The sequence below is a fragment of the Trachinotus anak genome, unplaced genomic scaffold (assembly GCF_046630095.1).
Source record: "Trachinotus anak isolate AG129_WGS33_773 ecotype Australia unplaced genomic scaffold, CSIRO_AGI_Tana_v1 ptg000014l, whole genome shotgun sequence".
NCBI lineage: Eukaryota > Metazoa > Chordata > Actinopteri > Carangiformes > Carangidae > Trachinotus > Trachinotus anak.
In genome coordinates, this window is record NW_027273865.1 from 14,621,743 (window position 1) to 14,765,921 (window position 144,179).

The window sequence follows — 144,179 nt, forward strand, 5'->3', positions numbered from 1 at the left end:
TGTGAGTTAACCATTACTGTCTAGTCTGTTACCCAACATGTTCTCGGTGTTTCAGCAGCCCCCCTTGTTCAGTCAACATTTACAGTATAACAAATCCAGACAATGGGTGGTTTGAAACATAAATGTTAACTCAGCTTCCAGCTGAAATTGTGTGAGTGAAATATTTGTAAAGTAATGATTTACTTTCTTAAATTCTGCAGTTTTACACAGGTTAAACTGTATCAAACTGTTACGTCCCATGTGGAAAATAATTCCAGGGGAGCTCTTAATGAATGTCATGTCTGGTCTGATCTGAAACGTAGATGCGGCATTACTGCTCCCCATGGGGGAAATTAGGTGAAAGCTGTTCCTGCGAGCTGGCAGCCTAACTTCTATAGTCTTAATCAACTGAGCTATGAAAGAGACTATTGAGTAAATGTTTAGAAATATAAAACTACTTCCGATCATGTGTGGGTAGCCTCTCCACCCATCTCCATACTTGATTGAATCAATTGCAGCGTTTCCTCCTCTCTTCCTAATGGACTGGCCCCGCAGCCTATTTCACTCCATCTGTGTAACATCACATGTAGCACCTTGCCCTATAAGTTGAGTCATTTACATAAGCTTTAGACGGTGTTTGAACAGGAGCTGGTTGGGTCTACCTCACATCAGCAGCCTTTGCTCTCTTGAACGTGGGCTGACTCTGCTGTTTTCTGGCCAAAGTCACGCCTAGTCTGAGCTCTGACAAAATAACAGTAAAGCAGTGAAGTTAAGTGACTTACGGAATGGGTAAACTAATATGTCTGTTTTTTTCAAGACTGTTTTTATAGTTAAGTTCCTCTGCAAATCACCAGCTTAGAGGAACCTCTGCCTACTCTTGAGTTGGATTTTACTGTGCACAAACAGTCTCTGAGGAAAGGATCTACTGTGAAGACTGGAGAAAAGTACTCTAACTTTGTGTGATTGCAGCTATGCACAGACGGCAATGAAATGGATAGAAAATGTGTTTATGCAAGTTTCTCTTGGAGAGGTGCTTATATGAGGTCAGAAAAGAATCAAGGGAAGTGCATAGGGATAGGGACAGGGTTTTAGAGTTAGATTAAGTTTAGATTAGATTGTTAAATTACTCTGTTTTAGTTTTAGGATTATAGGATGCCATGCTGTGTTTGGCAATTGCCTACTAAGTTATTCATTCTCTCTTATTTGGCGTGGCGATGACTATCTGAGTGATTCCCAGGTAAAGATGTTAGATTACCACTATTACCACCAACTATTCCCTGGCCAGATCACTTGATTTGCCCTTGGTACACACACAAAAAAAAAAAAAAAAAAAAAAAGTTCAGTGCCACACAGTACAAAATGTTCTGGCTGGGTGTTCCTGTGAAGGAGCGCAGGAGAAAGCGTAGTGATAGATACAGTGATGGAGTGTGCATTAGAGAGACAGGAAGTGATAGGAAAAGAAAAGAGGAGGATCTGGGAGGAGCACAACTGGATAGAAGGTCACTGCGTCTTTTCCGTCTTTCACTTCTTTGTCCAACAACAGTTCCCCTCCAAACCTTTTTTTCCCCCCATTCCTTCATTGTTTTCATTTTTTTTCTTGTCTTTTATTCTGACCTTCTTTTCCTCTCCCCTGTCCTTTACTTCACTCTTTTTCTCCTTTGTCTTATCAGCCCCCTTGTTCGCTACTTGGACAAAATATTTCCCAGCGGTTACCTTGGTAACAGGCACATACAGAGTAGAGCTGCGCATTGTGTATAAAAGAGATGGAGAACTAAAGCGACTGGCTATGCCCAAAATAATGCCTCACCAGCAGCGGGTAATATCTGTGTACCCTGACTCCCGTTAGTCAGCAGGAGCCAGGTTTTGCAGCCTTTGAGACGTGCTCTGGGAAGGATTATAGTGTTAACAAAAGGGGCAGTAATTCAGTTAATATAGTGCAAGGTGATGGTGGGAAAGTCTTGTATTATGGGATAGAGCCAAACAACTCGGCGTAGGGAATAAGATACATGAAGGGGGAGGGGATAGACTGGAGGTGAGCATGGAAGGGAGTGGGGATAGGGAGAAAGGAATGGGAGGATGGTGTTGAGCAAGAGTGAGAAAGGGCGATGCAGCAGGAGCCTCGGCATAATGATAATGTCTGCTGCAGCAGCAGCGTGTCCTCAGATGCCCCTCCTAGAGCTCAGCAGTGCTACCGTGCAGGCAGGCATCAGAAGTCATACAGTACCTTCCACACTAGCTAGCTTGGTATTAAATTACATTACATTCAGGCAATTCAGTGGGTAAAGAGAACCAATGTTAAGAAATGAAGACTGTCATATTAATCATTACCAGTTAATTAATGGTATTAGCGATGCGCTGCTAATTATTTTTGGCCTCCCCTTGGTGCAGTACTGACCTATTATTTTAAATGCAATGCTGCTTTGGGAACGGCTGCAAACTCATGTGATGTTTCTTTTGCATTTGGGCGACTATGAACAGCACCTCAACTTTTGTTGTCATTGTGGGACATATAAGTCCATCAAAATTATAGTCAAAACTTAAATAGTTAATTTGGTGTTTTTATGGATACTTAATTTTGTTTTCCAGTGCAAATGCTTTAGAGCCAAAATTTGTCGATCAATCAATTAGATTTATTGATCATTTCAGTTATCTAATGGATATTTGTGGAATATACTTCCAGTGTGTTGAGCTGTTGATGTATGTAAATGACACATTTACACAATGTGCATCATATAAAGCATGTAAAGCATATAAGAATTAATGAACATCTCAAAATATACTTATTTTCTATTAATCTGAACAAAATAATTTCATCAAGTTTTGTGTGGATATGAAACAGAAATATGTTATGGAAAATGTATACTCTCAAACTCACACACACACACACACACACACACTGTGTTGCTCCATCCTAACGTTCAGTGGTGAGTCATTCATAATGAGTGCCATGGCTGGACTGACTCATAAGGGCTGAGCACATTTGACTACCTTTTTTGTTTTATGTTCACATTAGAAATAACTACCATAATATAAATACAAGATGACACTTAAATATTTTACCATGATGCTAATTTGTCCCAGATTAAAGGTACAAATAGCACTACCGTCTCTCAGTATGCTGACTACCAAAAACGACATGCAGAGCAGTAACGTGCAAGTACTCACGCCTTTTTCCTCATGTATCTGTGCAGCCCTGTGCTCTACCAACATCTGGACAAGAGATGTTATAATACCAGAAATTTGGTAGTCGGTACCAATACCATTGAAATTCTACAATTCTTAAAAACACATTTAATGCCACAGCATGCACCTACACCTCCATATAGTCAGTGTGCAAGCAGTTGACTAACATGATGACAGACAAATTATGTGAAATTATTCATTTACAATGTGAATGTAATATTGCAAAAGACTGAACAGTGATTACAGTAGCCTACTAACGTTATGAGCTATCACTGCGTTAGCCTAAGCAAGATTTAGAGCATTGCTAAAACACATTCTTGCTGTTACAGTTGACAATTTAACAACTGAAACTAACACACCCTGATTTCTGGTTACATATCCGGGTGCCTGTCTTTGAGTTGCTTAGATAAGTTTGAGGTGTTTCCTCCTTTCATTTGAACTGCTGTGTGACCCCCATAGCACACTGGCCTTTGGTTATCTTCAACTTGTCCCTGATGATCTGCCTCAAATGCAATGACTCTCAGTGTTTCTACATGTTGCACTGTAGTTGGTGCTGTAGGCTGATACTTTTTACCCTTAGTGATGAAACCCTCTAATGGTAATAAGTACACCTACCTTCCAAACACACAGATCAGTTTTCTCTGTAAGTTTAAACCGGTCCAGCGATACTGTTAATAAAGCCAGAGACTGGGTACAGATGCTTGCTGATGTTAGGTGTGAGAGTTGCTTGGATCAAAGGGTTGATTATTATGTTCTCTGAAACAATTACAGATCTGAATTACAGATCACTCACACACATTAAGTTGCCACTGATATCCTACACTCAGAAAACCTTCAACCAGCCTGTAGAAGCACTAACCTGGAGGTGAGTCAAGCTGAGTAATGGGCAATGACACGAACCAGGAAGAGCAGGTCAGATAGAAGCTGGGAGTGACAAAGCAGTTCATCATCATTCGGTTTAATTCCCCCAGACTTTTATCTCCTTCACTTCACTCAAATTCAATCTATTAGAAGCTATTAATAATATCTGATCCTAATTTATATCACATCCTGTGTCATTCGAGCTGCTTGTGAGTAATCAGCTGTGGAAATGAAGTAAGATGGCGGTGCTGCTCGACAATTAGTGACCCAACTGGTTTCAACCTCAGAGATGGCAAACATCTGTTGTACTGAAGTGTCCTTGAGGAAGATCTCGGACTCAGAGATTTGGATACAGGTTTCCAAGAGCACACAAAGGCTCAGGGATGTCCCGCTGTGAAATTTGGAAGAGCTCGGGGACTCTCGCAAACATTTTGAGCCTTTTAGAGTTTGAAGAAATTACCATTTTGTCTAGTTCTTTGTTCTGTTATGTCATAGCCACGTTGATCTGCTCTCATCTGATTTGATCAAACAAAAGTACTCATCAGTTGTTATATTAAAAAAAAAAAAAAGAATAAGGGCAGCCTGGTAGTTGAGTGGTTAGGGCACGTACCACGCTCTTAGCAGGCAGTCGCCGGTTTGACTCCCAACCGGCCCGACTCTTTCCTGCATGTCATTCTCCTCTCTCTACCCCCTTTCCTGTCAGTCTTCACTGATCTATAATAAAGGCACAAAAGCCCAAAAAATAATTACCAAAAAAAAGAACAATAAACTCTTACTTTTATTAAACCATGCAGTTATCTGACACAGACATACTTGATTTGGCAACAAGATTTAATCAACGGCTAAAGCATTACCACACTTTCTTTGTTTATAACAGGGAATTAATAATGTAGTTTTCATTTTTTTTTATTAATTTAGTAAAAAGCCTATAGCTTAACAGCCACATTAACATCTTAAATCTCTATAACTGTAGTTTATATGATAAATGAAGATAAATAAGTATTCAAATAAGAGTTATTTTAAACTGAAACATCTACTTCTAGGTTCTAATCCTGCAATGATCACAGAACCAAAAGTCCCCTCACTGTCTGCCATCATCAGAGTCTACCAGCAACATCCTCACCTCTGTTTTAACCCCTGCTCCCTCCCGCACACATGCCTAAGCTCTCTCTCCCTCTCTCTCCTTCTAATGCCTGTATTTGTTCAGCCTTATCTAGCCCCTCTCCCCCTCCTCACCCCTCTCTCCACCATCATTCCTCTTATCAGAATATGCGTGCAGCATTGGAGTTTATTTTTGTTCTTGTCCAGGACAGATTGTTCTGCCTGCCCGGCCATCACCTTGACAGCCCGGGTATCTACCCAGCGCTGCCATTAGGGCGTTAATGCTGGTGCCTGGCAGACAGGTGGTTGGTGCCAATTAGACTTAAACTTACTGTGGGCACTGATCTCGGCAGAGATGAAGGAGTGAGGAGGGCAGAAATGACAGATAGGATCGAGACGTGCTGTGTCACGCTGTGTGTGCCTGAGTATTGCGTGTGTGTGTTTGAAGGAGACTGAAACAGTGTGGATGTATATGAAACTGCTGTATTTTTAATGGTCTGTTTAGAATAAATGCCATAACCCTCCTGAATTATGTGCCAGTGTGTGTGTGTGTGTGTGTGTGTGTGTGTGTGTGTCTGTGTCTGTGTCTGTGACATGTTTATGCTGCAGGCTAGGGCTGAGCTGTCTTGTGTGGCATAGTACATGTTAATTGTAGTTAATTGCAGTTGCTAAGACTGTTAGCGGTTCGAAAAAAAAAATCTATTTGCTTGGAAAATGCACTTCCTTGAATACACGCACACCCAAAATGATCACGCTCATGATCACTCTCATCCCTGTATAGACAAAATCAACCCCTGAACACTGTATATTATTAATAATAAAAAATAAACAACAGTCCACCAGTGCATTCACTGTCATTCAGTGATTGCTGGCATGAAAATAAAACCTGTGAACCTTTCATACTGACATTTTGTAGGGTGGTGGGGTTATAACTGTCTAATAATCTTATAATACTTGAAACAAATATGAAAACAACATTTTACTGTAATTAATGAATACTGATCATGAACAACTACTTTCCATGAAACAGAACATGTTAAAACAAGTTCCTGTCCGCACAGAAGGGAGTGTCAGCTGTTATCAGTTTTGTACAAGATGAACAACTGCCGATCATATGTAAACGTGACAGTGAGAGCAGCGTGCTAAAAGCGGCCCTTTGTCTGCAGTACTTTTTCTTGTCATAACTTGGGATGAGATTTCAGTGGCAGTAGGTTGGATTGGTCACCTCTATTTCAAAACAGGTGAATGTACACAAACGTGGGTTTACATTCACAGTTTCTCATCGAAATGCAATGTATGTATCCCACACACACACAAATGAAGAGACCCAATGACATAAATTCCAACATTACAGGAACTACATTATTTTTAATAACCCCATGACCGACAGCTGGCTCACAATGTGATCATCTGATTTCCTGTGACAAGTTCCAATTACCCTAAATCACATTCGGATTACATTAATGTTCCTAATGATCATTATGTGCGTACACATATTTTTCTTTTTTCTTTGCCTACATTTGATACGTTCATTTTGACGCAGCAGGTCTGGTTGTCAGTTGGAGCCCGGAGCCAAAGGTCCGGAGGTTAATGAGCTCCGACTGTGAGCGTTGGTCAGTAATGAGAGCTGATGACGGCGGCTGAGCAGAGTCACACACACACAATACAACCAAATTCACTTGGCCGTGAATGAGGAGGAAAGCACCACAAGAGGGGGAGAAGGATGAGGGCAACGGGCAAGCGTAATTTTTATTTGAGTTTTTACAAACAATACAAGGACAGGTGCGTTTGTCTTAGAAATCTATGCGAGCGTGCTTTGATTTCCTCAGGGTGAAGACTCTCACAGTGTAGTACTCGAGCTGAAATGATAGTGTCAGGCAAGTTAATCGATACTGCAGCAGTGCAGAACCTGTTAGTCATGAATGATGCACTGACTCTGAAAGTGGAACTTTTGCTTCCCGTGCAGAACAATATAAGTCAAGACAGTGACAGTATCTTCCTTTGTAGTCAGCCTAGAGACATAATACAGAAGTTATTACTCTACATGCTGCCAACAGTCGCCACTTGAATCTCTCTCTGCCAGCACAGCCTGATGTCAGTCAGTAAGTGAATCAGCTGGAGACTTTTCTTGCTTTACTAAAGAGACAGGAACTGATAGCTACAGCCAGTGGAGACAGTTTGGAAACTATTAACTGCAGCCTGAAACGCAGCCTTGTCCTCAGCTCAGACCCTTGTGTAGTTTTGTCTCTTAGCTTGCAGTGCGTTTACAGTCACGTGGTCTTGTAGTGGCCCTGGCGTGGAATGTGCATTGGCTGAAGAGCTCTCACGCAGGTCTTGGTTCCCTCAGACTCTCCAGAGAAAGCAGCGCTCTCCGGCTTCACAGCCTCCAACACACAGACGTCAGGCAGGGGAAATACCAGCGCGAGACCATTGTTTGAACGTGGATACTCTATCTGCAGATTGTTTCGTAGCTGGGAACAACAGCTGAACTCTGACACATTTCTCTGCTTATCCCTCTCGTGACTGTGTGTGTTTCACAAATTACATGGTGGAACGTTACGCTGAATATAGAAATATTCCACCTGGAGGAAGCTTACTAGGGAGTAGTGGGAAGGTTAAATGGCAAGAGCTGGACTAGCGATAGATGGAATGACGACCAGACAGTCCCCGAGGTGTCTTCTGCACCTTTCTTGTGCTAACTGAAATGTCTAAATGCTGATTGGTCACCTGTAGCTCCTCTTACTGATGATTGATTCATCACACTTCCTCAAATTGCTCACAGCGTCTTTCCTCTGCTTGTCAAGCAATCCATGACAGTTCACTTTTTATAAGTCAGTTCATCTGCTAAAGAGATTAAATAACTTCTGCTTCTACTGTGATGCTGTTGTTGTGCTGCATATAAAATGTTTTTTTTAATGCTCTGATGTGGATGCAAATTCATAATTAATTATCTCATTTCTTCTGTTTTTAGGCCATGGTTGCCTGTTACCCAGGTAACGGGGCAGGGTATGTCCGCCATGTTGACAACCCTAATGGGGATGGACGCTGCATCACATGTATCTACTATCTTAACAAGAACTGGGATGTGAAGGTACCTTGATAATAAATGTCACTTAACTTTATGTAAATATGGATCATTACAAAAACTGTATGTGCATTGCATCCAATCTTAAAACACACAGGCTTAAATGTGCATCTGGTACAATCATGCCAATTGCTTGTTGTGTTTTGTGTGTATCTGTCTTTGTAGAAACAAGGAGGGTTGTTGCAGATCTACCCTGAAGGCAAAAATGTGGTAGCCAACATTGAACCTCTGTTTGACCGGCTGCTCATCTTCTGGTCTGACCGCAGGAACCCACATGAAGTCAAGCCAGCCTACTCCACTCGGTTAGTTACACTTGTACTGTCTATATAGTACAAGCGCACACGCACACAAATTCATATGAAGTTGTAAAATGACTTTATATCGTATGGAAACAGACAGGACACACTCACAATATTGCCATTTGTGTATATCTAGCATGTGTTATCTTGACCTATACTGTAAATATTTGCAGATGCATGCTAGCAAAATTGTTATTGTTGTCATCACTAAAATTATTTACTATAAACGCTCAGTGAGTTTTTGAATAATTGAACACTGTTTGCCAACAAAACACAAGTAGATTTATTGTAAATATCTATTAAACAAGTTCAGTCAGTTAAATAAGGATAACACACACAGGGAAGGAGGCAAAGAAGAATCTGTAAGAGCCTCGCCTTCCCTTTCTCCTCTTTCCTGCATTCCCTACTTTGAACCACCAAACTCAACGACTTTGTCAGTGGCACTTGCATACTTATACATGCATGAAATTGAATAGGTAATTCTATAGAGCAACGGGCATCCCCATCTGTCGAAGTTTCTCTGATGCTCATATGAGATAGACATGCTCTGGTACAAGCACACACTGTAGCACCAAATAATCCACGGAGGGCCCATGACACATAGCCTTTCACTCCTGCATTCCTTCCCCTCTCCTCTCTTGTCCTCCTCTCATGTCTTCTCTCCTCTCCTCTCCATCTGACTGCTGGGGGGCGAGGTGGGGCCGGAGGCAGGAAGTATGTGTTTCCTGAGGGGGTCGGTGGGAGGGAGAGGGGAGGAAGGTTCGATTGCACGACTCGTGCTGGAGAGGCACAGACATGAGAGACAGGAATAAACAACACAGCCCCACAGGAGCGACTCGAAAGCGTAGAAATTAACTCTCTGCTGTCCGGGAAATTTTCTACTCCGGACACTCTACTGTTCACCTGTATGAGGAGACATCTTTTGTTATCTGTTGTCTCTATTTGGGTCAAACAATATCCTTTTTTAAAATTAATTAATTTTTTTTTGGACCATTTGGTGTGGTTTTTGAGTATTTTTTTCCCCATTATCTTAGTTTGTTTTTTTTATTTTATTCATTATAAAACCCAGCAGCTGCATATTGGCATGTAAAAACTTAATTACTAAGATCTGAGTTGGTTTTTTTTTCAGATTATTTAAGTATCATAGCAGAATAACATTTTTTTGCATCAAACCAAGACCCAGTCGATTTCTGACACATATCATCATTTCTGAACCGGGGTTATATAATGTATCATGTAAAAAAGATGTTAGTTCTTGTCGTAGCCTTATTTTAATCTCTTCCTCTCATGTTTTACAGCTATGCCATCACAGTCTGGTACTTTGATGCCAAAGAGAGAGCAGAGGCTAAAGAGAAATACAGATTGGGTAAGCATCCTCACAGTCATAGTTTAATGTCAGTTTCATTTTTTTCTGGCATATTTATGGACTGTATCACCTCTGGTTATACTTGCAACTTAATATTGCATGTGACTAATATGCTCTTTCTCTTTTTCTTGTGTCCATAGCAACAGGACAGAAAGGTGTTCAAGTGCCTGTCACTCAAAACAGCAAGACATAAATCTCATCTAATCTCTGGAGAGCACTCTGAAATATTATGTGCCTTCCTGAACTGCTAATGGACGTCAAGATCATAAAGGGAGACACTGTCAAACACTGTCAGTCACCTCTGCAGCTCCACGTCACTCTTGTTATGCCAGCTGTCAGATTCACGTCACGGGCTGTGATGTCATGTTTTCCTGCCATGTGATTGGGCAGCTGATCAAAGATGTGGCATATATAGAGCACAATGGCTTGGATTGTATGGCAAAGGTGAGATCAGAATTACGCATTGTGGCAAAATAAACTTCAACAGTCTCTCTGTGAAGACAACTAACTGAAAAAAAAACAGGCTCCTTCATTTTATTTTGTTGCAGTTTTGCCGGTTCAGTTATCAGTGATGTTGTGATGTATTGAGAAATCATTGTTCTACTCTGCTCTGGTGTTATTTTCAATACAAACACAGGGGGCATAAATGATGAATCAGTGGACAGACAGTGGGAAGAGGGGGCGCAAAGAGAAGAAATCAGTGATGTTGTCTCTGAAAATCCTTATTTCCCCTAGACTGTGATGTGGTCCCCTTGTCTCATGGTGTGGGCAAGTGTGTATGTGTGGTTAATGTAAAGACGGAAACATTGTATAGTGAAAAGTTGCCCGGTGGCACTTACTCAGTCAGTCCTGGCTCAAGCACTAACCCTGAACATTGCAGGGATGTACTCACAATTTATAATCAGTGCATGAGGACAACTCTACACTGTAGTTTTACTCTGTATAGCACACTAAGCATAGTTCAAGTATTATTCCAGGACTTTATTACAACATCTGAATAAAAAAATCTTTTGCAACAGCCTCGAAATCTTAGTGCCACAAAACACCCAGAGAATCCAGCATGAATGTTTCTTTTTTTTTTTTCTTTGTAGTTGCAATGTGTGTAACAGATTTTCAAGTCGGACCCTAGACTACACAAATCTTTTCTACATACTTGATGTGAAGTGCTTTCTGTTTGACTGAAACACGCGGCTCACGATTGAGACAAGAGGCAAGCTGTCCAGAGACAGGGGTCAAAACAGGGTTTGATGAGTGTGTTTTATGTGTTGGCATGTGTGTGTTTGTGTGTGTGTATGCTCATATGCCTGTGTGCAGATTCAGCTTGACCTTTGCCTACTCTTAACATGATGGAAACAGTATGTATCACACGTGTTGGCGCTGTGGGACAAACCTGCCCAAAAAGACACAGGCAAACACAAAAGATGGATAACAACAGCTCCTTAAAAAAAAGAATAAAAACGACAAAGTTATACTAAACAGTACTTAGCGAAATGATAACCTCAATCAACCTGTACACTTATGACCATTTACAGTATAAAGCACAGAGTTAAGCATACACTGTATGTGAACTGCAGGGGGAAACGAATGCCTGCTCATGTGTGGGATTGAGTATTTGTGTGTAAATGTGTACTTGCACATGTATGTGACACTGTCTTGAAGAGGGTTGCAGGTATTGTCTAAGTGTATGTTAGATTGGTTAAAGAGAAGGTTATTTTAAAAAGCACTTTATTGTTTGTAATGCCATGCGTGAATGATAGAAAAAAATATAACTAAAATGTAGATTAATGCCTTTATGCTGTGGATAATATGGTCATTCAAATGCAATAGAAACTAAAACAATGAGAACAAATGGAAATTGTTTGCCTATTTTTTTTTTCTTTTAATTTGGAGTATTTAATTAAAACCTGTTTGTTTTTGTACACAAAGTGTAATTGATTTACTGGGAAAAATCTGAGCTGAACCTCAGTTTTATTCAGGTACAGACGTGAGAACAATAGAGCAGCACCTGACACATGTTCAAAACAAGACAGTCAATCTCAGTCATACACCTAATGAAGGATCAAAATACAGTAAACTAATTGGAGACCATGCTGTGAATATCAAATACCAAGCCTGTCTGTTTATTTGGGTGTGGCATATGGCCATATCAGTTATCAGCGCACCGAAACTATTTCAGTTTCAAACATGTTCTCATGATACGCTGACGGAGAGTACACCAACCCTTGTGTAATTTGGTTCCAATTTGAGAGACAAGGAGCAAGCGCAGAGTGCTTACAGTAGTTGTCACTCAAGATAGCAGAATAGATAATTAATTATCAAGTAGATAGTGAAATGATGAAAATAACCTGAACATATATGGTGTAGTGAACAAAAGTCACCATCTTGGTTCTTCTTTGTTCATATATATACATAACATGAAGATGAAGTGTTCCCAAAATGAGGTTAATTTCACGGATATGATATTAACAAGACACTGAACCTTACGTTTTTCGCAGTTATACACAAGCCTGTGTATAGGTCTAACGTGTCTAATTCCATGAATTGTCTAAAAATATTGATAAAGCCAGTTTAAAAAGTTCAGATAGTCTAGCAGCATACCACCACGTGACTGCAATATCAGAACAAAAAAAAGTTAAAGATTTGCCCTGATGACTCATAATGCAATGGTATCTAATAGCTTGCCAAGAGCATAGCCCCAAGGCCCTGCGTCATTGAGCAAATGATTGAAGTCAAGACACCGAACTGATTGTCCCTGACTCAAGAGGGGTTCATACAAGTTTACAAAACACATTCTGCTGTGGTTCAGCACAAGACCCACTGTATGGGGAGGCTTGAGACGTATTGACAGAAAGCACAATGCTTCTTATCCACCGCTTCTGTTTTAGTAGACATTCAAGATATCAGTTGTTTCCCTTCCTGTGCTTTTGATTGCTCCAGCCTGACTAGTAAGCTGATACAGTGACATCCAAGTGTAAGAATGCTTCGGGTTGCAGGCCTACCACAGGTTCCAGGACTTGGACCAGAGCAGATAGTTTTGGGAAAAAAATCTTAAAATTACTGAGGGAAATGTGGCAGAGTGTTTTCCAAATCCACAGGGTTTAGGTCAGATTGAAATGATATATCAAGGAAAAAGGACCGAGTTGATGCAGACCAGCAGGATTTGGTGAATCCAAACCAACGTTAAATGGAAGCTCTTAAACATGATTCAAAGGGAGAGGTTAAAAGACATGAAATTAGACCAAACAACTCAAAGTAAGACAATGGAAACATCCCCATGACGTTGCCATGATGTTGTTTAGTTAACTGTTAGCTAACATTTTCCCTCTTAACTTCACTGAGAAAACACGGAGCATATCATCCTAAATCCAACACGTACCCTGCATTTATCTCTGTTTTGGTCTCTGCCTCCAAAATATCTGCTTTTTTTTTTTGACCCGCTAGCTAACTAAGCTACGCGCTAACTATTCACTGTATATAAAAGGTGCTAACCAGGTTTTTCAGCCGTTTAGTGCTGGTCGGGTAAACATAGTTGGTATAGTAAAGCCTGTTAGTTGGAAACAGGATAGAGGAAAGCAGCAGACTAGACTATACAGATCATTTTCAGGTTGTAAAGGCAAAACAATTAACTAAAAGATGTTAAAACTTGGACTTCTCCTCTGCTTTCACATTGCTCAGTGCTGAAACAGTGATTTACCAGTCAACAGATAATTATCAACAATTTTCATGAGTGATAAATTATTTTAGACATGTATCAAGCAAAAATACCAAGCATTTAAGGACTTGCTGCTTTCCTCTTTGTTATATCAGATTAAATGTAATATCTTTTGGACTGCCAGAGATGCAGGGATGCACAAACACAAACACACACACAAACACACACACACACACAGAACACAATGAAAAGATTAAAATGGAGGTCACCCTGACCCTTTTGGTAAACCACACTCTTCACAGTGAAACATCTCATGTCATCAGAACAGACACTACCGATATAAATGGACTCCTCAAAACACACCGACGCTGGCACAGAAACACAGATGGTGTTCATTAGTGTATTTACACACATAAAGAAACTAACTCGGTGTAGTAAAATCCCTCAGCAGAGCAGAATCCAGCAGCACAGCCTCACCTTCTCACTCAACACACACTCACGCTTGGTCCCAGGCAAAACAAGTTAACTGTCTGAAACAAACTGGAAATATAAACAGCAGAGTCTGACAAACACACCAAGACACACACGTGAGCAGAAGTAGCTGCGAATAATACAAGACACTTCGTCTAAATCTAAGGGGGATTCAGATGTCACCTGCAAGTGGGGCTGCAACTAACAGTTTGCCTTCACTATTGATTAATCTGCCAATTATTTTCTTGATTAACTGAATTTTGTCCATAAAATGTTAGAAAAGAGTGAAAAAGCCAATTATAATTCTCTAATCTCACATCTTTACCAACGCTCCAAAACTCAAATATAATCAGTTTACTTTGTACAACAAAGAAAAGCATAAAATCCTTGTATTTGAAAACCTCGAACCAGCAAGTTTCTGTTTAAATAATTATTTAGTTATTGAAATAGTTGCAGATTAATAATATTAATAAAGTTAATAATATGCTTCTGTTTAGTGCTAGGTTTTGGTTCCTATATAATATTTGTCCCCTTCTTGAAAGCATTTTGTTGAAATATATTCATCATCTTTTAATATATCATAGGATAGGGAGGGCAAAATTTTGTTTGAAATTGTTTCATGCTGGTGTCTATACAGTACCTGAGTTTTGGTAACAATAATAATGATAATAATTAAGAAATGTCTGATCAAAAAACATAACATAAATCAACAAGAATCTGGCCAAACATTTGGTGTGGTACTGAACAGATTTAGGAACATTTTGGTCAGTACCCAAAAAGTACTGAGGCTGAGTACGTATCCCTAATCATGGGGTGTATACTGTATGTATCGCATTCATAATTTCTTTAAATCTAAATGTACAAGATAAAAAATTTACACCACAACTACACTTTGCCAAGCGTGCTGAATAGAGTGGTGGACATCCTAAAGATGCTGACCTCTTAGAATAGAAGCACCTTTCTGCTCTGTTTTTCATATAAACACTTAGGTCAGCGTAGTATGAAACTCTTCCGTCTGCTCCGCCTGTGACTCAGAGTCTCTACTAATAACAAGTGAGATGTAAGATGAGGAGCGTTTGCTCATAAATGTGCTGCAGAGGCCGAAGCAGAACACTGTGTCTTTCCTGTAATGGTGTACGTGTTGTATTGGCTGAATATTTAAATGACTCCGGCCTGCTGTAGTATCTTTGAAGGAGCTCTCCATTAGTGGGTCAAAGGATTTGTATCTTAGTGGTGCGGGTGTTTTTCTCGAAGATAAAGAGAACACAGTGATTGATATTAGATTTAATTATTGTCCATGTGCCAGCAGAGGTTCAAATGGCTGCTTAGCAGGTATCTGTTTGTTGCTGTCATCTCCCTCCACCTTGTGGTTTATTTCCTTCATAGCAGTTAACGACTAATTCTTCATGTAATGTCACGTCTAGCCACCAGGGGGCAGCACTAAATATAAAATGCCTTCATGTGTGAACTGTGTGTGATTGGTACTCTTTGAAGAGTTTGGCTTAATGTAAACTTTACTGGCAATTTCTCTCTCTGTGTGCCCATATTTTGCTGGACTGTACAGATTGTGCTGGAACATACACACATACACACACACACACACACACATACACACACAGAGCACTGAAAACAAACCCAGCACGTGAGATGTTAGCAGGTGCAGTCAAAAGCATGTGCACTTACTTAATGGAAAAACCATTTGCACCTGTTGACATTCAATAACTCTATTGTAATATTATATATAATATATATATATATATATATAATATTTTTGACACCCTGCCTTTGTCAACAAGCAAGACATCATATGGAAGTGAATGTTTTTTTTTTTTGAAGTCTTCACTGGGGTCTTAGATTTTATTTTAGCACTCTTGTCGCAATGATGCAATCTTCCAAACTATTACTCCTTCAATAGTTATATGGCCATGCTGCTCTGTGCCTGGGTGTGCAAACAGTGACTCTGTTTACCTGTCACAGCTCAGGTCTAGGAGGACTCAATAGCGTGACTCAGAGACACCGGTAAAAGTCCAAAGCAGTTCCCCTTTATTAAGAAGGTGAGGACGATGTCAGGACATGGGCAGTGGTTGGTAACAGGCAGGAAGATTAACCAGGCAAAAGCTAAAATCCCAAAATAGGCAAGAAAAGGCTGGAAAGTGACAACATGGAAAGCACAATAGACAATCTGGCAGAAAAAGAGTGGAAATGGGCTGATTAGGAAATGAAGAACAGGGGAATACTTGGGTGGGAAACAATCAGGTGGCTGAAAGGTGGGAAAGCTGGGGTTGCTGCTGGGCAGCAGGGCATGGCAGAATTAGTAATATGGAAAAACGAGGCAAAGAATGAAGGAATGCGTGAATGAACTGTAACAGGACAGGCTAGTCAGGATGGCTGCGACAGAAGTCTGCCACCAAAACGAGAAGGCCGAGAACACACAGGCTGCATGGCAGCTGTGGAACATCTTGGTTTTCATTTTGAGTTAACGGGTTAGAGCAGACACACTGTATGTGTGACATGTGACGCACGGTCCACCTAATCTACTGAGCACTAGGGACCCTTCCCTCATCTGTGTGATCAAATGGCGTAGGTAGGCTCTCCATCATCCTCATCCCCCTTGGGAGATGGAGGTGAACTTCTGGAGGGCCAAAAAGAGACCCAAAAGCGGGGAGCCAGCTTCTGGGACTCCACTCTAAGAGGCACGTCCTGTGTGGAGAGCCACACTTTTGCCCAAGAAAGTAGTGGGACAGAAGAGAGTGGTGGTGGTTGACATTTTCTTAGATAACAGGTGGATGAGTGGAGGAGGGTGGCAGCGATGGAAAAAGGTCAGGACTGAGGGCACACTGACCTTTTTCTCCTGGTCTGGAAAGAGCCGAGGCTGCTATGGGTACACTGGAATGGAGACAGGCCAATGGAGGAACAGATAAGAATGTTGTGTGTGCCCCCCCCCCCCTCAGGGGTTGCTTGGACCAGGAGGCTTGGTTCTGGGAGGAGAGACAGCATAGCTGACAGAAGCTCCCAGGAGCCCAGACGGTATGGGTATGAAAGGGCAAAGTTGAACTGGCTGAAGAATAGAGCTCATCTAGCCGGGCAGAAGTTGAGTTGAGTTAGCTGTGAGGATGTACTTGAGGTTCTTCTGATCTGTCCAAATGATGAACAGCCAGTTTCTCCAAAGCTAGTTTGATGTCTAGCAGCTCCCAGTGTTGTAGTTTCTCTCAGCTGAAGAGACCTTGTAGGAAAAGAAAGCATAGGGATGGTTTCTAGTCCTGATCAGAGTGTTGGGAGAGGAAAGCCTGGGGCAGGCCCATCCACCACCACTTTCACCTTGGAGGGGTAGACAACACGAAACCCACATATCTCTGCCTTTGAGTTGGTTTTCCTGCAACCTCTGGAGAACAGTCCATGCTGGGAGCGCTCCTGCCTGGTCTTGGAGAAGATGTGAATATCATCCAGATAAACAGACAAAATTATTCAGCATGTCATGGAGCACATTGTTGACAAAAGCTTTATAAACTGCAGGAGCATTGGTGAGACCATCGAGTGGGTTAAATGCAGTTTTCCTTGCCCCCCTCCTGAATGCTGACCAAGTGATAAGCATTTCTGAAGTTCAGGTTAGTGAATACAGTGGCCCCTTGTGACATTTCAAAGGCAGTTGAAATGAGTTGGAGGGTTACCTGTTTTTTTGCAGTGATGTTGCTCAGTATGTCGGAAGTTGATGCATGGCTGTTGAGTCTAAACCTTGTCCATGCAGAGGAAGCAGGGAACAGACTGGGAGGAGAGTGGATGGATGATGCCTGCGACTAAGGATTTACCAGTGCATTTCTTATTGCCTTGGTCTCAGAGCTGGACAGAGTCTAGGCCTCTTGGGTGGTGAGGTGCCAGGGAGATGGTCAGTGTTGTAGGGATAAATCTGAAGATGGGCCAGAAGGGCTGAATGATATGCAAAAAATAATAATAATAATAATAATAAAAAATCAGATATTGTGATTGCAATATGAGTCACAATTTGAGTTGGAATAGTCATTTTTGCATTTTATTTTCACAGAAAAAATCTAAAAATGATGATGGTGTTATTTTTTTGTTGAGTCTTGTACCAAACAAGCATGTTCCTTGGAGAATATGATTTTTAGAGAATATGATTTGTAGGCTGGGGGATCTCTGTAGCAACACAGTTCTTCATTTATGGTATGTTGTGACACATTTTACCTTTGATAATATTTTGATTAGTTGTTCAGCCCTAGTAGCTAGCTTAAAGGACTCACTTTTCTTCAGGACTCAATAGCACAAGTCAGACATACCAGAAAAAGTTCCAAAATGGTCATCTTTATTAAGGAGGGGACGGCAAACTGGGTGAAGTCAGGGCGTAGGCAGTGGCTGGTAACAAGCTGGAAGATTAAAATCTAAAAACAGGCAGGCAAAAACAGGAAAGAAAGGCTGGAAAGCTACAGTGTGGAAAGCACAATAGACAGCCTGGCAGAGTGGAGATGGGCCGGTATGAATACTAAGAGCTGATTAGAGAATTGTCAGGTGGCTGAAATGTAGGAAAGTAATAATGAAAAGGCAGGCAAAGTTTTATGGGATGCTGTAACTGTGACAGAACTCCCTCATCTGTCTGCACCCACTTTCTGATGATCTTTTATAAGTTTCAAAATGTCTTATTTTGACTTGTCACTGTTTTCTTGTGATCTGAATATTTTTGAACAAAGATTTTATTTAGAAATGTTCCAGTCATCTCACAAGCTGTTTCCCATTACTGTTTTACTTCCTTTTTGTAAGTTTCAATATGTCTTGCTTTGGTTAGCTGTGTCCACGCTTTTCACTTTATTCACCCTGTGAATAAAGTGAATGGTCTTACTGTTTCATCTGTGGATTTTTTTCTTCTAAAACAACACCTCTTTATTATTATGACCAAATACTGAAAGAACTGTCTTGTTAGTAGCATAATCAATAGCTTTTTGTCATAGCCAGGATTCAGTCACATTTTGTAATGGATAATTCTGAGAAAATAAGATTATACTTATAGATTATTTCTGATTATTTCCCCTTGTCTCAGCATGTACAGTGTAACAAAATCCAAATTTTAACAAAGAGAACAAGTCTTAGATCAATTCAACAGTCCCTGTCAAATGTCAACTGACATTTTGGTCCATAACCTTTGAATTTGAATCGAACTGTGCCTATTAATACTTGTGAATTTCAACACTCTTTTTCAAGTGAATTTCAACACTTTTTTTCAGTCAGATCTGTGTCATTTCTCTTTCACCACCACCACAAGGCCAACGTTATTTTTTTTTTAAAATATATTTTATATTAAGGTGTTTTTTTCGTTTTTGTATTTTTTTTTTTTGGGCTTTTTGTGTCTTTATTATTTGACAGGACAGTGGAGACTGACAGGAAAGGAGGTAGAGAGAGGGGAATGACACGCAGGAAAGAGTCGGGCAAGTCGGGAGCATCTTGCGCTCACGTGGTACGCGCCCCAACCACTTGGCTGCTGGGTCACCCTAAAGTTAACTTGATTTTTGAGACCTTTTGACTCTGGAAGTTTTTCCACCTCAGAGGTCAACAAGGTCACATCAGGTGTGATACTTTTAGGTAGTGTAATGTCTTTGAAACAAACCACTCTGGACTGCAGTGATGAGCTACAGACTCACCTCTTTTTTTATGTCTCAGCTGTTAATTATGTCCTGCAATTAATGTGGGAAGTTTTTAAGTATTTTACAAGATTGGAGAAGATTTAAAGACTGGTGGCGTGATTGGTGTGATGAAAGATGGCAATTCACTAGTTAGGCAAGTGCCAGCACCCCACTGATGATGCCTCAGTATAACTTTCACACCTTATTTTAATAGAGATTGAGAGTGGAAGAGCAAAAGAGAGAAGAGAGTACATAAATACAGCGTGAACATGCATCAAACAGAATAGAACAGAAGTTCTGACACTTCTCTCTGAATCTGAATCTAGATATTGGAATGGTTTTGTTTTTCTGTCCTTTGGGCTTGTGTGAGTGATTGATTTCAAATGATGAGTGGGCATTCTTGTCTTTATTGAGGAAATAGCATGTATATCAAAACATCAAACATCAAAAACAGCAGGAATGTAATTCCACAGCACCTAAAAATGCCCCTGGTGTGTGCACATGTGGATGTCAAGTGGACATCACTTTATGTCCCGTGCACTAAATGAACAGCTTTGTTCTCCTGCAGTCCTCTGTCTTCCCTATCCTTCCTCTGACCCTGCCATTCAAGTGCAGGTGGGTTCACATGACAAACAACAAATGCAAAATTTGATGGGATATACCTGAAAACTCAGGATAGATTCTGCTGGTTTGTTTGTGGAATTCTGATGATAGTGTTCATCATTTATCAAAGTACAGTCTGAAGGTGGCAAACACTGCAAACAGAAGAAACCAAGAAGAGCTAGATCAAGAAGAGCTGCTTGCCTAACTAGAAACCTGTTCATCATGGTTCACGTATGTATGTTAGTTTAAGTAAAAGGGTTCAGGCAGTTTTACTAAAGGCAGTTGCATCTGACTTTTGTCGCACTGTTTTATTGTTAACTACCAAACCCATGAACAAAGTGACCGTGAAAGAAGAAGCTGCACACCTGTTTAAAGGGCCCCACCTACCTCACAATGCAGTAAGGGTTGTTATTGGTAGCAACTTACTGTACCGCCACATACCCTGCAGCAAAAAGGGGTACTTGTCACCTTTCCTGTTCAGCCTCGTTATGTCATGTTTTATGTTTCAGCTCTGGGTTATACCGCCAGAAGTTCTCACAATATGCCAGAGCTTAGCTTGTGTTGTACTGAGCGATCAGAGACACACAAATGCACACAAACGTTTTCATGAAAACATCCCCTTGTTCAGGAAATTTGATGTCTGGCTTCAAATTCACTTTGATAATCTATGGCTGGCTAATCTGATAGCTGGTATGCCTCAGTCCATCTCTATCTGAGGCCAGGTCTGAGAGAAGCTGCTATTCACATATCTTAAGTTAAAACATGATTGTTACATGTCTACAGTATGGCTGCTCCTGACCCATCTCTTCATTGGTCTGCTTTGTGTCATCCTCTGCCTTGCTTTCATTTTCGTTATTACCTTTTTTAGACAGACTTTCCATAATTTAATATCTCTGCCCCTCTTCCATGACAGTCATTCACCATTTAGGTTTCACATTTAGACATTTGTCACTGTTAGTTACTGTTGACATGAAGCATATGTTTTTCATTTTCTTAAATTTCATGTCCTGAGGTAACTGACCTTAGTGCCAAGGGACACCGGTTTCTCATACAGTTAGCACTCACTCTGTTCTCTGTCAAACCTTTATGCAGAGAAAAGATCCAAAAAATATGTTTTCTATCGCTCTTCTCTCTGTGCACACACATCAAGAGCTTGACTCTTTACTTGAATCTGTTTGCAGGTATAGTTTGCCTGAAACTGGACTTGTATCATGATTTTTTTTTTCTCTGATTTTAAACAAATATTTTACAGTTTTTAAATTAATAGAAATCTTGACTTGTTACATTGTCAAGAAAATGTTACGAGAAAAGAAATGTATAAAACCCTGTAGGTAGTGAGCTACTCTGTTTGGACCAACTCTCTGCTGTGGGCCATTTTCAAGTCTCACCTGTATGAATTTGCTTTGCTTTGCTTTGCTTGCACACAAAGTAGCCAACACTTAACCACTAAAATTTAAACAGCATATCAACTGATGCTAATTTTTATTGACTGATGTTAAGTTTTCAATTCTGTGACATGCGAAACCTTTAAACTTAAATAAAAACACTGTTTCAGATTCACCACCGCTCAGCACCAACTCCACTGTTGCTACTGCAGCTGGTCAACAATGTGTAATGCAGTTTGAAGTTTAGGGTTGCCAGATCATAGCCGATTCCCCAATATCCCAGTCTTTGACTCTTTCTCATAACATTTTTGCAGAAAACACACAAATCTGGCAGCTCATAGTTGCTGCATAGATCTCACCGGTAATGCAGAGGGGAGTTAAAATGGCAAGAACATGGGAGATGGGTAAATATCTTTGTAGGGATAATTCAGCAACACTCTGACATTTGTAGGGACATACCTACATACCATGTCCATACCTAAATCTACGCCCATGAATTGCATCACCGTAGTTAAGACAACCTCCCCATCTTCCAAATGTAGGTTACAAACTTGGTGCCTTATCTGGCATTAACATTAATTACATGCTTGTTATTGAGCAGAACCAGGTTCAAAGTGTGTTATTAATAAAAAACAAAAGTAAATGTATACACACAACCTTTCAATCTTTTAGTCCTACTGCTTTTAACTTACCCACTCCTCTTAGTCATCTGTGTAGTTACAATACTGCAGGTGTTGTGCCCAGGATAGTTCACATTTGCTTTGTAACTGATTAACATGTTTTTAAAATCAATGGCCAAATATTGGCAGCTCAAGAAAAAATGAGGTGACATGGTCTGATAGGCAGACTTCTTGGTTTGGGTCTCTTTTGAGCAACAGAAGTACCCAGATAAAGATTTGCAGCAATTAAATCTTGAGAAAATAAAGGCATGGATGACCTCTGTGCTTGTGAGAGGCTTTTAAATGTGAATAATGAGTACGATAAAAGATCGCACCAAGATTTGAAACCATGCTCAGTAGGGAAACACAATTATTGTTAGTGATTCAAACCGCATGGTTTCTTAAGGTGTAACTAAAGGGGATCGTTTGATGGCCATCATTTTAAATCATCCCACCTTAATCAACTCTAACATTAAAGTGATGTACACATTAATGCATCCATGATTATAATCCAATATCATACATTATTCTGAAATGGGACATTCTGCATAATAGGTATTTTAACTCTTGAAACTTGTGATATTTTGATGTTAATACTTTTGTACTCTTACTTAAGTAGAAGATCGGAGTATTTCTTCCCCCCCTGGTCAGATATAAATAAGCCTAAGGGCTGAGAAGAGTTTTAGTATTTGTAAAAGGATGTGTGTGTTTCTGTTTTTTGGGGTGTGATTATAGACAAGACTCCGTTTTCCACTCTCCACTTTTCCATTAAATCTTGTTGTCCCGAGTATTTCTTGTTTCGTTTTGACATATCAAGAGCAAATGATGGTAAAATTGTGTTTTTCTTTGCCCTGCATGTTATGCCAAATGACCACAGTGTTCTCTTGGCTGTAGAGAAAAATCACATCTTCCTGCAGAAAGACAATAAAATCAGCAGTAAACCAAAGGACAACAAAAGATTCATAAACCTGCAACAATGTTTTAATGTGTACTGTTTACGTGTTCAAACTGAAATAGCTTTCATGCTCAGAATATATAGCACTGCCTTTAACAATGTCCTCTACTCTAAGGTCACATCAGTAGTTGCCATGGTGATGGATCTCCTGCTCAGCAAGTCTCAGAGTCATTAAGTGATTTCTGATGAGCTGTCCTGGGCTGTGTATCTGTTATGGTCGAATCAATAGACTGTCTCCTCGTATTTTTGCACATGTGGAACACACACAGTACATCTGCATGCGCTGAGATTGTAGTTGCTTGTGCGTGTGTGCTGTATTCTGTTTGTCTGAGTGTGCGACCCATCTAAGATCTGACTAGGTAGAGGTGTTTTTTCCCTGTATTCACATTTACTGCCCTGTGTATGCATAATGTCCGTGTTTGTGTGCGCGGAATGACAGACATAGTTAATGATGGTTGGCTAGGCAGACTTTATACATGGATGTATATGTGTCTCTGTGTCCCAGGGGAGCCCCGCAGTGTGACTGTTCTCACGGGATGGGGTGTGTCTGAGCACCTATCCCCAGGGTCACCTCCAACACAAGGGAAGGCTTAGACCGTCTGACCCCTCTGTCTGACTTCTGCCTGGTCCTCCATTGGGCCCCACAAGCCCCATCTCTGCTGGCGTCTGTATGTGCAGGCCCCCACGGCAAGATTCTTTCAGGTCTGGTTCATAAAAAAGCCGTGGGAGATAGTTATGTTACATGTACACCCACTTCTCAAAGAGTGCAATTTCAGTTGAGCAATCCTCTAAAGCCAATAGTATAGTTCAAACCTAATCAAAGTGGGTGTTGTCTCACATACCCACTGAACTGGGCTCTGTGTGCCAAAACCTGTAAGCTCATAATGACTTCAGGTGTATCTGACTAATTGTGTCAATGCCAACCAGAGGAATTTGCAAGTCATAGTGGAAGCAGAATCCTATTGCAGTTTCCTCAAAACAAGAGGAAACAATAAATTATACTTTTGAAGTAATAGAAAATCTGTGTCCCTAAATCAGTATCAATGCTAACAAGTTGTGAGAGAACTGTTCATGAAGATTTTGACTGTATTGTCTCACCATCGACATGGATTGCCTGGAAAATCTGTACAGACATTCATGGTTCCCGGATGATATATCCTGCTGACTTTGGTGATCATGTGTAGTTGGCCTCTCTATTGGACAGATTACCATTAAATTTGTTGCAACGTTGGTGATCCCCTAACCTTTTTGTTCCTAAATAATGGTTTGAGCTGATGTGTGCGGAGGTTATTATCTAACATTGTTTGGTTGAATGGACGTCTTACTGCAGAGTAAATGACCCAAGTTCACAGTACAGTTAAACAGTAGCTGCATTAAGTTCCTACTGCAGCTTATGGTTCCTCGTAGGCCAGGCCACTCTTTGAATGGGTGGCAGTGTGCTGTGTAAACTGGGCCTAAGCAAGCAAGTGAGGAGGATTAGGGCAGTAAGAAACTGGGGCAGAGAAAGAAGATAATGCAGACACAGTGGATATGTAGAGAGTGGCTCTTAAATCTGAAGGCTAATACTGTGGAGAGTAGCATTTTCATGTCGGCTTCTCAGATCAGGCAGAAACACATTTGTCAGGTGAGAGTAGGGAAACTGTGTCAGTGGGAGCAGGAGCAGTTTATCTGACATGGCAGTGCTGCTCTTCATCCAATCTACTATTACAGCTAACAGCTCAGGCCAACAGGCATTACCAGCTACAGTAAGGGGATTAGGCTGCCATTTGGACTTACACACAGTGAGGGAGAGGAAGTAAGGACAGGCAGGGAGGGGAGAGAGGAAGTGAAATGTATGGGGGAGGAACACCAGTGAACCTTGTGAAGTTTCAGTGAGTGGAGATTACATTTATTTTTTTTTTTTTTTCACATATTCACTGTACCCTCCATAACAGTGAAGGTCCAGTAAAAACAAGCCCAAGCTCCCAAGCGAAATCAATCTTTCAGTTTATTGCTGGGAAAATGATAGCTAGTGTTTATGTGGCATGTCAGCATAAAGACCTCCAACTGTGTTTTCATTTAGAGCAGAATCCTTTAATAGAGCTGACTACTGAAATTATATTAAACTGACTCAGCAGTCAGCAATCATGAGTTTACGGCATTCCTTCTTCAATACCGAAGGACTAAGATGGCGGTGATATTTATGAGAACGGTATCCGTGGGTGTACTGAGGGATTATGAGAAAAGCAGGGGCAGGAGGAGAGGACATAATCAAATATAAAACCTGCCTTTCCTGACCCTGCACTGCAACAGAATAAAATAGAATAGAATAGAATTTCAAGGTAACATAATCCACACACCTGGAGAGTCCATGGTTGTTATGGCAACATAGAACCTCTTCCCTACAACCAGCAGCTCCCATTAGATGGTAATAACATCATCATTGCCATGGCAGCAGTGACATTTTTAACCTCGGGGTAATCCGCCTCTCCCGTACGGGTGATGCTTTATTTATTCTTGTTTTATTTAAACTTTTTTTTATTGTTTTTTTGTTTGTTTTTTATTTGGATAACAAATAGCATGGTGAACTTTAGTACAACTTTAAACAGCAATAGAACCAGAAAAAAACAAATGGCCACTATGATAATAAATATCTCTGTTTGTGTTAACAAATAAAGCAGTGATGTTTCAGAGGGACTGAGATAATTTGTGAAATTGATTTAAGTAAATCGAACAAAAAATTGAGCAGAGAGGGGGATGTCCTAAAAATATTAATATGGGTAGCAGCAGATTGATGTTCTTATTGTTGTTATTGTTGTTCTTATTCTGTGGCAGCCAAACCTTAATGAAGTGATAGTGGTGGAGAATCTTACATAGTGTAAGCCTGTGCCCAGCAGAGGGATGAACCTGATGTCCAAGGTGTGAGTCGTCCTCCCACCTGCAGAAATGAGAATAGATATTCCAACAAAGCTGTGTACCAGTAAGTCATTATTCCATTCAACCAATTTAGTTGAGTTTATTTTGTTAAAGCACTGGCTCTTAGGGATCTCACTTTAGCTCTGGTGCTTATACAGTTGTATGCAAAAGTTTGGGCGCCCCTCAGCAAAGGACATATTTTCTTGATTTTCGAAGTAAAAAGAAGTAAACACACTGGCCATTTTTCATCAACTTAAAAATAGAATAGTTTTAGAATGCGCAAAGGTTTGGTCACCTTACTCAGTATTGACTCAATAAGGTGACCAAAACTTCTGACATCTGAAGAATTTTTAATGTGTGTTTATTTGCAGGGGTGGTTTTTACCTCTTTTCAAACCCAGACATTTGCATACAGCTGTTGGTATTTACTTGCTAGGCACTTTTTCATAGTTTCCATTTGTGGAGTGCTGGAACAATACCTGTGTCAAGGCCATGTGAAGGACACCAGCCCTGCCAAACACCTTGTGAGAGGAATAGTAAACAAGGTGCTCACACCTCAAACTTTTACATGTGCATCTGAATGACCTCTACTCTGTACAGGGCAAGTTACAGCCAGCTACTTCTTATGTAAACAGGGCTATGAATATACACACTAATGCTATAACTAATAACAGACATATGAAATACACGCAGATAAGCTGGCATGGATATACTGCACATATGTAAATACAGTGTATATACAGTCACATGTGCGTACAATTGCACAATTTACTCTTTGTAATTGCACCACACACCTTTCTTCAATGTGTGTGAAGCCTCCTTCAAACTTTGTTCATTTATTATATTTGTAATATGAACACAACTACTTTCTTCTGACATAACCAAGTCAGATTTTCTACCTATGTCCACAACTTGTCTTGGAGGTCACTCAACTCCATTAAAAAGTTAGAATATATAAAATTGCACGTATATATATTTTCATATATATTTATAAGGATTTTCAATAAAAAGCTGAGGGGGCAGGGGTTGGGCAGAAGACCCCTCAGCCTTTGACTAAACTGCACTCACTGAACCTGGCATTCCTATGACAGAGCAGTCTGCTGTCCTACGAGTCATATCACATTTCATATCAGGAATTGACAGTTGGCCAGACACCGAAGAACTGCACACAGTGACAGAATTGTTCTTGTAGCTGTAGGTAAATTATATAAAATTATAAATTGTGCACACTGATTGTATTTGTGATGATTGAATTTTGTGTTGGCTTTTCTTTATATATAATCTAATTTAATAAAATTGAATCCAAGATGGTTCATAGAAAACTATAAACAACTACAACAGTAATGTCCTCAACCCGCCTTCAGTCAGTTAATTTAGAATAGTTGTCGTCACATATGGGGGTGGTTCAGATTTCCCCTGGCTACTTGACCTGTCAGAGACTAGTCCTACCCCAACATGTACGCATTTTTTTTACTTTCCCTATTGCAGCCCCCAAATCTGTGGGCAAACTAAAGCACGATCTACAGAGAATCCACTCATTCTGTGTGTTCTACAACTCATAGACACAAAACACGATTCATGACATGCTGGGACATGTGCGCTCTGCATGTGAAGAGAGCAGCGTCTACAGTTTTTGAGATATCCCAGTATTTTAATGCTGTTTGCAACTCTTAACAATGACTCAGCAATATAGGTTGTTTGATCTCACATGTCAACAACCTACTCCCACAGTCCATGGCAATAAACCTTACTAAAACTCTCTTCACATCTCATGACAAAAAAGAACAATCATGTCTTTCCCCTCAGTTCCTTTTGGTTCTCGGGGCCCAGTCCTTATCTACACAAAGAAAGCTAGTGAACAGGAATGGAGTAGGAGGCAGAAGACGAGGCACAGAGAGAGAGGGTGGGCTGGTGAAAAGATGAAATTCTGAGCTCCACTGTGCGGTACAGTATCGTATGACTTCCAAAGCAGGACTGCGGGTAAAGAGCTGGGAAAGGGGGGAGGCGTGGTGAGAAGGGCGTGTTGATCTCAGCAAATCAGAGCCCTCACTCGCTCAGGCTGGTTTGGACTGCCTCGGCCTGAATGTTCCCTGCAGATGTCCTGTGGGAAGATTGTGTTCTGCATGTGTTTTTAGTCTGTTTTTAGTCTGCCTGCCCTCCCAGCCATCATATCTCACTCACATCCATCTAGCTGCTCTCTGACATTACCTCAGCCCCCTGTGTGAACTTCTGGCCAATGGTTGGAGATACTCTGGCGCCTAAATTTCTTATACGAAACAAAGCCAGACATATTTGATAAAAATTATGAAATATATCACAAGATATATCATCTTTTAGGGTTGTCTCAATACTGGACTGAAACTGGCTGACAAGGTGAGGTGTTCCAGGGTGTGACAGCAATGCTAACTAGCCTGACTAGATGGATAATTGTAGTGAGTGAATTGTTGTGTCCTTGAGTGCAATGCATGCAAGGAATGTCACTTCCCTTGCATCTCACCCCTGGTTCTGACTTTCAGTGAGGCCACATGTAAGGGGAGGAGAGGTGATGGCTCGCCCTGACCTAGCTGGATTATAGCAAGAATGAAAACTAAAAGCAGTGATGTCTTGTTATATATAAGATTTTGCTGTGTATATAACTCTATGCATTAAAGCAGTGAGCTTGCACTGAGGTAAACAAGACCCAGCACATTGCTCACTCCTCCTCTCTGCGTGTTATTGATTGACCTCAGCCTAATGCAGGTCATTTATTCAATTACAGAAATACACACAGTCACACAAGCACGTGCATGTTAACACAATATGGTCATGACATGCCTACATGAGAAATGTGTTGCATTGCGTATTGTCCTATTGTGACAGTGGCACAGAGGGAGTGTTGATGTGTGTCTGTATCCTGAGGCAGTGGCAGGGCGTGTTTTGACCAGGCTGGGCTGCACAGACAACTACATTATGACCTCCGGTAAGGACTACAGACAGAGGGATCAAATGACTAACTGTGAGGACAGACAAGGGAAAGGATGAGTGATTTCCAGTTCTTCTTTGTTTCTTTCTTCTTTCTTTTTCAGATGAAGAAAGCATCTAAGAGGAGGCAGATTTTCTGTAGATATGATAAATAATATGAAGGTTAACAAGAGCGTAAAATCACACAGTGCAGTAGATCTCATTGCTTCTCTGTGTACAAGCTTTGGCAGTGTTGGATGCCAAAATCTGCCAAACTAAACAGATAACTGACACGAACCGAATCCTGCCAGAGACACTTAAAATACATCACCTATGGGTACAAAACACTGTCAGCTTTTTACAGGGCACATATTGTGTTGTGATGGAAGAGGGAAGAAGAGGAGGAGCAGTGCAGGGTTAAAGATTTAAAGCTAAACCATGTGTGACACAAAAAGCAGCTTTCCAACACACGGTGCAGTTTAAACAGGTTTCTCTTAAATGGATCCCTCCTGCAGATGTACACAGTGTGGGGATAATTAACACAAAATGCAGAGGAGGGGGGTGAATTGAGAGCGAGTTTGTGTGCGGGTGTGGGGACAATTTAAAAAAAAAGACGCATACCTATAGGAATAACTTGTTCTGGAAAGGGTGGACAGATGCTTTGAAAATGTATTTGCAGCATTGCTGCAGGCATTCAACTTCAACTAATGAAGAAACGAAAGGCCAACATGTAGCACCTAGTAGTGAAGCATAACCTAATTACAGATTACATGTGTAGGAAATGGTTCTCTATAAGAGGAGAGTATAACTGCGTGAGAGTCGGGACTTCAAGTTCAAGAGTCTGATCTGAGCCTTTACTTAATGTTGTTTGCGGTCCAGCTTTATACTGGATGCTCCTGAAGCACGCTAATGGGTATTGGTTGTAAACTTAAAAGCTTGAGTGATGATGGTTCAGAACCTGGAACACAGGTCAAATAAGGTGAGGGATGAGACATGAGAGGACAGGAAGTTTTATTTGTTTAGAACTCCCAGCACATACAGTACGTCACTGAGACATTGTAGGTGTGCAGGACTTTTATGTTTTTAAGATAAGATGGATGAAATTACACTTTGTGTCCTTACCGCAAAAATGTGTCTTCCTGTGAAAACTACTGACAGCAACATAAAACATGGTAAAGTGTTAAAAATTAAAATGAATTCTGCCCAAGCTTCTTGGTTTGAAACTGGCCCCATCAACCATCCACCATCTGCTTTGCAAAATATGCAAAGTTCAATTTCTTTTTATATCACTACTGATAACTACCCATCACTGTTGAGGAAAAAATGCTAATGTTGAGCAGCACATACATGTAGAAAGGAAAAAAGGCAGTAACTGATGAGTAATTGAGAAATCACGATTTATTCATTTTACATCTCTAATGAAATTAGTCATTGAATAATTGAGATCATGCAGTTGTTAACATTCAGATTAGAAGTCTATCTACACATGCAGTCAGGTTGGTATTCAAAGGCAGGCTGTAACAGACACTCGAGCATGGCAGTGGGCAGACCATGTGAGTCTGATTACACAGTGTAAATCTGTAAATAATTTGGGGGAGGCCCCTCCTGGACACATTAGGCTCTACAAGATCAGACAGGGTTTAGGCCTTCCCATCACTTCTGGGCTACAGGGATAACAGCCTGCAGCCAGTGGAAGCCTTTTTATACTGCGCCTTGATCCTCCTGCATGAAAAACAGTAGAAACAAAATGGCGTTACTGGATTGGCACATTAAGATGCAGTATTAAGTTTCCTCTCTGTCTCCACCTTTCTAATGTCTTTATTGTCAGGCTCCCTGCGTCTCGCCTGTTGTTCCCATGATACCTGAGACAGCAAAGTTTTGTTGCCCGACCGTGTTCTTTTTTCCACGTCCCAGTTTGAGAGGTCACGTGATGGGCCTGTCTCCCTGCCTGCTTGTGCTGCGTGCCTTTCACCCACTCTTTTATTTACATTGGGTAAATAAAAAAACAGTAACATATAGTCTAAATTATAGCCTGTACATTTACATGTGGGTGAACCAACACCTCACTCCTCCACAAATTACGTGCACGATTAAACATGGTATCTGTATAAGTAGAGAATATATAAACCAAAAATCAAACCTGGTCTTCTTTTGTTGTTCTTGTGTTTTACGCGATCTGCATTCAGAAGACCAGTCTAATTTCTATACCGTGAATTTCAGCCTAAAAAACTCGTTTCTACGGGATGTGCACTGTGGGTGTGCAGGGTGTGTTTTTAGAGATGGGGCCTACTTTAGAAAAACTCTCGGCTCTCCTGTGCCCGCGGGTTTTAGCTATTGAAGTTCTCCTTTCTCACAGAGTAATGCACTATTTCACAGAATCACAGCGATTCCTCTAATCATTCACACAGCCAGAGGGAACAAAGAACAAGCTTGAGATAACAAACTATGCACTGAGAGGACAGCTTCCTACCGGCCTGGGTTCTGGTCCTGTGGGCATTCTTTGGTGTTAAAGGTGCTTTTCCCACAAATGTCTACCAGTGGGACCCTGTTTTATGAGGGCTTGGATTGTTGTTTGAGTGTAAGCTAACCTCAGGCTTTCTTGGACCCCCGCACACAAATTTTTTGCCATCTGACCGTAAGCCTCAGTATCCCAGACAATAAGACTCTGTGTCTTGTTACAGATTGACTAATACCTTGCCAAAAACTGCAGGGTGGTGGCCAGGACACTGACATGTCTAGAACATTGGAAACCATCAATTCAGCTGTTTCCATCTCAAACTTTAACTCTTACTCATCAGTTTCATTCTTATTTTTTTCCTCACCATCCCCTCCTAAAAATATCAGAATGAACAGAAAAGGAAGGGGTGTGTTTTCTTGCTTCATCCTCCTCATTGGAATGATATGTGTAAGACACAGCACAGTTATGCAAAGGAGTGAGTGCTCCTCAATGATTATACTTTGTCATTCAAATATACCAGATGTTAGATTAATGTTATTGTATGTTGTGTTCCACGTGCATTACCCTCTGATGTTATGACTACAACAATAATGGTTTTGTTGAGTGGGTACTTGAGAGGAGAGGATATAAACACACAGAGGGGGGAGGCTGCATCAAAGTCCAGTGGCAGTCTCTGCAGCTGTATGGACAAACCCTCTGCTCATCAGCTGGCGCAACTCAGCTTCTCAACTCAGCCGCTATTAAAGTAGTGAGGGAAAATACTGGTATCAGCATATATTCCAGCAGAACTGCTTCAGTGCTATTATTAAAGTGATGGATTTATCACAGGGGATTGGCTGGATAGAAAAGCTCAAATCTAATTCCTTAGAGAAACAGGGGGACTTTAAACAATTTTTGTTATTTCTAAAAGTCAGTTTCAATTCATTTCCCTTCAGTTCAGTAGGTTTCTAGATTCTGGTTACCGATTTGCATGTGTATGCTCAAAGGGATTTTCATGCAGTTATGTTTTTCACTGAATGATGCAATACTTGTTACTAGTTTCAGGTTAGTGAGCACAAACATTAGGCAAAAAACAAACAAAAAAAAAAAAAAAACCAAACAAAAAAAACCTCAAAAACAAGAGAGAATAGAGAAAAATAGAGATAGAGAGATTGATATATACAGATACAACTACCCGGACATTTGTCAGAGAAGAACATGACTTTTTACATGTAACATTTTAATTGTCTTAAATGTGAATTGTACATTTTTTTTTTTTTTGCAAAGGACTCTGCTTCCTCCCATGAGCTTTACCGATAAAATCTGCTACATAATGGTTCCTTTCCTACAAGTTTTGTGTAATCATCTGAAATAACTAAGTCTGAAAATCTTCATAAAATGAGCAATGACGACTTTTGCCCTCAGTCTAACAAACTAATCATTATTCTTAATGTAGTGAACCTGACTGGATAAGAAGATTTTTGACTTTTGGATATATTCTTCTTCACCTAAGGTTTTACACTGTTTTTTTTTTTTTTTTTTTGTTTTTTTGTTTTTTTTATGAGACAATAATTTAGGTTTGAACCAAACATCAACAGACAACCTTGTGTCGATACTTAAACACAAAGACACTGACATATAACTGCGTGAAAACAAAAAACAAAACAAACCATAGCTTATTGTGTTTTAATGACAACCATGTAACGTAACACGTCACCGACTCAACCCCTGCCCTCTCTGCGTCACGGAGCGTGGGTGCTACTTAGTGACCATCCTGCGGAGCATGTTTCACTGGCGAGGAGGAGGCCGGCAGCTTTCCCACTGACGCGAAAACTTAGTCCCAGCAGCCGCTTTTGGGGGCGTATTTTTGCGCTTTTAGGATAAGTTTCAGGGTGACTCTGAGTACGCACGATGGCTGAGAAGATAGACATGGGGGAAGGGAAGGCATCCAACGGCGAGGCGCGCCTCGATGAGCCGCTGCCCAACGGACTGAACAGCCCCAAGAAGAGCAGCCCGGAGCCGCGGTCCGAGCGGGTGAAGAGGATAGTGAAGGCCAACCTGCTGGTGATTCTCACCGTGGCCGGGGTCCTCGTCGGTGTTTTTATTGGACTCGGTGTGCGCAATGTGGCGCTGACCCGGACCCAGATCATCTACATCGGTTTCCCCGGGGAGCTGCTCATTCGGCTGCTGAAGATGATCATCATCCCCCTGGTGGTCTGCAGCCTGGTGTCCGGAGCGGCCAGCATCGACCCCAAAGCCCTGGGTAAACTCGGCGGCTGGGCCATGCTCTTCTTCCTCGTCACCACCTTGATCGCCTCGACCATTGGGGTGGTGATGGCCTTCATCCTAACCCCTGGCGCGGTGGCAGGCGCTAAACCCAAGGTCCAAGGCGCAGACGGCGGCGTACCTGCCGGTAAAGAAGTGATAGACTCCTTCTTAGATTTGATCAGGTGAGTGCGCCCCCACGGCTCTGCCTCACCTGTTGAGCCCGCTCCTCTATGTGGGTTGTTGAAATGTGATGCGTGATTGTGCGTGAATTGTTCATCGATGCCGTAAACGCGATTACGCGGGAACAAGGTAGGAAGTGAGGTTTTGAAATATTATAGTTAAAGACACGGGCGCCTCTTTACGGTTTATCTAATCAGTTCACTTGATTTCAAGACCCGCAAAGAGAAATGAATTGTGGCTGTTAACCGCGGACATCCCACATGTAGATGAACCCGCCCGGGGCTGTGTGTGCTGTAACCCCGCTCACAGTTGCATCATCTCACGGAGGGTTTGTCAGCTCCCAGGTCCCGGTGCCACAAGCTACCGCGGTCCTTGTTTATTTTTTTTTTTTTATTTTTTGCAATCATCTTCTTAGAATCACTAAAATGTCGCTTTTACTTTGGTTTTATGTCACAATGTGTCCTTTGCAGTATTGGACACGTGTTGCTGTCTAGCCACAACACGTGTGTGGGATCTCCTCCTGTGCAGGGGCAGAGCTGTTAGTAAAAATAAAACCAGCACAGCCCCCTGCTCGTCTGGTTTCCCTCAGAGGCAGCACTTTCTGATGATTATCAGGACATTCGTTTGCGATTCATCGACTGATTTGTTGAGTAAACTAATGCTCAGAGAATGTGCTTCCTCAGAGCCCTTTTTCCTTTGCAGCCTTGAACTTGTTGACACTTTGTGCACTTGGAAGTCACAGCATAAACATTCTTCACATCACTGATATAAATTTGTAGCCCATTGTATCAAGCTTTCTTCTTCTATTCTTTTTTTTTTTTTTTGTGGTTTTGTCATGTCACGCTCATGGGGCATTCATGAGGCATGTGCCATCTCATCTACTGAGGAATAAAGGGAAGCAGCAGACTTCAAAGTGGGAAAACAATTGACTCAGAGACTGAAATAGTGACATGTCAAAACCCTCTGACACATGATCAGACAGTTTGTTTTAAGGAACATCTTGTGTAACAGATGACACAAGTTTGTCTGTCTTACACCTGTCCTGTTTTTACAAAAAAAAAAAACAAAAAAAAAACTGTTGGGGAAGCTTAGGGTTGAAGCTGAGCATTGCTTATCTGAGCCAACAGTAATTCAGTAGATTAGTGGTAAAAAGTTAAAGTGTATTGAGCCTTAAGCTTTTGTATACATTGCCACACACGACAATGGGACGCTGTGGTCTGACACAAAGAGTCCAGGGATGGATCCGCCTACAGAGATTAAAAACTAGACTCTTATTAAGTTGCCTTTGAGTTTACTGGTAATATCTGATGTAATATGTGCTCAGTTCATTAGGTTTGCCTTGGAAAAAGTAGACTTACTGTTTGTCTGGAGGAGTGTTACTGTGCAATATCTGTTTTTAACCAGTTTTTTTCTTTTTTTAATTAATAACATTTTGATGAGTGCGTAGGTGTTACTGGTAGTACTAATACTTGGACAAGTTTACAGAGACCAGCACTGAGATATGAATTTAAACTTGCCTCTGTTTCATAAGTCTCTGTTCACTTATTGCATAAGTCCGTCTGGTTTGTCTGAGCATTCTTTTCAGCGCTCGGTGCTGCTTTCCATGAATTATGGAATTGTGTACTATAAAAGCCAGAAGTTTCCCCCCTTGGCCCTCCTCCTCAGGCAGTGTGACTTGGCACTGGAAACCCCTCCTAAAAACACTTCAAGCTGCTCAGAGCCAGATTAGACACAAAAGAGTAACAGGGCAAAACTTATCCATTTACAGATTAACATTGTTACCCTGATATTTATCAGTCTCTTACATAACCGTATCTCCAAGCTGCAACACAGTAGTCTGGTTTACAAAACTCAGATGAGGTATTTAGCATTTCGTCTGACTCTGGTTCATGTTCGATGTCTGGGATGAAAAAAAGGATCTCATAATAAAGACTTGTTTGTTAAATGAAATACCTCTAGAATCAGTGCAACAGTCCAGTTTATTGTTAACTGGTGACCCTAAATGCAGCATCTCACTACTGTTGTCCAGATTTATCTAGCTGCCTGCTGTGTTGAAGGAAAAGAGGTTGGGGGGGGGGCAGACAATCTGGAAAGTAATGTTTATCTCGTGTAGGACACATGCCACGACTGCACACACTCATCCACCGCACACATTTACACATTAGTTTAATAGGAGAGCAGGAAAAACCCGTGCCGCTGATTAGAGTGAGCCCTCTCAGTTGGTGTCCTAGTTAGTTCTGACAACGAACGGCACAGTGGGAGTTTGACTGAAGAGGTGTTCATCAAAGCGTAAAAATGGCCTGGTCATTGTTCACAGACACACACACACACTGAGTCTGTTTAATGTTTACACACACACACGCACACACACACAGAGTTAGAGAAAAAGACCACATGCCAGCTCAGGGTTACATGTGATATGTTAACTTTGGAGCCACTCCCACACATCCTTGTTGACAGACCTTATCGCCTGCCTTTGGTTTGTTTTCCCACTTTAAATTACACAGTCTACATTCACGGGTGACAGCGATCAGTCAGTGCTAGCGTCACCTGTGAACTAAGACTATGTACACTATTTGCCTTGAGCAATGGGGAAGTTGTGACAGCTCAGGAGAGTGCCACATACTGCCTGCTGTTTTACCAAGTACTTGTGGTATAGGGTAGCTGGGTAGACTGTATTTTTTTTTTTTTTTTTTTTTAATATCCTCATTTTTTAAATATTTTTGTCATCATGTGACTCCAAGCTCAACATCAGCTAGGTAGTTTTTGTCCATCATTCATCCACCCATTCATCTGCCCCGTCAAGCACATAGAATTATTGTTAGGCAGGAAAGTAAATTATTACTATTTCACACAGACCTGCAAGAGGCGTTCCCCATTTGTTGCCATATCCGGGAGGTAAAACAAGATGCTTAGCAGCTGTCTGAGCAGTTACTAACATCATACATTCAGCAGCATGCCTTAAAAAAAAACCCACACCCATTTAATGGTGTGTGACAGAACTGCGTATGCTGGTTGTTTTTCATACAGCATTTACGTGGCTAAAAATCACATGTTTGTCTCAGAGGTTTTGCAATCTACACAACATATGACACACTTTGTCTTGCCCCATGATTTGGGTCAAAGAAAAACTTGCTATAACCTTAAAAAAGATTCCGGAAAAGACCTTGTTTCTTTTAAAAGGAAAGTGATGTAAGTGTTAACTGACACAGAAAATAGAAGTACCAGAAGGGTGAGAAACCCTCACTGATGTTGCTGCTAGTGAATGCCTACGAATGCCTATTTTTTTTTTGTTAATTTAGAATTGGGTTTTGTACCTGTGCCAGGAATGAAGTAGTCACAACAAAAAAACAAGGAAGTGCTAGTGGATGAATTCAGTTGCAGCTCTGTGTTATCACCTGAGTGCAAATTTCCAGAGAACGGAACAGTGCAGGGTGTAGATGTGCTGTCAAACAATGAGGCTTGAGACACTAAAATAAGGCTTAGGACATGACGTACTCTGGAGGCCTGTGTCATGTAGGAAAGTAGCCTCACACAGGGACGGTTTGCCAGTTACAGCGACCGGGCTGTAGTCCTGCACTTTGACTAAATAGCATCTTTTTATCATGTGAAGCTGTTCGAAAAGCATAAGGCCTAACGACTCCTGGAATCACACTAAACTGACACATGATGCAATAGTTTGTACTCACTAGTCAGACTATACTAGCCATTGAACTAGCCATACAAATAATGGTACATTTGAATATCCAAATGAAGTCTAACATAGGCTTGAAAGCCAGCAGCCTTTTTGTCTTTTATTTTAAGGCTCTTTGCAGAGGAACCAGAATTCAGACTGTGATCCAGTTGCATGCTGTTGCTGCCCTGTCACACAGTCACATGATGTTTAATCCTGATGTACTATGGTTCCAATAAAATGGAATGAATGGTTGGAAAGAGCCAGTGAAGTTAATGCCTTATTACTCTAAATCCATTACAGGCAGTTGAGTACAGGGGTATCAGGGACACATAGGTTTCATGCGTTCTCAGGAGATTTAATATGCAGCTGGACCTATGTACCAATGTGTGTGTGGTAGTGGAGAATAACAACACAGCAGTTAGAAATGGGGGCTCAGAGGAAAAAGGGGATTAATAGTTAAACACTCTCAGCTATTTCCACATGATCAGCCTTGTGACTCTGTCTGTTTGAACCATCACTGACGTCCAGAGGCCAAAGCTGCTGTCTCTGCAGGACCACTGGTGACAGAGCGCCGTAAAATAGAGGAGCTTTTTAAAAGTTAGGCGTAGCATGGTGCAGGGTTGTTTTTTTAGTTAATTTAAATTCTCCTGTGTGCTGTGCAAACAGTTAAGAGTTAATCAGAAACAGTTAGAGCTCAAAGAAGGCCAATTTATGGCTTTGCAGTGTGTTTGCAAAGGTGTCCTTGCTCTGTACACCCATTCATATAAGTGGTCAGGGTTGTTTTTATGCAGTTGTGTGTGCAGATGGAGAAAGAACCAAAACAAGGCACAAGCACTTTCATTGTGTTCTACTCTTCAACTCTTAAACATGTAATTTCCCTCCTTCCAAATACAGCAATGTCTTTTTCCATCTGATTTTTGCCAAGGCATCTGGTACACACTCAGCAAAGGAATTGAAAGTATTTTTAAACCATTGTTTTTTATTTCTCTCCACAGAAACATCTTCCCCTCCAACCTGGTGTCTGCTGCGTTTCGATCAGTGAGTACTTGCTCTATATTATACATAATTATGATTTGACCTTGTATGAAGGGAGTATTTGGATGAGCGCACTGAGTTTGATAAACAAACTAACTGTGTATAACTTTTTTTCCCATCCAGTATGCAACCAGCTACAAGCTGGTTACAAGGAATGATTCAGATGGAAACTCTAACATCACAGTGGAGAAGGTGAGCTAAGTGAATGGCTACGCTGTCCACATAAAAATGACACTTACTCTTAATATGCCCCTGTACTGATGACTGGTGTGTCTCCAGGTGCCCTTTGGGGAAGACCAGGATGGCATGAATATTCTTGGCCTGGTGGTGTTTGCCATTGTGTTTGGTGTGGCTTTAAGGAAGCTGGGAGAGGAAGGAGAGATCCTCATCAAGTTCTTCAACTCCTTCAACGAGGCCACCATGGTGCTGGTCTCCTGGATCATGTGGTGAGGAAGACCCGCCTCAGTTAAATACATTTGCTCACTGAATGAGAGGCTTTTGCTTTGCGCTGTGAACCATAATCTATGGCGTTGCACTTTCTCACTCCTTCCTCGCTCTCCTCAGGTATGCCCCGCTTGGTATCATGTTCCTTGTAGCGGGCAAGATTGTTGAGATGGAGGACGTTGGCACACTGTTTGCCAGTCTGGGAAAATATATAGCCTGCTGTATCATTGGACATGCCATCCATGGCTTACTTGTGCTGCCCGCCATCTACTTTGTTATTACAAGGAAGAACCCATACACCTTCCTCTGGGGGATATTCACAGCTCTGGCAACGGCCTTTGGAACAAGCTCCAGGTAATAAACCCCCCAGCTGTTTACTTCTCTGACTGTCCAGCAGCACACACACACTTATTTCTTGTCTCTGGATGTTTAATGTGACATACTAAGGTTCTCCTGTTCTATAGCACACACACACACACACACACACACACACACACACACACACACACACACACACACTCCTCTCTCCACAAACACACATGCACATACCTTTCGCCATCACGCACTCACACCCTCCCCCATTTCTTGTTTCTTAGCTCTGCCACCCTGCCTCTGATGATGAAGTGTGTGGAGGAGAATAACGGCGTATCCAAGCACATCAGCCGCTTCATCCTGCCCATCGGAGCAACGGTCAACATGGACGGAGCTGCTCTCTTCCAGTGTGTGGCTGCAGTTTTCATCGCCCAGCTGAACGAGACTTCCCTTAACTTCATCCAAGTCATTACCATCCTGTAAGTCCTGAACCGCTGACACATATCCACAGTTACGAAGCTCACACACTGGGTAACTGAATACAAATGTAGTTTAGTTTAAAGTAAATTGTTATCTGCTCTCTCATTGTCTGACTGTGTCATCTTCCCTCTTATTTTGTTAGTGTGACAGCTACAGCATCCAGTGTTGGAGCAGCAGGAATACCTGCCGGTGGTGTGTTGACCCTAGCTATCATCCTGGAGGCAGTAGGACTGCCCACCAATGACATCTCTCTCATCCTGGCTGTCGACTGGCTTGTGTAAGTGCACGACCTTTTGTATTTTATAAGTACATAGAGCGGGACACACATTTGTAACATACCCCAAATAATCAAATCTGAACTTACCAAGGCCCCCTGACATATGCACATCCACAACTTCTTTCCATATATAATGCCTGGATTTCTTTCTAATGCAGTTTGTTAAACATCATGATTTAAAAAAAAAAAAAAAAGAAAAAAAAAAGAATTGTTTGTCATCCACTTTGTCTTTCTTTTAGTGACCGTACCTGCACCGTGCTGAATGTAGAGGGCGATGCCTTCGGTGCTGGGCTCCTGCAATACTTTGTTGACCGTACATCCAAACAGGAAGCAGGAGCGGAGCTGAGCGAAGTCAGGCTGGACGGCTACCCATCAGCTGCTGAACCCGAGCACTCGCCGCTCATTGAGAAGCGAGGCGGGAAGAACGTACAAGAGTCTGTCATGTAAACAGGTTACTGACATCAACAAGAACCCCCTCACTTATCTGACACTCCTGTAAGCTGCGACCTGAGGTTCAAGTCCCCCTTTTTTTATGCCCTATTTTTTTTTTTTTTTTTTTTTTTTTTCCTGACCTGAAGAAAAGGGTGCAAGGAGAGAGGATGGACATGCACACTACAATGCAAAGGAAAGCCCTCTGTTCTCAACTCTTTTCTTGGGAGGGGGCAGCGAAAATGTCCAAGGAGAAATTCAAAATCCATATTGTGCACAGTGACTTTGGTTTTCTTTTTTGAGGGATGGTGTTGGACTTTAGTCTCACTGCTGTATTGACTCAAACCGATGTTGCATTTAGTCAGTCCTCGTTAACTTTAAAGGCAGAATTTTATCATGTGACCAAGTGTGTGTCTACCAGGTGTTCATCGGATTTAAATTTATCATATGATCAATATATACATCCACTAAAATGTCAAGAGGCTGGACCAGTGACCCCCTGCAAGATGTACTAGGTAACGTCAGACCTAATGTTACAAATATAAGAAATGTTACATTCATTTACGATGTTGATGTTGTTACACTAACCTACTGGCCTATTGTTACCACCTTGCCAGATCTCAACTACTCATCTATCACTGATCCTACATTAAGCAAACCACTGGTATACAGCACACTACTCACTATTATTATTCATCACCATTTTGATCACAACTTCCAGGTGGAAAACATGAAAATCTTTGACTTAAAGTTGACGAGGACCACTGTACAGCTTGATGCACATTAGCGAATTAGCGAATATTCATCATATTCATATTCAATCCATTACCTTCAAAATGTAATAGTTACTGTCAGTGTTTTTTTTTTTTTTTGTTTTTTTTGTTTTTTTTTTTGTTTTTGCGTCAGATTTCAATCTTCCCTTATAGAAAGTAACCAATGATCATTATATGTATGTAAACTGCATCATTACATGCTGCAAATATAAACATACATGTGTGTTTTATGATACATGATTATTGCCCCTTTCATGCAGATTTAATCTAATGTGGTCTTTGAAATATATCTTGTATATGATTTGTTCAGTGTAAAAGCTCATGGAACACAAGTTTAACTACATGTCATACAGTCTGCATGAACATGGCTTTGATGTATGATGAAATGCACATTGTTTTTATATATTTTTTTTTGTTATTTTTAGTGGGGGCTGAGGGCTTTTAATTAGTCTTCTGTTCTGTCTTTGGTTATACCCATAGACTGTAGTGGTTGTCTTGTGTATAAGGCTTTTGTCATGGTGAGGAAAAATAACCAAAACAATGCAGTTGTAAAACCTGTTCTTACGATATTGATTTTACACTCCGAAGCACACCAAATGAAATGATATCCTTGGTAACGTCCCAAAGCTGAATCAAGGACCTTTTTTCTCAAGGACTCACAATATGTCAACATGCATGGACACACACACAGATTGACCTCCGAGCATTTCTGCCTCTTCAGATGGACACCGGTGCTGAGGCAGGCAACATAACCTCAGGTTTACCTTTTGCTTGAAGAGTGTCCTTCAGCTGCTCCTTCATACCCTGAGACCAAAAATCACACCGACTCAGCAAACAGGAAGGAGGCTGTTGAACTCCTGATGACACTGAATGACATTTCAAGGGAGATGTGCTTTTTAAAAAAAAAAAAAAAAAAAAATTATGGCCTACATTTTACTCATGTTGTTGCTCTGTGCATCTTAACAAGGCACAAAATGGGTTTTAAAGCACAGCGTGTGACGAGAAGGACTATGGACTGATGTAAAAGTGTGATGTGACTACATGTGGTGTACAAGTTACAAATCCCTTCCAATACAAAGATTTCTCTACTTTGTCAAAACAGCTGCAGTGGATTGTTGGTTAGTTCTGTCTGTTGAGACCTGAACACCTAATGGACTTAAGTGAAGGGTAAACATGTCTCAACCTGAACCCTTTTATGTGTTGGCTGAAAGGGCCATAAACATGGAGTACTAGTTATGTGGGCTTTAGGCCGCTTTGTATGTTTGATAATTATTTGTTATAATTCATATTTATTTCTCTAATCAAAACCCAAAGAATTTTTTTAGCCAGTGACGTGTTGACATGTTAGAAACTCCAAAATGGCTTTCTTTTGCCAGCTTCAACTCTTCTTGGTGGGTGGTAGTCTTTTTATGTTCTTTGTTTCTTTTCTTCTTCAACTTGAAAGTGAGAGGCTAGATTGTGTGTGTACAAGATGCTTCCATTTGGTGATTTTTCTTCTGCAGTTTGGCAGTGGGCATTTCGGAAACTTCAAGACTTGAGACTTTGGAGAATGTGTAGTGTAGCAGTCATGAGTTGTATCGGTTGTACCCTTAGAGTGATACTGTCTGTTTTCAAATGAATAACTGTAAACTTGCACTATTGAATGTTTCTCTCTTCCATCCATATCATCTTCAACTGTTTAGTCCACCACATGACTGGGACATGTGCTACTAATGATGCATACAACGTTTATGAGCAATATCTTTTCAGTGGGTATTTTATCAGCTTTATATTGCACTAGTTTTGCAGTATTTCCCATGATGGTCATCTATGAAATCATTGCAGGCCAGGTCTCATTACTTCTAAAGTCTTATGTCATGAGCACTAACACATTTATCACTGCCTTAAGACGGCTGTTGTGCTCCAGCTTCTACCTTATGCTGTTCTGGTGCAGGGTTGTAAAGAGGTTATCATTCCTTTTGAGATATTTCACCATATGGATGTCTGTCTGATTACATCATGTTGTTGTATGTATGTGCATGGTAGTTTTTGATTGATTTCATTACAGTGGGGCTATGTTTCAGAGAAATTTTCCAGTTACAATCTTAATGTGTGAAGGTTTTAAACAATAAAGTCCTTTTTTTTTATGATTTCCCTGTGTGCTTTGGCTCTTTGTTACAACTTTCCCTGTGTGTTTTCACCTTACTCACCACAGTTACTAGTAGAAATCACTAAATTCAGCAAATCAAATAACACTTTTGGCTGCATGAGAAGTCCACAGCTCTGTTAGTCAGTCACCTTGACTCTGCAGCAGCACACAAGCCGGGAGACATATTTAAAATGCACTGAGATCCTTCGTTTTTGCAGCCAAAAATAACCACCCAAGCCTCTTAGTGGTATAGATGTATCTAATGACCAGGCCATATATGAACAACACAACTTATTTATAGATAAAAAAAGAATGTAAATACAACTCGAGGAATGCAATCAACAATGAGAGGCGGTTATTAAAGTCAGTCATTCCTGTGACGGACAAGTGAGCTGCATTCCTGTTTGTCCTGTCATAAAATCCTCCACCTCCTGGGCTCCTGCCATATGGCTGAGGAACTCCAGTAATGCTGTTGACAGACTACAGCATAACGCACAGGCTTAGGAATTACAAAGGCCATAGAATAATTAGGTGTGTTGTGCCACCTAGTGTTCATGCACTGTAGCAGCTATTTTACATTTTCTGTCTTTACCACAGATTTGCAAACATTCTTCAAAACAAATGAATAAAAGAAAACCATGGAACCGTTCCAGTTACTTTATTTTACCAGTACATGAAATGGAGCGACACCTTGATACGTCACAGACACAAGTAACAACACTACAGGAATCATATGTTACCCGCAGGAGCTGTCTCCTTTAAAATGTTTCCTTTGAATCATCTACTGAGTTTAAATTCCATTTCAGTCAATACACAAAGGCTGCTCAGTAGTAACACACATTATTGAGAAAGGGTTAATATTCATTTACAAATTAAGTCATAGTGTTGTGTTTTGATCCGAATACTAAGGCCTTCTGCCCCTTTGCCAACAACAACGGGATAAATGAGTGTATTTCATTTCACCACACTGAGAGTTACTCACCACACTGTAGTTGTTGGGTACCAAATAGCATCAGTATACATAACATTCACCCATGAACTGTGCAAAACTGAATAATTGAAAGAATCGGTGCAAAACAATGCAACACAGTCAAGAGATTTATAAAACACCTGTTAGGGCAAAGCCACTTATGTAACACAAATAATTCTGTACAATACCTTAAATCCTGCTTAAGATACTGTAACTGAAAGTTCAAACCAACAACAAAGCAATAACAAGTCATTTAAAAGTATTTATCAACTTTACAGCAGTCATATTTAAACTTTATTGTACAACACAGATTTAGTACACCATGTAGTAAAACCGGTCTCCCTTTAAGGTACGCCTGAAGTCAATGCACACATCTATGGGTCAAGCATTCATGCCCTTTGCAAACAAAATCTCTCACTCACAAATGATGAATGAGGCTGTCCAACGTTAGACTTAACATCTTATTACTGATAATAGCTTTTAACCAGACGTGATTACACCGTTTTCTACTGATATATTTCAAACAGCAAATGCAGTCTTTTTGGCACCATATTAGTTTCCAGGTATCATGTTTTAGACTGTTTCCTGTGTTGTTAGGTCAATAAATACAGCATGACATAAAACTGCTTGTGAGTCTCTATTATCTCTCATAATTTGCTTCTTTCCAGCCTCTTTTTTGAAGGGTTGGGGTACTGGGGGTTCTCAATCACCCCCTCTCCAAACTTGAGCTCCAAGAAGGCTCGGTGGTTGTTGGGGCCGTAGGCAGTGATGCCGGCAAAGGGCATGGGCACCAGCGGCTGCAGGAAGTGCTCTGGGAACTCCACGTCTTGTTTGTGCTCTGTCCATGTGTCCTTTGTCATGACGCCATTACGTGGATAGAAAGGCCACAGGTCAACATGCAGGTGGTTGGCCTCGCTGTACTGTACTCTGTAGAAGTCTCCCTCCACTGCACGTTCCCAGACGTAGCCATTAGCATCCACGAGAGAGCCTGAGTCCAGGTTCTTCAAGTGATCACAGTTGGGAACATCCTCCAGGTAGATGCCCAGGTCCACATCATAATCCCATGGGATGATATCTTGATGGCGGACAGCGCCCAGCAGAGTCCCTCCCTCTAGCCAGTAGCGCACACCCGAGCTCTCCAGGATATTGATAACATACTTTGTGGTTTCCCTGAGTGCTCGCAGACAGCAGGGAGGTGTCCAGCGATCCAGATACAGGTAGTCTGGAGTGTCATCCTGCACAGTGCCAAAGCAACGAGGCGTCTCTTTACTGCAACCATACCATTGTTCCTTCCCATCAGGCAGCAGGAGGCGCTTGAGGCCAAAGCTCCTCATAAGCTTCCCGGTGGCCTCCTTCAGTCGAGTGTCGGCCTTCCACTGGTTATGAGCGGAGCTGAAGAGAGGCCGGTGGTTTGCAGAGAAACAGGGGCTCTCCAGCAACTTGACTTTCCAGCCTCTCAAGGCGGTCTGAACGAAGAGTGAGGAGAAGAGGGGCCTCCCCAGAGGGACAGAGAGGTTAAAAAGATCCTCAGTGCGAATGAGGACAACTGCATCTCCTTGTAAAGCCGTACACACACTCCCGCTGCTCCCCGACGCAGCCGGCGAGTAGGTGGCTGTCCACTCTCTGAGGTTCACCCGCAGGTGGAGACACTGCACAGCAGACCGAGCCAGCACAGGCGCTGCTACCAGCCTCACAGGCCCGCCTCCCTCACCTTCCAACTCCCTGATCAGCCTCTCGATAGCCCGAGGTTGCTCCAGCTCCACCCCATCAGGTACCAGCAGAACAAACTCTGTCTGGACGTGGAACTCCGGCCTGTGAGCCTGTGGAGGCTGGTCCGGGCTGGGGGAGAGCACTAGAAGCCGAGCCCCTTCTGGAAGCACTAGGGGAGGGTATGGAGACGTGTCAGCCACAGCCAGGAAGGGAAGCTCAGGTCTCTGGCGAAGGAAGGAATTAGCCACATCCCCCACATAATTCTCAAAGTTTTCAAACTCCCGAAGAAGAACAGTCACACGTGGGCCACGACTGTGTCCCTCCACTCCGACCACTCCAGGCTCACCTTCAACTCCTACAAGTATCCCTAGTCCTCCCCCAAGACCAGAGGCTGGTAGGGCAGCCCGCCTTGTACCCCTACCAAGCTCCTTCCTCTTCTCCATCATTTGCTGCTGGGCCCGGGACACATAGTAGAGAATGAGGAGGTTGAGGATAATGGCGCCAGTTAACAGGCCCTGGCAGAAACTGATACGCATGGCAATAACTGTTTACCGTCCAATTTTTGTCAGCAGTAAAATTTCATTTTCAATGAAGAAACTGAAGAGAGCTGGGTCTTAGGTCCCCATTAGTGTAACAGTAGAGCAATGAGAGTTGAATACAATCTGTGAAAGACAAAAAAATATCATGATACAATGACTGTGTTTTGCTTTTAATTTCACAGGCTTAAATGTACATATCAACTACATAAAGATGCTGCAACTGTATAGTGCATTTTCTTGCTGCCTTAAAATGACACACAGGACAGTTGGGACTACTTTGATTTCAAATAACTAGCCATAATCAGCTCTTTTAAATATACAAGTAGAACAGCCTTTTATGAATAAAACATGGCTAGCTGCATTACCAATCAATAAAAACAGGCTGGTAAAATCCATGTCTACAACTCACCTTAATGTGGATGAATCTACTTCTGCTTCATTCTTAACAAGACAATCATTTGCAAGAGGCAGCCCATCACATCATGCATTTGCCATGTTATTAGAAACTTTGGCTGCGTTGAACCCTGTAACCTGTACTGTATTTGGTTTTCCTGGGGGTCCATCTCAGACACCTCTGGTAGCAACGAACACAGATATCAGTCTGCATTGTTGGCTGATATTATTGCAGCCGCGGTCGAAATAGAGTCTTCAACATTTTAAGAAGAAACCCACAACTCGGCGCACAAAAATCGCACCAAAATATGTAATCACTCTGTAGCCTGACACAAGCTCAGCCATGAAACCTGACTGGGCGAATCTGCCATGAAGCTATCATGCCTGCAGTCCGTGTTGCCCGCAGCAACAACAGAGGGACTTCCGGCTTGAATCCTTCAGAATAAAAGCTCCAAAAAAATATTCAGCCCATATTTTGCTATATGCTTTTTAAGGTTTCTATATGCTTCTGTGTTGCATTTTTAAATAGCACCTAATTGTCTCTTAAATTACATTTTTTCACTGACACTAAAAATTCTCTGACAGTGTATGATTAAAATGAGTTATTATAAAACTTGGTCATTTTAATCATACACTGTCACGTTATGTTTTTAGGGTGAGTTTGTAACATCTGTCCAAAGACTACAGTTGAAAAATAGTCTCTTGGCTAACTCTGGCTCTTTCACAATAATGTTTATTAGTGTGTACTGCCCCTGTTAAGGTTCTCTGAAAGTTCAACAAACATGACAGAAATGTTACTGGGACATCCTCTAAAGGCTATTTTTGAGGAGCCGTCAGAGAACCTTGAGGGAACGTTAACATGTGTTAATGTGTCAGTTAGAAAAACTATCTTGCAGATGTTTGCATCCAAAGTGCAACTGTTCTAGATATTGCAAAATCATGCCTGCCATAGGCCCACCTAATAGGTAATTTGATATTAATGTCAGGGTTGTAAAAATGCACTGGATAATTAAATCTAGGTTTGATTTATTCAAATCCAATTGATTGTGATCTTGGCATGCCAACATGAATGATCTGGCAGACATTTATAGCCTGTTGAGTTCTATATGTGAAGGAGTCAGTCACCTAACCACGACTTCCATACTGCTGCAGTAGGATCCTTAACCCTGTAATGCCTGACCCCAGAGATAATGGACAGAAAATTCTGATGTCTTTAATCTGGAACCTTTATTTGGCCCTTTCACAAAATTTGAAAAAAAAAAAGTTACAAAGAATTATTTGCATATAGGTTTTTCCAAATTTTATACACGATTTTACTGCATACTACAATGCAAAAAATTATGTAATTATAACTTGCTTCAACAGATTAAGTGTTCGTGTTAAATTATTACTAAAAATTTCAAAGAAAATGTCACTGGAAAATCGTAAAAATCGCAATTTTCTTTACCTTGATCCAGTGAGTTGGGAACTATCTGAAGGTGGCCAACTTGTATTGTCCCATGTGCTGTGTTTGAATTGTTGTAGTGATAAAGGTATCCACCAGGGGTTGGAAGACAAGTATCAGATTGGATACAAGAGGGTTTTGAGTGAAGTTTTTACCATAAGGTGATGCAATAGGTCTCAGAAATGCATTATAGGGTTAACAAAATCATAGTCCACTTTTATTGTGGACATTTTTAATGAAAATTCAAACCGGAAATAAAGTTGTAGGTAATTTTGGCTACCTTCACTGTTCTAATAGATCCCTGCTCATAAAATGGCAGGAAATGAACTCCCCTAGCGACATATTCATTGTGTATTACAGAAAACATGGTCCTTTATTTGCCACCCTCACCGGACATTTCCAATAGCAAACACAAGGAGGAGGAAACAGATCCGGGATATACAAAATAAGAGTCGCAGACGAAATCTCAACGCTTGTTTTGAGTGATAGACATTTAATTCCCATATTTTGATGTTGCTTTGACAGCTGTTTCCGAGTAAGAATTCCCATTAAATATTACACTTTGGTGATTAAACAGGCCACGATGCAACAAGTTTACGGTTTGGTCGGGTTTTATCTTGAATGTTAGAAAGCGGAAGTGTAGTATTTTACCAACTGAATAGTAATTTTGCTCCGTGCGTGTGAGGAAAGGAAGAAAGGAGGGTAGCTTATAGTGAAGTGCTGCTGGGCTGGAAAAAGGGAACGGGGTAGTTTTTTTTTTTGTTATTATTATTTATTACACTGCACGTTTCCACCTCCTTATCCTGGCGAAAGGTTGAACGGTTAAAATGGAGGCGGACAGATCCGGCGGAGGACCAAACCCGAACTCCGGTGGCGGCGGCAGCAGCGGAGCGGGGCGCAACCCAAACGGGCCCAAAGCAGCACCGGGCCAGGCGTCATCAGCCGCGGCCACCGGGGCCATGGCAGCGGCCGCGGCGGCAGCAGCAGCAGCCGGGGCCATGCCCGGATCCTCGCAGGCTCGGGAGCCGCAGGACGGGGACGCGGGTATGACGCTTCCTGGGATCCTGCACTTCATCCAGTACGAGTGGGGACGCTTCCAGGCCGAGAAATACCGCTGGGAGGCTGAGAGAGACGAACTCAGGGTAAATTTGTTTATTATTTGAACCTGCGTCTATTATGTTGACGCCGGATAAAGGCCGGGACGGATGTTGCAGGAGCCCCTTCAGTGCTGCTTTGTGACAGTACACATGCCCCACAGTCAGTTTCAAGATGACAAAATGCTAACGGGCTAACATTGCACCTTATCGTATTGTATTGACCAGGGTGTATCACTACTAGTAGTAAATGAAAATATAGGGACTCTGTGACCTCCAGCTGATGTTCACTGAAGACCAAACAGCCACCTGAAGGCTTTAAACATAAAATAAGCAATTTTCAGAAGGCAGTAATCTTTGCCTATTGGCCTCCAAACTCCCATAAAATCACTTCCATCTCAATCACAAAGATATACACCAAGAAATGAGGATATAGTAGAGGTTTATTTCAGCCTACAAAAGCTTGCAAGCTTATTGAAAATAAAAAGGAAAGGTAATATTGTTTAGGTGTGGCTACCTTTTAGTGTCTCCTTGATATAAATGCAGGTACACATCAAAGACAGACTCCTGGACCAGACTCCTCTCAAGGTAGCTTGTGTTTGTGCATTTATGTGGAAACATAGTTTGTAAGTAGACAGTAATCAGATTTTATACGCCATGGGGACGTATCAAGTGATCTGTGGCTGTTGTGGTTAAAAGATGATGACAGTGTCACATAGCTGTGAGTTCCCTGTTGTAATCACTGAGTTTACGAGAGATAGTTATTAAGAGTTGTCAAAGTGGTGTCCTTACTGAGATGCCACTGTAAAATGAGAACCAGTTTGAAGGCATTGCTTTTTTACAATTGGCACAGAGAGGGAAAGTGCCCAGGGTGACCTTTGAGCATAAGCTTCTGTTCCTTCCATGCACACCAGACAGCTCGCTGTTTTTGCACTAAATCACGTCTTACTGCAAAATCCCTTCAGAAGAAGTTACTTGAGGGGTAATCTTAATAGACAGTGGTCTGTAGTAGAGAGTGTGTCTGTATATCTGGTATTGAATGGAAATTTTTGAACTGGGGCCTGTCACACAAATGGATGAATCAGCACTGAGGTGTTTGAACATGACCGAAATCTATCAAGTGCAATTGCACCTTTCAATATCATTCATACTGTCATTCGACTGAGATTATTGTCAGTCAAGCACCATCCTATCTACAACTAAACTGGTTACTTGTAATTGCTGACTGACAGTGAAAGATATGACAATATAAAATGACCTGCCGCCTACAAACACATATAAATGTATTGTCTGCCTTTAGGATAGAGAAGTGAGCTTGTGTGCTAAAAGGTCATAGGTTTAAATCTGTGAAATGTCATAGAAATGCCCTTGAGCAAGGCATGAGTGCCCTAATAGCTCCAGTTATTGAGGCCAACAGCAGAACACAGAGGTTGTACTGTTCATGCATATGTGTAACTGCATTAGGCAGACCATTGCTGGGCAAGATTGTGCTTACTCATCAAATTGTTCCAGGATTAAGAAAGGTTGGGAAAACATACACACATACAGAGATGTTTTTGCTCTGCGTTTGGAATGAAGAGCGGTTCATCTTTTCATTCCTAAACCCAGATGTGGTCTTCCTCATGTAGCCACAGTTTGATTATAATTAGGATGAACTATCTTCTGGAGTTAATGGGCTTGACAAAACCACAAGAAAAAGACGGATCTTCTGTCACTCAGCTTTGCCCCCAACTCAAACCTATGGAGTTATAAATAGGAGCTTGATAAAATATGGATGAACAATAACAAACTGGCTGCACTTGCGGCTTTTATAGGCACATGTGGGTATGGAAGTCAGAAGCAGGCCATCACAGTGTCCAACATGCCATTAGTGCTTGTTATGGAACTTTGTTTACGTGTGCGCGTTTGCTGCACATGATCTGGTTTCACGGGTACAATTAGCACCATGTCCTGTGCTGAGAGAAGAAAGGATCAGTGGAGTGCCAGGCTGAAAAATTGACCTAGCTTACATTTTAACACCCACAGGCCCCAAGCCTCTGGCTTTTGTTGCCATCATGCTCGCAGGGCTCTCAACATGCCAGCTAGAATGCCCCCTGGAAACGTCTTGTACAGTTACCAACATACCGTACATCCATCCATAGTACAGTCTGCTCTCGTGCTGCCTATGCATAAAATGATGTGCTTTTATGCCATTCATACGACGAGTAAAGAAGCTGAATGCAAAATCAGTCAGCAGCAGGAAAACCATCACCAGAACCTGACAGACATTAACACTATCATCTTACGAATATGAGACTCTTTGTGTGGCAATGAGAACGTCTGTGTCTGTAGCATAGAGTGTCTCTATGACGCTGTAACACATGTGCCGTCTGTGAGTGTGTTTTCAGTGTGAAAGGCCACCTGTGGTGCTGTGTCTCCAGTGACAGGCCAGGAATTAAAGCGCTCTCTGCTCTGGGCCAGGTGGGACGTCCCAGCACGACCATGGGACTGCAGCTCAGGGGACAGGTGGCAGTGGCCTTGTCCCTCCGTCCTTCAGACACCTAAGAAGCTTTTTCCAGTGTATTCTGTTGAATCACAGCACTATTGCACTGTGTCGGGAACAAGCCTCTAGTAATTATATAATCAGACTGTGCTGCAGACATCGAACCAAGTCAGTGCACTTATTCAGTGAGGAGAAGGTCAGACCTTTACCTGTTCCTCTGCGCATTTTTCTCATTTGCAGTGATTTGATTTTATTAACTGTGTCAGTAGTTAGTAGATTACTGGTGACCCAGATGACATCACTTCCTGCAGAGTGTGGCGCATGGGGCCCCTGGGTACACATCTCTAATTAATAGCTCTGCGCTCTCAGCCATGACACACATATGACATCCATATGTACGCCATTATTACAGTATGAGCCTGCCGCCCACAGCAGACTTGCAGCACTCCTGCTATATATTTATGTACCTCCTAGTATTTTTCCTTTCTTTCCTCTGTGTATAATTCTCTCGGCATCGTTGCAATTCTCAGTTTCTACCACTGAAATCTTGTGATTTTAAACATATTCATGACATGAGGTAATTTTTGCTTTCTTATGATCATCAAACAACTTCTGTTTAAACTGCAGCAGCAAGCCCAACTTTTTAGGATGTCATCCTCTAGCTAAATGTTACACACGCACACACACACACACACACACACACACACACATGCACACACACACACACACACACACACACACACACACATGCACACACTATGCACTCTAATCACACTCCATCAAAGCACACTGTCCCAGAAAAGTTCATTGCTCTACTTGTTGGCTCATGGATTCTCTCATGGGGACGAAGGGATGAGAAGATGGAGGGTGGCCAGTGGAGGAGGAAAGCTGCCCTTGACCCTGTTCTGTGGCGAGTAGAAAGGGGCTGACAGAATAGGCTAAATGTGTCAGCTCTCCATGTTACAACAAACTCTGGAAAGGTCAGTGGCAGTGGGCCACATGGAGGAAAACCCACCCACAGGAAAGAGAGATCAGATGGCACGGCAGGTTCCTTTGTACTTTAGGCTTTGTAAGTTGACCAACATAATACAGAGAAAATAATTGCAGCGTCAGAGTGAGCAGGGCTATCTCAAATGACACCCGAAAGACTTACTAATGATTTTGTTGGTTGGTTTTATAGATGGAAATATATTTTACTTGGGTATAACTTTCTGTAATAAATATTGTGATGTCCTTTGACCTGCTTCTCCACAATTGTGATTGTCTCATCCATTTTTTTTTTTTTTTTTTTTTTGTGTCAGTCTCTTGATAAGAACACCTTCTATTAGCTGTTGAATGGGCAGCCTTGTCTCGCTTCTGTTGGCCTGGGCCCCACACACAGTGAAAACAAGCATGTCCCAATCTGACCCGGGCACAAGGCCGAATAACAAGAGCAGTTAAAATGGTTCAAAAGTGACATCTCCTCAATTAATCGCCTTAGTCTGATGAAACAGGCGGTATTTATACATACACTGAAAGCTGCACGACTTGTCCCTGTGTCTAAGAAAGCCATTGTGTGCTTTCGTAAATTAGTCCACTCTTGACTTCGTATTTTCTCCACTGAACCCTGTTAGCCCAGCACTTTGAAAGGGAAACACTGAAGAAAAGAGGAGCAAGTGAAACAAGGTCAGAGCCAAAGAATGAGTTGGCTGTAATAGATAAAGAATGACATACAGCAATAAACCCTTTGACGCACTAATCCCTCTGTTTTGGCTGCCTTTATGTATCAGGAAAAGGCAGTTACAGTGTGCATTGTCACCGTAATGTGATTATTTGGGCGTATGATTGTGTACACATATAGCCTACTCTCTATCGTGGCCAACAAAGCCGTGTTAGGGATTTGAGGTTTCGGGCACTGGTGAGAAACTCCTTCTAGGAACACAGCGTGACACTGGCGTGCAGGGGTGTGATGGTTATCTGTGTGTCTGAGCAGGTTGCAGCTAGTCTGTCTGTGAGTAGGAGTGAAAAATGCCTGCCCTACCCCTCAAGGGTGAAGTAGACACATTCCAACTTAGAGGTGGAAATTACGAAGCACTTTGCTGAACTGAACGCTTCAGTTCAGTTTGTTTGTTTGTTTGTTTTAAAGCTAAGCGGCTGCATCACTGTTCACTCCAGGACAAAATTGGCCCAAATAAGAACCATTTACAAGGGGAAAAGCTCAGCAACTACCTCTCTGCAGTTATCACACTATCATTTTTGGTCATAGACTTTGAAGCAGGACTGTGTATCAAGACTGAGCTGCCAATGGTGTTTACACTCACTGAAGCTGATGAGTCAGTGTACACAGAGGATTCTCTGTTAAAGACATGTTTATTTGAGTACAGAGGATCTCATATCCCACTGTGCTCCTGTCTTGAATTTGAATGATTTTACCCAAGTTGAAGGCCTCTACTTGACCCACAGCAGGCAGACCACAGTGGCAGTTACACTGTTCACTGTCATTATTGTGGATGCTAGGCCAAGCTTGAATCTTACCCTTGTTGATAGAAGCAAATATGTTTTTGTTTTTGTTTTTTTTTTTTTTAACTTTGAAGATGTTGTTTGAATGAGAGTTGAGATTTTCTTCATTTTTTTGTAGCTGTGCTTCATCTGTTTTCAACCATTTTCAGTAGCCAGTATGTAATGTACATGCTGTTTTCTGATATCTGAACCTCCCACACTATGACACCACACAGCTAGCACCACAGCCGAGCTCTGCTTGGCTTGCATTTATGCACGTCAGACTGGAACAAGCGTTCCTGCCTCTGTGAACTGCACAAATACAGTATTGCATCTGGCATTACAAAACACAACAACTACTCAATTACTACTTGTGTGCAGCTGGAAATACTCAGCTAGCTAGCGGCTTTTACCTACCTAGTTACCACCTAACCACAGCAAATGATATATTATTACATAACAGTTCATACGAGGCCAAGCACAGTTGTTTGCATCTTCTTGTTTGTTAAATACATTCCCGTTCAACCTATCCTTTTAGTGCTCTGTACACATTAGTTGGTTTACTCACTTTAATGGCCTTAGATCATTTTCAGGAACTCAGCTGCTCCTCTTAGGTTAGGCCAAGTATAAACCACATAAAGTTATCTGTATTTCACAACCTTTTAGGTCGTGCATGCAGTGTTGACATGCTAGTGCTGACAATTATCTCCAAAATTCTCAGATAAGCATATAAAATCACATTGCATTAATCAGGATTACTCAGCAGCAGCAGCAGCAAGGTTTGCTTGGCAGATTATCCCGTGTTCCACTAGCCCTCCAAGCTGGTTACGTGACTGTATGTATGTGTGTGCCTGTGTGTATGTGTGCACTTTCCTGGGTGATTGACTACCCTCTCAAGTAGACCGAGTGCCTGCCCCATGAGATAGTGTTTTTAGTCTGTTCTAGTTTTACAGAACTGCGTATGCGTGTGGGAGCAGACTCATGGACTCGGACAGGGGCGTGCAGAGGAGAAATGGACTGTAAAACAAGCACTGTTAATGCTCCAGCACCCCTTGGCACAGAGAGAGAAGAAGAGAGAGTGGTGACATTAAACTATTTTGCCTCCTATTACCTGCATGCTAATCATGGGGAGAAGAAAAGACATTTTTAACCTACTCTGAACTGGGATTTGTTTGTTTGTTTTTTTCCACTGAGGCATTTTTTTCCCTCCAACCAATAGAGGGCAGGAAGTTTGCTGCCTAATGTGAACCACAGCTCAACCACAGCTCAATCCCCCCTCTGTGAAGAATCACCTGGTAATAAAAACACAGCAAAAATCTTTCCTATCCACTCCAACAGCCCTTTCACATTTTTGTCAAGTCTTGCCATATGTTGGTTTATGCAAAGGGAAACCCTGTCTAAGGACAGTCTTGACAGTGTCGTCACTGTGCGTTCTTTTGTTATCATTTTTACTCACACAATCTCGTAATTGTTTGACAAATGGCAAGAATAGGCAGTGGACATCTCTTTCCTCAAGGTAAGAATTTTATCAGCTCAGTGAGGAAGGAAACGGATGTTAAATGAGAGAGGAAGCACACAAAGGAAGGATGTGTCTTAGAAGAGGGTATTTGAATTTGGCTGGTCTGAGTCCTGTTTTTCCTCGCGTGCAGATGCGCAGTGAGGCCTCGGTTAGGAGAAGTTAAAAATAAGAGCCCTGTTCCACAACCCTCTACTTACTCCTCTGGGTTCTCACAGTCATGTTTGCTATGCTCGTCACATCAAACTTTTTTCCCTTCACGCTCACGGCCTCTCCTTGTGATCGCTGTTGATATCAAACGCTTTGCTCTGTAGCCTTAATTGAGCAAGGACATGCTTTCTTATCCAGTTGACTTCAGTTATGGCATAGTCATAGCATCAATCTGAATTGATTTGGCGTTTATATAAGCTTATGTGTGTGGTAGTGGAATGTGTGTGGCTTTTTGAAGGTACTTTGTGTGTGTTCTTTACCATCCTGTGTTTTTGTGTTTCAGGCTCAGGTGGCGTTCCTGCAGGGTGAGAGGAAAGGGCAGGAGAATATGAAACAGGACCTGGTGAGGCGGATCAAAATGCTGGAGTACGCCCTCAAACAAGAGAGGTACGAGAAGTGTCAGGAAACTCCCTCTTTCTGTTCCTGTCTCCTTACATCTGTGGGCTTTAGGTGTGGTGCTTTGATAGTGACAGATTTCTTCTTCTATTTGCTTTTAATGCTGTTCTCATGTTGTCTGGTGTGGGGTTGCAGGGCTAAGCACCAGAAGCTGAAGACAGGAAATGACCAGAGTCCCGGCGACAAGAAACCAGACACAGAGGCCGACCAACGTATGTTTAACCAAACAATTATGTTCTCTGCTGTTTGGAAATGTTCTGTTACCTTCTGCTGTTGTGTCTCTGTCTGCTGAAACTCAGAGTTTCTCCTTTTTTCTCTTTTTCTGCTCATGCCCTGCTGTTGCATCACTATTGACCAATCTATTTTCTGTAGTTCCCAATGGGCCAGCTGAGTCAGACTCTGAGCCGGCCAATCAGATGTCCTGGAAGGAGGGACGTCAGCTGCTACGCAAGTAAGACCTCTCTGTCTCCTGCTGCTTTTATCTCAGTACCACACTAATGTATTCCATCAGTATGGGTGTATATTTACGTGTTACTTTTCCTGTGAATGCAGATATCTGGAGGAAGTGGGTTATTCAGACACGATCCTGGACATGCGGTCTAAGCGTGTGCGCTCCCTGCTCGGGCGAAGTAGCCCCGAGGCTAACGGGCCCCCACCCAGCGAAACCTGCGCTGAGCCTGAGCCGCGCGCAGGTGGAGAGTCACTGTTGGTCAGACAGATAGAGGAACAAATAAAGAGGTGAGACTGTGGACGCAGCCACTCTCTCTCTGCCGTTACTCCACAGATAAGAATGGTGATGTGTGATGACACAAGACAACACCTAATTTAAAAATCATGACACTTTGTATGATGATCCAATATTAATAGTTATTGAATATTGACGCTGTAGACTTTTGCTCTCGTGCCACACTATATAAGACGTGGCCTGATTTACTCAACATGCCACAATCTGATTATCTATTCACTGTCATGACCTTGAAATATTGTGATATACTGATCCATGTGAAATTAGTTCAAGAGGTAGAGCACACACAGCACTGTACAGAGCGGGTACTGCTCTTAAGACCATGAATAAACCCTATGGCAGTGAACTTTCTGACAAAGATCGCTTACACAGCAGAGTTTGAGCTCATCTTCACCATGATCTTAAACAGGGTATTTTGTGTGTAGGTAAATGGTATACTGGTATAAACAATGCTACAATAGAATTACCAAACAGAAAAAGTGCAGGTGAATAAACATATTTTGCCATGTAACGATGAAATCTCTGAGTAGAAGTTTTTTTAACCGGGGATAGTTTTATTAAAATTTTAATGTTTGCTCCAAGAAGGAAAGTTTAAAAAGTAATACTTGTCCCTGAAAAAAATCATATTTGTTGCACTGATAAAACCTGTTTACAATATTTAAAAACCAGCTGTACTGTAATGATGGTGTTATGCAGTATAATTGAGTTCATCCCACTGAAAGGTATTGTCCTAAATATTCTTTTTATCCATTCACTTTAACATGGATTGGACAGACTTTAAAGTAATGCATCTGTCTGTAGGAATGCGGGCAAGGAAAGCTCTAAGGAACGTCTAGGAGGCTCGGTGCTGGACAAGATACCCTTCCTGCATGGCTGCGAGGATGATGATGAAGACGACAGTGATGAGGAAGATGACTTCCAAGGCATGGCCACTGACTGCATCGATGGACCGCGCAAGAACAAAAAGTCACGTGTAAAGGTACGATCAGTGATGGGAAATTGAATTAGGTGGAGCTGAACGCTGAAAAGGATGACTAACAATAAACGACAAACTATATTCATGACTTGTCATGTACTTCAACATGTTCTCTGCTCTGCTCTCGTGTCCAGATGGGTTCAGAGCCCATGACCACAGACCTGGACCCAGAGGACGAGGAAGATGAAGATGACTCGGAGGATGCCCTCGGAGAATTTGACTTCCTGGGCTCGGGGGAGGATGGGGAGGGGGCGGGAGAGGCCCGGATCTCGGGGGACGGACGGGAGTTAGGTACGCTGTTGCCATAGCAACACCATCAGCACCAGCACTGCCAGAATCACTGCCACCACTGTACTTGTCTTTTTTGCCCCCACCCCACCCCCCCTTGCTCACCTTTTTATCTTTTACTTCTCATTGTGTCTTGGCATCTCTTCTTGTCAATAAAACCAGCCTCTTTTCCCAACCACCTGTCTCTCTGTCCTGTTTCACGAGCTGTCAGTCTGTGACTCTTTAGAGCTGTGTAGCTGTCATCTCTGTCTGTAGATGTATTTTCTGTGCTCCGGGGTCATTTCAAAGGTTGTCACGCATGCTGCCTTCTCTTTTTATATATCCGCATTTCATTCTTTGAGTCGTAGCCCTGTGCTTTTATTGATTTCATCCTCTCACAAAAAGAATCCATAAAATTGTGTGAGTGTATGTCATGTATTTAAAGAATGGAGTCTATCTTTTTGCCTCCATCTACATTCGTCTGTCTCTCATCTGTTGGCCTCTCCGTCCTTCCTCCGCCTCTCTGCATGACTGGATGTTTTGTGTCTCTCTCCTCTTGCCGGGTTCAGAGAACCGCAGGAACAAGTTACAAGGCATGATGTCGGACTTCCCTCCTAAGCCTACCCCGCCCCCCTCAGTATCGGGACAGGCTCGCTCCGGTGAAGGTAAGACTTCCCCACCCCATAGAAAACCATAGACTGTCACCTCCAAAGTAATCTTCCTCAGTCTCCCCAGTATCCCACACACATGATTGGAGCCTAGTTCAATCTTAAATTTGGATGCTGGCTTGTCTCGGTTTTGTTCGATTTCAAAGCCTGCGTAGGGGTACACTGACAAAGTTTCTCCTACACCTATAAATATTTCCTCTGGTACACAGTGTGGGAGTAAGGCAACAGGATGAATGGACTCTTACCACAGAGATCTCAGAACCATTGCTGTATTTTACTGTTATATCAGTCTGTATTTATAGGACCATGACGTTTTTGTCAAGATTCAGTGGTGAACCTGCGCTCTTCCACCTCCAACCTGCAGGTGGTGCCCTGGGTTTCTCCTCTGATGTCTTCATCATGGATGCTGTTGGAGGCGGGGACATGAACCTTGGTGAACTGGCTGACCTCACAGTTGCCAATGACAATGATCTCTCCATGGATGTAATTACACATTTGCTGTGGTCTATACAAAGCATGTAATCCAGCCTAAATCTGCACGCTCAAAATATATGAATGTTCACCCTTTTGTCTGAATGTATCAGATGCAGGATAACAGAGAGGAGTTTAAGAAGACGTGGAACCCTCGTTTCACACTACGCAGCCACTTTGATGCCATCCGCGCTTTGACCTTTCACCCCAGCCAAGCGGTGCTGCTCACAGCCTCTGAGGATGGGACACTAAAACTGTGGAACCTCAACAAGGCCATGCACTCTAAAAAGTAAGAACCCTCAGAACTCTACAGGAAGAAAATGGAGATCAGGGAATTAATTTTATAGAGCACTTTTATTTCAAAGGCTTTCCAAGCAGCAGTAGGACAGATAATGCACAAATGTAAAATAATAGAGAAATAAAACTAAAGAGCAAATTAAAAAAGACTGCGTCCTTCCACAGGAACGCAGCTTTGGATGTCGAGCCCATCTATACATTCAGAGCACACAGGTGAGTTTAGTCTGACGCACAATTACAAATTCACACCCTCTACACAAACCTGTCACTGACATACAATGACGCATCTCTGTTTTTGTCCAGTGGAGCTGTTCTGTCACTAACCATGGGCGAGGAAGGAGAATCCTGCTACAGCGGAGGGCTAGATGGAACCGTCAGGTGTTGGAAGATGCCAGACCTCAATGTGGATCCCTATGATAACTATGGTCAGTATTTAGCAATCACAAAGTAATAATAATATCCCTCTTTAGAAGTTTATTCCTAATGGGTTTTTTTTAACACGAGTGTTTGTCCATCCAGATCCTGGCATCGAGAGCAGTGTGTTAGCAGGCCACGAGGACAGCGTCTGGGGTCTGACTTACTCTGCAGTTCACCATCGTCTTGCCTCATGCTCAGCCGATGGCACCGTTCGCATCTGGGACCCTCAGAACTCGGCTCCCTGTCTGTCTGTCTTCAATAAGGAGAGAGGTAGACATGTGTGCTCGATGTACACATTCACTTTTGTTTAGCGTCCATGCTCCACAATTTCATCTTCTCCTACTTTTATTCTCAGAGCACGGAACACCCACCTCAGTGGCCTTTGTGGCTACTGACCCCAACCAGGTGGTGGTGTCATTTGACGGTGGTGAGACGCTGCTCTACGACCTCAACACAGAGCAGAGCATCACTGCGCTAGAGACACAGACCAAGGATGGTGCGTTCTGAATGCAATAACATTCGACTTTCCAGCACTGATATTATATCAAACGTTTGTTGACGTGTTGAAAATGATAATTAGAGGAATAGATCAAACAGAATAGATTAAGGTGGAAGTTGTTTGTCTTCGTTTGCAGGCAGTGAGCTGATCAACCGAGTGGTCAGTCACCCATCTGAGCCCATCTCCATCACTGCACATGAGAACCGCACCATCCGCTTCCTAGACAATAAGACAGGTATCTGCAGGAGGTGTTTTAATTCTGCGGGTCATCTGTTTTGTTTCCTCTGTACATTTGCTTTTTTCTGGGTTGTGATGTGTCCAAATAAGCTTCATTTTGTGTGTTTGTACAGGTAAAGTTGTCCACTCAATGGTGGCTCACCTGGATGCAGTCACCTGTCTGACTACAGACCCTAAAGGCACTTACCTCATCTCTGGCAGTGAGTACCGCTCAGCTCTGCTGTGTCCTTATTTAGCTGAAGCTCGTAGAATCAGGCTTCCTCTAGGATAAAGACAATCTACGTCACTTTCCAAAATGTTCGACATCATCATACCCAGAGATAGATTTTAACATCAACAGATTGTTTTGATGCTGAGTCCCTTCTGCATACAGGAAATAATTCATTTAACTTTATTTAAATCACAAGTGCTTTTCAAACCTCCTTTTCAAAGTCTAGCTTGTAAAACGATATAAAGGATCCCTTTACATTGCACTCAACAGTGATCTCTGTCCCTCACAACTTTGCTGTCTTTGTGTCCGCCCACTAAACTGCAGGCCACGACTGCTCGGTGCGGCTGTGGATGCTGGAGAACAGGACGTGCGTGCAGGAGATCACAGCCCACAGGAAGAAGCACGATGAGGCCATTCATGACGTGGCCTTCCACTCTTCCCAGCCCTTCATTGCCAGCGCCGGCGCAGATGCACTTGCCAAGATCTTTGTCTGACAGCGCTGTTGTCATTCCGGTGAGATGAGCGGGGAAGTGTCGAGGGGTGCAAGACAAGGACTGTTGGTGTTTACTAACTTTGAAAATGCACTCGCAGTGAGATGCAGACCAGTGTGAGCTCTGAGTCCATCAAGATTAAAAGATTAAGAGATTAAGCCGTAGGACTCTTCACTCTCAACACATACTCTTGAATGTAAAATGCTTTATTCCGTTATCATGAAAAAAACACAATATCTAATCTTAATGGGGCACTCCATAATCTTCTGTGGCGCAGAGGTTATTTGCCTTCATATTTTTGACAGAAAGCCATCAGAATAAAATTTATTTTACCTTGTTGGCTTACAACTCTTAATGAATAAAATTAGTTTTAATTATGTTGGATCCAGGATCTTTTGCCTTTATGTTAGTGTCGTGCAGTCCTAAACGTCTGTTGGTCTTACTTTGTTTATCTCTTTTATTCTGCCTTTAGAGTCCTACAACCACAACTGGGCCAAAAGAGACTGAAGACTCCAGTGGACAAATTTCACCTGCTTACACACACACACACATACACATACACACTTGTCCTGCACCCCACTGGCTGGGTCATTGCCACAGGACATCACCTCCACTCGATTCCTCACTGTTCTCTGATGCCTCAGTGACTTCTTGTAATACTAATCACTGCTTTTTTATAACTTTAACTGCTCCGTTTTCAAATAATCATATCTGGAGTAACACTTTTCTACACTACAATATTTTGCTCTGCTTTTTTTTTCTTTTTTTTTTCTTCAGTCTGCCAATGGTTATTACAAAGCACCGTGTGTGTTTGTGTGCTTGAACTGCTGACACACTACTCACATTTCACAGAGAACCACAGAGGAAACACTCACACTGCACCGCACACACAAGGCACAAATGCACTGTCGCATTTCATTTGAGGTCTTTTTTTTAATGGCTGAAAAGTTGCTTGTTTCTAACATACCTATGTAGAGATGATTTAAAACAGTAACTGTTCCCAGTGTCAGCAGAAAACACCTGACCATTGGGAATCAATGTATTACATTCCAAAGACTCCAGGGGTAGAGTGTGTGTGTGGTGTCGTATTTGGGGTTGGAGAATGTTTAACTTAGTTGTGCGTGATGTGAGGAGGCACTAGACAGTCGCTAACCAGTGTTGAACAGATAGCTTTAATTTCAACTTTACCACCAAGACACCAAGTCCCATTTTCTGTCTGAGTATTATAGCGTCCCCATGATTCTGCCTCAATGTGTGTGTGAGATTAAATGTCACTCTGCTGTACAAGATAAATGAACACATTTACACAATCACGGTCCATTTCTACAGATGTACAGTTTGAACTGGACTCTGCAGACTGATGCTGTCACACCGTATTAACCAGCGAAAGATTGATATCCTGAGAGCACAGTTGAGGTCCATAGACTACAGAGGTGGGAGGCCAGTTTGTACGCTCTCAACAAATGACGCACATGGTGTCATTTGGTGCTTTTTTTTTTTTTTTTTACTGTACAGAAGAGTGTGTGTGTGTGTTTGTAAATGCACTAGTTAAATCACGGTGCTATGAAAGACCTTGTCAGTCTTGAGTCAGAATCAGGGACGTGTGTGTGTGTGTGTGTGTGTTTGTGTGTGTGTGTGGGTGTGTGTGTGTGTGTGTGTGTGAGTGAGAAAAAGAGAGACTGTGTGGGTGTGTGCTGATGTACTTTGAGTGAATCAACTTTTTTCAATGACATTTCATTGATGGATCATTTCATTAACTCTGGTCACATTTCAGATTTAACGGTTACTGTTAATGTTTCTCAGAGGGATGTGAGTAACGCCTGGGGAGTGAGAAGAGCTGATGGTAATTACATTACAGTGAAGTCCACATGGGCTGAAATGGTTTCCTCAGATGAGAGCTGTTCAGATCGTCTCTTTAAATTCACCTTGAAGTTGGTGCCAGTTGGTAGGCATGTATTTATCCATGCTTTGGAAAAAGCTTCACCTTCAGCTGTGTGTTGAGGTCCCCTCTTCTTGTTTGACGTACATCAGTTGCACAGTAGCACATTACCCAGGGAGCTAATGATGTGGAGCTGCTCTCCTCTCTCTGAAGAGGCATGCTGGGAGAAATAGCTCCGGGGTTAAAAAAGGAAAAAAAAGAAGAAAGTCCATTTTAAATTCAACCACTTTTGTCAGAAAGATAAAAGGAAAGTATTTATTCAATATGTGTGGGTGTAAGTAACATGATTCAGCTACCCTGATCCGTCTAGCTGGTCTGTTAAGGTTCTGCAGTTTTGAAAATAACCCAGAGAACATTTGTCTTAGGTGGAAACATTGTTCTTTTGAGGCATCTTTCTCTATCGGTGTCCTGCATTTACACTGATAACTGCTTTAGGTAAACGTTGCCCCCCCCCCCCAACAGCTGACCTGACTTCAAAGTACTTGACTGGTAATGTTAATCTATTACCTCAAGAAGACTGATAAAAATCTGGTGTTAAATCAGTTGTCATAGGGGCAAGCCTCCCCCTCCCCTTTCCCCTTTCCCCTCCTCCTCCTCTTCAAGAGTACAGGGTCACGCTAAGGGTCAGATGTCAGATGTAAGAGTTCGAAGTAGCCTAGAGGTAAACACTCCTCTCCTCATCACTGGGGACACTAGCATTTATAGTTCCGATTGTTTTTCTCAAACAGGGTGGTGGACTGTTGTCTGAAATCAGACAGCATGTTATTCCGCTGTACATAGTTTCTTTGACATGAGTCTGTCAAAGAGAACAACCAGGTGCAACTACATGATTGTACTGCTGCTGGGCACAACGTCCTGCTATCACATTGAAATACTATTTGGCTCCACGTTGCACTACATCTAATAGTGGATGCTGTGAATAGACAGACAGGGTGCAGGGATAATGTTCTGCAGGTATTTCTAATACAATCTGGAGTGAATACTACAAAGGTGGAGCCTGCTGTGGGTCACAGTTTTTCGATAGTGAGAGTTACTGATGTTCGTGTTGTTTTCACTCTGAGCTACTGTGTCCCCTCTCTGAGAATAAAGACAAATCAGTATGACACATCGAAAAAGAAAAAGAAATCAAAACAGAGGTTGTAAATGATGACTAGAGATGCCATTATGTGCTGTAAATGTCCATCATTTCCTTGTTTTCTTTCTTGCATTTCTTTTCTTTGATTATGAATATGATTATTAAGATGTAAGAATACTGTAGTATCATAAGTGAATCATTCTTCCTTGCTAGGCATAGAACTTGCTTGTGATTGATAATGGCAATGTATAACTTGTAAAAAAGCAAAAATTATTAAAAAACATGAAAAATGAAAAAATACGTGAAAAAAAAAAAAATCTGTTACCAGTCAGAGGCCAAGGTAAAGGACTCTCATTTCTTTGTGTTTTTATTTTTTTATTAGCAATTTATCACTGTGTGATATTTTGTACATCATATTAAGCTGTATTCAAACTATTTCCTCTAACTACAAGGGACAAGAGACCTGCTTTTTATTAATTTTGTTTTATTATATATTTTTGAACTGCATTCTAGCTTGTATCAAATGACTTTCTCTTTTTGTTTACGGGTTCCCTGTTGTATGTCATTAAGGAAGAAAAAACAAAAAATGAAGATTTTGTACAGTGAATTGAGAGTTCTGTTTTGTGTTGTCTTTCTTGCCTCCTAGAAGTAACAAACAAACAAAAAAAAACTACCATAAGCACAGTAGAATGAAGTAGTATGACAATACACAGTAGAAGTACCCTCATAGAATACTACTGATACATACAGCTGAAACTCATAAATAAGATCACTTGGCGTATATATAGAGGGACTCTTCTTTGTCTCTTGTGTCTGGCCCATGGCCTCAGGCCCTGTGTCAGTCACCAACTACTAAAACATTTGGACCTAACTGAAAGAACCCTCACGTTTCAGTCGTCCAGTCCCACGGCTGGCTATGCACTAAATTTAAGTTTTTCTCCCACGGGATATAACTACATCATTATAAAATCTTCTGATTAAATTTGTATGTTTTCAGCACATGGATGAAAAAGACTTTTAAAACCTTAAAGAACCTGGTCTCAGGACTGTTAAAGGGGTATTCCACATACTTCGTGTTACTCCGTAGTGTATGGGAACTTGCAAGAGACATTAAAAAGAAGGATTGATGCAGCAGCGATCCTTCTTTGTCCATAATATGGATCAGAAATTCTGGATTCTCAATCTCCCATAATGCAACAGTGGTATTTTTCAGCAGACTTATACATGCCTGCTAATTGCTTGTGTGTTTTAAAGTGCATCTCCCCAGTTTGTCTCAAACCCAAAAGAGATAACCCTGATGACATTAGCAGGGTCATTTTCTCAAACTTTAGAAAGCTCCTCCAGATCAACAGATAACATCAAACAACTTTTTCAGGTGGCCCTCAACCAAATCCAATGGTCTTCCTTAAAGGATGGCGTTTGCTCAGTTGACAAGGATGAACTGTCACATTTAGCATCATACAGCTGTTTCCAAAAAGGCTCAGCTGTACTCCCTGTGATGAGTCAACTAATTTGCAAAAGTGATTGAGTGCACCTAAAAATGCAGCCACCCAAAATCACACTGAGGAAATGAAACTAGAAAATGAGACATTCTTTAAAAGTCCAGCTTAGTTTTTAGAGAGCCCATCTTTCAGCTTAGGCACTGAACCTACTTCATCAAACTAGTGTTTTGTTCAGTTTACATATTTTTATGTGTCCCTTTTTAATATGAAATCAAATCTCCAAGTAAAATGGCAACAAAGCAGCCCTATGGTCTCATCTCTACTACATCCAACTACACCACTCACTGCCCCCCTGTGGTGGAAAGTAGAATTCCCAGCAAACACTGTTTGAAGCTGCTGAGCTATCAAAGTCTCTTGTCACATCACTTATACAGCTGAGTGCAGTTATCTGCGGTTAAATTGTTTTAATGAAATGAGAATCGTGAGATTGCTTCACAGAGAAAAGCTCAATATAATGGTCCTGGGAAGAAGATAAGCTGAGGAGGAGGAACTTAATGTGGTTAGTGAGTTTCAATATTACCATCTAGGGAGGTTTTCATGACCAAAGGTAGAAAGTCACTATTTTCATTTGCTTTCTCTTTAAGATGAGACTAGTGGTGTAGAGTCACAATCATGCTGATGATTGCGGTAAACAAGCCTGATTTGTAAGCATGTTGTATATCCTGCTGTATGCAAACTACTAGTCACTTGCCACAAAAGTTCCCCATTTCAGTGAAACCCTCTGTCAGCTTTGCATAAAAACAACTTTGCAATAGTAGTGGTCTTATTCTGCAGTGTGGGAGAGTTGTGTCTATTAAAATGAAAAGAGAAAAGGTGTTACTGATTTAAAAAAAAAAAAAAAAAAGGCAGGAAATTGTTTCGAAGAGGGACAGAAAGTGGCTGAAGCAGTAGGAGGGAAAATGAGGAAGAGATGGGAGGGTTTTGGAGTGTGGAGCTGCCCCCTCGGGCAGTGTAAGAGGATCTTTGCTGACCTCAACTCAAGGGGGGAGCGAACAAGACCAATAGCCTCAGCCAAGGAAGGGAGTGATAAAGAGGAAAGGGAAGAGGGGGAAGCTTGGGAGTAGGGAGTCAAAGGGCGGGACTTTCTGAGAGCCTATTGGTTTCAGGCTGTGTCAGTCATTTCACTTCCTCCTTGGCTGTGGCAAGATCATAGATGAGAGGGGAGGAGGGAGGGGGAGAGGGAGGTACCCTCAGACAGAGCTCTCTCTCTCGCTGCTTTTTCACAAAAAACACTGAACTGGGGCTGAAACTGAAACAGGGCAAGACTCGTAAAAGGAGTGCAGTCTCTTGCTCTCCTGCTTTCTCACAGTTTCCTGTTTAAGGAGGCCATTTTGTAACTTAGCTCGGGGAAGAGCACAACAAAGTTTGGCATTGTTTTTTTTTTTTTCTCTCCCATGGCCGGGAGTTTCACAGTCAACTTTGGACTTTCTCCTCTGCAGAACAACTTCTTTTGGACGAGGGAGGTGAAGGAGGGGAGAAGGTGGAGGAGGAAAACCAGCAGGAGGGTGGTTTTCTCCCTCAGTGTATCTTTCTTTCATGAGTGCCGTACACATATTGCTCATGCTTGTCATGCTGGGACAGTAAAAGAAGTCTGACGACGAGAGAGCGTGGCAGAAGTGGCAGAAAGGAGGAAAAAGCACCGCTTCCTGGATAAGGATTTCTTCCTTGATCCACTGGGAAGGGGTGGACACAGGACACAGAGGAACTGGGACACTTGTGTGTGTGTGTGTGTGTGTCCATGTTTAAGTGTGTGTACCCCTCTGTCCTCCACTGAGACAGTTTGAATGAGAGTGGCTTTTCTGGGAACTCTAGACTACACCTGCGCGTGTGTTTGTGAGTGTGTATGTTGAGAGCTTCTAGCAGCCAGCACACAGGACTCTGAATGGCTAACGCTAGCCCTTGTATGCCCTCAGGGGCCATGGCCCAGGTTTTCTTTCCTCCCGGGGGCTCCTCACCTCCAGGGTCAGCTGTGATGCCGCAGACCCCCATATCCATGCCCTCTATGCCTGCTCAGGGTGGGTTTCCTGTGATGGACCTGACACCAGGGCAGGGTCCTGGTGGGGCTGTGATGCCCTCAGTGCCTCCCACTCCAGCAGGGGTGTCCTTCATCATCCAGATTGGCCTGACCAGAGAATCTGTCCTGATGCCCCAAACTGCTGACCTGGCCTATGTGAAACAAATCGCCTGCTCCATTGTTGACACCAAGGTAGGAAATGTGTGAGTGTGGGTGCCCGTGTGTGTGTGTGTGTGTGCAGACTGAGGAGGGTAGCGTATCCGGTAAAAGTGGGCATATGCTCTCTCCAGGTGGAAAGCTGTTTATGTACAGGGCCTTCATGTCGCACTTTTAATAATTGTGTTAAGGCTGTTTGTCAGGCAACCACTTAAATTTGTACTCCCTCCTTCTGTGCCCCTGTCTCCCACAAAAAAAATAAAAACTTCGTTTACACTACACTGTTCTCATAGGTAAATGAAAGGGTTTCAACATGCAAGCAGACAAACACTTTTGTTTGAGAGCTGTGACAGATTCTGAGGAAATGTGCAAAATGTCACATTTGTGCTCTGCTCTAATTATAGCAATTAGCATTTTTCCCTCACACAGTTGGAAGAGAACTGTGTGTTCAATTAGGCTTTGTTCTGCCACATCTAGCTCAGCAGACTAGCAGAGAGACGTGTGATGGGCTTAGTGTTTGACGCAGGGGCACAGCCAGATTCATATGACTGTTCACCCAGTGGCGAAACTTTCATGACTGCTGCTCATGAAACAACAGTTACACAGAGGAGATCCAGGTCAATGACTTTACATGAAATGTGACTTTATTTCATTCAGTGTTATGAGTGAGAAAAGAAAACAAGCCTGTCTCAACATGCAGTGAAACAAACAGGTTGTTGACAGTTGAGGAACGCTTTCACTTTATTTTCCACCGGTCAAACAGGCTGTAAGTTTGAAGCCGGTTGCTGAATAGTCACGAGAAAACTCGTAGTGCAGATCTGGTGTGATCAGCATTTGAAAATGTAATGTATAATATGCTCAATGCTTCTGTCTGTCTGCAGGAAAAGTCCTCATTGACTGTGACCTTTCTAACTTTGTGATGTAAAAAAAGTCCCTTTCACTTCTCCTCAATGCAACTTCAAAAGTTTTGCATTTCATGCCAAAAGAACACAGCAGGCCAACTTTAGTCTCTTTGCTGAGCGCTTCATTGATTCCTCAGTTTCTGTCTTTCTTTCTTTCTTTCTTTCTTTCTTTCTTTCTCTCTCATTGATCACTTTTAAGTAGTACGTTTGTATTGCCCAGGATTTCAAAGGTCTTTCAATCTTTCTGTTGGACGAGGCCAGGCCAGAGCTGGGTGTAATTTTCAACAAGCTGTCCAAATATTATAGATACTGCCTCTGCTTTTACTTTTGTGTGTGTGTGTATTTGTGTGTGTGTGTGTGTTTGTGCACAATATTATTTTTCTGACAAGTCTTTTTTTTCTTTCACCTACATACGCAATGTTTGTCTGCAGCAGCATCACATTTTTGACAACTCAAAGCGATACCACAGTATTTAAAATGTGGCTTTCAGAATTTTAACAATGATCATATTTGATTTTTAAATACTAGTGCGATTGCCAAAAATGAAAAGGGCTATCATTCAAAACATTTGCAACGTCTCCTCTGTATACTACATTGGTTCACGGTGTAAAACACAAGGAGGGAGATGGTTTCCAGCACAAACCTCTGAGACTTAATGTGACTTTCTCAGGAGGAAGTTGGTAAAAGACCTATGAGAGCAATATCTTCAGATTTGTCTTCTTCATTAAACTAAAAGATGAAACTTCAAAACAAACACACTCATGACTGCAGGGTTGGGTAGGGAGATGAAGTAGTGACATCCTCTTTGCAACAGGAAGCAATAAGTGTTATGGGAAATATGGTCTTTATTTGAGAACTGCCAGCAATAATTCACTCAGCTACATACAGCCACCAAACTTGTGCCTCATTGAATTTAGGCTATATGCATAGAAAACGCATGCAGAGGGTAACTTAATCCTACATTCGGGTGCGAGCTGGCCATGTGTTTTTATCTGCCAGTTAGGCTGGCAGGTGATTAGATTAGCAGATTTCCACAGTCTGCTCAGAGCAGCTTTGTAAAACTCGCCACTAGTGCAAATCCTCCAGGAAATGGTAGCTCTCTCCAGCCAGCTTACCCACTCTGCTAATCTGTTTCTGTGCACAGCAGTCTTTGTTTTCTCCCTTCAAATGAGTGGTTCTCTGTCATGTACTTTGTGTAATTTAATGAGTGCAGTGCATTGGATGCAGGATGCCCACAGCATCTGTCTGACGCACTGCACAGCACTGAGGCTGGGATCAGTAGCTGTACTGTGGCACACTTCAAACGATGTTTCCATATGATGTGAACGGATATGGTTGGAGCAAGTGAGAGGTGTTGCTTATAGCCTCATCAAAATCTAAACCGCAACTGCATGTCTCTGCCCGTCCTCTTCACTCGTGGCTTCATCTTCACTGTTCCTCGTTTTTGTGTTTTCTCTTACAATCCAAAACTATATATCTCCAATGTACTATAAGATGGTCGTTGTTGGGGGTCTTGATACTCTTATGTTTGTCCTCTTCAGATTCACTTGGTCCCTTACATCTTCTTTCTCCTTTGCCATACATTTGCGGAGCTGTAATAAAATCTATTCCTTCCTTACATTGTTTGCAACTGATAAAAGAAAAAAAAAAATCACTGCAAAATGTCCAGATAAAGAGTAAGACAAACCTTTATCAGCCAAGGCAGTTACATCTGTGACGCAACAACTCTTGTAGCTACTTAACAATCAATTCCCTTGTTGAAAAACCCTCTCAGGTGACTTCATTGCTGTATAAATCAAGTGCATAGTTTCACATTTTGTGGTACATTAAAATCACATGGGACAAGAACAGCGTTTGAAATTGTATAATAGGCATGCCACAAAGAGACTCTGCTGCTGAAATGTTTCTCATAGGTCACCGTGATTAACCAGCAAGGGCTAAGGTCCTTCTAAATTTAAAATGGGACTGATTTTAATAGCTTAATGTTGATCAGTTTGAAAATATGCAGGAAAGAAATCCATGACACCGCTCAAAAGCAATGACAAACAATGGAAAAAAACAGCGAAGCTCTTACCCATGACTAATAAGAAAAAGTCACAACACATGCTTGAAACAATAATGGCTTTCATACAATTACTGAGAAGAGGGATGTAAAAAGCAAATATGGCATTGGTCAGGTGGAAAATTCTGACTACATAATACAGCTCAGGGTGATGCAGAACTATGTGGGACAGCTTAAGCATCAGGTATTTTCTCAGTGACTTAATTGGTACTTGTTGGTCGGCATAACCAAAGGCAGACTGGCAATTTGAAATGAAACAAAAACCTTCTCTATTCTTGTGGCATTTCTGCACATTTTTCCCCTTTTGTGTGTATGTTGTGCGTGGATTTTTGGATAACTCCACACTAGTGGCGACATGCTCCTGTCAGGAAAGGAGTCAGATGCAAGGCAGGAAGCAGATAGGCGGGAGTCAAGAAAAATAACGACAGTCTGACACCGCAGTAAGGTCACACTTAGGATTACTAATAAACAACCGAGGCTAGATTACAACAAAGTATCATGATCACAATCCCACAGAGCTTCCAACATGGTAACACCCTTCCAGACTTAACTTTTTCTGTATTTTTAGACAGGAATGTTGACTCCACTGCAGAATTTAAAATATATATTGGGCACTAGTTTGTGGTTCCTGCTCTACAGCATCAAATTTGGAAAACCTTGTCAGCAAAAGAAAAGAAATTAGCTTTCTTTTTGTTTGGATTCTACCTCACTATTTTAAACACAGAAGATACACAAAAATGTCCAAAAGATCCACAAGATTCCAAATATGTGAGGCTGAATGTGTAGAAAATGGTAGACAACATATAGAATACATCATGAACAAACACCTGTTATGAGTTAAATTATTTTACTCAGAGTAAACATTGTGTAGCTTTAATGAAGAAATAGATCAAGATGATAGAAGTGCATATCTGGAATATGATGATTCTGGATAGATACTTAAAACATTAAAGGAAACTGAATGTTAAGGGGATGATCAATAGTTTGAATATACGTAAACTGATTTAACCAATAACCCACAGGTGTATTTAAGCATGAATCTTGATAGTTTAAAATTGATACTTGCCTCATTTGCATCTCCCTGGCCTGTCTATTAGGAACGGGAGAAGTCTATTGTAAGATAACTGCATGTTTGCATGTTCTCTATGTGTTTCCTCTTGGTGCTCCAGTTTCCTTCTATCCCAAAAGACACGAAAGACATTTACTAGGACACTCTTGCAATTAGACCCATTTCTGAGGTGCTGTTGTTGAGTGTGGCCCAGTGGGACTAGGTGGTCGTGTCCATAGCCATGTTTTATTCCTCATCCATCCCTGAATTTTACTGTTCACTTTTTTGAAACTCAGACAAGAGAAAAAAAAAAGAAAAAAAAAACCTTCACGTCACAAACAAAAAGACATTTAGAAGCTGATCTTTTATAAGCCATGCTAGACCAGTCACACACACACACACACACACACACACACACACACACACACACACACACACACACACACACACACACACACACATATTCAGCAATCCCCAAAATCCCCTAAACGCAAAACTCCTGGCCTGCTGGGAGCTACAGCTTTAGGTGGGAGATTGGGACAATAGACAGCTTGTCCTGGCCTAGTCAACTGAGTGCGACATGAGTTGGACTGTGTGTGCACGCATGAATGCCTACATTGGTGTGTTTAGAGGGGTAGTGAAGGCAGCTTGGTACCCCACACCCCCGCCCACGGTCATCTCTCTCATCCCAGAAAGGGTGAGTCACCGGTTCTGTTTATTCACAGGCTCCCTCCTTGTGTTCCAATGACATGTTTTTCCATTCACTTCTCTGTGGAGGAGCACACGCTCCCCTGGCTTCAACTCCCAACACCAACCCCGAGTTAATGCCCATCCTACAGCTCTTGTCTATAGTCTCCTGATCTGAGCATTAACCCCAGTCTCTCAGGCCAGAAATCCAGATCCACCTTTAGTCACAAACAGTATCCGGACTTTGGACACTTGCCGCACCTTCCTAAAGCCTAGCTTGGCTCTGTACCTGGCAAAAACTTCACCAAAATCCCATCTAACCGGCCTATCTCCAGCCAGCCCAATGCCCTCCTCCTCCTGATGGAACACAAACTGATAGTTTGGTCTGGCAACTAGGTGTCTGTCTCCATTCAACCATTATCTGATGTATTTTACCTCCTTGTCCACCCCATCTATAGTGTTCAGTGTCTTTTTGTACCTGTCTTTATCTTCTTGGAATTATTTTTTTTTCTGGAAATTTTCCTTTCCTTTCCTTTCCTTTCTCTTTGCTCTGTAATGATGTCTGTTTCCTCTCACTGTCTTCAGGAGAACTCCTTCCTACTCCTCTTTTCGTACAATCATGTTTCGCTCTCTACCTCCTCTGCATATCCTGCATTTCCTCTCCTTATCCACTCATCTCCGGTTCCCAATGCCTGCCCTATTGTTAACTCCCTCTCTTGCTCTGCCTCCTCTTCCACTTAGCATCCCATCTCCTGCTCATCCCCTTCCCTCTCTTTTCACTCATCCTCATACTGCCACTGCCTTTCCTGCCAGTGTCACACTTCAAGTGAGTGTAGAAATATGAGGGAATTCACTCTCTCACCTAGTTGTACAAGCCAGGATGTATACTTCCAAGGAAGCAATGCCTCAAAAATCCTATACTCCCATTTGTCAAGTGGTTACCTCAGCTAGAATGATTCAAGTTTCCAGTGGATATAAGAGTAGTTGCAGGTTAAGTCAAGATTTAGGATTTCAAAAACACATACAGGTCGTGCAGTACAGTTAACAAACTCCATGGTCAGGTCTGGCTTAGTATTCTCTCCTTGGCCTAGTTTTCCAAAAGGTGTGTCAGCTTAACAGTTTCTGTTCTTTCAAGACCAACAACTTGTCGTGTTTCATCATTAATAATATGCGCAGCGATGTGGGTTGACGTCAGTGGGTGTGTTACAGCGTGTGTGCGAGTATGTCAGCGTGTGAACACAAGTGAGAACCTGTTGAGTCCCATCAGTATCAGCTGTGGTCACATTACTGGATGGCTGAACATGTCTGCAGACTAATCTGTCATGAGTTACGACGCATCTAGCATCCGGTGAGCTGTGTCGGATCCAGCAGTGGATACACAGGAGGCATGGTGTTCATTCATTTATAATGTGGAAATCGCTGAATCTTCAGTCTTGCGCAAAAGATGTCAGTTTAGCATGTGTAAGAGGCCAGTTAGTACTGTGACATGATCAACTGGCACCAAAAATTACATTTATCTTGTGAGAAACTTCAAATGTTGTAAATAAATAGAAAAGAGGACAGAAGGTTATTTAAATCTTATGTAGATGGTTAAAAACACAAAGTAATACACACACACACACACACCCACACAAACATGCACACACACACACACACACACACACACACACACATCTGTGGTGGAGAGCCCCTGCCCTGGCCATTGTTTCCATCTCCGTTGTGGAAGGAGCTGTTTCTTTATCTCTCTCCCTGGAGAAGAAGTTTGGCCCTGGGAATGGGATCATACATACCACCTCCTGTTTACCTCACTCTCTTGCACATGTACTGTACACACACACACACATACACACATGTACACATGCACACATTGTAAAGTAACAGTTGGCCCTGATTTTCCAGATAAAGGCCCAGTGTGAGAGACAAGGTTCTATTGTTTGTATGAAAACAACAGTTCCATGTTGAGCGTAGCTGTAGGTGAGGACGCTGACTTAATTTGGCCTGAATTACAACCTACAGCTACACTTTCATCCACTGAACTGATCTAATGTCATGGGGATATTGTCTTGCTGCTTGGATTATTAAAAAGCCTCCTGTATGTGTCAGCGCTACTGGGCAAATACACTGTGCTTATCAACCCAAACCTTTGTTGGCCAATGAATAAATGCTAGTCAATTAGCAAGACACTGGCAGGTGGACATGCAAGTGAAAGAACAAACCACGCCTTTATCAGGCCGCATGACATTTGATGACTGAGTCAAGATAACGCAGCCTCTCACCAGACGCAGCAGCTTTAACCAAATGCTCCGAATGTCACATCAAATAATTTGAATCATTGGATTATTTTATCGAATAAAACTTCACTTCTCTAAAGGAAATTTTGGTTATTTTGAAAGGGGTAGACCCACAGCAACATGTATCAGTTCTGCTTCTCTCTCTCTCAGTGTGTGTGTGTGTGTGTGTGTGTGTGTGTGTGTGTGTGTCTTGATTTGCATGGTAGCGGAACAGCTTTGCATGACTGACCGTGCCTGGTGTCTCCTGGCTGTCGGTGGTGTGCTGCAGGGGAAGCTAAGTCCTCGCTAGGACATTTGATTATTCAAAGCACACACAGTTGCCACACACTGAGCCCAGCGACAGGATGTTTATCAGAAGGAGAGAGAGAGAGAGGTGGGATGATCGATAGAGATTTGAAGTGTTTGAATTTTGAGCTGCAGCTGAGATTGTGGTCCTTAAGGAAGCTGTAAGAATAGTGTACAATGCACAAAAAGATCAAATCTGTAGCACTGCCTGATGTGTTAGAGGATAATTCCAGTTTATTATTGTCATGGACCGGCAACTGAGCGAGCCTACTGGGCAAGAAGTCAGGGGGCCATGGGCCAGAGTCTGAAGTGTTTGAAGTCACTGTCAACATTTCTTGTTGGGAAGTCAGTCAAACAACTAGGAGACTCAAAAAAACTACAAAGAGACGCAAGACGACCACAAAGAGAAACAAAAGTACCTACAAATAGATGCCAAATTAACACAGATATACAATAAAAGATATACAGAACAACTACAAAGAGATTCAAAAGGCCCCAAACATATTTGAAAGATAAAACACGATTGTGGACTTTTTGGTTGAAAAAAGTGTTAACAACAAACAGTGTAGAGACAATGTATCTGATTGTTTGAAAGTGTTTTCATGGCCAGAAGAAGTGATGTCAAAAATGAGACCCAAGCTCTAATAAAGAGGAATTATCCTTTAAGGCCATCCTGATTCTTGCTTCACGTGTTTCTACAGACCCCTGCATTCCTTCTCTTGTTCTTAGCAAAGGAGACCTTATGATACTAATCCAGCGATTAGCATCGGTAAAAACGGTTTTGTGTCGTAATCCAATTGCGAGCCGCAGAGCAGAGCTGAGCAGCATTTGGGGACATGTAACCACGGGGAGAGCTTCTACCGGTCGGTTAGAGAGAATTTCTCTGCGTGTCACAGAAACAGGACTAGACATGGGAGATCAAGGGTAGATAAACACACACACATTCACTTTCATACCAGAGAGAGAAAGAAGTAAGTGAGGCCTGTCCTATTTGTGAATACTATTGAAAACTGAGTGAATTATAAGGGACCAGACGTTGTGCCGCTCTTTTGGTTCTTGGTTCTCGTTTACTGAGGCCAAAGGAGAATGATTCCAAACGAGGCAGATATTGAAGCATAGTAAGAAATCCTGCATCTCATAGAAAAAAGGGCAGAGTGACGTTGCTATAGGGTATGAAAGCTGTTGCTGTTCTAAAATCAAGTGTGCGAAAAGCGTGTGTGAGAGAGTGCTCTAAGGAAGACAGCAGACAATGGGGTCAGTGTGAGGGTTGACAGGGTGGGTTGGGTTGGTCTGGGCTACATGTGCAGTGTGTATTAGTGTGACCCAGACATATTGTGAGGTGTGTGTGTGTGTGTCTGCATGCAGGGGACACTTGTTATGAGGGGAAATGGGCCAAACTAAAGTCTTACCTCAGTAGATAAACACATGACATCAATACTGAAGGCCGCTCAGTGGAGGACCCAAGTGGAAAATAATGTGTGGTCATCAGTTCTTAACATGGGGTCTGAGGAATCCCTACAATATCCACCAAAATACTTTGCTGTGTATAATAATCACAATTCAGTATGAGGATGGTTATTTTATACATGGGTTATACTGTCATCACTGTTACAGGCCTTTATGCTCAATAAAAGGCCTTTGTAATTCATGAGGACCTGCACACCCACCTCTGTTACCCTCTTTTAATCTGCAAACTACAACATACTACATTGAATAAGACACATGAAACTAACACAAATGAATACTATGCAGCCACTTTGATGTAACCAAAGATAATTATGGGTAATTGGATGTAATTATCAAGTAGATGTGGTTGAAGTTGCACAGAATGATAAGAGTTGAACAGCAGCTCAAGCCCATAAATGTAACCACAGATTTGTCACATGACTGGAGTTCAGTGCGCAGCCTCCAGCGTTTTCTCCCTCCCTTTGTTTAAATTAGGAGCTAAACCCATGCCACACATCGCCGAAAGGAGAGGAGAAAGAAACACAGCAAGTGGAGAGGAGAGGGGACCTGCATAAAAGAGGAGGGGATGACTCAGAGTGCAGTAATGTGCCTATTGTGGCCCTCAGCATGCAGCTTTATGCGTTTGTGTGTTCATCGTACTTGGCACACAGAGAACTTGCAAACACTCTTCTCATGGGCTAGCGTGTGTCTTTGTGTGTGTGTGTGTTTGTGTTTTTTTTCTTTATGGTCACTTTGCAGAACTCAAAATAAAGAGTTTCTAAAGAATATAACAAGATCTAATCTCACCACCTGAAGCACCTATGTGGGAATTTCTCAGATTTTATCACTGTCACTTGTTTGATTATTGTTTTTGGCATTAATGAGTTCTGAAGAAATCACTGTCATTGTAGGGATTTTTCTCTGATGTCAGAGGCAGATGCTTCAACAGTGACTGGACTGTCACGGTCTACTTCATGAGCAGTCATCAGTTAGTTGTAAAGCCCCGTTTTCCATTACATTTCAACATTTTTGGCATTGCATGTTTCTGTGAGTTCTGTTGAAACAGTATATTAATTAAGGCACATGTAACTACTCGTCAAGCTAGTCTGTGATATTAGATCTAACCACTTTATGACCCTGTCACAAAGAAATCTGACCTTTTTAAATGATCTTAGAAAGGTTTTCTTTGTTTCAGTAGGTACATTTTCTGCCTAACCTCAGTGGTAAAGTTGAAAAACTGATGCAGAGAACATGTGATGGAAAATAATGATGGAAATTATGACAATGAGGGACCTGTTTTCGCTTCTTCTTTTATATCCTGTATTGTAGTTGCACCATGTGTTGCTGTATAGCTCCACCAGCAAAAACCGCAAACAGTGGACCTATATAAAATAAATGAACCATGTCACTAAAACAGTACATGTCATTACACTGAAAGCAGCGCTAAAATTCTCAGAGTCACTGGCGTTATAGAAGTTTTACAGATGCTGTTTTGATTTCGATGAGATCTTCTTGCACCTTCTTCACAATGTTTCTGCAACAGTAGTTATGGAAACACTCTGATTTTCATTTTCTTTTTTGACTTCTGGGAAACTAACTGAAGATTTGTACAACATTTGGATGAAAACAAACCTAATATCCCTTAAGGAACTATGCATGTAGCAACCATGCTGCACTTTTTCCAAACGTGAATAAACATCTGCTCGGACCAACTTACTGACTCTCAATTGCATTGCAAGTATTCTCATTAAGCTCACCTCTGTATGTTCATTGTAACATCGTTGCTTCAGAGGGATATGCCCAGGCTAGAAAATATGTTTAAGTGGTTTTGCATGTACAGTTTTCTGTGTATTTTCAATGTAAATCAATTTGTTTTCAAGTATTTTCTAAAATCAGGGTGCTCTAGTGTCCAAGGATTTGTCCATGTAATTACAACAGCCCTGGCTTTTGTTTAACTTAATGATAAAAAATAAATATAATATGTAGTTTCAGTAAAAGTTTGAATAGACGGTCCTGCTGAGACTGTATCCATGATACATTGTCCACAAAGTTGTGAACGCTTAAATCGTTTGTATAAACCAAACCATGGTTAAAAAATCGAGGTCTGAACTGAACCGTGGAACTTATTCCTGAAACACAAAGAGGTCTGATGAAGTGTTTGTAGCATCAGCACCAATCATTTTGTTTCCATCCATCTTTATTTTCCTTACTCGTCACTCAGACTTTCCCTCTCCTCTCATATGAAGGCCTGTTTTCTGTCTCTCCCTCGTTTCATGAATCACTGAGTTGTTCGATGCGCCCAGATTGGACAGAATCCAAGGTTCCTATCAGCTTACCTGCCCAGTACCAAGCCAAGGAAGAACAGAGGGGAAGAGGAGGAGGAGGAGGATGGGGGGTGTGGGGGTGGGGGATTGATGGAGAAAGGAGCTACTACCAACAAAGGCCAGTTCAGAACAGCCGTGCGCGTCTCCTTTATACCCAGGCCCCTCTCTCATGCCTGGTCACGGGTCTCATGTTACCTCTTCGTCCTGCTTGATGCTTGGAACAGAATGAGATGCTTTGTCCCTGTGCTTCTGCCTGAGACTAAGCTTTTTCCACTTACTGACTGCACACACATGTACACACATACATACACACTCTCACACTTCTTTAACCGCCATACAGGGCCTCTTTACATCTGTCTTTTCCGTGAACTTCGTCCAATTCAGTCAACTTATAGTTTTACTTTCTTTCTGTCATACACTCTACACTATGTGTGACATGTGCACGTGCTCATGTACACATTTATCCTTGTTTGACCTCCCAACTCTCTCAGACAAGTTCTTTTTAGGCACCCAAAGGTTCTTTGTGGTGTGCACGAAACATGTCACATTTACCACGTTTGTTTATATATCTAGTGTGGATGTGTGTGTGTGTCTGTATTAAACACAGGCTGTTTGCATTTCATCGGGTCTTGTGCTTGTTGTCTTTTTGCCGCCACATGCAACACACAACCTGAATACTTAGGTATGCATGTTTGTATGTTGTGTTCAGGAATCCATCAGTGTGTAGTTGTTTACACTGACACAGTTGCATTTTGTATGTGTGTGTGTATGTGATCCTGGCTGGCTGTATGTCTGTGGGTCAAGTACTCACTTTTTTCTTTTTGTAATTTGTTTATGTGTGTGTGTGTGTGTGTGTGTGTGTGTGTGACACCATAATTTACATTCCCCTCTTCAGTCTCTCAGGCTTACACAGTTATCTCTGGTATGTAGAACTAGCAGTTCAGGACTGTAAACCTGATTATGTCTCTGCACACGCGCGCACACACACACACACACACACACACACACACACACACACACACACACACACACACACACACACACACACACACACACACACAAAATACAAGTCAAGTATCAACAGAAAAGCACAGTATACAGTACAGTACATATGTCTTGCCTATTGAGAAAATACCAGCCAATGCAATATGCAACAGTAATTTGACAACACTAAGGTGCTGACAGACATGCGGCCTGTGTGTTGAATTTCTACTGTTTATGGCTTGTCGTGCCACATTTTTTGCTATTTTTCAGAGGTAGCTCCACCATAATTAGTGGGCTACTTGACCGCTATGTTTTGCGACACATTTCTTCACATTATAATTAGTTAGCTTGCTATGGTGCAGCAACTTGTAAAAATGTAAAAAACAATGTGTTTGCATCTCATTAGATTGCGGAGGTGTCGTCAGTCATAAACTTCATTTCTCAGCCGTTTGGTGCTGCAATCATGACAAGAATCATCCCTGATTTTATATGAGAGGGGCCGTAAGGCTTCAACCACTCAGACAGGCAAACTAAAAAAGTGATTGAAAGTGTTTTTTTTGTTGTTGTTGTTGTTTTTTTACACTCAACACCAAACTCTCATCCTCACTTATCAAATAAAGCTACTTTTTTCTTGCCAACAGATGCCCTGTTGGTTTACATATCAAATCCAGGAAGCAAAAAGCTTTTTGCATTTGGCCTTTAATGTCTCCTTGCAAAGAGGCTGATCATGCTAAATGAATTCTCATTATTTCCACTGATAAACTACATCCTGATACATCAAACAGAAACAGTAAGGCTGATCACAGGTGAAGTTGCTGCATGTGGAAAGGCCCGCTAACAAAGCCTGATGATGAAAACTATCAAGTGATTGAATGAGTTTTAACTTCTGTGACATCATGAAAGCAGTTGTTGTTCCTTGTGTGTACACTGTCTTTGTTGATTCATCCTCATTTTATCTTCCTTCTTTGTGTCTGTCGTGGCTGGCAGTTAGCTGACGTCATGGGTATTAGCCCACTTAATTCTTCGTGGCACAGGCTTGTCACTCTGCTCTGTGATTTAATACATGATGTGAGCATTTTAAAAACAACAGCTCGTGTTCACTCATTGTTTTCTTAAAAACCAGCATGGCGTGCGGTACAAACTCTCCAGGTGACTGAGGGCACAGGGAGGGCAGGGATGGATGTCATTTCTGTCGTCTGCTCCAACCCTTCGTCAGCGTGTGACCTCACTGGAGATAAAAATAGGCCGCCGGGCCAGTAACACGTTTGTTCCATCGCTAACACTGTCAGCACAAAAGGAAAAATTCCTGCGTTGCGCCAAGTTGTTGTCAGGAGCTAATGAGGGCAGATCGTTGACGTCTTCACATGCCCGTTACCACAGCAACCCCTCATTAAACACCTCATCACTTTCAAAAAGGTGGGGTGGTTATTTCTGAGTCCCGTGCCTGACATGTTAACAAGGATTAAAGCAGTTATGGCCCAACAATTAGGCTTTGTTTCTTAAGGAGAAGGATGGTTTATGCAAAGACAGGAGCATAAATACACACATACACAAACACACACACACACACAGAAAACAGAGTAAAGTAAAGGTGAATGAAAACCCTCCATCATGAACCTCGAGAATGCGTGCACATGAGAATGTGAGTGTGTACACGCACACACGTGGGCAGGAGGGTGTGCGATTTGTTACACAGTAAGACGTGGATGTTTAAACAATGTCTGTTGTTTGAGGGGATGCAGCGTGTTTCCTCCTGACTATAAAATGGCTCGATCAGGTTCCTGTTGTGATAACCAGCCTCTGTTGCAGAGACACACCAGCGTGAAGGACCATGTAAGGCTATAGAGGTCACTGTGTTTACATAGCTCAGTGTGCAGTGTCATACTCTACAGGTCTTGTATTTTATCTGTGCTGATTCTCAGTTGTTGATCATGTGTTGTCACCATTTGGAGTAGGGCCTGAGTGATTCTGCAGAGCTGCAGTGTGTAAACACAAATCCAGCCCCGGTCATTCTGTAGCATCTCAGTCCCCCACTCTTTGTTCACTGCAATATTAAAAAGTAAAGCAATAACTGCACAGTTCAAAGTGGTTGGAGTATTATTTTTATTCCATTACTGTCTTAACTCCTCCTCAAGATTCAGTAAATCTTTCCAGAATGTGAGACTTGAGCCGTGCTCCCACTGCCACTTTGGAATTATTTTGCCATGTTACCAATGTGAAAACTTTAGTTCTTCATACTCTAATCAGAAACTGTCATGGGATATCTTGATCAACTGTAGCTTAAAACTTTTAAAACCATTCAATATTAATATTATCTTTATTAATAGCTGCTATTGCAGTTTTTTTCACATCATATTTTCACGCCAGAGTGTGTCTTTTCTGTGACTATAGAAACTGCCTTATTTTTAACATGCCATCATTCTTCCTCCTCAGATGTACATGAGGTTCATACTCATGTTACTTTACACCTTTGAAGCACTAGAAACCACATGCTCACAGTTGCAGTTTCCTGTGCTGTTGAGGTAACTGATAACATTAATACTTATAATACTGCAAATACTAATCATGGCACTGTCACTGCTATTATTGCCACTAATGTTACTTACTGAATAAGTAAGTAAAAATAGTGCTATACAGTGAATAGAACGGTAGTGATGCAGCACTCAAACAGCATAATCATGGCGTGGAGGCCCCCTAAGGCAGACAGACAAGTTCTTTATTTGTGAGTTCATGGACACTGTGGAGTTTCCCTTTATGTGGTGAGAAACATGTCAACATGTTGATGTCAAAGAAAAAACACCCACTAATAATACCAGCTGGTAGAGTTACATCCCCCTGTGCTTTATGTGAACTCTTACCTTTAAAGGGCATGAAAGTTGCCTTCATTTTTCCCATCCTTGAACTGAAGTAAAAACAAGCGCAGGTGACAAATTCTCCCATTAAGGCAAATTACATCCATGAGTCTGTATAAAGACTGTTCCATAAGAATAATGTATTTTATAAGAAATAGCAACTGCTATGTTGATGAGTAACTACTTCAATTTGTTGAATGTTGAACTGCGGAACTATTGTTAGATGGCACTGAAGCTGTTGTGTAAATCTTCTTATGAGTTTACGTGTGTGCGTGTGTGTGCCTGAGTGTGCGTGCCTGTATGTTTGTGCAGCTTGGTGGTCGAAGGTGGCTCATGCTGAGCTGCTGCAGGGGAAGTGATGGGGAGGATGAAAAGCAGAAGCAAGTGGCTTTCTCAGCAGGACATAAAAGTCTTTGTGTTCTTCACACATGCAGTGCCTTTATATAAAGAGGGTCTATATTTAGCACTGCTCTACAACCGTTTGACAACCCCTTGAGGTTGAAATTAAACTGACTCAACTGGACATCAGTGCCGCTCCTTGTGTGTAAGCATTAGTGCTTTGATGAGGCGATGCTAACCTGTTGCTGAAGTGTTGAGAAAAACTCTGCATGACCCTGCTGCTGTTCCTTATCTCGCACGCGCTCTCAGTTAAACTTCTCACTTTTTGCCCTGATCCTCTTGGACTAAATAAAATCATCAATATTCACTTGTTTCTCAGAGCACCCCATCATTACGAGAAGTTAATGAAACGCTTCTATAATGGTCATATGGCAGCATGAACATAAAGCTAACTGGAAGAGGAAGGAGGAATTAGATCATTATTTCGTATTCTACAGGTTCCGGTTTGTCTGCACTTGTTGCACTTCAGACGAAAGATCTCAGACATGACCTCTGTGCTAATGAGCTGCATTATATGTCCAGGGGCTGTGGTGGTTGACAAGGAAATGAAGAAACCAACAGAAATATGAGCACAGAGGAGAGGAAATGGCACCCAGTGCTGTGGCATCAAATGTGTCTGTGTTTTGAATACAGTGTGTCTGAGCTCAAATTTCTCTCACAAAAGCCTTTGCTCCATGACATCACACCGATATGATGAGAAAGATGTTTTTGTGTGTGGAGTGTACACAGAGAGCAAGCGATATCACTTGTTTTGTTTGTTTTCAAGTGTTTTAGATCCTTTTGTGCGAGTGTGTGTTTTTAATAATGACTGTGTGAGTAACCTGGATAAAGGTGTTTGCCCTCATTGACGTTATTGACAGTAGAAACAGCACACAGAGAAAGTATCCGTTGTCATTGTTTAGCGTGACGGTGATGTGGAGCTGCGTGTGTGGTAAATTTAGATCTGTGGTTGTTCACTTTTTCATTCCAACTTGGACAACTTCCTGTTAACTCCATCAGTGCCAGTGTACCACGTACTGTTTAAATGAAAACTGTATCTTACGATCAGTCAAGTTATTAATATCTCTGGCTCTTATGAGGAAAAATTATCATATGATGCTTTATGATAGCTAAATGCATGTTGGTACGGCGATCCAAGCAACACAAGAGTATGAAAACAGTATTAGTGTATTGGTTATGATGCTGTTGCACAACCAAAGTGTGACAAAAACCTCAGAGACTGCAATTATTAGATTACTGCTCTGTCATGACAAATCATATTTGACACTTTCACAATCCTAATAACAACATAATAATATGACATTTCATAACAAATTGCTTCTACTGTACTGTATATACAAATAATACATGACAAAACAAATCTGAAAAGCGATAAATCTTGTAGCTATTCACATCAAAAAGAAAATGCACAACACATCTAAGGCTGCAACTAATGATTATCTGTATCAGTGGTTCCCAACCTTTTCCAACTCATGGCCCACTTGAAAATCTCAAAAATGTTGGTGGCCCACACCTGACCCCGTAACAATACAGGGCCAAATTATGTCTTCTCCGAGCACTTTTTATTGTACGATACAATGCAAACAATGAAAGGAGTTTTAAACATCATTTTTTTTGTAAAACTTTTAAAACCATAATTTATATTATTATAATTATATCTTTTCACCAAACCATTTGCAATACCTTCATGACCCAGTCGGCCCCAGTCCACAGGTTGGAACCACTGATCTATATTATTGATAAATATAGCAATTAATTTTAATAATTAATTTGAAAAATTCCCATCACAATTTCTTAAAGCCCAAACTGACATCTTTTGCTTGTTTTTCCAAATCGACTGTCCAAAAGCCAACGAAGTTTTCATTCATTATCATATGACAAACCACCCACATGACTTAAATGATGAATCAGAAATGTCAAAAAATGTGCCAATTAACTTTCTTTCGATTGGTTAATCACTAGATTGACTAATCAGTGCAGCTCTAAATACATCCATATTAAAAACTATGAAGAGATTATAAAAGACACACAATAAATGGAAGTGGAACTTAACTGAAACGGTTCAAAAGGACTAACAGATGGAGACAAAATATGTTTAGTCTTCTTTCTCTCATGTTTCTGTGTAGATTTGTGGATTCCTTTACTTTGGCCTGCTTCCACGGAAAAACATTTCGTCATGTCCAAAGCAGCAGCAACACAACATCGAACCTTTGAATAAAGTAGGTTAGTGAAGTCATGGCGCTGCTGGCCAGCCTTAACATTGCATCAGCTTGTGTGCAAGGGAGTGGACCACATTGAGGACAGTGTTAGTGGACGGTTCAGCTCAGAAAAGATGACAGAATGCTTTTCTTTAATCCCTTTCTCTTGTTTCTATTCAGAGCGTCTCAAAAAATAAGAGACAAAATGAGAGTAAGAAATAACATAGATGATGAGGAAAGCTGGATAGTCCAGATGAAAAGTAAAGAGAAGCTGATAAACACAGCACCAAAGAGGAAAATAAGAGTGATGGGAAACAAGGGGAGGGGTTGGGATAAAGAAAGCATAGTCCATAATTCATTTCACTCATAATGGCTTCATTGGCCCAAAGAGCTGCAGGAATAGTGCAGGCAATGCGGAGAAACTTGATCCCTGGTAACCCAAAGAAAGCAGCTCGAGACACAACCCTGTCTCCAGGCAAACCACACTACTCTATACTACAGTGCATATGATAATTCAGCCAGCTCTTCATCTGCAGACAGTAGTCACACACACACAAACACGCACGCACACACGTAGTCTCTTGCGACCACACTCCAAACCTCTACCCACATAGCTAGTGTAAAGTGTACACACAAACATATAGACATGATTATCTAATCACAAGACAAAGAATGTCATTTTTCACCATGTTCACATACAGACAGAATTAATGTGTGGCTTTTATGCTCTTTCCACCCTGTACTTTGACTGGAAACTGGAACAGTGGGAAAAGAAAAGAAGAAAATTGTCATTTTCTCAGAGGGAACTGTGGTTTTTGGGGAGTTGGGATATTGTGCTTTTCAGAGGAGCTGTAAAGACGTGTGGTCTGCACAGACGTGGCAGCTGCACTTGTGGTCTGTGCATTGTGTATGTGTTGGACAGTAGGCGCAGGATAATATGACTCGCCTTGTTTCTTGGGTAAGAAAGTGAGCAGCAGCAGAAACGATGTGGGGTTAATAGCAGAGAGGCTGGCATCAAATAGTGTTTACAAATGACTTAGGCTGAGGGTTGTCTGTGGATTTGGGCAGAGCAGGGAGTCTCCTCTGATCTGGGCTCTGTGGGTGTTTGTAATTACAAGTGGCAGCAGTTGGTCTTATTTGTGGCAGTAACAGGTACTGATGCGTTACATGTTATTACATGATTCACTCCTGTCAGAGAACTTGTGGGTTTTTAAGTCTGGAGCTGGGAAAAGTTTGGAGCCTCTTCTTATTAATATCCTTATTGTCCAATTGACCCAAAGCCACAAACATTTGTAGACGTCTGTTGGATTTAAAGGGTCTTTTCACCGAATTTACAAAAAATCAAGTGCATTTTTGTTTATATGGCTCCAAATCATAACAGAATTTATCTGAAGGCACTTTTCAACAGAGCAGGTCTAGACCATACTCTTTATAATATTGATTATTGGTTACAGAGACCCAACAATTCCCACCATGAGCAAGCACTAGGCAACAGTGAAAAACATCCTCGTGCAAAACCAAACAAAAAAATAAATAAATTAAATAAAAATAAATAAAATAAAATAAATTAAACAAACAAAAAAAAACAGATTTTCTCTCTCACTGCTAGTGGTATCTAGACATGCAGATAGTTTAGCTTTTATCTGGCTGGCTTTTGAGATATCCATCTCTGAGTTGTCTGCCTCCACCCCAGTACGATGGAGATGATCGGAATTTCCTTTGTGTTGCTCAGAGCGCTGAAAAAATTGCAAGAATTCAACATTAGCGTCTCTTTTCCCGGCTATTCTGAATAATCCACAGGCCTCACTCAAGTGGTTTAACAGGAACTGTTACCAAAGAAAGAGTAAGAGTGGGAAAACTGTTGACAGCATGTTTTATGGATTATTCAGAGTAGTGGGTTCATGAGTTTGGAAAGACATGAAGTTGCCGAATTTTTTAAATTCTGTGACCACCGCTAATGAAGCGAAGCCTGAAGTTCAGAGAGTTCAACCCGAGATGCTGCTACACTCACGTGACATTCTCTCGCTGTGGCACATATCCAGTGCACACTTTTAATTATGGTGGTGTACTGCATGGCACACTGCCACTTACCTGAAAGCTATGCCACTTCTTGCCGCCACCTCCTACCATGAATGTTTTACGTATTAACATTCACATACAATCTATTGCACATGAGTTGGCTGACTGAAGCTAAATTCCTTTTACAAAGCCTTGGTCAGTCTCTGCTCGCCAGGCGTTCTGCTGCCTCTGAAGCATTGGTCACTCTCAGTCAAAGCTCTAGTCCTCACAGTGGAGGGGTGAACTTCCCAGTGTTGGGCAGCTGTTGTCAATATCCCCCCGTTTCCAGTGCAAGCTGAAAACCCACCTTTTCAGAGTACGCCAATCTAAGAGATACCGCTAGATGTAATTTGTGTGTACAAAACTTTTGAATGATTTGTTCAAAGCAGCTACAATTCATAATTTAGTTACGTATCACTTGTAGTAGATGTGCCCACAGAGCATTATTACCAAATCTAATGTTCCCATCAGTTCAATCTTTCTGAGCTTTACAACGTCTTTCAGCCCATGGTTTGGGTTTTATGGCTCACACCTTTTGGCTCGGTATCACAGCTCTCATCAGTGTTGTTTCGTAACACAGCAGACGGCTATTTTAAGTGGAAAAGCAGTACACTCTACCTGTCCAGCACCACAACAGAAGAAAGATGAAGCTAGCTGGAGAATATAGAGAAGCATTTAGGAGCTAAAGAGCCAGAGATTTCTTTCTCAGGAGTTGGTGGAGAGCGAAACAGAGCTGTGAGGACAGTGAATACTATTGGAGCTAACATTCATCAAGTGGTCACAAACACAATAAATGCTAATAAATTCACCACAATGTAGATAGTAGATACTATGTCAGAGTTGCAGTTTCCCTCAGTGATTGCAAGTTTAATGTGTAGTAGCTGCAACATTGACTGTGGCAACAACAGGGCTGTAAGAAGAGTGACTTCTATCTTTCCTCTAAATTATGTTTTAGTTCAATGTTCTCTCCATCCGTCCACTCATAGCCCTCTATTCAATTCTGTCATACTTTACTCTGTAGGCTATAATTTTGCTTTTGTCTCTCCTTTACCATGTTTGGGAATCAGCTTTGCATAATACATGTGCTAAACAAACAGAGGCATCATTTAAATGGTAGCACTACACTGATTTGCTCATACACATTTCATACCTCTTGCCAGAGTTTGCACTCCATCTTCTACATCTGTTTGCTTTTTTTTATTGTAAATGCATGTAATGGCTGTTAAGGCCACTGTGTGCTTTTTGTGTCTTGTTGTTGACTGTGTGGTCAGTAGCAGGAGCCCACTGGTGGGGCGTGGTGGACTCACTGTGTAGCTTGGCAGCGGTACAAGCCAGGCCTGGATTTCAGATGTGGTGCTGCGGACTGCCTGTTGGGAAACTGAGAGCGGAATTGTGTGTGCATGTGTGTTTAGGAGAAAAGAAGGGAAATGGGGGAAAGACAGGGTGTGTGTTGCTGTTTGTAAGGAGGGTGTGTCTGTTGGTAAGTCAGGAGGAGGTGTATGTGTGTCATTGTGTCGTTCCAAGGTGGAGACCAGGGTTCCCCTTCCTGTAAGTAGCTAGAGCCCAGCCAGATGGTGAATCTTTACTCAGACATGGGAAAAAAACAGCAGTAAGAAAGATGGGGAGGATTGTGTGTGTGTGTGTGTGTGTGTGTGAGATCGTGTGTGCTTATTCCTTTTCTTCTTACTCCTCTGGTCTGATCTAGCGTGTCTCATGTGTTCTCAGCAAAAGGCAAATTAATTTTAAAGCTGTGTACCTGTGGTATCCAGTGTGGTGTGGCCACTGAAGTGAACCAGACAGTATTAACTATTCAGGAGAGCAGGGTTTCCCTTTGCTCTGCTGACTTCTGACTGACACTCTCATCTCTCATATCTCTGGAGGAGCTTCATGGAAACACCTGTGTGTGTTTTGGTGTGTGTGGGGGTGTATGTGTGTGTGCACTTGTGTATGACTGATAGGAAGATAGGATAAAGTTTCTCCTTTTGTCTCATTTTCCTCATTGACCAAGTTGCTCGATTTGTGGAGTTCAGCCAGTCTCTGTGTATATCAGTGGTTACACTTGGGTGTGTGTGCGTGTGTGGGCTGCTACATATCCCAGGCACTTCGTATAAAAGGGCATGACAGAATTAGTTAAGGACATAAAAGTAATGTCATATGCTTGAGAACATAGGCGTTCCTGTGTTGTACCTGTTCATTTGTTCTGCGTTCACAGTGTGATGTTTTCAGCTGTTAATGAAAACAGCAGGGCTGTGACTGTTTAGGATGTTAGTTGTAAAAGACCAGCCTGTACTAAGCACTTTCTCCCAGCATGAATATAAAGAGGTGCTGTTGTGTTTATGCAGTATTTGTCAGTGGGTGGGTTCCTGAGTGGGCCACATGTGGCGCAGTTATACCAAGGACAAAGTCTAAGGCTCTGGTTCTGGTCTCAATTCAAAACTCTCTGTTTGCAAAAGAATATTTTTGAAATTTGGATTGTGTATGTTCATTTTTCATGCTCCTGCATGTTAGATTTTTCATATGTTGTGTCATTATTTTTATGGAGTCTTATGAAATGCACATTAAAAAAAGATTTCTATGGTCGCCTCATGTCATTTATAAGTATCTATTTGACCAAATAAACACTCCAAAAGAAATATTATCCAATATTACAATTCATTTGAATTTTCTTTTTTTTAATTAGATGAAATATTAAAACTTGGCTTATTTTGTGCCGTTACAGCTGGTTGGTTCTGTTTATATATTTGGTTTTATTTGAACAGAAGCTCAGTGAAGTGTTGATTTGACTGGAACACCTGACGGGCAACATGCATGCACCATTTTGCTGTTTATTGCTGATATAAAGCACTTTATTATATTATATGATATATAATACCAGTCTCTTGAACTACCAGCCTTTCTGGAGTTAAAATCACAATGTCAATCAAAATTCTGCCGTTTACAGTTGGTCCCTCTAACGTCTCTCTTTCTCTTACGTCTCCTTTGTGTGTTTTAGTTCCCCGAGTGTGGCTTCTATGGCATTTATGACAAGATTTTGCTGTTCAAGCATGACACATCCACCAACAACATCCTGCAACTGGTTAAAGCTGCCAGTGACATTCAGGAGGGAGAACTGGTAGAGGTGGTGCTCTCTGGTAAGAAACCAGCTTCTCTTTTCTTCTCTTCTCTTCTCTTCTCTTCTCTTCTCTTCTCTTCTCTTCTCTTCTCTTCATTAACGTAGATAGCCATATTAAAATCCACAGTACATTTCCTTCCTTCTTCTTTTTTTGTCTGCCATCTCCCTTTCATTACTGTTGTTACTCTGCAACACCACTCTTGGAATCAGTCCTTATCTGCTTATTTTACTACAGGTAATATCTTCCACAGGCCTAATCTGTTCTTTCATTGTTTCACACCGTAATGTTCCCCTCTATTTTTCCGTCCTGTTTCCATCTTATCCATCTAATCAGTCTGTATTCTGCACAATTACAGTATTGTGATTGTATCTTGAAACCCACTGTGACTGTACTCTCTCCCTGTTATCTCTTTTAGCGGCAGCCACGTTTGAAGATTTCCAGATTCGGCCCCACGCACTCAATGTGCACTCATACCGGGCCCCAGCCTTCTGTGATCACTGTGGAGAGATGCTGTTCGGACTGGTCAGACAGGGGCTCAAGTGTGACGGTAAGAAAAGCACCGGGATGAAGTGTGAATAAGAAAAGACTGTTTGATTTGGTTCACACATTTCTCACAGAGATTAACTGTATCTCTCACCAAATATGCTCCATCTTCTCTCTCCTGATCTGCTGCTCCCTCTGCTGGTTCTTTGATCCATGCCTCCCCCTGCAGGATGTGGACTAAACTACCACAAGCGCTGTGCATTCAGCATCCCAAACAACTGCAGTGGAGCTCGTAAACGGCGTCTGTCCACCACCTCCCTGAGCAGCAGCCAGTCCCTGCGTCTCTCTACCACTGAGTCAGTGTACAGTGTAGGGACTGCCTCCACCTGCGCAGAAGATGCTACTCTCATCCGCTCACACACTCAAATGGTACTGCTCACAGTGCTCTGGTCAGTTTTAAAATTAAGGAGTCCATGAGCAATGTTTATTTGACCACATGAAACAGCTTTGTTTCATGTTGCTGGAACAAATTGGGTATTATTATGTTTCTGGGTATTTGATAGTTCCCTCAGGAGTTGGTAGAGACCAAAAACCACCACTGAAAGCTGAAAGAAAAATATTATTGGACCTAAATAAGATATCAAACAAATGCTAAAGCTGCTGGATGTGTAAATAAGCATCTGTTTTGCTAACTAGTTCATTGAATCAATGTAGGAGGTGATGATATGTCAGTGTTGTGCTCATAACTTGTTTCCGCTGCCCCCAAGTGGCCCAAAAATAAAATCACTTATTGCAGATTTATGGACAATGAAATTTAAAAGTTAATGCTTTAGTAATCAAATAGTTTGGTTCATTACTTTGTGAAAGGTCAAAGGTAGATAATAGTGTTCTTATTTTATTGACTCACACACAACCTGTGTCAGTGATAATCTTTGTTTCCTCTCCATTCTGCTAGCCACGGACCCCTAGTGACGCCCGGCGCTTCTACACGGGCCGGCCAGTTCATCTGGACAAGATCCTGATGAGCAAAGTGAAGGTGCCCCACACGTTCGCTGTCCATTCGTACACACGACCGACGGTGTGCCAGTACTGTAAGAGGCTCCTTCGAGGACTGTTCAGGCAGGGCTTACAGTGCAAAGGTGAGTACAGACAAAGAGACAGATTCATTTCTGGATGCCACGTGTCCAGTAGAATTTATCTAATCTGATCATATTACATAGAGTCATGATCAGAATGAGTTTGTGTTTTACTCTTCTCAGACTGCAAGTTCAACTGCCACAAGCGCTGTGCGTACAAGGTTCCAAATGACTGCCTCGGGGAGACTATTGGAGGTGAGGGAAGATATAAATCTATCACTTTTCTTTTTTGTTTGTGACTCTTTTAACCCTGCGTTGATTTGATAAAAGCATTAATTTCTCATCTGCATGCTTCCATTGTCAGAACTAGGTTGCTTTAATAACTATACACAATATAACACAGTATCTAGCAAGACTGAAACTCACTGGCACTAATGTTTTTATCTTCTCAGACAACAGAAGTAACTGTGGTAAGTATTATCGGTGCTCAGTACTGATGCATGTAAAAGCTCTTCTCTCCTTTTGTAGCTAGTAGTTATAGAAATAGAAGTGTTTTTTCACAGCATTTTAAACACATTGTAACTTTTAATCAAGTTGCACTCACCCATCTCTCTGCTTCTTTTTTGCCCCAGACATGTTGAGTCCCAGTGCAGACCCTGAGGTGCCCATGGATTACACCAATGAGTATGACAACTCAGACAAGTCTTCAATGGATGACTCAGACGAGGCCTGCAGCATCCCTGGGTCCTTTTCTCCCGACAACAACCAGGATGGAACCAGTGGAGATCAGAGGTATGAGGAAAATGCAAACATTTAGAGAAGAGCTACAAACAAATCCCTAAAGGAATGTCATAGGAGTACCACAACCTCAAAGACCTTTTTCTTTTTTCAGTGTTTACATCCCGCTGATGAGGGTGGTACAGTCAGTGAGACAGACAACCCGTCGATCCAGCACAGCTATCAAAGAAGGATGGATGGTTCACTACAGCAATAAGGACACACTGGTAAAAACATCACCCATAATTCCCATGCTACCTAAGTATCTCTGTCACTGTTGTAGGAGCTGAACATACGGATTTAAGTTAATGTCTTCCAGATGCATGAACTCACTTTCTTCACGTTCTTTTCTGATTTATTGCAGCAAGTTTGTTTACTTCCCATTCACTAAACCGTCTTGACATCAGTTTATTTTCTCTGTCCACCAGCTCCTCTTGCAACAGTTTCAACCTTGGTCTCAGCCTTTAAGACTTTTATTGCTTCCTTTTTTCTTTTCGACTTGTGCAGGTTTTAGAGTGTGCGTGTGTGTATTTGTATGGAAGAAAGAATAGTTGAAGATTGATGATGTGGCTGACTCTTGCTGAAAACAAAATAGCGCTTAGCAGATGTGTGGTCAGTTCAAGCTAAAAGCCCATTTTCCACCGTTTCTTTTTCTTTTCTATGTATTTGACCTCAAAAAAACTTTTCTGCCTCTGTAGTCTTTTTTATGCTTATTTTTTCTCCCTGGCTGCACTAGCACGCTTCTTCTTTCTTTCACTTTTGTCTCTTTCTCTTTCTCTTTGTTTCCACCTTCTCGTCTTGCAGCTCTTACTCCTGGTCATCCTCCTTCTCATCTGGCTTCTCTTCTCCTCCTCTGGACGTCACCTCCGAACTTGAAGGGTGATCCTTGAACTTTACCCCAGATCCATGCCCCATTCCTCACAATCTGTCCTCTCTCTATATCACTCTTCAATGACCTGCCTTGTCTTTGTTTCCCCAACTCATCCCACCCTACTTCAACCCCCCAACAGAGAAAGAGGCACTACTGGCGTCTGGACTGTAAGTGCATCATCCTTTTCCAGAACAACACCTCCAACAAATACTACAAGGTAAGATTAGTTTATGCCATAAAAAGCTATGATCTCAAGTCATTTATATGAAGTGTGCAACCTTTTAATTCCCACATCACTGGTCCTCGTCCATCCTCTTGCAGGAGATCCCTCTTTCTGAGATTCTGGAGGTGCGTCCTGCTGGCAACTTCACTCTTGTCCCCCAAGGCACAAATCCCCACTGCTTCGAGCTCATCACAGGCACAATGTGCTACTTTGTAGGGGAGGACCCCAATACCCTCCCCTCTCTATCGTCCAGCAACCCCCAGACTGTCCCCCAGACACCTCCCTCACCTAGCCAAGTGGCGCCAAATAGCGGCATTGGGCGTGAGGTGGCCAAGGCGTGGGAGAGTGCCATTCGCCAGGCCCTCATGCCTGTCATTTTTCAGGATGCACCGCCAGCTGAGGGGAACACAACTCATAGTAAGTTGAGAGCAGCCAAATACGGATTTTTGGTTTTATGGATGTGCATGTTTAATATGCCAAAAGAGAGTTCCTACATCACCTGCCAACAAAGTACTCAAATAACAGAGGACCAAAGGTGAAAAATCATATTGGCAACACTAGCTAACTTACAGTACAAGTTTGGCCTTTATTTATTTATTTATTATTTTTTATTATTTTTTGGGCTTTTTATGCCTTTATTATAGCTTAGTGGAGACTGACAGGAAAGGGGGTAGTGAGAGGGGAATGTCATGCAGGAAAGAGTCGGACCGGTCGGGAGTCGAACCGGTGACTGCCCTGCTAAGAGCGTCTTGCGCTCAACATGGTACGCGCCCTAACCAGTTTGGCCTTTATTTAACCCTAACAATAATTAGCAGACTTTTCCACTAAGTTAAGTTTTACTTTCACAAGTTTCATATGTTGAGCTGAGGTTGAGCAAAGTTCTCCTTTTCTAGTTGTGGAGAATGGTGGAAAACACCATACAGTACACATGAGATATTAGTTGTTAAGTAGTGCTCATTAAACACACAACTTAGAACTCATATAAATGTATAACCTGTACATTGTTCCTGTTGTTTTATCAGGGCAAGCCTCTATCAGCATATCAGTGTCCAACAGTCAAATCCAAGAGAATGTGGTATGACCTTTTTTTTCCCAAATCAATTTCATTAAGTCTTTAAATGAATATTTACACTGTGAATGATGATTAACATATGAAATACATTCCTACAGGATATTGGTACAGTGTACCAGATTTTTGCTGATGAAGTCTTGGGATCTGGGCAATTTGGAGTCGTGTATGGAGGTATGTAGATCTATCTCCAGTGATGCTGCTGATTGAGCTCTAGTTTGCAGCATTTAGTGAAGGTCAAAACAAATGGGTTAAAGCAAAAAAGACACAAGACAGTCCATCACTAACCCCCCAAAACATGGACTACACTGATGCATTTGTGATGTTTGTGGGCCAGACAGTAGATGTAGTGAACATGTTGTTGTTGGTCTTGTGGAGTTCTTCTCCCTGTGTAAAGAAATTCATCATAAGAGTGGTGGTGGATCACTATTTTAAGATCATCACAACTCTGGATAACAGGGTCCAATATACATCCTTATGTAAGTTCCAGTTCACAACTACATGTGTTAGTAACACCTTGTTTCTTCATCAGGAAAACACAGGAAGACAGGGAGGGATGTAGCAGTCAAAGTCATAGACAAGCTTCGCTTTCCCACCAAGCAGGAGAGCCAGCTGAGGAATGAGGTGGCCATACTGCAGGTAAACACACATACAGTACCTTTCAGTGCCACTGCAAATGAATATCATTTGTACATACACACTAATGCTGAAACAGTAAGAAAGGCTTTGTGGTATATTGATTATTGGTGTTGGAATTATGTTGGCACATATATGAAATATATATATATATATATATGCATGCTGTCTTGGGTTGCTGTGGCTCAGGAGGTAGAGTGGGTCATCCACTTATCAGAAGGTCACTGGTTCGATCCTTAGCTTCTCCGGTCAGCATGTCAAAGTGTCCTTGGGCAAGGCACTGAACCCCATATTGCCTCTGTAATATGATGGCTGTCCCATCAGCGTATGAGCGTGTGTGAATGGTAGAAGCACTCCACGTGTAGATGTCAGTGCTGTTTGACTGTGTGTGTGAATGGGTGAATGCGGCTCACATTGTAAAGCGCTTTGAGTGGTCAATAAGACTAGAAAAGCTCTATATATATATTCCATTTACAACACTGGTGTTCATTGTGACATTGATGTGATTTGTGTTGACTCAATTGGACTGTGAGTTTCAGTAGTTTTCCACAAATCATGTTCCGAAGAATTTCTAAAAGGAACTATGCAGAGCAGCTTCTTTTGTGGTACCTCTTAGGAACTGATGGTGTAATCTCATTCTCTGAAATGAAAGGAAATTTCCATACACATAGCGCTTATGAGTGTTTTAAAAGCACAATAGTACCAAAGCACTAAGATGATCAGTTTGAGACATTAACCTGGGTAGTGTGGTTTAACAATAGCCAGATTTCCACCTTCAAAGATCACAAAGGTCACAGTTATCTGATAACTGCCCTCTGCCGATGTAGCATATGTTCCCAGTGATAAATCATCATAAATTGTCCATAGTCATTTGTAATATTTATTTTCTGTATGATATTTGTATTAAATGTTCTAGTTGAAACAATGTAGTAATTCAATTGCCCTTTGGAAACATAATTTCTCAACCAATTGCAGTAATTTATGTTTACATAAAGCCTTTCTTAAATCAGTCTTCATTACTCACTTTATAGTCTTTATTGTAAAGAGACTGGGAGGTACATAGTCATATCTATCTTTTATATTTCAAAAGCCAGGAAAACTGTAAATAAAACTATATACAGGATACTGTATGTTTATCAGGATAAAGGCTCTAAGACTTAAAACAGTATACATTATTTATAAAGTTAAGAATAAATTACCAACAGATCTAAACGACAGAAATCCAACATGACTTGAGAAGGACGTGCAATTTAGAAACAGAAATACATGTCATTTTCATTGTCTTTAACAATGACTCATATGTAGAGTGCATTGTATACCAGCAGATGGAGACAGAGGTACAGTGGTCTGTATATTTGCTGTGGTGTTAGCTTGTTTTCAACTCTGTCACTACAAGATTTGGACCATCCCCTCATCACCACAGTTATTCACTTGGCATCAAACTAAAAAGGAGTTGCCACACTCACCAGGTTTCAAGTGAAATACATTGTAATGAAATGTCCCTCTGAATCACATAAATGAGTAATAAAATGCCTTTTATGGTATTTCTGGAGCACATCCATGTAATAATCAATTTCTCTCCCCCCTGCTGTGTTTCACACTCTTCTGTGGTTTGCTGTCTTTTGACACTGTCTGTCTCGGTCATTTTTTCTATTCCCAACACACCACCGTGCTGTTCCCGTCTCTCACGCTCATTAATCTGCTCTTTCAATTCTTTGCCTATGTCAATACTTCTCCTCCACCCCTCTTTTGTTTGGTTTTTCTAAATTTTTTCTACAATTTCCTCATCATTCACCTTTTTTTTTCTTCCCTCCTCCTCTTCCTTCTCCTCTCTCATCACTTTCTCAGAGTTTACGTCATCTGGGCATTGTGAACCTGGAGTGCATGTTTGAGACCCCAGAGAAAGTGTTTGTGGTGATGGAGAAGCTACATGGTGACATGCTGGAGATGATCCTCTCCAGTGAGAAAGGCAGATTGCCTGAGAGGCTCACGAAGTTCCTCATCACACAGGTCTGAATGCGCCGCAGCGAACAGGGGATTTCTTGTGTGTACAAACTGAGTATCTGCTACGACACTGAAAGCACTGTTGTATCAGTTGTTGTATGGGTGTAAGGCACTTATTACTCACAATGACGTCTTGATGCTGCAGTGTCTCGCTGCATGCTTTTTGTGGTCTGCCTATCTGGGCTTCATCAACTCATTTAAATGTATGTATGTAAACGTGGCTTCACACTTCAGTTTGACTAATTCATATCCTGTTTTGGTGATTGTGGGTATGCATCTGTGTTCTGTTTGCAGATTCTTGCAGCTCTGAGACACCTGCACTTTAAAAATATAGTTCACTGTGATCTGAAACCAGAGAACGTGCTGCTTGCCTCTGCAGATCCCTTCCCCCAGGTATATACACAAAGAAATACACACACAAACACTCACACATACACACACCCACACACACACACACACACACACACACACACACTAAAAACCATTCTCATATGCAACGGTTGTAAGTTTCACACTCTGAAATGAGCAAGTCACAGCAGTTGAAGTGCAGCCACATGTTTCTTACATCTATTTACTATTTTCAAATGCGTAGTTAGTAACTGACTTCCTGCCTGCTGCTCCTCACTCATACTTTTTCTCAGGTCAAGCTGTGCGACTTTGGCTTTGCCCGTATCATCGGTGAGAAGTCTTTTCGTCGCTCGGTGGTTGGCACACCAGCCTACCTGGCCCCCGAGGTTCTGCTGAACCAGGGCTATAACCGTTCATTGGACATGTGGTCAGTCGGTGTCATTATGTATGTCAGCCTGAGTGGGACATTCCCATTTAATGAGGATGAAGACATCAACGACCAGATCCACAATGCAGCCTTCATGTACCCCCCCAACCCCTGGAAACAGATCTCCAGCGATGGTAAACACAGTGGGTCAGGGATGAAAGAAGAATGTGATTGTTTGACAGGAAATGGAAGTAGAAACGCACTCAGTAGCCAGTTTATTAGCTTCCCCTAGCTAGAAATAATGCAGTCTAATACAACAATCCTGCAATAAGATGTAGATATGGTCATTTTGCAGAATATAGCTTGTTAAGCCAAAAACTGAACATTATAACCTTCATGATGGAGGATTCATTGTAGGACTGTTGTATTAGACTGGATTAGTTTTAGCTAGGTGTCCCTAATAAACTGGCAACTTATGAGGAAGGTTAACACAAACCGGGAAAGCAGGACATGCCTTTACAAGTTAATTTTTTCATATTTCATAATAGGTTTTTTTTAATTATAGCTTTAATTCTTGACTTACAAACCAGTCAAACATGGTTCCTGTTCATTCATTGTATCTCTACCATAACTATATTCAGGAATACAGCCATTCAGATGCAGCCAGTATGTTAAGGCATGATATTTATAATGACTTCATGCTCTTTTTTCTGTGATTATTCAGTTTCTCTTCATAGAACTATTTGTATACCTTTGTGTTTCCAGCAATCGACCTGATCAACAACCTGCTCCAAGTTAAGATGAGGAAACGCTACAGCGTGGACAAGAGTCTCAGCCATTCATACTTACAGGTAGCATATCAACACAACTGGTATTTTATCAGCCTTCCAGTACTTCCATTAATCTTCAATTAAAATAGCAGGAAGCAGCTCCTTTTCTTGATATGGTGACTGCCAATAACTTCAGTGGCAGAGCAATACCTCACAAGAATGTTAACTTTTTTGACTTCTGCAAACTCCTAAATAAAATACATGGCCATTGCAGAAAAGAGCAAATATAAAAGTCTGCACTCATAACCTAGTGACAAGACGGCTGCTCAAGGCTGATATTTTGGAACTTTATTATGGATGTAAGAGGACGGATTAGCTATAAAAAAATATGTTTTCATTGACTGCACAGCTCTTAAATGTCTCCTTCAAAACAAAATGTAAAGCAGTGGAAAAACAGACCAATTTTCTTTGAAGGTTTAAGCCAGTCCACTGTTGTTGTTTTCGTTTGTTCAAATGTTCATTTTCAGTGTCACAGCAGCCCTAACTTGAATGAAAATACTATTTAAACTTTCCACAGAAAGAGCCATTATTCAAGTTCTTACTTGCACACATTCATGCATGCATGCAGGCACACACACACACACACACACACATACTCTCACAATCGCACTCACAACCTAAAGTGATTACTGGATGTTGCTTATAAACACATAAAAGCCCCTTTAACTTTGATCTAATTTCAAGGCTCCTAAAACTGAAACTGAAATTTCACCCCTGTGTATATTCTCATATCTCATTTCTCAGGACTACCAGGCATGGCTGGACCTGCGGGAACTGGAGACGAAACTCGGCGAGCGTTACATCACCCATGAGAGTGATGACAGCCGCTGGCAAATGTTTGCCCGTGAACATACTCTGCCCTACCCTGCTCATCTTGTGCCTCCTCCTCCTGCGCCAGGCTCTGATGATGAAGAGGGCGGGGAGGACGCAGATGTGCAAGGCCTCACTGAGAGGGTCAGCATCCTCTGACCAGAGATCATTTAGGAAGGAGGAAAGAAGGGAGAGGGAGAATGATATGGTTGACCTAGAGTCTGACAGAGACATTAAGGTGCAAAGAATCATGTGGTTCTAATAAGAACAGTGTCCAGCTGTTTAGACTTTCAAAGCACATCCGCTATATGACAGCACTCACTTTTATAGACTGAGTTCATCAAAACTTCCTTCTTATCATTTAACTCTGTGGTGATTGGTCCTCGTTCATCTTTTGAAATATTGAACTCCTCCATAATGAGTCTTTGCCATTTAAATTGGAGTCAAACTTTGAATCATAATTTGCAACACAAATATGAAAAAAGTAAAAAAAAAAACAGCATGCATTCATTTCTTGTCTTTCACACTGCAAAGTGAGGCAGGTAATACCATTCTGCCACAAGTGATCAATAGGAGTTTATATTTAAAATCAAACTGACTTCAATTAAAACAAGCAACACTTGTCGTTTTTAGTGTCATTCAGTTTGGCTGATTGAAATTTCAGTCCCTCTTAGGTCTTCAGAAAAAACGGGTTCAATCTCTTTTCAGTGCTGGAGCGCTTTAAAGTGACAAAAGACTTCCTCGGTGCTGGTAATTACTAATGTGCAGTTAATGGCGTCAGGCCCATCTGTAGTCACAAATGTGTTCCCATAAACTCATGTCCTGTAGTTGAAAACTGGAAGTATTGATCTGGAGACAGCAAAACGTCCAGTAATTACCACTGGAGTTTTGAACCACAAGAGGCTTTTAGAAAATATATGTCATTAAAGATGTTATTGTGGGTTTAAATGAACTCCAGCATTGTGGCTGTTTATTACCTGCTATGACCCCACAGTCTCTACCTGGAGCTGAGATATTAGACAACATTAGCCTCAACAGCTGTTCCTGAATGGTGGAACATGCTTCCCCTGTGTTGAGTCGCCCACTTTCACCCATCTCTGAGGTCCAGCAGCTGTGTGTCAAAGTGGTGAATAGCTCCAAATGTCCACACAGATGCCTGTATATAAGCTTCACATAATGTTTATGATGAGAAAATAGATGGACGTCTCTTATAGCAAGAGCAGACCTCTCCCTATGATGTGAGTGCTTGGGTTACTAAACTAGTTTTTTTGAGAGTGTATGTAGTTCAATTATTGACGAGCTGTCATGTCAACACGTTGCATGTTTCTGTGAAGTAGAATTATTTAGATACAATATAAAACATACTGTAGTTATGATGGTCTATTATACAAATGTGTAACCTGAACTTGTAGTTGTCAAATAAGTGTAGACTGTGTATAACATGTTTGAAGGATGACCCTAGCCTTTGTAACAGATAATACAAACCTTGAACAATATTCTTTTTGTCTTGGAAGTTTTATTTATTGTATTATTCATGTTATCTAGAAATTGTAACAGGCAAAATTGAGCAGGCATGGACATGTGATGATGATTTACCACTAAAATACTTGTCAGTCTTATACAGACAATTTGCTTTTCCTCAGCAATATGTTTAAGAAGCAAGGACCATTACTGTCACTCAGGTTTTCTATAGTGGAAAAGACATGCTTTGAATGACAAAAAAAAAACAAGTACCACTTGCGCTGCAGCAATAAATTACTTTTCTACTCACAGTCTGACAGACAGTTATTTTTCCCCTCTCTGGCGAACAGCAGATTATCCCAAATATGACCACTGTAATCTCTTCTTAAATGCACTGACACTAGGGCCAACACAAAATTTCAAGGATGGTCTTTTATGGGTGCTTGCTACATGGAATTTAAAATAAGATGGGTTTATTTATGCATATAAACACACACACACAAAATACTCAGAGCTGTCAGAGGACAAAGATGGTTTTTCACACATATTACACCTCACAGACTGAGTGGTGCTCAAGAGGACCCTGTGGCTACAGAGAGGAAGAGGGTGAATTGTTTTCCATTCTGTGATGAGCGCACTTCAGCTTGCCATTCCGGTGAAAGTGCACCCTTGTTACTCCTACACTACATCCATCATCTTTGCCAAACGACAACAAGTGATACGCACTTTCCTTCTTTCTGTCTCCTTTTATTTCTTTCAGTTGTGGGCAGGTTTGTTACCATTGCCTCAGCTACACTGTCTTTGCACTGACAAGTAGCAGCAGAGACCCTTCACTTCGTTAGCAAAAGAGACAAACCACAGAAAGACTTGTACCTGGCGCCAGCAGCTGAGATGCTATTTAGCTTCATCCAATTTGGCGAAAAGCAATGTTCATCTAATTCACCAGAAGGGGAGGATGACTTGACAAATTTAGTCTGAGTGATGACCTTGAGAGATGAAAGGCGCTTCTCAAATTAAAATATACCTATGCTTTCAGCTACCATAGCAACTGGTTTCATGGATGGCAGCATTTGTGATATACACAACCACAAAGATAAGAAAGTGTGTACACTCAACAAATTGGAACAGTTTTGTTCAATCAAAACCTGATCAGTGATCAGACTGCATTGCCATTACTTTTTTCGCTTCAATCATTCATCTTCTTGCTGCTGTCCATTTTTGGATTACGCTGCAGTGATCTGGGGTGGTTGTAGACAAACACAAAGTGAAAGAACAGAGCTATGCTCTGTTTCTTTGGCATACATAAAAACTGTCAGTGTGTGGTGATATGGGTTGGGAGGCATGTGAACTGTGATATGCTGCAATTGTGGAATAGGTTAATTAACATGCTTGACAATACACTTACTATACAAATATTGGGATAGCTTGAATAATTTAAAGTATTTTCTGTAATAACTATCATTTTCTCTAGATTTGGTTTATACTATATATTCAGAAATATGTAGTTTAAGAACAATGTCCAGAGGAAATAATAAGCAAACTAAAGCTGAGAACATAATGTGTTATTAAGCTCTTACCATCCTGGGCTAAACGCCACCCTGAACCAGACCACTGCCCAGAGCTCAGCCGTCTGTTTGTGTTCACTAAAGATCTGGCATCCTGCCTTTGGTTGTGGAAACTGGATGCTCCCATTTAGCCAGGAGGACAGGAAGTGTCTGAAAATGAAATGCATTTTATATTCTACTATCCCTTTTACCATAATCTTTGAGTTAGAGAAACCTTTCATGAAAATGTCCTCTGGGCATCCCAGTCTGCTCGACGTGACAGATGAATGCAGATTACAGTATATGTTTATATATAAGACGTGACACAGCTCAGGTTGTTTTTTTTTGTTTTTTTTAAATGCTTATCATCAGTGTATGAGAGCCTTGTATTTATTTAGTTTAGTTTACAGTTGATGTAATGTATGTGACACATGTTTACAGTACTAAGCATTGGCTTCCTTTCTTTTACTTTTCTCATGCCACCTAAAGTTATTGTAAGTTCTGTCCTGTATGTTCATGTATGCTTGGTGACACCTGGTGAAACTCTCATTTGTTCATTTATTCATTCATTTATTCTGTGTGAATTGTGAATAAATATGTGATGTGGACAGCAATTCACAGGTCTGGAACCAGTCTCTCTAAAACGTCCTAAACATTCACAGCAACTAATTTCCAACTAATTTCCCTTCGGGGATGAATAAAGTCATCTATCTATCTATACTAAGGATGGGGGTGGTGATATTCTATATTTCTGTTACTCTGTTATTGTCAACAAATTCCATTAAAAGATCCAAATCAGCAGTGATTAAGTCTGTCTCTTAATATTTTCTGACTTCCTTATCACATCTGATCTCAAACCCAGGAACATGTCACCGAGCAGCCTTTCTATACAGAAAGTAGCTCTTAGTTTATGGTTGGAAAAATATAGAATATCAATAGAAATATCCTGTGAGACCAAAATGATAACTTTGAGGTTTTATTGAATTAATGTGACTTTCAGACAGAAAGAGCTTCTGATTACTTTTTTCCATTGCCATTGTTTTGTCATCTAAACCTCTGAGACCTCCCAGAGCTCATTTCTTGTCAGATTCAGTGGAGCCTGGTGTTTAGTTCTGTAGCTCTGCTTGGGATCAGAAGACACAAACACACATGTGCATGGACACTGAGCCAATTGATCATAGCCAGGAGGAGCAATTCAGTTTTGTTGTCTTGGGGTTGTTGAAAAGTTGAGAGTCTGTATTAATAAAGTCTGTGGAAGAAAATGACATTTTCATCAAAATTCAATTGGTTGTGTGCTCAAGAGGTTATTAGCCAAGTATTCTGATCATTTCGCTAAACTAACATCACAGAGAGCAGGTCATATGTTAAGTTTACTCCTATAATAAACACAGCAGTTATGTGTTGCAGTTATATGTCATCCAAAATATATCAGTGTGTTTAAAACTTAACTTAAATTGTAAGCAATTGTAAAGAAAAATGCGTCATCATTGATATACTAAAATCTATATGACTCACTAAATTCTTCTCTCGCATTGTGTAACTTTTTTTTTGCTTGCTGGAAATCAGGATTAATGGAGTGTTGATAACACTGCCAAAAAAAACTCCTCATTCCCGAAATCTAGAATGTGATTTAAGTAAACAACATTTGATTATCAGTCCAACACAGCTCAGTAATCCTGCTTCCTGAGATGACTATCAACTGAAACATTGTCGGTGAACATACTAAACAGAAACCTCCTGAGCTCTGGAAATGTTTGGTCTGTAATTGTGTAACATGATCACAAATTCTGAATGCACTTTCCTCCTCTGCTGTTGTGACTGCAGAAGAAATGACCTGCAGTTTGGCCATCAAGCGCATTAAAAGGCTATGCCAGCTGCCGAGTTTGCCCTTGCACTCAGGCATAATGCATTTGAAAGGAAATTACTCAACAGTATAAAACAATTTGGGAAATTACAGAAAATTGCTGAGCAGTTCCGGTTGTCAGACCAATGCAAAACCAGAAGGGAACACCACAATGTTTTATATAACACCCGCCTGTTTTTGCAAAAACTAAATTAGAAAAAAAAAAAAAAAAAGAAATACTTCATAGTTTATTTCAAAATTAGGTGGTTAATTTCATATAAAAATATATTTCACAAAATGGTTAAAGGATAAAGACATTATCATTTTCCATCATACAAATTTACAAAGTAAAAAAAAAGCAAGTAGTTAAAAATCAATTTATACAATTACCAATGAAATTTGCATTAAAGGACACAATGAACTGTCAGAGGAAGTAAAAGGTTAATGAAATGTATCACTGAACAATTTAACTAAGTTATATTTGTCTTCAATTGGTTTGTAAATTGATACATATTCTGTTGATTATTACGTTTCACTCACAACTGATTTGTCTCTTGCTCACTGGTCATTGTCCTACTGGCGCCTTGCGGTTTCAACGTGACATGACTGCAAGACTTCACCTCTCAAAACTATTTAAGCAGGTTGTTTTTGTGGCATTGTATTTCACTGGGGGAGGTCAAGTATTAAGTGAGGATAGTGTTGCTTGAGAACAAACAAAAATGCACCCTGTCATGTGAGTGGCTATTCTTAGAAGAGGATGGTGCATTGCAGTGACCTGAACTTGAGACAGCATAAGACCACAGACCACAATTACAGAGGTAAGACACTACCAATAAGGAAATACTTTTATGGTAATATTGTGGAAGTAGTTGGAAATGGTTGTATAAAAGGTTGTAATTATAATGTATTATTGTATACAACATAACAAGCGTAATGTAAGTTGTATTGGAAGTGGAAACACTTTGCAAAAACAGACATGTAGCACAGGCTTTACTCTAGATATTATAACAACTGCACTGTACATATACTGTATATCTATCACCCTAAAGTGCTCCTGCTTCCTGTTTTAGTTGTGCTTATGTTATCGTTTGGAGCAGAGCATGTCTCCCTGCAGACTTAAGCCTGTAAACTACACAGTGTAACCTCAGTCAGTCTTTGCAATGATTAGTTCCAAAGTTCAACTGTCGCGAAAAGGCTTTTTTTGCGTTATGTTTTTCTTAGTTTTACACTGCCTCTACCAGAGCTCAGCAAGGAAACAGTGTCTGGAGAGGCAAGTAATTGAAGATGTTGCACTGGAAAAGGCAACAAACACACACTTGATTTGACCAACACAGATTGCTGAAGCCTCATAAGGAAAAGGGGACTGTGGATTTTCCAATCCATCTCTTAGCCTAGCTACGTGTTAGGAAGGGGTCTCTTCATGGCTGGTATGCTGGGAGAATTATTACAGCAGCTGATAACTCTTCAATTGTACATATGGCTTTTGAGTAATGTTTCCACATAGACTTAAAAAATGTGAACCTATCAGCTAGTTATTAAATTGCATTTGGAAAAATAATGATCAATCACAAGTCAAAGTCAAAGACGTAGATTCAGAGTCATCTAGGCAGAAACACTCAGTGCACAAGTTTGCACATGCTTTGCTCTTTGATTCATACTGTTCCCAGACTGATGGGATGGATTTAATAGACCTGTAGTTCTGTATACACCTTTAATTATCTCATTGAAATAAAAAAAAGTGTCTGGCTACTGAAGAGTTCAGAAATGCTTTCAAAATGATAAATATGCTGTCAACAATAACACCACTGCCATCTTTTAATATTGGCAAAACTGAACTGTCAGCAAAACGAACACAGTTACCAGCAGCCTTCTTTGGACTTTTATCGGATTCATCATGAGTATGATTTACTACTATAGACCTACTTTATGATCTACTACTATAGATCTACATTACATTATGATCTAATAGAGCTGGACTCTAAAACACTCACCGGGTCTCTATAGACAGGGAACAAAAGAGGTGATGATTGGTGTTGAGGCTAGAAATCCCCTTTATCATCATTTCAGTGTAAGATCAATTTCCAGAGGAAAATATTCAGCATATCCTCTGTCTAAGCTTCCTATTTCTTTCCTCTCTTGCTGCTGTTCGTGCAGCTGAACTCAGGTATGCATTCTTGCTCAAAGAAAATACAGAACATTCACTGCTGGTGTAAATGTTTACTTGTCCTATTAACAGATAGGCTGCAGGCTTCCATCACAGATTCTTTTCATAAACACAAAAAGGGAGGCCATGGATACCGCGCAGACTCAGGGTTGTTCTGGGTAAAATGCTGAAAACCACATGGTTCATGCAGCAGCCTGGCACAGAGCTGACTGCATGAAAATCAGCTCACTTCTTAACGTCTTTTGTGTGTAGCAGTGAAACAACTGAAGCGTTTCAGCTTTCTTACTCACACTGAAGGTGATCAGCCTAACCCCTAAAGCAAGAAAGGTGATGAAGAGGAGCGTTTTCAAATAAGTGGGAATGGCTCTGTTATGGTTTACATTTACAATGGTAACTACATGTAAGGACGACGTGACAGTAAATTAGGGGAAATCAAGCTGAAGGCATGTGACGTGTGGCTGTCTGCCCACAGAATCATGGTTTCCTTTACACACAATGCTCACTTTTTAAAAAATCTCTCAGGAGCATTCACATCAGCATAATGTCTTTCATCACAGTCTACTGTTTCTGCCCACTCCTGCAGCCTACTTCCTCCTTGCACATGTGCAAAAGCCAAACCTCCCTCCTCCTACATGTGTCTTCCCCTTTTTTGTACTTCGTCTCATCACTTCTCCACACTCCCCTCTAACATTTCAACCTTGGCTGTCAACGGCAAATCATCTCAACCCGAGCAAAGACAACCAGACACAGGAAGAAAAACCCCTGCATTGTGTAACTGTACTGGCTAATAATTGTCTAGTGCAGTTATCATCTGAGAGCACCATGTGGTACCGTAGTGGTTTGGCTGCATGTCAGCAGCTCTGAGGAGTCCACGTTGAAGCTTGTCCTCTGACCCTCCTGGACTGAACTCTTCCAAACCCGAAACAGCTCTGGAATGTGTCTGAAACTCTTCACCCAGTGGACAACTTTCTTTTACAGTCAAGACACACCTCTTCCCAAAAACAACAGGTGAGGTCATTCTTGATTACAGTTTTGGATGTAAGATGTCTGGAAATGATGCTAGACTTTAAACACTTCAAAAAGTGACAGGGAAAATGGTAAAAATGAAAGGCATTCTTTCTCATTTTTTAATGTTTTGCAAGCAGGGTGTTAAAGGTAGGCTATTAATTTATTTTGAAACCTTCTTTGCTGGTTTTCTTCTCGTCCCCATTGGACTAGTGTCAAAGAAAAGACGGCATGCGTGAGGCTGTGTGAGTCTGTGTTAGTAATTAGGCTGGAAATGTTGATTCTCTGTGGGGTTGAATGTTTTCTGTGGTTGTCCCAGCGGTGGTCACCACAGCAGGCTGGAGAGTGCAGCAGAGAAGTGCTTGACAAGAAGAAATAGTTCAAATTCACAAGAGAATACTAGACAGGTGGACTATGACACTTTTGAACTGCAGCTTTGGTATTAGGGAGGGAAACTATAAAACATACAATAAAACATATTTCTATTTTGTTTGGAAAAGGAGGTTTGGCAGAAAGCACATTCCCCCTCTTGGAAGAAAAGACTGAAGTTTAGCTCTTTTAAAGCTGCACTGGTGACAAGGCTGTGTGGAAAAAACTGGGCTTCGTTCAGCGCATAATATTAACAAATACATAGTTGGCTCAGACGAACAAAAGGACAGACTCAAGCTCGCACTAGCTGTGTAAAATAGGCCTGTATAAAGACTGTCTAATAAAATAAAACACTTTACATGTGAAAAACACAATAAAAGCTGAAAACCCGCAGGCTTGAAGGAACAGAAAGCATGGAACTCTTCACAGTAACAGGCCTACTCTTAATAAGAGGGAAACACCGACGTGTGGTTAGTCATAGCTGTCCAACTGATGACTAAACAACAGACTGTGAATAATTTTAGAAAAGGTAGATTTATGAGCAAAATTTTCTGTGGCTACAGTCAACGTTGTTTCCCAAAACACACTGACTGAAAATTTTATGAATAATCCATTAAATCAAAATCATTTCCACACACTCGTGGCGCACATTATCATTCAGTGAGGATGGCCTGACTCTAAATGGCTTCTCCATTATTGAGTTTGGACAGGACAGCCTATCTCTGTCCAGACGTTAATGGTATTAAATGCTTCCTGAGACTATAAACACACCAGAGCCAACCCTGAGTGATAGAACAGAATGTACAGGGGGAAACAAATATCAGTGGATGCCACAGAGATGCAGAATTAATGTTTAATTTCCTATTGCTGAAATCTCAAAGATATAGAGATACAGGAAATTGACAGGATACAATCTACATAATAAAACTTAAAAAAATGATAAAGTAAATGTTCCGCGGGCAGTCAGGCAAGGGGAGTAGAGAAATGCTGACCGCCTTCAACCCCATTTTGTCAGGGTAAAAACAAATTATTTAACACCTGATATTCTTCACAGACAATACACTGGAAATAGCAATGCTGCAACATATAACGAAATACATATCACAATGACATTAAGGCATTAACATCATAAAAATAGAAATAGAAAAGAAATAATGACAATCCTTCCCATCCCATCAGATATATTAGATGGCATATTTATGTTCATGGCATATTTATGTTCACTCAGGAGCCCCATGCTAAGAGCAGCAGAAAATGTTTTCTTTACTGTGATCAGTTTTTCATCTTCAAGAGTATGTTTCTGGTTTCATTGAAAGTGCAATACTTTGAGGCTGTGTCCTCTGACTTTTAATAAGCTATTGAGGGTTGGAAAAATAGCAACTATATGTTATGTCTGTAGGAAATTATTCAAGGATCTATATTTTTCTCGTTTCCCATTTTCTGATGACATTTAGCAGTGTGGGCATTGGGTTTTTTGGGGGGGGTTTTTTTGCCTTTCTGTGGCATTTCAGCACCAGAGCATTTTGAACAGGAAGCAACACAGACTATTGTCTAGATCGTGTCTGCTTAACACGCAGGAATCACACACACAGCTGTGCGATAGACTGGGTCTGACTGTGCATTTACAGCATAAATCTGGGAAGGAATTAATCAGCTAATTTATATAGTGCATGAAGTTCACATTAGTCATTCTTCAAGCGACAGTAATCATTGAAATCCCTGTTGTCTGAGAGAGATGCTTAACCCACCCAGCTCTGCTGATTGCTGTTATATCAGACATTAAACTGGACAGTCAGCCAGACTCTGTAAGGATACATTTGAGTCTTGTTTTGCCCCCACAGAATCGCAAATGCTAATTGCACAGATAAATTGGACTTGAATCATAAAGCACTGTTGACAGTAAAATGCAAAGGTTCACTTTGTTAGTTCAGTCGGTGCTGCTCCTGCCTGTCACTCTGATTCAGGTCAGTAAGTGCAACAGTGTAACAAAAAGCAGCTTTGACATAAAATAATGTGATCAACACAGGGATCTGGGAGCAGAGGGTTCTACATATAATTCAACTGATACAAGGCATTAGCTCCTTAATGCCCTCAGTTTCCATAAAACCAGAACATTTATGAAAAAAATGTGTGACATGTGTTCTTGGGAAGGAGCAGTTGAGGCAATAAGGAGGGAATTTGGCAATCTCAGGTTCTATTAGAACCATGGGTGTAAACTGTTATCATCAGGGAGCATGACTAAGCCTGTATCTTTTCTGTCCAAATACCACATACTCTACGGCCAAACTGCCTCACGGTTCAGACAATCGCACAGTTTTCTCTCGAGGTCAATGAAGCATGAAATAGGATAGGCAATACAAAATGTCAAAGCTGCACAATGAATTTTAAGGTATTGTATATATAAGCTCATTTGCCTGTGTCCCTTCTACTCATCTAAAATGACTATTGCTCTAAAACTTTTTTTTTTGTTTTCATGCTTGCAGGTGAATTTCTAACCAGGAAAGTGACAGACAAGCAAAGGAAGAATGAACGCCACAGCAAACACAAACTCAACTATGTGTGTCATAATTGAAAAGAGTCCCATCAGTGATGTCCTGATGTCTGTTTACATACTGGCTTTTATTTTTGGGTTGATCTTCAATGTTCTGACTCTGGGACCTATTTGGCAACAAGTGCGCCGGCAAAACATTTTAGGCATCTTCCTGCTCAACCTGTCGCTCTCTGACATGCTGTTTCTCTTCACTATGCCCCTTTGGATCAATTATTACCGGCAGGACCACAACTGGCAACTGGGTGTTACATCCTGCAGTATAGCTGGCTTCTTCTACTACTCCAACATGTACATCAGCATCTTCCTGCTCTGTTGTATCTCTGTGGATCGCTGCCTGGTGGTCACGTACCCGCTCCGCTCCAAGACCCACCGTACATCAACCTACGCCTGGGCACAGTGTATCATTGTTTATCTGGTAGTGGTGGTGCTGCACATCATGGTGCTATTATATGACAATCTCAAAGATGCCCATGATGACAAGTACAGCAATGACCGTTGTTATGAGACCTACCCCTTGCAGAAGCCTGTTGCGTTGTACAACCTGATCAGAGTGGGCATCGGCTTCCTGCTGCCCCTGCTGGTGATGGCGGTGAGCTACTGGAGGGTGCTGGCTACTGTGGGCCAGAGTCCCGGCTTGAGTGCCCAGGCGAAGAGGAAGGTCCGTCTGCTTTCCTTTGGGGTGATTGGGATCTTCTCAGTTTGCTTCGCCCCATATCACATTCTCCTGCTCATACGCTCGCTAGTCTTCTATCATAGCGACAACATAGATCCTGGAGGAAGCTACTGCAAGTTTGAACAAGCCATGCACTTCTTCTTCTCATGCATGCTGGCACTGTCCAGTCTGAACTGCGTAGTGGACCCTGTGCTGTATGTGCTGGTCAGTAACGGGGTCCAGGAGGAGGTGAAACTGTGCTGGAAGAGGCATAGAAGGACACAGACAGAGGACTGTGCACTAACTTCATACAACAGAGGAAAACCAACTAGTAATTTAATATGAAATGTAAGCTGTAAATGAATGGACAAGTGCACCTGTGCATTCATAAGCATATGTATGTGTGTGTATGTGTATGCATATATATGATTATGCTTAATACTATAGCTATTTAAAGTCATGTCTGCATCTCCAGTGTTAGCGAGTAAGTAGCAGGATTATTTACATCCCGTAATCAACCCTTTATGTACAATCAGATATCCTTTGGAAGAACCACATTTCCTCCTCTGTCTGTTATTTCTTCCTCCCTCATATCCTGCACAGTGTAGAGGAGGGGCTTGAATAACATGCATAGCTGTTATTAGATTGTAGTCCCAGATTCTGCTCTCCTAAGGGTTCTTCAGTGGCAGCCACTTCTGGTTTGTGTATGGACACCACTGGAGTTGAAGAGCCCTTGTGTTTTCCTTCCAAGCTATACAAGGATGTTGTGATTGTGTGACCCTGGAATATAACTAAAACTCTGATGCATGCCATGAAAAGCATTTATTAGCATGACCATGTGTCCTCAGTGTCTCACTGTCAGTGAAACGTGTTAAATGTAAGTCTAAATAAAACAGTGATTTGATGAGGTACTCTGGTTTTGGATTGTTAAATTTATGCAGAAAACATCAGATGATCATCTTGCAGTTGGCATTTTAAACATCTTCACAGGGAGGGAAGAGCTTAGGAAATGATAAACGCACACATCTAAGCACTTAGCCCTTACTGTCACACGTAAAGGTAATCATAAATCCAGACATGGCAAGTGGGCAAAGGCTGCAATCAGGAGACCTGTTTGTTTGTGTGTGTGTGTGTGTGTGTGTGTGTGTGTGTGTGTGTGCGAGAAAGAGAGAGAGAGACAGAGAGAGAGGAAAAGCATGACAGAAAGTAAGGAGTGATAAAGTGAATCAATAACATTAAGACTTACAGCTGTTTTATGCTTTGTCCATCATTCATCTCGTGCATCAGAGCAGCTTCTCTCTGTGCACATTGCTACATAACCACCTGAGCACTCGACATGTAAACTCTGAGATTGTCGAGTCTTGTAAAGCTTAAAAGCCTGTAGTGCTGACCTCTTGCTCTGTAGTTGCTATACAGCAGCCCTGACTCTCATATACTATGTTTTAGTTGATATTAGTAGAAATGTGACTGCTGCCTGGATTGTTCACTGACTGTTTTTTCCAGTCTGACAAAATGAAAGACATTGTTAGTGAATATTTTGCGGACATTTTATGGCTTTGCTGATACTTTCCTTAGAATATCCCACATTAGGCGTATTATAACCTCCTGTATTATAAAGACAATGATGGCCAAAGACACTGTCATGCAACAATCTCCACCACCCACTACGGGCAGGACACCACATTCTTTGGCAGAGAAAACTTAAAAGTAGCCCGTTTAAATGATTTATGTCTTTAGTAGGAACAGATGGGCTACAGACAGTTTAGAGATGTTGGAAGTATTGAGAGATGGACAAGTGCATTGTTGGTTTTGGTCCTTTCATGGAATATCTTCTCAACAAGAATGTAGAGATAACCACAACTGGTTATGTTTCATCAAGTCAAGAGATCTCGATTTCATAGAAAGAGAGAGACAGTTGGAAAAAGGAGAAAAAAAAACGAATTCATATGAATTCACAAAAGATTTACCAGATATGTCCTTCTCTCACTCCTTTGTTTCACCTCAACGCTCGCACCAGTCAGAGCTTGAAGCAATTTGAAGAGGCACCACTTGAAAAAGTGATCTGACACCATACGTATCTGCAAATGTTAAAATGCAGTCAAGTTTAAAGACATTACCTGAAACCACAGTCCATCATCCGGTGGCATTAGGCCCAAGATATTACAGATCCATTTTCTCTTGACTTAGCTTTTAATGAGGTAAGTCACCAGACTCCTAGGGAAATCAATATGGTTTCATTGATTAGCTGTTCTGACTCATAGCCTCATAATGCAGGCTTGGTCTAAATGCATTAGACAGACAAGCTATTCTTAGATTAGAAGCTATTTTAGCATTTAGTTGAGTATCGGAAGACATACAAATCAGTACTTAGTAGAAAACCATTTTTCTTTTCCCCTACCACAAACAATAAGCAATCACTGCTAATCAGTTAAGATTTCCACTGAACTGCTGCTATTAAGTGTGTCTTTGATGAAACAGCGATGGAGTCTTTATAATCAAACTCAATTTGTCCAAGACTCAATGCATTTCTGAACCACAAACCCAAAGTGGTTTATTGTTAGATTTAATATTTCATTAGCAACACAACAGGCAGGACAGGCCTATTTAATTTTGACCTTGTACTGTGACTAACAGACAGAGAGACAAGTGCACATTTGTAGATTACTAAACACATGCTCATACAGCATGTGTTTAGTAATCTACATTTATTGTTAGGGTATTTCTCATGGATTATTAGAATATATGTGCACTACCTACTACCTACTTGAATTGATTTATCCTCATAGAATTGCTGATGCATTATAAAAAGACTTTTTATTGTCATCATTTTTTTTTTCAAATTTGTGATTGGAAATATTGTCAAGTGAGCTTTATATTTAGCCCCAAAATTCAGAGCTTTACAATCTGTACAATATAAAACTCCACAAAAACAACCCCTGAACTGGAAAAAAAGAAGTAATCTGAGGAAATGCACCAAAAGACAAGTGAAAAATTGTAATATATCGAAGAGATTTGTATTTGTTAAAAAAAATAAGACTATGTGAATCAAAACCATGAACAAATGATCAGTGTTGAGGTTAGACGTATAACCTACCTACACCTAGGCCTGTGAATATTCTCATTTGTCCAGGTTTATCTCAAAGGAATTTTAAATCGAAAGCCACTGGACTTGGTTATTTGTCTAGGAAAACGTTTCACCTATCATCCAAAAGGCTTCATCAGTTCATGCTCGCATCTGACCAGGCTGGGACCGGTCCTACACCTAGTTTAATCAGGTAAGGCCCCTGAGTTCTTTAATTCAATCAAACTCACAAGCAAGAATACTTAAATTAAGGTTGTCCTGGTTTTCTTCTGCCTATACACTTTTAAGTCTCTTTAATCGCGTCTAATGAGCTGTAACATCCTGATTATTAGGTTTTGTTTATTTAACCCTTGTACCAAATCTATACATTAAAATAAAGAGTTAAACAATTAGAATCAGAATCAGAAATACTTTATTAATCCCTTGCGGGAAATTATAATGTTGCAGTGCTCCATTTCACATTTACAGAATATAAAAAAAAAAATGATAATAATAATTTGACCCCCCATCTTAAAAAGTGCTTCTGTGGCTGACCAACACATCATGGAGAGGGTGTGAAGAGTTGTCCAATGTTGACCTTATCTTGGACCACATTCTCCTCTCTGACACTGCTGTCAGAGACTGCACAGATTGTCTGCCAGTCTGTTATTTCGAAGCAGCCCTGCAGTGTCGCATTGACCTCTTGCAACCATCTCCTCATGGTCTTTGTGGTCACAGGCTAATTCTTCACCAAAGGAACACAGCATGGGTTGAGGTGAACCAGGTTGCTGTCTGACCTACACTAAGTTGGGGGAGGAGCTTTATGCATACAACAGGTCTATGGTTCTCTCCTCTCTGGTGGGACAGCTCACATACTGGGTGAACGTTAGAAGTGTAGTGTCCATGGCGACGTCACCCGAGATAGCAACGAATGCACTCGAGTGTTGTGTCTGTAACCAGGCTATGGCAGAGTATATGGTGTTACTTGCCAACGTTGGGTTGGCAGACGGGGGAACAAAAACGGCCATATGATGACATGTGAAAACTGTGTTTTTCTTCAGATTTCAGCAGGGATGTCTGTTGGTCTGTATTTTTTTCTCTTCAATAACTTAAAAGTGGTCTAATTCAGTTTAACACCAAACTCAGTGGGCCCACATTCCCCAAGCACACACACACACACACACACACACACACACACACTAGCTGGCACCCCTTCAAAAAAACAATTCAACAACAAAATAAAATAAAATAAAGTTCCTGCCGAAGGCCTGATGTGATGCTCACTCAATGAGCATTCAAATAAAAGTGTGGTACCTTACTTTTACTTAGTTCTGAGTCCAGCCTGCAGCTTGTACCAGTCTCTTTGCCTCCACTGAAGATCCATGTGATCAGCAGGTGTCCAAAGATGGCGTTATCTCTCTCGCAGGGTTCACTTAACTTTTAGAGTTAATATCCTGCAGCACTCTCTCCCAGGTTTCCACGTCGGAAACACTGAGCTACAGCCTATTCCATAAGCTGGGCTAGCTATACAGTGGCTAGAGGCCCATTCACTTTACTAATGAATGCTAACGGAATACACTCAGTACGCTTACGAGCTAACATAAACACGTGAAGCTATTACACACACATAGACAACTGTCTGCTGAACTTTGAGTAGAAATATCTTGGGTTGCTCACAACAAAATACGCAGAACAAGAACAAGTTTCAGGGTCTAGACTGCTGAGTATAGAGTCAAAGACACAGACTCCATACTTATTTGTACAAACTTCACCCACATACCTTGTCAGGATCTTTTTATATAACGTCTATGGTCACGACTTAGTCAAGGTACCCAAACACAGCACACTCTCACTTCCTCTCTCTGTCTACCAGCTCATCCCTGTTCCCCCCACCTCAAACAATGACTAGTAATGCTCCTATTCTTCAATACCACTTCCCCTTGCAATAATGAACTCTTCACAATAAAACTGAATATTTATAACTATGCAACTGAATTTTTTCTTAAACTTATTTATTACACTGTACCCTTTTAACCTTTCATGAACTAATATTTTATATGTTTAAGATATAGTTGACTTTACATTACTTTTAATACAACATTATGTATTTTTAACCCAGTTACATACACAAAAACACTGTAAAAGAAGAAATGGTCAACATCAGTGATCTGATTCAGAGCAGAAAACTGTGTAACGTTTCATAAAAGTTCCTGCATAGTGTGGAGCAACAAGTTACAAGGCTCAAATTTCATCAGTGTCACACATTGGGAATGTTGCATGCTGGGCTTTACACAGTTTTCTGTTCTGTGTTTGTACACAGGCATCCACAAAAGCTTTTCCTCTTTCACAGTGTCTTTGTTTAATCTCTGATCATAATCACTGACATTATATCCCAATTTTTCACATGCCCAAGCTTGAATTTCTCATACAGATTTATTTCACAGGTTTACAAAGGCTAATTTACAACTAGAAACTTTGGAATTATTTGTAGACATTACTTTAAAAACTGAAAATCATTTTGACCCTAGTTTGAGTCTATATAGGTGTCAGGGGATAAGACGGGGGATAAGTTGTTCTTCGGTGCCAGGCCGAGAGGGGGCCAAGCTGGCTGCTTCCCCCATTTTAATTTTTTTTTCTGAAACACCAATTTTGATATTTTATAGGTGAGGTCCTGTATGTTATGGCTGTCTGTGTTTTTCAACTCGCTTAAACAATCTGACTTATCTAAACTTTCTTCACCGCTTCCACTACAGTTTGCATTCTCTTTTCACTTTTTCCATCTCTTATACTACTTCAAATACTTCTTCATACAAATTAAGTGTTTCTTTGACTACAACCTCAGTAATAGTTGAATTAATACTTTTGTGCCACCCTCTAAAGTTTTAACCATATGCGGCTATTATTAAGCAGAGCTTTGTCCTGCCTTGCATTTGATTATATAGATGTATTTAATAAAGTTGTCAGGAAGTGTTTCATTATTTGCACTTCCCATCTGAACAGATTTGCACCCACAAACAGATATATTCTTCTTTCATTTTTGCGTTTGTGTCTTCTCAGAAACAAAAATTCAGGATGTTATGTAGATGTTATGTGTAATAAGAGATGAAGTTGAAACACTACATTCCCAGTGTTTTAATTCACAGACATGAGCTAAGAAAAATGACATTTTTTGCTAGTGGTTTTCATTTTGTTTATCAAAAAGATTTTTTGTAATGACAAGACAGCATATTTGTGATTCAGTGCTGGAACGGATTAGGTTTTGCTTATCATAATAGCTGCACCGTTTCAACAATACCAACTTTCCAGTCATGGCTGTAATTTTATGGATTAGTTCACTAAAGCAATTGCTTGCAGAGTATTTTCAACATTGTCTTTTACATTTAACTCCTTTCAATCCATAGACTTCACCATGACAACTTGCCACAGCCTATAGTTTAAGGTGACTGAAGCAAATTTTGTCAGCGGGCCTGGTGGACAAGGAATTCTAAATCCTCACTCTAAGGAGCTTAATTTGTTTATACAAAAAGGTCTTAGCCAGATCCCACTCACCATTGTGTCAGTTTGCATATCCATGTATTGCCATATGAAGCAGATGAACTGGTGCAGCTCTCAACTTTATCCAAACAACAGAAGTAGCCATGAAAAATCTTCAGAGCTCTGATCTTTAGAATTAAAAAAAAAATAAAATGAAATACCACCTCTACATCTTGAGTGCCGTGTTTTATGTTCCTATTTATTGTGTCGTTTTAGTTCACTCTGGAGTTTGACAGCTTTCTATAAAGGCATCATCTGCTTGTTACTGTGAGAGGCAGAGGGACATACTGTAATATTAGAGTTTCACTTCAACACTTCCACAGTAATTTGGCTTTGATTAGACTGCACAAGCTGTTTGCTCTTTGTTCATATTCTATAGTTTAGAGAGGGTTGAAACAAATCTGTAGCAGCTTACTGTTTTGACCAGGAGTTTTGCTTGTAGAGTGAAAAAATTGCTCACAATTTTTTGTGAACCATTCCTTTATTAACAGTGAGCACTGTATGACTACAACATGCCAGTACAATGAAATCCCAAATAATTACAAACAGAGAAAATTAAATTTTCCGGAAGTCAAAGAGCTGGATATGTTGCTGAGGAGTTTTGGTTATTTCACTTGAGAGATTTCTGTTGCTCTTCTTACTGGTTTGAAGTGAGCAGGGCTCATATGGTACATGCAGCAATCAAGACATAGCAATGTTTGAAGGAAAATGTGATGACAGTTGTGGCTTTGTTTGCTCATATTGTCACCATTGTCAGTAAAATCTGAACCAGTCACAGCCACAAAGTCCCGATGCAACAAATTAGCTGACCCTTGGTAAACAATAACTAAGGATCTTGTCAAACTTTAACTATGATTGCTGTTTATTTTGTCATTAATATTTCATGTCATGCAGAAATACAAAACATTTCAAAACAAGTTGCATGGGTTTTAACATTGAAATAACATTGTGCCTGGTATTAGGGCACTGGAGGAAGGTGGAATTCACCTTTAAAACACCTGACCTCCTAAAAAACAAACATTTACCTCTTGTAGACCTGTTTAGAAGGAGCACCACGGCAAAGTCGAACTGAGTAGAGCTAAATCCAGTTTCAAGATTCACTCAGAGAGAAAATACAGGACAATCCAGCTGCTGAACAATAGACAACAAAGTAATCTGACATTAAAAGCTGACAGTTGAAGCTGGAGCTTAGTAGCTTGCATTAAAGCTACACTGGGTTTTTAGTTCCTGCGAGTAGGCTGACAGGACAAACTGTGTGTGTGTTTGTGTGTGTGTCTTATAACAGGAGGCATGTTCAAAAATGGACTTGATTGCCAGGCTTTGACAAACAAAGACAGCAATTATCATACTAGATGGGAACTCAATGAGAGTGGTGTCAGCAACAATGCTTATGGGTGACTTTAGTGTTCATGCTCTGAATACAAAGTTGATCATTGTATCAGTTTTGTTTTCCATAAAGAGTCAAAGCAATGAGACTTTGTTCATCAGATAACAAATGACTTTGGCACTGATTAAAACAGCGGTTTGAAGGTGGCACATATGCTTCAGATTTAATCTCCCACTCCTGTACATATTGATCTTTTCCACACAGGTCCACACAAACTGTGCACACTACATATGTATGCACAAAGGTCTTTATGTGCACAGATGACATACAAAGCTAGACAGTGGTGCTAAAATATAGTGAATAAATAATACATAATGACACAAGAAATACCACGTCTATGTCAACATAACATATAATATAACATATATATTTAATATCTGATAATATCATACCTGATCTTATGACCTGACCCCAACCAAGGTCGCAAGAAACCTGGGTATCATGTTCGATGACCAGCAATCCTCCAATCTCCCAGTCATGCTGCTTTGCACTATACAACATCAGAAAAATCTGACCTTAGCTAACTTAATATGCCACACAGCCCTAGGTCCAGGCCATGGTTACCTCTCGCCTGAACTACCTCAATGTCCTTCTGGCGGGCCTCTCTTCACGCATAGTGAAATCCTTACAGATAGCCCAGAATGCTGCAGCTCGTCTGGTCTTAGATGAACCTTGATTGGCACATCGATTCCACTCCGCTACTTATTGACCTACACTAGTTGCCTGAATCAAATACAAGTCACTAATACTTGCCTTCAGAGTGACTTCTGGGTCTGGACCCATCTACTTGAACTCCATAATAGAGGCTTATGCTCCTTTTCGGCCACTGCATTCCTCCAAGGAATGTCATCTGGCATTGCTATCCCTGCACACCAGGCGATCACAGTCTGGACTGTTCTATGGTTCCCCGATGGTGGAACAAGCCATTGAATGCTATCAGAGGAGGGGTATCCCTCTCTTTTTTCAAGAATATCTTGAGAACCCATATCTTTTGAGATGCACCTCCTCTCCTAACAACTCTGACCTTAACTTGCTAGCACTTACTATACACATTTGGTGCACTGCTGTCCTTGCACTTACTGAATAGATTTAGCACTTACATATAAGTACTTACACCAAGGTCTCTTACTGCACTGAAGCTTTAGTGATGTCCCTCACTTATAAATCTCTTTGGAAAAAAAGATTCTGGCAAATAAATAAATGTAAGTGTGATATGGTGATACGGTATGTAATACAAGAGAGACATAATCAGTATTAAGAATAAGATTTTGAAGAACAGACATTCAGTAGCAGGGGCAAAACAATCACATTGTGTCTTTTGCACATGTCCTCTTCTTGGTATGTAATTCATGTTTTTTGAAAAGAGTTCATTGTTTGGTCAGCTCCCTGATGTCAAGTATTTATTTAGTATAACAAGGCCCAGTAACCAGTGTAACCACCCCTGTGCTCAGCCTCCAGCAGATGTCTGCTACAGAGCAAATCAACCTAAGGTTCTGTCCATGCCTCTGCTGACCTTTTTAAAGCTGCAGGGTCTGCTTAGTGTCTGTGACGGCAGCTTGGCTATCCAAGAAAAACATAGGGATCACAAATGGATGGCTTAATCTTCTTCATCATCATACCAAACTAGAAGTCTGGTCTGGATCTGTTTCTGTTTGTCATAACTGAGGACACAAGAAGACCAAATGTTTTGAAGTCACAAAATACTGGAAAATCATGGTGAAATCTGGTTCCAATGTATGTTAAGAAGCTGTTGTATTTTCATTTACATCAGTGCTAGAGGTGTGGGTGTTAGCTTGTGAGTAAGGATGGGCCTTTGGATGTCAGCAGCTAATGAAACAGTGGTATTGCAGCAGGCACAGTCGAACATCAACTCCTGGACGTCGCTCTCTCCACCATTGCCCTCTGACTTTTGCGACAAGGACAGAGGTAGCCTTTCAGGTGCATGCGTACCTTGCTATGCAGTGAGGCATAGATGAAGGGGTTGTAACAGGCAGAGCTCATAGCTACTAAATGGCAGCAGACTTGTAAGACGTTTATGTAGCGCTTCCCTATGATGTGGAAGTCCGGGTCCAGGTCCAGCAACAGGTTCAGGACCTGCACAGTGACATGGGAATATTTGTAACTGCACTGACTCTGTAAAAAAAAACTGTAATTCTTAAAAATACACCAAGTATAGGACTTTGCTGCCCCTGGGTAGTACTGCAATAACAAAAAGACAGTAGGCACACAACATTACTGCATGTTGCAGTGTTTTGCTGCAAAACACTAATGTGAAACTAATGTGAAACGGGCCTCAGGTCTGTGCAAACCCACTGCAAGGTCAACCCCGCCCTCTTCTTCCAGTAATATGATGATGAAATTCTAATCTGTTAACCTATCGCACGGCTCATTGTGAATATAATGTTCGTTTTGTAGAAACAATAACCTGAAGATGAGCTTCTGTGGTTAATGATGTATAAAATCTACTCATCTCATGGACAGTTAAAGCTTCACTTTTTTTTTCTTTTCTTTATCACTTCACAACTGTCAAGTTTATGATTTGCATGCAGACAACTACAAAAAAATGTTAATTTGACTTAGATAAGCCTCAATCAAGATCTTCTGAAATTCTACTGAACTGAACAGTTTAGATAAGGAGTAAGAATCAAGGATAGTGCAGCTGAGAATAACTCACAGTTTGACTTTGATTTTGGGTTCCAAATAGTTCTAGACTCACCTGGAGAGGCAGCCAACACAGGGCGAAGGCCAGCACTGAGGCCACCAACAGAGAGAAGGTCTTCCTCCTCCTTTGGCTCCAGCGCTGTTGGCTGATAGATTGCTCCCCAGGCACTGAATAGCGTTTTAGGCTGACAGTGATAGCGCAGTAGGACACACTGACTGACAGCAGCGGGATCATGTAGGAGGCTATGAGAATGAAGCAGGAATAGAGCAGCCGCAGATTGCTGCTATGTGGCCAGAATTCCTCACACACTACCAAGTTGATACCACTCGGGCGCAGGTCTAGGTAGCGTGTGTAGAGTGACGGTGGTGCAGCCAGGGCCAGAGATAAAAGCCATACACCCAGAGTCACTGCACCACAGCCCCACACAGAGATCCTCTTCCGTACTGGGTGAGCTGAGACAGAAAGGAAAGAAGTACAGACATAGTATACAAAAAAAAAGCACCAAACCAGTACATTATTTCACACATTAAAACCACTATCTGTAGAAGAGTGACTAAAGGGTTCCTTTAAATTAATCGTAGAGCATGAAATTTGTTTGTAGAAAAATGAAATAACTGGTGCACTGTTTGTGTTGATTGGAGCCCACTGATCTCAGCACCCTCAGGCTGGGTCTGAGAGGGGAGTCAGAATGTACTGCTGTTTACCACAGTGTCTTTTTGGTACCAGCACCATATGGTGCCACAGAAACAAATTTTCAAATCCTGCACATAGTGGTTTTAAAGAAGACTTAAAACATTTGGGCTTCTCATGAGTATAAGTGTGACTCCTAATCTTTTAAAATAATGTTAAGTCCCTCACCTACAACAACATAGCGGTCCACAGCGATGGCAGTGAGTGAAAGCACTGATGCAAACACTGTAGCACATTGCAGCAAAGGAACCAGGTGGCATAGCGGTCTCCCAAAAGCCCAGCCATGGCTGTCGAAGGCATAAGAAACAGTCAGTGGAACACAACTCAAACACATCAGCAGGTCTCCTGCGGCCAAGTTACCGATGAAAAAGTTGGTGGCATTGTGGAGTTTCTTGTCAGCCAAGATGCAAGCCAATAGGACGGAGTTTCCAACACCAGCCACGGCCACTAAAAGGCAGTAAAGGGGTAGGAAGAGAGGTTTGAACCGTAGAAGAAGCTCCATGCCTATGAACATGTCCAGTGGGTCACTGTGGTTCAGTCCTTGGTTTTTGCTGCCCTCCAGTCTTCCTTGTCCTGTTTCATAGCTGGTGTTATCAGTAACACTGAAATCCTCATCAATGAAAATATCCATGTCTCTGCAGACCAACCTAAAATTAGGGGAAAGCATTATCAATAATAAATAAATAACACTTTTGGTATTCTTCCGGTATAGCGTGTGTAGTATGTGTAGCCTGCACACATTCTTTTGGGAACTGACTGAATCAAAGTGTCACTGACATCACTTCCGATTTGACACTGACTGATCACTGTTTACAATTATATATCACAAATTTCTTTTCATTCCAGTTGAAGTTTCAATAACACTGATTCTGTAAAAAACACAAATAAAATTCCATTCATCTCCATTGTAATGATGCAGCAACAAACACTGTGAGTGATTATTGTTTCACAAACTGCTGATCACAAGAGACGCCACAAGAGGTTAAAAACTGGCCTTTAAAGGCTTCCTAGAGAGACAAATGAAAGCGCAGTGGCTAACAATTGGGGATTTGGCCAAAAAAAAAAAAAAAAAAATTGGCAGGAGTACGCGAGCTTAGTGTGTCTCTCTTCTATGAACGTCTCAGGTAACATGGAGCTATAAACAGATGGTTCAACATTGTCATGCAGCCATTTATTTAGCTGTGAGTGACAACTGGAGCCCCCCATTTTCTTCGTTTACATTTTGGCAAGTTGGCAACTTTAGAAGTATGCCAAATTAGCTATAAGCCGTTCCTGTTTTCAGTGTACATTATGGATGTATAGACAACTATAACTGGATTACTTCGATACTGAAGAAAACTTAAGATGTGATTCAAGTTTCGGAGTTACCAGAGGTGTCTTTTCTAAGCCGATTCATCGTCATTCGTGATGGGCATTTGATATCTCCAGGAACTGTAAGTCACTCTGAATGTTGCAAGATGAGTATTGTGTTCAGGTTTGACTGACTTATTACTCTGATGAGGGTTATGAATTATGGTGCCTGTCGCCTGCACCACCACCATATAGCTGGCTCTCCCACTATCTCTTATTAAAATCTTGAAAGTGCATGGTGTTTCTTTGGAGCCCGAGTGAGTCTGCCTCTAAGGTATGCTGTTTTGATCAAAAACCATCATAAAACTGTTCTGTCAGTGACTGATTATGATCCTACATGAACGAGGGAGAGTTTGTTCCACTCGATCCTCACAAGAATTTCATAGACTCGTATATCTTTTTCTATCCTCATGGTAGTACAGTGATCTGGTTTATTTTGTCTTGTTCAAGATACTGAATCTCATCTGAAGTTTTCTTTCTGAAACTCTTCTGGAGCATTAAACGTAGCGCAGACTTTCTTTTCTGTGAAGAAAAATCAATAGAGTTTTAGCAGAAATTACTTCTCATGAGGTGATGATGAACATTTTCTTTTGTGGGCCATTGCCTTGTTATGTATCATGCAGTGGAACATAATGCACCCTGGTGCCTCTTTCTTCAAATAGCTGTTAAATCCCATTTTGGGCAGCTGCAGGAGCCCACAGCCATAAAACTATCATAAAGAGGGTAAATGATTGTGGTCAGCTCTAAGGCTTAAACTGATTTGGTCTGTAAGAATATGAAATGTTATCTCAGTCTTTTTCTCAGAACTTTAAATAATAAAAACCTTTGAGAGGCAAGATTAGCAGACATAAAATGATCTGTTTCAATTTACTGCATGTTGATAATGAGAACATACATGTTCAGACATCTCAAGTTGCCAGAACTGATTTCAAGGAAGATTTGACAGAAGCTCTATGGATAATTCATGGAGATTAGTATTATAAAACACAAGTCCATGTTCCTTTACATCTGGAGAATATGACTCGTAGGCCAGGGCATCTCTATAGCAACACGGTGCTTCATTTATAATAGTATGTTGTGACACATCTTGCCTTCATCAAAAAACTGCAACTCCTGTGGTTTGGAAAGTGCACTTGTTCATATTGTGATTTTGAAAAAACCCTGACCTTTATCCACATATTAGTGTTTCCCATATATAGAATTTATTCTGCTGATCAAACAGTTTGTTTCTCACCGAAAGGTTTCTGTAATTTTCTTCCTTTAAAGGTCTGTGTAGGAATGCAATTGAAATTATATATTGATTAAAAAGTCTATTAAAATGAGGTGCAGTTGATTGAATTTGAAAGAGACTTTTCTGTTCAGAAATAATAGCCAACTTTTTAACGTCAGATTTTGCTGCTTTCCACCAGCACACTGAGAATCCACAACCCCTAAACGTCAAATTCTTTTTTTCTATTCTTCTGGACTCAGATTGTTTTCTGGTCTCTTTAACAGATCGAATATGAGCTGAAATGGTCGGCCATGTTTGTGAATGAGGATTAGATGTGGCACAGAATGCTAAAAGTGATATTCCAATCTGACGTAGTGTATTTAGAAAACTCTGGTGGAAATGTGACTGATAGTGGACAGGACAGAGGTTGATGATGCGGTTGAAATGGTTTGAGTACTTTCTGTTGATGTTTTGTTTATTTTCCTCCTCATTAAACCACTCTCCTTACTGTGGTCAATGTTCCACCCACCTTTGGAATAAAGCAAATCACAGAAAACAGCACAGGCTCATACTCAGGTGTAGCTATATAGTTTGCTAAGGACACTGAGTGCAAATGCTTTTGGGCCTTGGCAAATCCTCATTCTCTGTCTGAACACACAACATTAAGAGTCTACAGCCATGCAAGCAATTATTTAAGCTAAATGACCATGTCAGCATGGTAACACACACTAAAGTTGTTTACTAGTTTCACCATCTTGGTTTAGCATGTTAGCATATTGACATTTTCTAAATAGCACTAAACACAAAGTAAAGCTGAACCAGACTTGACAGTCATTCGTTTTCAAAGTGTTTAAGTCATAAGCCAAGTGTCGAACAAACTGAAAAACTGACATGGTGATGTACCACATGAAAAGTTAAGTGATGACCAAAATGATAAAATTCACAAGGAAATATCAATATCTGTATCGAGTTTGATTACAATCCATCCAATAGTTGTGGTGACATTTTGCCCATGTTCACAAAAGTCAATCTGATGGTGATGCTAGACCAAAAATCTGTAGGATTTATCTTTTAGGGGCTTTGAATGCCTACAAAAAAATTTTCATGGCAATCTGTCCAGTAGTAGTTCATAGATTAGCGCCAGCATCAAGGTGGTGGATAGATAGACGGATCTATCATCCCAACAGAGCCATGCTGCTAAAATGTTTAAAAACTGAATGAGTAAGTGTGAAAACACACCCAGTGCAGGATGGATCACTAAGTGGTTTGATGGAAAAATAACTAATTCGGATCACATTCTGTAGACATCAACCCAAGTGAACACCAGTGGGAGATTTTAGATCGACATGTTTGATGGTGCAAGGGTCTTTATCGGGTTGTTCCAATTTGATGTGTTTCTACCGTGCACAATAACAAAGTAAACAAAAAAGTCACTGTTGATACCCATTGAGAAGCTGCTGCAGAAAGATGAATTTGTCATAATGGAAACTATTGCTGAGGCAGTTTTATACACAATTATAAATCACAATAGAATAATAAAGTCTGGGTTGAGAAAGGTAATGACAGTAGAGCTGTGTTGTTTCACCCCATTGCGTTGTGAATGAACGATGCAGCCTGGTGATAAAATCTTGAGCAGATGGATCCACTGCAGTGATTCAGTATGTGTAACACATCACTGCAATCAGTTTGAAGGACATGGAAATGTTCCATGTCCAATTCAAAAACTGTTAATAACCATTACTTGCTGTGCAGCACTCTTCACTATACATGTAGCTTCTCTCAGTGGCAGATGGCATAGTGTCTTATTTAAAGTGTTATGTGCATGTCCACCATCAACAGCAGAAGTATGTTTTCTGATCCCATCTGCTTTCATGCTGTCTACCTTATCTGACAGCTTGAAAGAAACCTACCTCTGCCTAGTAACACTGTTACTATGGCCTTTGTGGAAACCATCCAGCCCCAGCAGCTAATTTTTGAGGCGTGATGAGAATTGAGAACCCTCAAAATGCAAAATAGGAAGGACCACTCCTGATGACTCTCTCTCACTCTGTTTTGCCTGCTCTCTCTTCCTGTCTATATTTACATACTCTTTTTTTTTTTCTTTTTTTTTTTTTCTTTGGACAATTGCAAAACTGAGCACTTTTTAAAAATAAATCTTGCATTTCTATCACTCTGAGGCTGCTGAGGCATCCAAAGAGAGCTGGAGGCAGAGGATGAAATATGAAACACAAATTAGGTCAAAGCTGATTATATGCAATTCTGATGAGGTGACTTATTGGTGTCACTCATTATTTGAATTGGGGATGGAGGAGGCCTGCCCCCGTTGCTTTGCATTATTGCCACAAAAAAGTACAGTGGTTTTGGTGCAGATACTATAGTATAGAAATAATGGTTTGTGCTCTCTTTAACTTTAGATTACATATTTCTATTCAGTACCATCTCCACAACTAAGATGTTTTGTATGAACTGCAATGTAATGTAAGTCTGAACCAGACTCCGGTTGCTTTTAGGTGTTTTAAAGTCAGGGAAATCACACTGTAGTGAGAATGTCTTTCCTAGTCTGCAGGGCTAGTGATCAGCTGCTGGCTAAATGTTATTATCTCTTGCTGGCCCTTTCATTAAGAGAGGTCAAAGCTTCTCTAATAGCATCAGCTCAGCCAAGGAACAACACATCACAGTTTAAGATGTACAAACATGCACACATTTGAACAAATGCGGGGAATAGAAAAATCAGCACCTAAGGTTTAAGGTTGATGTGTTAGGTTGAATGCACGGAAGCAGAATCCATCAGCCTACAAAGCATCGCCCACCAATCAAGAACTTTTTTGTGGTTCTTGATGCTGCAGGGTAGGAATGTGCATTTACAGATAGGGACAAATATCGATTCACTCAGAGGACTAGTTTTCACAGCCATATTAGTGCAAAAAGCTTCAGTATTTTTATCCCTTTCATGAAGTCTATGTTCTTGATAGTCTTATAAATGCTTATAAATACAGTGCTTTTCAGCTCTTAACTCTGCAACTGAGGCAGTGCATCCCTCCCCTTTGGCCTCCATTTATGCTGATGGGATGCTCAAAGATGCTTAGAGCCACAGATGCCACTGAGTGCCGGAAAAATTGCTATTTATTAGCATGATTATGTATTGAAATTACATCCCTCCTAAATGGGTTAAGGCATGCAAAAAACATGCTTTAAAATCTAGATAATTTGTAATCAAAAACATTAGTCAAAAGGAATGAACTTGCAAAATGACTTTCATATTCTGCTGCATGTCACTTAGACTTCAAAATTCAGGGAGTGAGTGTAAATCTTTTGAATGTGCTACGCAAATCCACTCAGAGATGGGGAGACACTGCCATGTGTGCAGTGTTATGTTTATATTTGGAATCTAATCTAATCTAATCTAAGGTATTTGCATGAAACATTTAATACAAATTATTCATTTTAAAAAATCCTACATGTTGTAAAATGTGAAATTACATACTCATTGTTACTGCCTAAATAAAGTAGTAACTCATTTCTAAAATATGTGTGTATTATACAATGTTGTATGAAAGTGTCTGTAATCATACCATACAAGACAAAAAAACACACACACACATACACACAACTGTATTGTATTTTCACACACAAGCAAATTATGGCACATTATATGACCAGTAATTTCTATATATCACATTTTATTGCTGGCTTTCAAGACTTATGCACCTGCAGTTTGGTCACAGATGCAGCCTTTTCCATCAGGTGTTACATTAGTTTGTCCAGCCCCTGTATGTCGATTCTGAAATGCTTGTATAAGATAACGCTTTTGAATCAGCCACTTGAATAACAATTGATTTCAAATAAAGCTTCCAATTAGAATGTGTGAAATTGGGCAATTTGTGGAAGGCATTGTGTTGGTGTTATGTTTGTGTGTGTGTGTGTGTGTGTCCTTGTTTGTGTAAATCTGTAAATGTCAGTGCATGCAGTGAATCAGCAGATAGATTGAGTATCTTACCTGTGCTGATGCTTACAATTGGAGGTACTGAGAAAATCCCTGTGCGCCTCCTTAGTTCAGCAAATGAGATAATTTTCTTCTCCTTTTCTTTGTCGCCCTTTTTTTTTTTTTTTTTACTTAACTCCTTTTCTTTATAGTTACAGATCCTAAATCTCTACTTGGATGTGCTTTCTTGCAGCCCACAGTGATATGAAGACTCAGGCAGAGAGCCAGTGTTGCCTCACTCTGCACTGAGAGTGACAGAGGGAGAGAGAATGAAAAGGGTCCCACATAACCTTTCTCCCAGGCTGTGTCTCCTCCCACCTATTCTCCTTTATTTTGTCTGCATCCAAACACATTTGCATGTCACATGTATACACAAAAACACACACTTTAGCATGTATATCTTCTGGCACCTGTGCAATATTCAATTATTATTTTTTATTCTATTTGCTTTATGAAAGCCAGTTTGCCTGCAGATTCTCCAACACCTGAAGACTAATGAGGGAGAAAATGAGAAACCATATGAAAAAGGGGCAGAATCATATTTACTGTTTTGTCTCCAGGGTAAGGAGGAAGATGAAAATGCACAATTATTGCAACAAAGAATACATAAAAATTGTAGATGCATACCCAAATGGACATGGTAGATATAACTAAGGAAGCTCAAAAACACTTGTGTTGACTGAAGTATTATTTACCAATTAATAACAAAAAATTATTTCTTCATGTCAAATCAGTTCCAATCACAAAATCTACAAGCATGGGTTAAAAAAAATTAACCCATACACGTGAGGCTGAGTTTCTGCACACCAGGCAGCACTTGTAATGTCACATACCGTCACTCCCCTACCAATTTATCTGCCCTTTGTAGTGCAATGCCCCCTCAGAGGAACCCCTGCTGACACATCGACAATGAAAGTAGCATCAAATAATGTTCAGACTGTTTTTCCTCCTCTCGGTTACTGGCTCTTTCTCTCTGTGGTAAAGGCTGCTTCTTATCACCACTGTGTGATGAGGATCTGACACTTTAGCTCAGAAATCCGCTCTGTCCTTTACACTCATTTCACATCAGTTAGAGGCACCAATTCAATACAAGATAGACCACTCAATAGAACACACTATCCTTCAAACCCCTGAGAGCTCTGAATATGAAAATGCGGGTAAAAAGACACAGTTAGGGAAAAGCAGCAGATATGGATTGCTGTATTTCAAAGGAATTCTGTGTGGCAGAACCTTTTTGTTGGAACCTGAATGAAAACTGAATGTTTGATTGGTTTGTCTAGCCACTGTGGAAAGCTCACAAAGAGAAGGGGCATGACAAGGCAGAGGTATTCAGGAGATGTTCAGCTGCATGTCTTAAAGATGAAGTACAAAAATAAACACAGAGCATCAGAAGTACAGGTTTGGTTGTTTGACAAGCATCAAACAGTCACACATTTTAGCTGTGAACCAGCTAATTTTTTACTTTCCCAACCCCTAAATGTAAAATGTTTGATACATGTGTTCATACATCAGCAACTATAAGACTAATTATATGGCTAATGTATGAATAATTATAGTTGCAGATGTATAAGCAAGCTTTTAGCAATCAGGCATTGAGGCATAAGTCGACATTTATTGAACCTTGTCATCGGCGTGTCACAGCGATCTGTGTAATTGATTGACTGTCTGTGAAATTACTGCAAGTGTTTTTAATAGAGGTACTGTATATTAATTGGTTGAGAGTGCGCGTGCATGCAAATGTCTGTGTGTGTGTGTGTGTGTGTGTGTGTGTGTATCCAGTGAACCTTACTATATATTGGTTTTGGCTTTAAGATATCTAGACAGCTGAACACTCACAGCAGCATCAATCACTGCAGCACTCATAGACCTTTTATTTCTACATCTGTAATCAATACCTTTTTAACAACAAAGTGTCAAATGATAATGGGGAAACGATGTGACAAAGTGAAAGGGGTCACTCATGGTGATCACCTGAATCTGCAGCACCCCTCAGCTATACAGAGCGATTATACTGAGTTTCAGCTCATTGTTTAGACAAAGTTAGAGACCAGCTGGTGGACATAGTGGAGCATTTAGCAGCTAAAGAGCCAGATATTTCCCTAAGTATTTAGATCAGTGGTTCCCAATGTAGGGATCAAATCCCCTCCAAAGGACCCAATCTGAGGGGTCGTGAGACCTTTCCCAAATCTAAGTCCTTTTGTGAAATACTGGATAATTTCACTTCCTTTGGCCCTCAGTAGTTATTCAAATAAAACCTGGAAAGTTTAAAAGAGCTGTTTGTAAGCTTTGCTACTGTAATATAGCAAACATTCACATTAACAGCTGTTCACAAGAGATTCACCAGTAGTGGAAAACGCCAGTGTTAACTTGTATTTTGCTTCTATGTCATTCACTTCTTCTTTTCAATTGTTAGCATGCTGACAGCTTGTCTCCCCAGACCCTCTAGTCATTTTCTGATAGCGAGCCACTTCACGGTCCAGTCTGCCCTGAAGAAGCAGCCCTGCTCAGTGTATTGTAAATGTGACGATGGCTGAAACTCTTGGCAAAAAAACAGTCACCACCACCAGCATTGTATCTTATAACCTTAGATAGTGGAGTAAAAAAGTGCATTATTTCCCTCTGAGGTGGGCTAGGGTAAATGAGTGGGTGGCACAAAATGGAAGTGTGTATATTTGATTTTTGTTGTTGCACTTGTGAAACAGATGCTGCTTTTTTATTTCCTGCATTTAAAGTTAAATTACAAAACCAGGTTATTACACAGTGTATTGAAACATTTTGATTTTGATTACCATTGAACTGATGCTTTGAGGGTGCAGCAGTGCAGTACATCTGCCTCACTAAATGTCACAGTCTGTCTAATTTTGATTCAGTGCCCCTTACAGACACCTTTAGCGACAAACAGTCATGGTAGATTAGCTCATCCCATCTTGGCTCTGACCTCCATATGTCTGCATGAATGTGAGCCACCCTCCAGGAAGGAGGAATGCTGTAGAGATGGAAGCGGGGAAAGAGATGATGAGGCAGAGAGAGAACTGAGGTGAACATGTGAAGAGGATTAGTGGTTGAAGTGAAAGCAGAGGGATGGTGCTCTATTGATTTTAGCAAAGAGCAAGAAAAAGATGAAGCACTTTTAGTGACATTAAGATGTCTTGATTGAAAATAATAAGACAATATGGATATAAAACGGTGCGTGAGAATGTATGAGACAGAAAAGATGACAAATAGAGGAAAATTTTAATGATGCTACAGCTCTGTGAGCATCAAGTGAGCTTCACATGAAAAGCTATGATCTGTGTAAGGTTATCTTGATTCATGCTTTGATGCCACCCTCACAGGATGTGAAAACACACAGCTCATCTGCCTTGTGCTCACAAAAGGCGTTTTCATGCTCATCTGTTTTTTCTTTAGAAAAACCACAAAGATGATGCAAAATGGCTGATACATTAATGTTTTGGCTCCCGGCTTCATGTGGTAATCATGACAACAAATATTGCAACAGACATGTGCAAACAAGTCTATGCCACAACTGAAAGAAAAAAAGAAGAAGGGAAAAAAAAATGCTTGAGGTCTTTTAAACATGTACTGCATTTTCAATCTAGATAGCAGACACATACAGTACTTCCCCTTTGAGTAAAATTGCTTGTTTAACCCCCAAGCTCTTCTACCAATGCCAGATTCCTAGAATGACAGTTCAATTTTCACTGAAAGCTGCAGCTAATTTTTGTCCAACAAGTCAGTGCTGGAGCCAGTTGGGGACAGAAAGAGCAGTGACCCACTGGACAAATTAAGCCTTATGTCAGTTAGACTCTGTTTGAGATCTGCTGTCGTTTCAAATGCTTCTGTTAGCTCAGGCACTATTTGCTGTGTTTATTCTCGCCTGGTATGACAGTGGCCAGCTGTGAGAGCTCTGATTTACAGGACACACAGCCTCAACAAAGTAACATCTTGTATTGGCCACGTTGAGAGGAGCTGTTACTGCCTTGTGAAACACTGGCATATCAGCTGCTACAAGTTTCCTGTCATTTTCTGATTTAAAATAATCTGACATTGCAGATATTTTTATCTGTATCCTGACCTTTTAAATGTATTTTTTTGCTGCTCGAAATTGTGGAAAGTGTCCATGTTTGACAGGTGGGCTAAATCACAGCTGGACTACATGGAGATCTGTGAAGATTTTGTTTTTTCAAACACTACCACTGACCAGTTTTCCCCATAGACCAACAACTCAGTGCTCACTATTGATTTGTTTCTTATTAAAGCAGTTGCATTATATCTCGTTGATATGCACAGAACAATTTAAGTGTTTTTGTATATTTTGTCCATTTTCTGTGTAAATGTGCATACTTTACATTGCTGCTGACAATTTTCCAGAAAGATATGTTTTCTGAGTTTTATCTACCTTTCAGGCAGCTGTTGGTTTCCATTCATAGCTTAGTATGAAAACCAACTGGTAGGCACTTATAACTCCCCATAGTAGGTAGGTTTGTAGACGATGTTGTGTTATCAGTCAATCTGTTCACTCCCACTCACCAGACTAAGGAGGTTAAAGCTGTGTATTACATGCATCTTGTGGTGACGCTTGATTGGCGGCTATTTGTGTCAGAGTCAGGGGTGAAAATCTGTCAGTGCTACAAACACCTTAACAGAGACTGAGCCTGATATTGACGTCCCTTTTGAAGCAATTTGAGGTGTCAGTGTGACAGACTGCAGTACTTAATTGTTCTGCCTCAAACTTACATATAGGTCCTCACAGATCCAATATCATTCACAAGCAGAAGTCTAAAGGAGGCATTGTAGCCTGTATAGTTTAAGGACTAATGTATAGCTCACTGTAAAAAAAGAAGAAGAAGAAGAAGAAGAAAGAGATGAAGACCAATAGTTTTTACAATTTGGTTGAAATCATAAATCATAAATGCACGATACATCTGTGAAAGTGTCTTTTTTTCCCTTTGTCGTCACTCTTCCTGCTCTTCGATGCAGAAGGTCACTCTGCAAACTCATGCGAGATGAGACAGAGATGAGTTGCTTTGTGGTCCATCGTGTACCATCTGTTCTACTTCCATTATCTGTGTGTGTTTATATGTGTGTGCATCTTGTTTCTTGTTTGAGGCTATAAGAAGTGAAATGAGTCAAGGGAGCTGCGAGTGATTCATAAACATCAGTATATACGTATGTCATGGTGATGTTTGCTCTTTCTCACAGTTTTGCCCAAAATAGTGTTTTATGTCTGTTTTGTTCAGTCAGTTGTTCATCTGCCTCTCAAATAGATTGCCATGAATTTTTGGCACTGATATTTATGGTTTCCATAGGATGAATCCTGAAGGTGATCTCCTGACATTAACTCTAGTGCCACCAGCAGGTCAAAGTTTTCACTTATCCTGTGAAATATATCTCTATATCTATTCATTGTCCCCAGATGATGAGTCCTAATGACTACCATGTGATTCACCTTTGAGGTTTTGATGGCAATATCTCAACAACTATTGGTTGGATTTCGGTGACATTTGGTTCACAGATTCAGGCCCCCCTCATGATAACCTGTTAACATTTTGGTGACCCACTGACTTTTCATCTAGCATCATCAGGTCAATTTACCAATGCAATGATTTGTGACAAAATACCTGTTCCTATTAAAAGTACACTATCTTTGGAGTGAAAAAAAAACAGAATGATAACCCTTTTGAAAAAACTGGGTGGTTGCATGGGACCATAAACGATCATCTTAATAGCACTGACCAGGGAGTATTACTGTACACACTTGCATACAGGCATTTTTACACGTTATTTCAATGGTTTGAATCTCAGATGCATTGTTTTTGAATGATGAGTAAGGGATATTTCACACACGCCATGCGTTGGAGATTCAGATTGCCAGCTAGTTATTTTTAAAATGGTGTTCAAAGGCTGGAGTTTTGCTACAACAGTTTTGTAGTTTAAACTTTGTTTCAGTACATACAACAGGCCTCAGTATGGACACACACATGGACACATATTTATGACCATCCTAAAAATCTTATTTCCTGCAGGATTCCTTTAGCTTTGGTGACAATTCTCAGTTAATGGTGTGACCTAAATTTCCATTATTCAACCTGTGTCAGTTGACTAATGAGTGCAGCTTTTAGCCACCCTTCGCCAGATTGCTTTTGTTTCCATTCTGTTGTATGTGCTTTGGCCATCCTCAGTGCTAGTTATCTGCCTGATTGTTTGTGTGTTTGACCTGCATCCTGCTTCATTACCTGCTCTTGCTTCAGCCCCCCTGGATTTATCTGACTGTTCTACTTGACGTTAGTACATATAAGCCTGTTTATTAATAAGTAATTACTATTAAAACTGTTTTTAACATTGTTACCTGAAATGAGACATTTAAAATGAAAACAGGAAAAAATGAATTTTAACCCCATATTTGTGAATTTTGAATGCTGGTGCCTTTGTGAATCCTGACGACTTTTAGCTGCAAAAGGACATCACCAGAGACGACTACCTACCTAACAGATATTTATTCCTTTAACCCTGTGACCAGATATTGGGAAATATTTAAATCCCACTGTTGTTTGGCTTCCTCTGGGTTTGCCCAGGCAACATACAGAGCGGCAGGCTTAATTGATCTGCCAGGTACAAAGGATTTATTTTACATTTATTTTCACACTGGTCTGTAAATCTGCTGCTCATGGCATACTGCTGTGTGCAAAGCTTTGTTTTCTCTATTTGGCTGCAAGGCAGATTGGCCCATATTGTGATTATTCATCCGAACAGACAAATTTAGAGATGGTCATTCATGGGTAAAAATAAACTGAAAAATGTGATAGACATTGGTTAAAGTAGCTGCTAAATAATGTCAGATGAAAACAGCAACCAGCAAAATGATTTGAAACATTTCCTGTCCTGATTGTACTATATACAGTATAATCCAGTCATAGCTGGTTCTTTGGGGAGAACCTTTGCAGGTTCCATTTAACTAAGAATTGGAGGCCACTGCTGGGATAGTATTGTGTAGGTGTGTGCGAGACTATGCCATTTAGTTTTTACAGTATGAATGTCACAGACTTCTCATGTTTGTCAGTATATACTGTGGTAAAATATTATGTAATGCAATGTTAATGTACCAAAGTGGTTAATTCAGGACGTGATGACAAACAATAAACAAAACAAAAACAAATAAAAAACAAGAAATTAGGGTTAGGGGCAATAAAAATAAGTTACATTTGTGCTTAGATTCATGTATGTATGTAGTTCATATAGGTTGAACACTGTATTGACATAGGAAGGAATTGGCAGAAGAAAATAGAGGGCACATTTTAAAAAAAATGTCAATTATTGTACTGAACAGCTCAAAATACATGGAACTTCTTTTTATTTATCCAAGTTTGTCATAAAGAAAAGTGAAAAGTAGAATAAAGGGGCATGCAGACAACCTATGATGTTTACCTTATTTCAAAGTCTGAGGAGAAGTGACTCAAGGCAGGTACAGTTACTAATGAAACATGATTTGGGACTCACAGCTCCTCAAGGATGACCTAAGACCAACTGCAGAGTGTTTAAATTTCATCTGCCAGGCTTTAAAAAACAGGAAATATGACCACTTCTTGCAAATTTAAAGAATACATTTAAATATTTTACAATTTTTGAAGCTCTTCATGGCTTGCTACTGTGCAACTGTTGAGCCTTTAAACCCTCACAAGCCTTCACATGTAGCCTGAGATCCTTGTGGTCACGTGGTTGTTCAGAATCCAAGCTAAAGACCAGAGGTGACCTCTGCTGTCAGACTGTGACCTGTCTGAGGAGATCTGTCGAGTCACCGCCAGTCACTGTCACTGTCAATGACTTTTATGTAAGTATCTTCCAAAAAGGCATTTATATCTACAATAAAAATTATTTATTTTGCTGTTTGCACATGTAAAAAGTATTATCAAGTAGCTATTCAATCTTTTTAGTAAAGTAAGGGGAAATATATATATATAGTTAAATAGATACAAAATAACTACCTGTAAAATTTTGCACATCCACACAAATATACTTTTGGTCAATAAATTAAACAATTAAGTATACCATTTCTATGAATGAAATGATGATGATGATGATGATGATGAAACTACAAGTGGTACAGACAGATGAACAAGATGGATGGATGAATGACTTCATCCATCTATCCATGTTCTTACTGGTCAATTTGTAGCGTTGTACCATGTAAGCCTAAGCCAACCCTAACCCAAGCCTTATAACCCTGACCCTAGCCCCTTATTCTTATTGGTTGTTATATTCTTATATAAATATCAAAATGCCTCACCTGTTTTAATTTTACAGCCGGAGGAGAGACAGTGGAAGTCGGAAGAAGTTTTATAATAACTAGAATTCCTGCTGCCCTACCTGTGTCCATGGCCTCTCACGAAACGTCTTGGTTTTTGAATGTCTAATTTATCCCGGAAGGGATTTTAACCAATCAATTATAGTGTTTTTAATACTCAAGGCCCTGACATGCCAATGCCCCTTGTAGCACTCTTAGTGCTAGTACTGCTGCATTTTAACCCCAGCCTAACCCTAATCCCATACCACATTCTGACTGGTTGATTTGCAGCCTTATTCTGATTGGGTGTTTTGTAGCTGGGTTGTGATTTGCCGATTTGAATAAGGAACACCAGGTTAGGTTCAGCAAACAGATACAAACCAATGACCTCTGTTCTTACATCTCAGTGATGATTTATCCGTCAGGGATTCCTCCATCCAACATTGCCCTCTTGTGGATTTCACCATTGGACTTTTCCCTCCACTTCATTCCATCTACTCTCACTGATGCTCAGGGGGGTCCAGGCAAAGGTAAATTAAAGTTTATATCTGGTACCTGAAGTTCGTCCTGGCTGAACAGGTTTAGGAAAACTTCATTGCATGATTCCAAGGTGGTGAGCAGTCACATTGATGATGCACATTAGAGGATCCTGTTTGTGCTTCTAGAAGAAGAGTTACAACGTGTAACCTTTATCATGGTAAGTGTGTTTATAAAGTGATGCAGAGACATATCATGTTTGTAAAGTTTTTCATGCCACCATTACACAAGATAAAATATTTCAAGAAAGTTTGATGGTGATAGTGTGGCAGAAACTGTCTGAGAATGTGTGGGATGCACATGATCTCATGTTGTTTACTTTTGGATGCTTTATCCTGTAGTTTTATAATTGTATAGGGTTTTTTGGAAAGAAAGATGGATGTTAAATGCAGAATATAATTTCTGAAAGGACTATCTGCAGAACACAATCTGCTGTGGTATAACATGTGGAGCTAATTTTAGCAGGTGTGATGGTGTTCAAATGAAGCAAACAAGAAATAAAAATGTTGCAAAGTAGTTTCTTATTATTTGTCATTTTAATCTATTCACTTATTTTTTTTATAATTTGTGTTTCCCATAAATATTGTAACACAGTGTGAACCTGTGAAGTAAAAGTGCAGTGTCATAACATGTCTGCATGTAAAACAAAAGCTAATAGGAGTGGATACTCTAAGTGAGTACCCACTCTAGTACCCAGAACAAGTGGAGTTGAGATACTGTAAAATACTGCTGGAGTTTGAAGTATTTTATTTTTCTACATTTCTGCCCTTCTCTAAATCCCAATAAATTAATGTTAATTTTTCAATGATATAAAGGTTAAAAAGTTAACAGTTTCTATTTTAATATAAAGTTTTTGTTGGTCAGCTCAGGAAGCAGGAGAGTGAGATAAACATTTACAATATATTTTAAAAGCATTTTTTTTTTTAACAGAAAAGACACTTTTATTAGGGAAATGATTAAAAAAACGGCAAATAATAAAAAAAAAAGTCAGCTGTCATCATCAGTATTTTGAAAGAATGGTTCATATGATTAATCTTCTTTCCATCATCACCACTATCAACATCACTGGTAATTGTAAGACTTCTAAAACAAGATCAAACCTGAACTTGATCGATAAAATTTCATGTGTGTGATGATAAAGAGAACACACAGCACAGGACAGTCCTTATATCACCACTGTCTAGTGAGGAAGGCTTCCTTCAGACTGCTTAAAGCCTCCTCCTCAGTGATCTTCTTCCACTCCTCAGGAATAATTGCTGGTGTCTTTTCATATTCCTTTGCAAACTTCTCATTGAACTTCACCAACACATACCTGCAAATTAAAGAATATTTAGCTAATTTCATAGAGGAACACGTGTGGACAGATATATACTGTATATATACTGTATAATACATACAGATTATATGATAGAAACATTTTACAATTTCACATGATAATATTCAAGTCTAAATAAAACACATAGTACCTCCAGTAAGCACTGGGCGTCTGGCTGTTTGGGTCCTCAGGGGAGATGTTCCAGTCTGGATAGAGGGAATGGAGGTCAGTTTCTGCCACAGATGTATTCTGTGTGTCCTTATTCTGGGCTGTGTTACCCTGGATCATGCATTCATGACAACTGATACAGGGCACAGAACTCGAGTCAGAAGGCAGCATGCCTTTGGGCCTGTGGATCAGAGCCCTGTGCACCTCATGCCCTATTTCCTCCACGTCACAGGGTGTTCTGCAGAGAGGACATTGCTTGTCACAGCCTTTTACTTTGTTGAAGAGGTAGAGTTGGGGCTGAACTGGAAGGCAATTAAGAAGTTGGGAGATATCTTGATTTTGGGAGAACTCCTGGGCAAAGTCCAACCGCATTTCAGCCAGTAACTCCAATAAACATGTGACAAAACGATCCCATTCTGTGGTGATACTGAAGAGGGGTCCATCCAGAAAGTCCCTGGACACATCCATATCTCCATCTTTCTCTAAAGTGAGGCACACTCTCTCCAGAAGTGGTTTTGTATCACTCAGCACTCCATTTGTACCTTCTGCCGTTTGGCTCATTGCTGCTGCAATGTTTCCCACAATTTCTCCAAGTCTGTGTTGCCTCCATTTATCCAAGTGGGTTGATTCAGATAGGTGAGCTACCACTGTCTCTTGGATCCTCCTCAGTCTGAAGCTGTCATAGGAAAGCAAGTATTCCAGGAAGCTTTCAAAGCTATCTTCCTTAATTAGTTCTTCCAGCAAGCTTTGGTTGAAGGCATGTGGGGACTGATACTGTTCTTTAGCTTGGATTTCTTCTATGATGTGTGTCCCCAGTGGTCTATAGATATAGTCCAACACTGTAGGTTTGATGACCATGGAGGTGAATGCTTGGGCCACCCTCTGACATTCGTCTCGTTTCCTGAACTGGTAGATGAACTCCGCCAAGTATGCACTCTTGGTTGCAGTGATACATGTCAAAAGCTCTCTGTCCTTGGCATAGCGGTCATGAAGTTTTTGGAAGTCTTCGCATGCAGAGCAACAGAGGTACACTTTCAGGTCCACTTCAAAAGCTGATCTGATTTCCATAGATTTTTCCTTTAAAGCTTTTTCAACATTTGCCAACAGTTCTGTAATGTAGCTGTCAGAGAAATCTGCCGCTAAGCTAGATTTATCTGCTACAAACTGATTGTATTCCTCTATCACACTGCTTGCCAGCTTTTGAGCTGCTAACCTCTGTAATCTGTTGTTGTCCTCAAACATGTGCTTTAATCTGCTGCGGTATCCAAAGTGCTCATCATAAACTTGGAAGCTAGATATCTTGTTTTTGCCGATGACTTCAATTTTTTTCATGTGTTTCTCGAGACCACGACTGATTAGATTCTGTCTCAGAATATCTGTCACTCTTACACTTATATCATCTGTCTCTGAAGGCCTGAAGTCAAAACTGGACAACATCTTACTCCACATGCTCTCAAATTCCTCCTCTAGCTCTGCATCTTGAAGGAGAACTTTGTTTGACTTGCGGTTCTCTACCAGTGCATGCAACTTGGACTCTTGTTCTTTTTCCAGTAAGGTCTCAAATTTTTTCAGCTGTGTGGCAGAGCAATCGCTCTCTTTGATTGTCTCCAATCGTTGTATTATCTCCTCCGTTACTCGCTCCTGGAGGTCACTCATATTGCTCATTAGAATTGGCATGAATTTTTCAGTGCTCACTTTGAAAAGGTCATCTTTCATCAAATAGGCCTCTACTTTTGACCTGAGTTTGTCCACCTCTGTTTTGACTTCCTCTCTGGCCTCATCCTTCAGCTCACTCAGAAGGTCATTTTGTTTTGCAGGATCTAAAGCCTTTGTGTTTGTGGTGGCGATTTTCTGTGTTGCCCCCATAAGCCAGGTGTCCATGTGCTCCAGGAAACTGTCCTCCCACTGGGAAAGCTCTGTGCACAATAAAGAGAATGCTAAAGCTATGTCAGTATTTTGCAGACCAATTGAAAAAGATTCTGCTTTCACTGCCTCCCAAACAGCACACAAACGGATCATAAGTTCTGGCAGACCTGTGGCTTCAGACTTAGCTGCACATTTTTTCAGTGCCCCAAACAGGTTTTTCTTAAGCCTTAACACAGTCTTACAATACTGTGTGTCAACTGGTTCAGAGAGAGATGTATTGGACCACGGCCCTTTGACAAAGGCGATACAGTTTGTGATTTTTGTATGTTGCTTATCAGCAATGTTATTTCCTTTGTCCCCAATCTCAGTCTGAAGCATCTCAGAAACACGCCTTAACTGTGAGGCTTGTAGTAAGCCATTTATTCCTTCATTGTGGACTAGGAGTTGGCAGATGGGCATGGAGCCAGATTCTTTGATGCGTAGGAGAGCATTGACTATGACAGTGAAGTCTGTTTCAAACTCAGAACTTGCATGTGAAGAGATATTTTGCATTAAAACATCACTCAATCCTGTTGCAACAGTGGCCATTTCATTGTCATGGATCTGGGTATTTATTTTGTTGTCTTGAGAGATTAAGCAGAGACCTTCTACATCAATTAACAAGAGAAAATCACACTCCAAGTCCTTTCTAAGGGTATCAGGGAGACAGAGGGCAACCATGTACACCCCTCTGGTAGATCTTTTCCTTCCTTCATGGAATTTTACCCCAAATAATGCTGAAAGAACCTCAGCATTCCTTGCATGATGTACTCCAAGGTTTGTTAACACTCGGGTCCTGCATTGTTCTTGAGGAAGGCGGCGTTTGAGCTCTGCAAAGACACAGCCCAGCCAACGGATGGGAATGTTTGAGGCATCTCCATCCATTAGTTCAAGTGGAATCCCATAGAGAAGCATATCTGCAGCCAAGCTGGGAAGACGCAACACATTATGGCTCCCACTACCGGGGTTGATGTGTGTTAACTCAAAAATTAGGCCCATCTCACGCAAAAAGTGCTCAAGCCCTAGCATAGATGGATCAGGTTCAAAAAGCTGTGAACACTTGTCTACCTGAGGTTCAAAGGAAGCATCTGGGCACATTTGTTGTTTAGCAGAAGTCAAATCTGACGTTGGCAGTGTCATCTCTGGTTCATCTTGCTGTGTCCCTTGGCAGCTCATTGTTCCACTTTCTCCAGACTCCAAATGACAGTTTTCATTCTCAGAGACTGGATCTGAAATTTGTTCTTCAAAACTGACTTTGTTTTCAGTTATTTCTTGAATTTCTGCCTCATTTGACATCATATATAACTGCTGCTCTATGACTGGATCATGTGTGGGCTCAAGATTTTTTTGTTCGGACTGTAGTTCTATGCCTGCATCTGTAGACTTGTGCAAAACATGGTCTAACTGTTCCTCTATTCCAAACTGTTGGTCAGAAACTGGCAGTTCAGTATTTACAGGCTCTTCATTTTGATCTTCTTCAAATGTAGAATCTGTGCAGAAGCTATCACTGTCCTCTGTCTCATCATTGGCTCCATTTTCAAGCTCATCAGAGTGTTCAGACATGCCATCTTTCTTTTCTGTCTGCAAATTTGTGAATAGATCTTGTGGACTGTTTTGTTTTTCAGTTTGCTTCAGCTGAAGCTTGAGCCTCAACCAATTTAAGAAATAA

At 41.0% G+C, this 144,179-nt stretch overlaps 8 protein-coding genes across 11 annotated transcripts in view; 5 read left to right on the forward strand and 3 right to left on the reverse strand.

The window, feature by feature from the left end:
• The window catches only part of egln2 (egl-9 family hypoxia-inducible factor 2), a 15,444-nt gene extending 3,651 nt beyond the window's left edge, over positions 1 to 11,793 (forward strand). For both annotated transcript variants that reach the window (XM_071496131.1, XM_071496130.1), the window contains exons 3-6: positions 8,096 to 8,215; positions 8,375 to 8,511; positions 9,807 to 9,874; positions 10,015 to 11,793. In XM_071496131.1, the coding sequence (XP_071352232.1) occupies positions 8,096 to 8,215; positions 8,375 to 8,511; positions 9,807 to 9,874; positions 10,015 to 10,067 (378 nt within the window). In that variant the 3' untranslated portion in view covers positions 10,068 to 11,793. The remainder of the gene's footprint in view (positions 1 to 8,095; positions 8,216 to 8,374; positions 8,512 to 9,806; positions 9,875 to 10,014) is intronic.
• Positions 11,794 to 33,236: 21,443 nt separating this feature from the next.
• Positions 33,237 to 43,500, forward strand: slc1a5 (solute carrier family 1 member 5). The gene is made up of 8 exons (XM_071496259.1): positions 33,237 to 33,947; positions 38,617 to 38,659; positions 38,780 to 38,848; positions 38,936 to 39,102; positions 39,221 to 39,454; positions 39,697 to 39,891; positions 40,035 to 40,169; positions 40,409 to 43,500. The coding sequence occupies exons 1-8, from the start codon at positions 33,409 to 33,411 to the stop codon at positions 40,614 to 40,616; spliced, it is 1,590 nt and encodes a 529-aa protein (XP_071352360.1). The 5' UTR covers positions 33,237 to 33,408; the 3' UTR covers positions 40,617 to 43,500.
• A 641-nt stretch (positions 43,501 to 44,141) lies between these two features.
• Positions 44,142 to 47,506, reverse strand: fkrp (fukutin related protein). The gene is made up of 2 exons (XM_071496257.1): positions 47,128 to 47,506; positions 44,142 to 46,841 (listed from the first exon to the last, which is right to left on the reverse strand). Exon 2 carries the CDS (start codon positions 46,713 to 46,715, stop codon positions 45,117 to 45,119), a length of 1,599 nt encoding a protein of 532 aa, XP_071352358.1. The 5' UTR covers positions 46,716 to 46,841; positions 47,128 to 47,506; the 3' UTR covers positions 44,142 to 45,116.
• Positions 47,507 to 49,211: 1,705 nt separating this feature from the next.
• strn4 (striatin, calmodulin binding protein 4) lies at positions 49,212 to 65,637 on the forward strand. The gene is made up of 18 exons (XM_071496457.1): positions 49,212 to 49,697; positions 56,619 to 56,722; positions 56,867 to 56,943; positions 57,104 to 57,182; positions 57,284 to 57,469; positions 58,278 to 58,455; positions 58,587 to 58,743; positions 59,289 to 59,384; positions 59,752 to 59,870; positions 59,972 to 60,147; positions 60,321 to 60,368; positions 60,459 to 60,580; positions 60,675 to 60,842; positions 60,928 to 61,068; positions 61,208 to 61,306; positions 61,422 to 61,508; positions 61,844 to 62,032; positions 62,483 to 65,637. Exons 1-17 carry the CDS (start codon positions 49,383 to 49,385, stop codon positions 62,011 to 62,013), a joined length of 2,322 nt encoding a protein of 773 aa, XP_071352558.1. The 5' UTR covers positions 49,212 to 49,382; the 3' UTR covers positions 62,014 to 62,032; positions 62,483 to 65,637.
• Positions 65,638 to 67,760: 2,123 nt separating this feature from the next.
• Positions 67,761 to 102,335, forward strand: prkd2 (protein kinase D2). 2 transcript variants are annotated; one of them, XM_071495900.1, is made up of 19 exons: positions 67,761 to 68,732; positions 91,225 to 91,363; positions 91,761 to 91,892; positions 92,058 to 92,257; positions 92,784 to 92,967; positions 93,088 to 93,159; positions 93,357 to 93,374; positions 93,537 to 93,696; positions 93,797 to 93,908; positions 94,692 to 94,769; positions 94,874 to 95,192; positions 95,798 to 95,850; positions 95,946 to 96,018; positions 96,377 to 96,483; positions 98,329 to 98,490; positions 98,779 to 98,877; positions 99,126 to 99,393; positions 99,965 to 100,050; positions 100,774 to 102,335. In XM_071495900.1, the coding sequence occupies exons 1-19, from the start codon at positions 68,409 to 68,411 to the stop codon at positions 100,996 to 100,998; spliced, it is 2,811 nt and encodes a 936-aa protein (XP_071352001.1). In that variant the 5' UTR covers positions 67,761 to 68,408; the 3' UTR covers positions 100,999 to 102,335. The 2 variants fall into 2 exon arrangements, with proteins under 2 accessions (XP_071352001.1, XP_071352002.1); XM_071495901.1 differs by lacking the exon at positions 93,357 to 93,374 and having other exon boundaries at positions 67,772 to 68,732.
• A 6,192-nt stretch (positions 102,336 to 108,527) lies between these two features.
• Positions 108,528 to 113,339, forward strand: gpr184 (G protein-coupled receptor 184). 2 transcript variants are annotated; one of them, XM_071495903.1, is made up of 2 exons: positions 108,528 to 108,859; positions 111,709 to 113,339. In XM_071495903.1, the coding sequence occupies exon 2, from the start codon at positions 111,751 to 111,753 to the stop codon at positions 112,771 to 112,773; it is 1,023 nt and encodes a 340-aa protein (XP_071352004.1). In that variant the 5' UTR covers positions 108,528 to 108,859; positions 111,709 to 111,750; the 3' UTR covers positions 112,774 to 113,339. The 2 variants fall into 2 exon arrangements, with proteins under 2 accessions (XP_071352004.1, XP_071352003.1); XM_071495902.1 differs by lacking the exon at positions 108,528 to 108,859 and adding an exon at positions 108,876 to 109,006 and having other exon boundaries at positions 111,709 to 112,916.
• Positions 113,340 to 122,153: 8,814 nt separating this feature from the next.
• LOC139632117 (prolactin-releasing peptide receptor) lies at positions 122,154 to 130,491 on the reverse strand. Its single transcript, XM_071496886.1, has 4 exons — positions 130,320 to 130,491; positions 123,931 to 124,409; positions 123,127 to 123,524; positions 122,154 to 122,504 (listed from the first exon to the last, which is right to left on the reverse strand). The coding sequence occupies exons 2-4, from the start codon at positions 124,391 to 124,393 to the stop codon at positions 122,277 to 122,279; spliced, it is 1,089 nt and encodes a 362-aa protein (XP_071352987.1). The 5' UTR covers positions 124,394 to 124,409; positions 130,320 to 130,491; the 3' UTR covers positions 122,154 to 122,276.
• Positions 130,492 to 139,852: 9,361 nt separating this feature from the next.
• The window catches only part of gvin1l2 (GTPase, very large interferon inducible 1-like 2), an 8,892-nt gene continuing 4,565 nt past the window's right edge, over positions 139,853 to 144,179 (reverse strand). The window contains exons 3-4 of the mRNA XM_071496864.1: positions 140,589 to 144,179; positions 139,853 to 140,434 (exon numbers count right to left, since the gene is read on the reverse strand). The exon at positions 140,589 to 144,179 is cut by the window's right edge and continues 1,438 nt beyond it. Of these exons, the coding sequence (XP_071352965.1) occupies positions 140,293 to 140,434; positions 140,589 to 144,179 (3,733 nt within the window). The 3' untranslated portion in view covers positions 139,853 to 140,292. The remainder of the gene's footprint in view (positions 140,435 to 140,588) is intronic.

Excerpts from the sequence above, each read along its gene's own strand:
- fkrp (XM_071496257.1), bottom strand. The coding sequence starts at position 46,715 with ATGCGTATCAGTTTCTGCCAGGGCCTGTTAACTGGCGCCATTATCCTC.
- slc1a5 (XM_071496259.1), top strand. The coding sequence starts at position 33,409 with ATGGCTGAGAAGATAGACATGGGGGAAGGGAAGGCATCCAACGGCGAG. Across the intron at positions 38,660-38,779 it reads TGTCTGCTGCGTTTCGATCA|TATGCAACCAGCTACAAGCT; the intron begins GTGAGTACTTGC and ends TTTCCCATCCAG. Across the intron at positions 39,455-39,696 it reads GCCTTTGGAACAAGCTCCAG|CTCTGCCACCCTGCCTCTGA; the intron begins GTAATAAACCCC and ends CTTGTTTCTTAG.
- gpr184 (XM_071495903.1), top strand. The coding sequence starts at position 111,751 with ATGAACGCCACAGCAAACACAAACTCAACTATGTGTGTCATAATTGAA.
- prkd2 (XM_071495900.1), top strand. The coding sequence starts at position 68,409 with ATGGCTAACGCTAGCCCTTGTATGCCCTCAGGGGCCATGGCCCAGGTT. Across the intron at positions 95,851-95,945 it reads GTCAAATCCAAGAGAATGTG|GATATTGGTACAGTGTACCA; the intron begins GTATGACCTTTT and ends ACATTCCTACAG. Across the intron at positions 98,878-99,125 it reads CTGCAGATCCCTTCCCCCAG|GTCAAGCTGTGCGACTTTGG; the intron begins GTATATACACAA and ends ACTTTTTCTCAG.
- LOC139632117 (XM_071496886.1), bottom strand. The coding sequence starts at position 124,393 with ATGGATATTTTCATTGATGAGGATTTCAGTGTTACTGATAACACCAGC. Across the intron at positions 123,525-123,930 it reads GGACCGCTATGTTGTTGTAG|CTCACCCAGTACGGAAGAGG; the intron begins GTGAGGGACTTA and ends TTTCTGTCTCAG. Across the intron at positions 122,505-123,126 it reads TGTGTTGGCTGCCTCTCCAG|GTCCTGAACCTGTTGCTGGA; the intron begins GTGAGTCTAGAA and ends GTCACTGTGCAG.
- strn4 (XM_071496457.1), top strand. The coding sequence starts at position 49,383 with ATGGAGGCGGACAGATCCGGCGGAGGACCAAACCCGAACTCCGGTGGC. Across the intron at positions 49,698-56,618 it reads CTGAGAGAGACGAACTCAGG|GCTCAGGTGGCGTTCCTGCA; the intron begins GTAAATTTGTTT and ends TTTGTGTTTCAG. Across the intron at positions 58,744-59,288 it reads GGGGGACGGACGGGAGTTAG|AGAACCGCAGGAACAAGTTA; the intron begins GTACGCTGTTGC and ends TGCCGGGTTCAG.